This window comes from Dendrobates tinctorius, unplaced genomic scaffold (genome assembly GCF_039654945.1).
Source record: "Dendrobates tinctorius isolate UK_male_01 unplaced genomic scaffold, ASM3965494v1 ptg000176l, whole genome shotgun sequence".
Taxonomy (NCBI): domain Eukaryota; kingdom Metazoa; phylum Chordata; class Amphibia; order Anura; family Dendrobatidae; genus Dendrobates; species Dendrobates tinctorius.
Window position 1 is genome coordinate 551,682 of NW_027361843.1, and position 119,737 is coordinate 671,418.

At 43.7% G+C, this 119,737-nt stretch overlaps 1 protein-coding gene across 1 annotated transcript; it reads left to right on the forward strand.

Annotated features, from left to right (window-relative positions):
• The first annotated feature begins 47,320 nt into the window (after positions 1-47,320).
• On the forward strand, positions 47,321-85,320 carry LOC141054178 (uncharacterized). Its single transcript, XM_073551401.1, has 5 exons — positions 47,321-47,540; positions 47,705-47,864; positions 47,970-49,089; positions 59,951-60,019; positions 85,171-85,320. The coding sequence occupies exons 1-5, from the start codon at positions 47,495-47,497 to the stop codon at positions 85,318-85,320; spliced, it is 1,545 nt and encodes a 514-aa protein (XP_073407502.1). The 5' UTR covers positions 47,321-47,494.
• The last annotated feature ends 34,417 nt before the right edge of the window (positions 85,321-119,737 follow it).

The window sequence follows — 119,737 nt, forward strand, 5'->3', positions numbered from 1 at the left end:
TACCTAAATATGACATGGACATTAAAGGGATTATCCAACGTGTCAAGGAAAATAAAATGGTCGGAATGTTAAAAAAACCCACAAGACTGGAAAGAGCATGGAGTGCCTTAGGCTGGTTTCACATTTGCGTTTTTTTGCGCTGGAAAAAAACGCATACGTGCGCATGCGTTTTTTCCCCTATATTTAACATGGGTGCGCATACCTACGCGCTGGCAAGCGCACGTATGCGATTTTCATGCGCTGCGTTTTTTTGGGGTGTGCGTTTGTATTTTACAGACGCAGCATGTTGCATTTTTTGGCCCTGCAAAAAAGCGCATGCGCACGTATGCGCACGTTTTGCGCTAAAAATGGCCATTATAGCCTATGGATGCGCATACGTGCGCACTGGCATGCTCATGTATGCGTTTTTTTAGCGCTGCGTTTTTTTGGTAGTGTCCACTTGTTGTACTAGTTATAATCTTCTAAAGTCAAAAAAAAAAAGTCTATATAAAGGAGGTGCCTGCCAAAACTCTGCCACTACTACACTGACAGATTGGAGAGCAGACAGTCAACAAGGAAACCATCTTCTATCAGCGAAGAATGTGAGTATATTACATTATATGCCTGTCCTTTTAAATTATGTATGTACTAATGATTTTTATTATTTTTACATGCAGTATGTCTTCAGAATCCGAGTATTCCCCATCGAGGCAGGAATTGGCGCAAGCAGACCGTGAGGTGATTATTTTCGTGCATCTGGTAAGTATATCTGCTGCTTCTCCAAATCTCTTACTTTTTTTCAACTTTTTTAAGACATCGTCATCATCATCTTCTTCTGCGGACGGGACTAGTGAGGGCGAAGAGCAGGAGCAGCGAAGCCAAGTCCCGGTGGTGATACGGAATGTATGTATCAAATGATTTGTAATGTTCTTTATTTTTTATCTTCTATTTTTACTCTTTTTTATGTTTCTTTTTTTGTAACTTTTTATTCAATTTAAATTTGATTATTCTAATGAATGTGTTTTGTCTAGGTTCCACAACGGGATGAAGACGTCTACCTGGATAATGAGCAGCTCATCAGCCTGGTCCAGGAGCGTTCGCCGTTGTGGGACAGCCGTGACCGGCTGCACAAGGACATTGTGGTGACCCGGCGGCTATGGAATGAGGTGGCCGCAGCGTTGATGGATGGCTGGGACAGCGCCACAGCATCCTCCAAAAAGGCGTTTAGTGAGTATTTCCCTGCTCTGTATTGTGCCGCAGTGACTGTTGTCCTTGACGGCACTGTTGGGTTTCGTGCTAGGCATATTCTAGCAGGAAACCCAACAGTGTCATCGGGGTCTACAGTGACTGCTTTGAGTATTGTATTGCTACATTGTGCCGCAGTGACTGTTGTCCTTGACGGCACTGTTGGGTTTCGTGCTAGGTGTATTCTAGCAGGAAACCCAACAGTGTCATCGGGGTCTACAGTGACTGCTTTGAGTATTGTATTGCTACATTGTGCCGCAGTGACTGTTGTCCTTGACGGCACTGTTGGGTTTCGTGCTAGGTGTATTCTAGCAGGAAACCCAACAGTGTCATCGGGGTCTACAGTGACTGCTTTGAGTATTGTATTGCTACATTGTGCCGCAGTGACTGTTGTCCTTGATGGCACTGTTGGGTTTCGTGCTAGGTGTATTCTAGCAGGAAACCAAACAGTGTCATCGGGGTCTACAGTGACTGCTTTGAGTATTGTATTGCTACATTGTGCCGCAGTGACTGTTGTCCTTGACGGCACTGTTGGGTTTCGTGCTAGGTGTATTCTAGCAGGAAACCCAACAGTGTCATCGGGGTCTACAGTGACTGCTTTGAGTATTGTATTGCTACATTGTGCCGCAGTGACTTTTGTCCTTGACGGCACTGTTGGGTTTCGTGCTAGGTGTATTCTAGCAGGAAACCCAACAGTGTCATCGGGGTCTACAGTGACTGCTTTGAGTATTGTATTGCTATATTGTGCCGCAGTGACTGTTGTCCTTGACGGCACTGTTTTTTTTTTAACAACAGTGGACAAAGTCCGAACACGTTGGCGTTCGATCAAGGACCACTTCAACAGTGATGTTCGTGCTGAGGGCCAGGTTCACAGTGGATCTGCGTCAAGGACCAGAACTCGATACCGTCACTATCACGCGTTGCAGTTCCTAAGACCGGTCCTTGCCACGAGATCGTAAGTATTTTAAATTTTGGGTTTTTATTTTTATTAATCTGTGTTTTTTTAATCCACAGCTGATGCTTCTTGTAAAGGCATGGTAGTAATGATTTTCCTTTCTTCCACAGCACCTGGAGCAGCACCCTGCAACCTGGCCCTGGAGCGGTCCTTCCTCGGACGTCCTCTGACCCGTCCCAGCCATCCAACAGCCAGGAAGCACCTTGCAGGTCAACCACACACACAGCTGGTGACCAGGAAGCTGGGCCATCAGGTGTTCCCCTGTCCCAGGTCTCTGCCACTGGTTATGCGGGCACTACCCGCCAGCGGCAGAGGGCCTTGGACAGGAATGTCTTGCCCGAGTTTATGCATTTGAGCGAGGCCTTTAATTCCAGCCTCAAGTCACTGTCCGACAGAGTTGAAAGCGGTTTTGCACTCATGGAACGTGGTTTTAACCACTTTGAACACCGCTTCAATTCTGTAGAACAGCGCCTTGACCTTCTGGAGGCCGACCTCAACAGACCAGCACACCATTTTTTTAGTAAGATTGAAAAGGGCATGGCGGAACACCTTAGTCCTGAGCAACAGCTGAATGTGCTGCAGGCCTGCAACAATGCTTTCTTGCAGGCTATGCAGCATAATCGGTACGGTCAGCAGTCAGTGGTGTCATTTCCACCTGTGCCACCATTGACTCGCTTCACCTCACTACCGACTTGTGCTGCATACCACTGCACGGACACCTCTATTCAAAGCCAGGACACCCACCGTTACACCACCACAAGTCAGAGTGCAGCTGGTCACTTCACCGACACCACCATGGCAAGCGCTGCTCCTGTCTGGAGCACCACCGCCACTCCCATGCATGCGTGGAGCTCAGCCACCACTAGGCAAACATGGAACAGCCCTGCCGCTACAACAACATGTAGTAGCCCTGCCACCACCACTCTGCAAACCTGGACCATCACTGCCGCCACCAGTCCTCCTGCAAGGACGAGCACTGCCAACGAAGAGCAGCAGCAGCAGCCACCTCAGCAGCAGCCACCTCAGCAGCAGCAGCCACCTCAGCAGCAGCAGCAGCCACCTCAGCAGCAGCCACCTCAGCAGCAGCAGCAGCCACCTCAGCAGCAGCCGCCACCTCAGCAGCAGCAGCAGCCACCTCAGCAGCAGCAGCAGCAGCCACACCAGCAGACGGGGGACCTACATTCAATATTTGCCCCTAGTTCAAGGCGAAATCTATCAAGGCGGGCATTGGGCCAAAGTCGGTCCAGGCACACAAGCCTACGGCGACATGCCATTACAACTAATGTACCTGAACAGATTTCCTCTCCTCCAAGTGTTCCTAGTTTAATTCCCTTAACTGGACTACCTTCCCCCACAAGTTTTGTTGCCCCTTCCCCTCAAACACCGTCTTCAACTGCAAGTGTTGCATATTCCCTGCACACCCCCAAATTGAAACCATCTGCCCCCAAACGCCGGAAAAAATAATTTTTGGGTTTATTTTTGTGATTAAAAATAAATTTACATTTGTGGTTCACCATTACAAAGTTTCATTAATGTTGTTTGCGCCGCTCACACACACTGATGGGTAAATACATGTTAAAAACCAACCCAAGGCCTAGTATAGTCATATGTGAAATAACACGGACTAGTATAGTCATACCAAGGCCTAGTGTAATAACTCGAGTTTTACCAACTTGGATCTGGTTTCATGAAAAACAAACTGTTGAAACTTGTCTTAAAAATAAGTTTCTTTTTAGTTTCACCAGTTTGTTTTTTGTGAAACAAGATGCTAGTTGTTAAAAATCGAGTTATTACAGTAGGCCTTGGTATGACTATACTAGGCCGTGGTATTTCACATATTACTATACTACTAGCCCCAAGGCCTACTATACTCATATTTGAAATACCACGGCCTAGTGTAGTCATTACAAGGCCTAGTGTAATAACTCTAGTTTTACCAACTAGAATCTGGTTTCATGAAAAACAAACTGTTGAAACTTGTCAAGTTTCACCAGTTTGTTTTTCGTGAAACAAGATCCTAGTTGGTAAAAATCGAGTAGGCCTTGGTATGACTATACTAGGCCGTGGTATTTCACATATGACTATACTAGTAGGCCCAAGGCCTACTATACTCATATTTGAAATACCACGGCCTAGTGTAGTCATTCCAAGGCCTAGTGTAATAACTCTAGTTTTACCAACTAGAATCTGGTTTCATGAAAAACAAACTGTTGAAACTTGTCAAGTTTCACCAGTTTGTTTTTCGTGAAACAAGATCCTAGTTGGTAAAAATCGAGTAGGCCTTGGTATGACTATACTAGGCCGTGGTATTTCACATATGACTATACTAGTAGGCCAAAGGCCTACTATACTCATATTTGAAATACCACGGCCTAGTATAGTCATTCCAAGGCCTAGTGTAATAACTTGTAAGTTGGAATGGAGCAGATTACATTCATCCACTCAATGCTGACTTGTATTCCCCATGGACTTTCATTGGGGTTGGGTTTTGAGGGTTGTGTTTTGAGAAAATCACATACTTTTTTTTCAACTAGTTGTACAATTTTCTCTTGAAAAAAATTGGTTTCCTGATTCATGGCCTGCAGCTTTGCTCGTTCCAATATATTTCACGCAGACTATCAATGCTGCATTTTAACTCATATGTGTATTTACCTGCCCAGGTGTGTGAACATCAAAAAATTCAGTTATACATGGGAAGTTTTTTATTTAATTGGAGTTTAAAAAATATAGTGCACTCAGTAATGGTATCAAATAAGGTTTTTTATTACCATAAACAAACAAAAACATTACACCATTTCATCTTGCCAGTGCACCCGTCCTACATCAGAAATAAAGTAGGCCGCAAATTGGTCCCTCATTTGGCCAACTTCAACGGATGACCTGAGAGTGTGCTGAGTGAATTCAGGCAATGGGTTAGGAGCATCATCGTCCAGTTCAAAGGTCGGGTGCTCTTTAGCCATCACAAAGTTATGTAGAACCACACAGGCCTTCACCACCTCATCGACTGTTTCAAGTTTAAGATTAATGGCCGTGCCAAGAATTTGCAATCTGGAGACAAGAATCCCAAAAGCACACTCGACAGTTCTTCTGGCCCTGGTCAGCCTGTAATTAAATATTTTTTTGGTGTGGTCCAAGTCCCGGCTGGAGTAGGGTTTCAGTAAGTTTCCGCACATTTGAAAAGCCTCATCGCCAACCATTACAAAGGGCAGTGGCGGAGCTTCGGTGTGAGGAAGAGGCCGTGGCATAGGGAAATTAAATTGGTTGCCATACAACCTCCGGCCCATGTCTGAGTTTTTAAAAGCCTGTGAGTCATTACCACGGCCAAATGCTCCAATGTCCACTGCTACAAACATACATCCGGCATCCGCAATCGCAATGAGTACTATTGAAAAGTACTTTTTGTAATTATAGTACTCAGATCCCGTTCTTTGGGGTTTGATGATCCATATGTGTTTACCATCAACAGCTCCCAAACAGTTGGGAAAATTGCATACTGTCCAGAATTTGTCAGCAATTTCCATCCACTTTTCAGCGGTGGGCAGGGGCATAAATTCTGGACAAAGAACATTCCAGAGAGCCCGGCAGGTGTCAGCAACAATTCCAGACAAGGTAGAGATTCCAATACGGTACTGGAAGTGTAGTGAAGATAGGGTTTCTCCAGTCGCCAGGAATCTGTGAACAGACAAAGAAGTAAAATTAATATTTATGTATATTATTTTAAAAAACTATAAAATAAAATATTAGTACATTCACGAAAACTAATTACCCAAGGTTTTGAATACTAAATTTAAAAAAAAAAACATCAGACCGCACCCCTTGGTTTTTAAAACATACCGTAATGTCACCAGTAGCCGTTCCTCAGGAGGAATCGCACGACGGAGCTGTGTGTCCTGTCTCCGGATGGATTGTTGGACACGAGCAAGCAAATCCATGAAACTTTCGTGGGACATCCGGATATAATCTGTAAATTTCTCCGGGTTTGACTGGAGCTCGCTGTAGAGGGTGTGGTATGCCCCACGGCTCTCCCGGAGTTCAACAATCGGATGTATCCACATACGCCGCCGTCTTCGCTGCCTCTCTCTCTTCCTTTGTTCATGGCAAGCAACTGCATACGCCTGAGCCATCGCGATGTCCAAATCCAAGTTGAAGTGAAAACTCTTCCAGCGCAGATCCATGGTCACGAGAAGAATCAAGCAAATGTGAAGAATACTGTAGACAGGGTCTATATATTAACATACCACACCCACAATGAAGTCCCATTGGTCTTGTGTGTTGTTGAATGGTTGTTTTTTCTTTTTTGTGGGGTTTTTCCAAAATCTGTAAAAAAACGCAAACGCACAAAAAACGCATACAAACGCGCAAAAACGCTGCGTTTTTTTCCTGCATGCGCATAAAAATGCTTGAAAAAAACGCAGCGTTTGTATGCATTTGTATGCGTTTTTTCAATGCGTTTTTTTGCGGGAAAAACGCGCTGCAAAAAAAAGCAAGTGTGAAACTAGCCTTAGTTAGGAGGAAATACTAAAATAAGCATTATTATTTTATTATTATTATAATAGCACCAGCCATATCATGGGGCTTTACATGTGAAAACAGATGTACATAGTAAAAGAACAAGTATAATAATCATGAACATTACAAGTCAACCGAGGTACAGGAGGAGAGAGGACCCTGCCCGTGAGGGCTCACATTCTACAAGGGATGGGTGAGGATACAGTAGGTGAGGGCAGAGCTGGTTGTACAGTGGAGTTTAAAGTGTTACTGCAGGATGTAGGCTTGTCAGAAGAGATATGTCTTCAGGTTCCTTTTGAAGGTTACCATGGTATGTGATAGTCTGATATGTTGTGGTAGAGCGTTTCAGAATAGGGATGATGCACAAGAGAAATTTTGCAATTGTGGGAAGAGGAAATGAGGGTACTAGAGAAGAAGATCTTGTGAGGATCGAAAGTTGCATGCAAGTAAGCACGAGGAGACTAGGTCACAGATGTATGGAGGAAACCGGTTGTGGATGGCTTTGTATGTCAAGGTTAGGATTTTGAACTGAAGTCTCTGGGTAATGGGGAGCCAGTGAAGGGATTGGCAGAGAGGAGAGGCCAGGGAATAGTGGTGGGAGCAGGTGGATTAGTCATGCAGCAGAGTTCAGGATAGATTGGAGGGTTGCGAGTGTTAGAAGGGAGGCTACAGAGCTCGAGGTTGCCATAGTCAAGACAGCAGATGATAACATGCACTAGTGTTTTTGCAGATTCTTGGTGTCACGGAGTGACTCAATCCAACGGATGGTCGGTCAGCTAACGGCATAACACACATACAACGAGGATGGGATAGGTGAGAGGAAGGCCCTGCCAATAGGGAATGAGGGATGATCACCACCTGAGCTTCAACCTGAGCCTGTCCCTGCACTCACCTTGTGCCCTATGCGGGTCCTTTCCCCCACCGCCGTCAGGATACCTCGTCCCTCACTGTCACCTAAACTGCCCTGGCTAGTGCACTGACTGACGTAGGGCGCTATCCTAGCCACTACAAATAATAACACACAGGGGATAGTGACAAACAAGGGACAGGGAAAAACAACTAGGCTTATGTACTCCGCTGCTAAGCTCCTCACCACAAATAACAGCAACTGTACTCCCAACACCAGACGTGGCTGACACCAGAGTTGCTCCTGCTAGGCTGGTCTCCAGAAAGGAACTGTATCCCCAACAGTCAACTGACGCATCAGGTGACCTTTTAAATGATGGTGGGAGTGATCACCACCTGTATCAGCTGACCCAGCAGCACTGCAGTAACACCAGATTGCCAGTGGGGGAAAAACTGACATTAACCCCGATGGTTCGAAAGAGAAAAAGTTTTAAACTGAGAGGAACCAGAGCTGCCACAAATCCAAACATGGATCATGACACTTGGTTAAAGAATGTATGGATCTGGGAAATTTTTGAGTTTGAATCGGTAGAAGATGGAAAGGGCTTGGATATGTGGTTTGAAGGTGAGAACAGAGTTAAAGGTTACCCCGAGGCAGCGAGGTTGTGGGACTGGGGAGAGTGAGCAGCCATTGACTTTGATGGATAGGTCTGTTGAGTAAGATGAGAGAAAGATTATTTATTCGGTTCTATCCATGTTAAGTTTTAGAAATTGAGCAGAGAAGAAGGATGATATAGAGAACAGTTATTGTGGGATTCTGGTTAGTAAGGAAGTGATATCGGGTCCAGAGAGGTAGATCCATGTGTCATCAGCATAGAAATGATACTGGAAGCCATGGGAGTCTATGAGCTGTCCCAGTTCAAAAGTGTAGATGAAGAAAAGCCGGGGTCCTAGAACTGAAATTTGAGGGACACCGACATATGGGGGCAAGATGAAGAGGTGGTGTGTGAGTGGGAGATGCTGAATGTCTTTTCTGTTAGAAAAGAAGAGATCCAAGATGGGTTTTTTTGAGGATGAGTGTGATCGACACATTTTTAAAGCATGAGGTGAAGACATCAGTTGTTAGTGATTGGATGAAGACATGGGTTAGGGTTAGGATGAAGATTATGGTGAGGTTTGGCATGAGATGGGATGGGATCAGGTTAAGTGCGCTGGTGGCGAGATATGAATTGGAGAATAGAGCGGAAATTAAATTTATTTTTGAGTAGCGACATCTAAGGAGGGGCATGAATAACATAAATGGTAGTCAATGAAAAAAGATATGATCAAAAACGATTTTATATAAAACTCTCAAAATACATGGTGGCGCTAGCACTTGAAAGAAAGAGTCATTGTCTAGAGTAGGCTATTTTTCTGTACCTGAGCTAGTAATTGGTAAAAAATAGCCTAAATAAGTACTTATGAAAATGTGTCAACTGTCAAACTCTTTGTTTGGAATATTGATCCAGTCGATCAGAACTCAGGATCAGCAAGAAAAAATGTGCTCTTTTAGTTTGATTGGCTCATGCAACAAAAAAATAAAATAAATAGAATAATAAATACACATATATATATTATAAAATCCTTTCCTTTACCCCCTATCATCCCCAGGTTCAACTTGACAAAGACATATGTTCATCACCTGTACTTGCTATGTATCTTTGTCTATTCCATCTATCTATCTATCTATCTATCTATCTATCTATCTATCTATCTATCTATCTATCTATCTATGTATTTTATTTTATGTCTATGCTATTCACCTTTTTTTTTTTAGCCAGCATGTCAATCAGCGCTCGTGTGTCATGCTTTACTGACATCATTGCTCAGCCAGGAGTATAGTATGTGAATTGTAATCCAGGCGGGAAGGACATTTCTAGATCGGCATGAGAAGTGAAAGGTGAATATAATATTACTTCTTTTTTGTGTTAAGATATATTTACTGCTGTTTACACAATTTATGAATTGCTTGCATTTCATGAGATTACATGTCTAAACTTTTTTTTTTTTTAATCAGGTTTTCTCTTAGTTTTCCAATTTAGTTCCATAGCTATGTACATCAGTATAGTGAATATTTTGAAGCCTTTAGTAGCGGAGCAGTGTTACTCCATTTTCAGCAGATGTCAGAACAGCACAGGGGAAGATTAGACACTTATAAATTTGGTCCATGCTCTGCTTAGTATACGATCTAGTAATTTATACATTACCTGCAGCTCGTGGTAATACTAGATTTCGGAGTTCATGCTGAGTGTGTACTAGTCAGGCCTTCAGGCGGTTGATGTCCTGGAGTTTGTTCAGTATAAACATTGCACTATGCTGCAAACACCGTCGGGTCCTCTCTAGACACTTATGAGTTAAAAAAAATCTTTTAATTAAAAGTTCTATCAGACGGTAACTATTTGCAAAGACTGAAAATCTTCAGATCTCCAACATTGCCAATACTTCTTGTGTATTGTGCTAATGCAATAGTTCTACTGATTAACTCATTAATCCCATTGAATGTCTAAGGCCTCTTTCACACTTCAGTTTTTTACAATCAGTCACAATCCGCCAGATTTTGAAAAAAACGGATCCGCAATTTTTTTTTGAGGATCCGTTTTTTTCCCCATTGACTTGCATTATGGGCGGATTGTGACGGATTGGCGTCCGTTGCATCCGTTTTTTTTGCGGATCTGCCAAAAGTTGCTGTCCGTTGTCTATCTCTCTCTCTCTCTCTCTTTTTCCAGGCCGCAATTCCTTTAAAATTCTTCATTTGTCGGATCCGTCAAAAAAACGGACGGGTGGCATCCGTTGTCATCAGTACTACAACGGATCCGCCATCCGTCCTTTTGGTGGATTATGACTGATGCAAAAAACTGAAGTGTGAAAGAGGCCTAAGGCTTCTTGATGTAATGCAATCTAATCAAATAGTACATTCAGTAAAACTCAGATAAAGAGCAAAGAACGGACAAAGTCTTTAATTAGTATTGATGTGTCCTATAGCAACCTGATAACCAGTTACCCTTTATGCCAGGGTCACCCACAAGTCCTTCATAATCAATTAATTTGCTTGAAAATGCCACACAATCATGCTGATATGTCAGATTATCAACCATTGTATCATAGAGGAGAAAAATAAAATCTGGAGGATATTTGAGGTCAACATTATTTGCATTATTCAAGTGTGTACACTACATACATGTTTATATCTCAATCTATTTTGGCTACTAATACTGCATCTCCCTCCCATTAAAGGGAACCTGTCATGTGATTCATGCTGCTATAATTACAGGGAACATGAATCAGATCCTGTGTGCATAATTGCAGCCAGGTGTCTTTTTTTTCTGAAAAACTTTGGCTTTTTACAGTAGGAGTCAATATACTTTAAAGATCCAACTGGAGACCATAACTGGAGACTGAAAAAGTCCAGCTCCACTCCCAGCCAACTTCTTCCAGTGCTACACACACGAGGGAGACACCTGTCAAACACCTACAATGGAGCTGGGAAAATATTTCTTTGCTATGTGAATTAAATTCTTAATATTCAATTGACATGATGTCAAGCTGTAGATGCATATAGTGGCTTGCAAAAGAATTCACACACTTGGCATTTTTCATGTTTTGCTACATCACAAACTGGAATTTCACAGTTTCTTTTAAAGGGTTTGCTTCAGTTCATGTAAAGAACATTCGTACAACTGAGAACATTTGTTTTTTTCTTTTTATTGTGAAGCAAACAACAAATAGGACCAAATAACTGAAAACTTCAGTGTGAATAATTATTCACCCCCAGTGTCTCCAATCATGCCCCCAAGTCTTTCATTCTGCCCCCTGTGTCTCCAATCATGCCCCCTGTGTCTCCAATCAAGCCCCTGTGTCTCCAATCATGCCCCCTGTGTCTCCAATCATGCCCCCATGTCTTTCATTCTGCCCCAGTGTCTCCAATCCTGACACCCGTGTCTCCAATCCTGCCCCCCGTGTCTCCAATCCTGCCCCCCGTGTCTCCAATCCTGCCCCCGTGTCTCCAATCCTGCCCCATCTCTATCCTGCCCCCAGTGTCTCCAATCCTGCCCATCTCCATCCTGCCCCATCGCCATCCTGTCCCACCAAAACTGCACTATGAATTCCTGGGCATACCGCCAACCAAACAAATTGACTGAATTTACTTTGGACCCTCATATACAAAATTTCTAGGCAATAAAATCATTTTGAGGATGTTAACCCGGCCAAACCAGGGGAACTCTCCACGGTTCCAGGAATTAAGATCCCCTTCCAATCTGGACAAAAACCGACCAAAGTTCAAGTCAAACAATTCTGATAAATCTGCCGAAACAATGGTGCCCAAGTAGTTAATATGATTATTTGAGGGCCATTTAAATGGAAGATTAGATTTCAGGACATTCACCATTTGCAAGGTTAGGAAAATATTCATGGCTTCAGATTTTTCAAGATTGACCTTAAAATTGGACCAACTACTAAAACGTGCCAGCTCAGACATCAGGAAAGGAAACGAAGTATGTGGGTCAGTTAAATAAACTAGCAATTCATCAGCAGAACACTCAGACTCTGAACCCGCTATTTTGATTCCCTGTATTTCAGGATTAGCATGTATGGCCTCCATAAGATGCTCCATGATTAGGATATACAACATTGGGGAAAGGGGGAAACCTTGTCGAGTACCATTCTTTATAGTAAAGGGGGCCAAAACGGAGCTGTTAATTTTTAGCTGGGCTGAGAGGTAAATACAGGACCCAAACCAATGTGGCTCAGAGTTTGAGAGAGAGAAGACCATGAGATCCTATCAAAAGCCTTTTCAGCATCAAGTGATAGGATTATTAAAGGTTTTTTTTTTGAGTGTGTGCATGATTAATAATATCTATTGTTTTCAAAGTGTTATCTTGTGCCTCTCTTCCCAGAACAAAACCCACCTGGTCTGGGTGTATTAAATGAGGGAGGTGGGATTTAAGTCTATTGGCCAAAAGCCTGGCATATAATTTTAAATCTATATTTAATAAAGATATAGGCCTGTATCTACTACCTGAGTTGGGGTCTTTCCATGGTTTGGGAATGACTGCAACATGTGTCATTGTGGAATGGGGAGGAAAGAAAGTAGACTCTGATATGGAATTAAATTATTGTAATATTAATGGAGACAATTGTTCAAAAAATACTTTATAGAATTCTGCTGTGAAACCATCAGGCCCTGGATTTTTATTGCTAGGGAGATCTTGGACAGAGGCTTCTAGTTCTTGATGCAAAAAAGGATTTTCCAGGAATTTTACTGTTTCATTCTCCAATTTATTGGAGAGGGTTGATGTATTAATATAATTTCCTGTGTGTAGGGCAGATTTAGGCAAGTTATATAGCTTTGAATAATATGAATGGAAGACGGCTACAATTTCAGGTGTGAACCAATTTATATTTGCATTTTTTTTTTGTTTTTTTTTTTAGCATTAAGGGTTTTAACTAACATTCTTCCCGGTTTGTTACCAAACTCGTAGAACCTACTCTGATCTAACTGAAATAAACATTTACATGAAGAATCAAGTAATTTTTTTAGCTTCTAATCTTGCTTTGAGAAGATCTGAGGGTTGCAGTGGAGAGTGCCTTTTTATAAATAAACTCCAGATTAGTGACTCTCTGTAAAGCTAGTTTGATTGCATGACCTCTGTCTTTTTTGATTCGAGACCCATGTTTGATAAATACCCCTCTAAGTACACACTTGAGGGCTTCCCATTTAATTGTGGGGGCTGTATAATCATTCCTGTGATCAGCAATAAAGTTAGATATGGAGGCTCGTATATCCGAGGCACATAATGTATCTAATAATGACTCATTGAGACACCAAGACTCTGATGTTTTGGTAAGGGATGGTACTTTTAGTGAGCAATATACAGGGGCATGATCTGACCAAAGCATGTTACCAATACTAGATTCTAAAAGCCAAGGTAAGGCATTTTGTTGGAGGAGGATATAGTCTAACTTACTATAAGAATCACGCGGATGGGAGTAAAAACTGTAATCCCTATCTGATGGGTGCTGGAGCCTCCAGATGTCATAAAGCTGCATTCGCAAAAAGGCTCTCATGATACGCTTGATAACCGCATAAGAGAGATGCGATCTACTTTTAGAATTATCTAACTCCAGGTCAAGAGTAACATTTAGATCCCCACAAGATATTACGGCACCCTGGATTAAGGGAAGGGCATTGTCTACTATCTTATCAATGAAATTGGCTTGATCCTGATTAGGGGTATATACATTTATGATTGTAAATAACTGGCCGCTGATAAATAACACAAAAATAATATACCTTGCTTCCTTATCCACTGCATAGTTGATGACCTGATGCGTTAACGATTTGTGAATAGTGAATCGCTATAGCAACTCCTTTTAAGCGAGCTTCAGGGTTATGAGCAAAATGTGTAATATTTGCGTCTAATTGTAGGGGCATGGTTTGTCTTAAAATGGGTCTCCTGGACACATACAATATGTACCTTTTTCTTGTGAAAATGGTGAAGGATTTGCGCATGTTCTTCGGGAGTGTTAAATCCTTTCACATTCATAGAAGCAATATTGAAGTCCACCATTCATAACCAATATGAAATTATTTGTCTGTAGATATCGTTTAAGCTGGCCGAGCTTCCTGATCCTCATGGTCAAAGAGATAAAGTGCGGGAAAGGTTAGGGAAGAAAAAAATCTTAACCAAGGAAATAAACATGAGCAAAGGAAAACCCTCTGCAAACAAGACAATATAGGAAACAGTCCAAATTGGGAGTGTGTGAGCCCTCATTGGGCACCTCAGAGGCTACCACCCTATGAGGGTTACAGAAGCTAAACAGCATATATAGCATATGACTCCTTAAGTCAGTTGCTACAAGAAAGTGATAATAATAGCAATCGGCGATTTAAACCTAACGGTTATTTTACCGTGGCCGACTCAAAGTCAAGTAACGTTTCTTGAATCCTGATACCCGCAGGGATGACGGCCACTAGCTCCCCGGCGCCCCGTTCCAGGAGGTAGGTCTGGCGAAATGAAGAATTGGATGAATGTGTAGAAAGACCACTAGGTGTTCATTGCCTCCAGGGCCAGCTGAGTTAAATCCTAAAGTAGGCCAGTGGGGTATTACAACGTTAGGCAAATCCAAGCTGGATAGAAATGTCGGTAGATCTTCAGGTGACGCAAAAAAAATTACTTTAACCCTCTTTGGAGGGTTAGACAGACAGAGAGAGGGAAAAACCCCATCAAAAGAGAATGTACTTTTTCCACAGGACATCCATCAAGGGTTTAAGTGCTGAGCATTGTGCCGAGTATGGCATAAGAGATCAGGCATAATTCTTTGTTTTGTATGTAAAATTGGCCTTCCTCCTTGCAGCTTGAGAAATGGATTCTTTAATGGCACAGAAGTGAACACAATAAATTATGTCCGTGGGGCGAGATTCATCCGGGCTTGGGGGAAGCAGGGCTCTGTGTGCTCTATCAATTTCTATTGGGGTCCCTGGGGGACGTCTGAGGAGGTTGTTGAAAATAGATAAAAGTACAAATTGGATATCTTTTGTACTGGTTGACTCTGGTAATCCTCTGATGTGGAGATTATTTCTCCTGTTTCTGCTTTCTAAATCATCGAGGTTTGTTGAAGCGAGTATATTTGCAGGGACTGCTTGTGCACAGTGTCCTGTAAGACCTGTATAGCTGACATATTGTTCTCCTGAGTTTGGGTTATTACATCAACTCTAGAATTAAGAGATGAGAGGTCTGACCTGAATTGTGCAAACTGCTGTTTACACTCTGCCACCACTTGAGAAGTCAGGGCTGCAGTATCACTTTTAGTTGGGATTGTCTGGAGAAGAGCCCGAAGATCTGCTAAGGACCCAGGTCTGTCATCTTCCCCATAGGTGTATTTGAGGGGTAGTGGACTTTCTGTACGAGATTCAAAATTGTAAGGAAAATAAGGCTAGTTTCACATTAGCGTTTTTTTGCGCAGCGTATCGGGCGCATAAAAAACGCAAAGAAAAACGCAAAACAAACGCGCGTTTTTTTAACGTCATGCGCATGCTGATGCGTCAAAAAAACGCAGCGTTGCTTGCGTTTTACATGCGTTTTTGCATGCGTTTGCGTTTTTTATGCACATGCGTTTTTAGGTGTGTCATTTTTTCCATTGTCTAGAGAACATTCTAGACTTGTTTAACTCAAAAACGCATGCGCAAAAAAACGCAACCGTGCGCAAGACCATGCGCACGCATGCGTTCCCATAGACTTCAATGTGTTGTTTTTGCGCATTCCGTGCGCAAGCGTGCGCATGCGTTTTTTTGCCGAGACAGGGCGCACCAAAAAATGCAACATGTTGCGTCTGGCGCGCACGAAAACGCAAGTGTGCGCAAGACCATGCTCACGTCATGTTAAACATAGGTGCGCAGTGCGCATGCGCACGGGTGCGCACGATGCACTGCGCACAAAAGCGCAAATGTGAAACCAGCCTAATATAGACCCAATTAATAATGCTTCCAATACATATACCTCATCTCAGCAGTAAAAAGTGAAAAGAGACTAAAAATGAGTGTAAAACAATAACTAACCAAAAAGTGTGTGTGCTATAAAATAAAATCCCAATATAGTGTCTCAATTATTAAACATCAAATGGATACACTGCAGTAAAAAGTGCATAGTGCATGTGCAAAAAGCAGCATTAGGAATAGTGCCACAAATAGTGAAACCAAATTAGGCTATATATATATAAAGGTACTGCTATCTATAGTGCAAATATGACATATACGAGGAATATACCTTTAAATATCGCATCCCTTTAACGCGCTCCCCGATGCGCGTTTCGGAGCACTCCCTTCATCAGGGGGTGGCTACATAGAAATCCTAAGGTGTTTTTATATCCTGGAGTAGAGTTGAGCGAAACGGGTCGAAAAAATTCAAAAGTCGCCGACTTTCGCCAAAGTCGGGTTTCATGAAACAAAACCCGACCTTAGCGTGAGGTCGGCCATGAGGTCGGCGACTTTAGCGCCAAAGTCGCGTTTCAAAAGATGCTTTAGCACTCTTTTTCAGCCAATCCGAAAGAACGGACACTGTGGGCAACGTGATGACATGGGCAGCGGTCACCACCATCTTGGAGAAGGTCATGCAAGTGATTGGCTTGCTTTGTGTGGCGTCACAGGGGGTATAAAAGGGCGGGGACGCCGACCGCCATGTTACTCATGCTGATCTCAGAATAGGGAGAGCTGCTGCAGCTGCTGATTCAGTAGGGAGAGCGTTAGGAAGGCAAAAAGAAGAAAAAAAAACTGCTTCTGCTGCTAGCGCTTTTCACTGTAGTTACTGTGCAGTGAAAGGTGAAGATTTTTGCTTTTGTGCAGCAGCGCTGGTGGTGATTAGCCTGCCTTTTAAGGCTAGCTGCATTGCTGTGTGCACACTGGTGTTCAAACTGCTTTTTTAAAAGCAATCCAAATTGTATTGTTTTGTCCTGGTGAGGTAGTGAGCGTTCATTTTTTTCACACACCGTACAGCGGTGTACGCTCCTCACACAGTACCGTGTAACGGCTGTTATCACGGCCAAATTGAAGCTATCTACGTGTGTGACTCTGTAAGGAAAAGTCGAGGAGTTTGTCCGTTCTTACAGACCTACACCTTATAGTTTTGTCTGTTTTTCAAACAGTTTAGTATATTTGCTGTTTGATTGCATTCAAAACTAGAGAGAGACAGCGTGTGTCAGTCCGTATACAAAAACACGGATCTTGACAATTTTACACACACCGTACAGCGGTGTGCGAGCACGCTCCTCTCTCAGTACCGTGTAATGGCTGTTATCACGGCCAAATTGAAGCTATCTACGTGTGTGACTCTGTAAGGAAAAGTCGAGGAGTTTGTCCGTTCTTACTGACCTACACCTTATAGTTTTGTCCGTTTTTCAAATAGTTTAGTATATTTGCTGTTTGATTGCATTCAAAACTAGAGAGAGACAGCGTGTGTCAGTCCGTATGCAAAAACACGGAGCTTGACAATTTTACATACACCGTACAGCGGTGTACGTGCATGCTCCTCCCTCAGTACCGTGTAACGGCTGTTATCACGGCCAAATTGAAGCTATCTACGTGTGTGACCCTGTAAGGAAAAGTCGAGGAATTTGTCCGTTCTTACAGACCTACACCTTATAGTTTTGTCCGTTTTTCAAACAGTTTAGGATATTTGCTGTTTGATTACATTCAAAACTAGAGAGAGACAGCGTGTGTCAGTCCGTATACAAAAACACGGAGCTTGACAATTTTACATACACCGTACAGCGGTGTACGTGCACGTTCCTCTCTCAGTACTATGTAACGGCTGTTATCACGGCCAAATTGAAGCTATCTAAGTGTGTGACTCTGTAATGAAAAGCTGAGGAGTTTGTCCGTTCTTACAGACCTACACTCTAGGGAGATTCCAATTCTGCCCAATTCTATATACACCTTGTAGTTTGTCATACACTAGGCAATTTCTGCCGGTCACATTGCGGTGTTATAGATACAAGGCCTGACAGAATCCAACTGTGTCCTGAAGTGTAGAGAGATTCCAATTCTCCACAGTCCTCTATCCACCTTTCTTACAACATCCAGAAATCTGCCTGTCACATTGCGGTGTAAAATAAACAGGGCCTGACAGAATCCAACTGTGTCCTGAAGTCTACAGAGATTCCAATTCTCCACAGTCCTCTATCCACATTTATTACACCATCCAGAATCTGCCTGTCACATTGTGGTGTAAAATAAACAGGGCCTGACAGAATCCAACTGTGTCCTGAAGTGTAGAGAGATTCCAATTCTCCACAGTCCTCTATCCACCTTTCTTACACCATCCAGAATCTGCCTGTCACATTGCGGTGTAAAATAAACAGGGCCTTACAGAATCCAACTGTGTCCTGAAGTCTAGAGAGATTCCAATTCTCCACAGTCCTCTATCCACCTTTATTACACCAACCATATTCTGCCTATCACATTGTGGTGTAAAATAAACGGGGCCTGACAGAATCCAACTGTGTCCTGAAGTCTAGAGAGATTCAAATTCTCCCCAATACTATATACACCTTGTACCTTGTTTTACAGTACCATATAGTTGGTGTTTTTTTGGGTACATTTTCCCCAAAAATGAGGAAGTGTGGTGGAAGAGTCCGTGGAAGTGGGCAGGGGTTGGCAGCTGGTAATGATGGTGTTGGTGGTGGTTCTGCTGGTAGTGGCAAAAGCAATATAGCACCTAATGCAGGAGGTGTTGAGCCTGCATCATCGTCTAGCTCCACAAGGCCTCGAAGGCTCCCTTTTCTGGGAGTAGGTAAGCCGGAGCTTCAAGAACAAGTTTTGGCTTACATTGCTGACTCAGCCTCCAGCTCTATCGCCTCCTCTTCGGAAGTTTTAAAAAATAAAAGCACTGAGTCATCATTGGAGGCTCATGTTCATGAACCACACCTTTCCTCGTGTCCTTCACCCCAACCAAAATTGAAGGATGCGGCAGGCCACACTACAGATTACTCTATGGAGCTGTTTTCACATACCATGCCTGGGTTATCAAGTCAAATCGTGAATTACCCAGGCAAAGATGAATCTGACATGGAGTGCACTGATGCATAGCCACTGATAGATGATTCTGCTGGTACATTCACTCAGAGCACGACATTGTCCTCGCAGTGTACTGAGCCAGAATCTGACCCAGATGAAACTCAGGTGCCCCTTCCCGCATACTATACCATCATACACGGTGACACAGAGGAAGGTGCACATGACATTGAAGAGGAGATGATGGATGACCCAGTTGTTGACCCAGATTGGCATCCATTGGGGGTAGAGGGTGCCGCTGCCAATAGCTCAGAAGAGGAGGAGGAGCATCCGCAGCGGGCATCGACATCGCAACAGCTGTTATCTGGCAGGCCCGGAGTAGTCCAAAAACGGGTTACAAAACCAAAAGAATTCCAGGACAGCTTGGCCAGACGGTCAAAATAGCACAGCGTGCAAGGCCTCAAAATGTCTTCCATAGTAGGAAGAGTGCAGTGTGGCACTTTTTTAAACAAAATCCTAATGATCAGGCAAAGGTTATCTGTAAGAACTGCGCAAAGACCTTTAGCTGAGGAAAAATCTGAGAAATTTGAATACCAGTTGCATGCTAAGACATTTAACCACCATGCACTTGCAAGCGTGGACGGACTACCAAAACTCAAGTACCACATGTGCTACTGCTCCCAAAGAAGGTATTCAGCAAAGCTACATTGTTTCCCCCACTGTAAGTCCACCGGTTAGCACACCACCAGCAGCAAATGTTGAGTTGTCGTCGCAAGGACAAATCAGTCAGGGAATCACACTGTTATTGCAACGAAAGACTGAATCTAGGCCATCAGAAAGAACACCAACTCCATCACCATCATCAACCCTCTCTCAGTCCGCCATGTCCACCGCTAGTTCCACCATATGCAGCTCTCAAGTCCAGCTCACCCTACCAGAGACTATGAGTAGGACAAGAAAGTACTCACCCTCTCATCCATGTACACTGGGTTTGAACGCCCACATTGCCAAACTAATCTCCCCAAACTATCGGTTGGTTGAAAGCGCAGCTTTCCGCGAACTCATGGCCTACGCAGTACCACGCTATGACCTACCCAGTCGCCACTTCTTTTCTCGCAAAGCCATCCCAGCCCTCCACCTTCATGTGAAAGACAGCATTGTCCATGCACTCAAGCAATCAGTGAGTGGAAAGATGCACCTCACAACTGATGCATGGTCCAGTAAGCATGGTCAGGGCCGTTACGTGTCCATCACTGCGCACTGGGTTAATGTGGTGGATGCAGGGTCCACAGGGGACAGCTGTGATGGCACAGTGCTGCCTAGCCCACGGTATAGGAAACAGTTGGCTGTAGGCGTTCGACCCTCATCCTCCTCCTCCAGAAGCGAAAGCTCATCCACAGAGCGCAGTCGCACGAGCACTGCATCCGCTGCTGACAGTGGTGCACACGATGTGTCCCACTATCGATCAGCTAGTGGAAAGCGTCAGCAGGCTGTGTTGCAGATGATGTGTTTGGGCGACAGACACACGGCGGAGGTACTGGGCGACTACTTTCAGCGACAAACTGAGTCATGGCTGGTCAGTCTACATCTTGAGGCAGGCAAGGTAGTTAGTGATAACGGCCGGAATTTTGTGGCAGCCATAGCCCTTTCAAAACTCAGCCACATACCTTGCTTGGCTCACACCTTGAACCTGGTGGTGCAGTGCTTCCTCACTAATTATTCGGAGTTAACAGGCCTGCTCCATAAGGTTCGAAGACTGTGCTCGCACATCCGCCGGTCGCCGGTACACTCCAGTCGTATGCAGAAGCTGCAGCGATTGCTCCACCTTCCCAAGCACCGCCTAATTATCGACGTTGCAACAAGTTGGAACTCCACCCTGCACATGGTTGAGCGGCTGTGTGAACAGAGGCAGGCCGTAATGCATTTGTGGGAGGATACACGGGCAGGCACTTTGAGGGCAGTCATGGAGTTGACAAGTGTGCAGTGGTCGAAGCTGAAAGACCTCTGTAAAGTCCTTCAATGTTTTGAGGAATGCACACGGCTGGTAAGCGCAGACGATGCCATCATAAGCATCCCACTTATGCATCTGCTCATGCAAACTTTGACGCACATCAAGGAGCAGGCGTCTGCAGCCGAGGATGATGAGGAAGAGGAGGAGGGAAGCCTTGATGACAGTCAGCCATTGTCTGCTCAGGGAACTCTCCTGGACGAGGTGGAGGAAGAAGAGGAGGAGGATGATGATGGGGATGATTATTTAGGGGAGGAGGATGCTTCTCGTGGGGCAAGAGAAAATGTTGGCGTGGCAAGGTCTGGTACTGGGTTTGTGCGTGACTGGAGGGATGTGGATTTGCATGAAAGTGCTCCTCCACCCAGCACTCGCAGTGCATCATTGACACCGGGAACATTGGCCCACATGTCAGATTATGCCTTGCAGATCCTAAAAAGGGACCCCCGCATTGCCAAAATGATGAACGATGATGACTACTGGTTGGCCAGCATCCTGGATCCATGCTATAAAGGCAAATTCCAAAACATCATGCCACAGGAGAACCTTGACCTAATATTGGCTAACAAACAAGCAACTCTGGTAAACCGGTTGGTTGAGGCATTCCCAGCACACAGCAGCGGTGATGGTTGTCACACGAGCCGTAGGGGCCGGGGGCAACTTGGAAGAGGTGTTGGTGGTGCACACATCAGAAGTGGCATTGGAGACAGGGGTTTCATGACCATGTTGTGGACTGATTTTTCAAGTCCCGCTCACACGACTGGTAATACTGCATCAATTGAAAGTGACAGGAGACAGCACTTGTCAACTATGGTTACAAACTACTTTTCCTCCCATATCGATGTTCTCCCTCACAGGTCATTCCCATTTGACTATTGGGCAGCTAAACTGGACACCTCGCCTGAACTGGCACAATATGCCTTACAGGAGCTCGCTTGCTCAGCTGCAAGAGTGCTATCGGAAAGAGTCTTCAGTGCTGCTGGATCAATCCTGACAGAAAAAAGGACCCGTCTGTTGACCCAAAATGTGGATGATCTAACCTTCATTAAAATGAACCATGCATGGGTTTCCAAGGATTTTTGTCACACCTTACCCTGATGACACATAGGTTGACAGAAAAATGGCTTTCTTTGGCCCGCCTCTTCCTGGGACTTGACCAATTTCGCCTTTAGCAGCAGGTGAATGTCCCACATCAACATATGCCATTTTGTAAACCTCCCTAACTGGGCTGCCTCCTCCCCCCATGGCCGGGGTCACCACCTAGCGCACGCAACCGTGCGAGTGCCATTGCCCTGGACAGGTGGGTGGGCCGACTCTTGCTCGCGTGCACTGGCACAGGGTCCCTCATAGTGCAATCAAGAGTGTCTGACGGTGGGGGTGCACACCCGCCGTCAGACACACCGCCGTACTATGAGGGGCCCAGTGCCAGTACCGACGCCAACGAGTGGGCCCCCCTTGCTTGGGCAGGGCCCCAGCATTTGCAATGTTTACCTCTCCCTGCTCCTCTGCTGTGTAGTCTGGGCTGTCAAATCCTTCACTGGGACTGCCACTACAAATTTGGTGAACTGATAGAAGATGATGGTTATGACTTAGCTATGCCCTGTCCCGCTGGCCGGGATCTAGCTTCAGATGATCAATGGCTTCCATTTCTTATGGACGTCGACTCACAATGAGATGCAGTGATGGTTTCTCATCAGCTTTCACAGTTTTCCTACCCACAGATGTGTGACATTCCAGCGCACATTTTTAAATGTGCCCTCTCATGCCAATCCAAATGAATCGCCTACGGCCTGTGGCTTCTGTCTTTTGCACTCCAAAGTTACGTGACAGAGCATGATAGGCAGTGAGCACCATGTTTACATCTCTCCCTGTGATCAACATTATATGGATATGAGTAATGGCGATGGGATCAACGGTACTGCGATACAGCAACACTTTCTTCACAAAGAAAGGTTTTCGCTGTCTCCACACACTAATTAATTGAGGGTCTGCATCGCCTCTGAGAATTGTGATGGAAGTTTATCCCGTGAATAGGAATTCCTAGATTTCTGCAATTACTAGAATTTATGTCAGTAATTGTATGCATCTCATTTCCTATTGCGGAGAGTCTGGACTGTCTTACTGAGACAGAAATATATATGAAGATTTAAAAATACCACCAAAAGTGTATACTGGTGTACACGTCAAATACATTTCCTTTTTTCTACTTTTTAGATTGTTGTCTAATCCATACTGAGAACATGGAGATTTTAAATATTTAATCTATGCTATATATACCTGCTATCCAGTGATAATGTACCCCTTCTCAACTTTGTACAAGCTGGTCAAATCCATACTGGGCCTGAGACCATCTGAGCCTGCCTCCTGATCTATAGACATAGGTTTTTAATGTGTAAACTATGCTATACATACCTGTAATCCGGTGATACGTTACCCTTTCTCACCTTTGTCCAATCACGTCTAATCCATACTGGGCCTGAGACCGTCTGAGCCTGTCTCCTGATATATAGACCTACGTTTTTAATGTGTAAGCTATGCTATACATACCTGTTATCCTGTGATACGGTACCCTTTCTCACCTTTGTCCAATCATGTCTAATCCATACTGGGTCTGAGACCGTCTGAGCCTGCCTCCTGATGTATATATAAAAGAAACAAAACAGAGCGCATCCACTGTGTGAAACTTTTAAAACACAATTGTAATTGTGAGGCAAGGAGAGACTCACCTGATAGGGTTGTGAAACTTCGGTCACAACACCTACAAACGCATGAAACAGCTGCTGCAGTCTGCACAGGGTCCAAGGACTTGTAAGTGAAGATGGCTTTAAGGTGCAATGATACACTGCGCTGCTGTAGGTATAATTCAAGGAAATTTATTGGTGCCTACGCGTTTCCTGAGCTGTCCCAGCTCACTTCATCAGGGCATGATACAAGCATGCAATGCAGGAGTTTATATACAATCCAAAGTGTAAAAAAAAAAAAAAAAAAAAAGGGGGCAGGACAAGTAACTGCCACATCAGCAAGGCAATGGTATAAAACACATTAAAATAATTGTATTTTAATAGAATATATTAAAACAGCATATAATAAAAATACATACTCAAGAACGATAAAAAAGAAAATGTATATATTTCTTTTGAAATAGACACGGGGGATCACGGGGTCCAATAAAAAAGTAGTTAAAACCATCCTCAAGGAGTCTAGAACCCAGTTCCAAAGTTGAGAGTGTATGGTGTTTTAATCCACATGACCATGGTGACTAGTGAGGATTGGGGTATGATTTTTCAGATCAATGTTAGGATCAATCTATTCACTTCCAGAATAAAGAGTAAATCCAAAGAGATGTACCTTGAACAATGGATTTAAAAAAAAAATTTAAAAAAATAAAAAAAATAAATGAATACCGATAGTAAAAAAGAAAAAAAAAAACAAAAAAAAAAACATTTTGAAATAAAGTGCAGTAGTGTTATAATATTAAATATATTAAATCATAAAAACATGGTAACAATGTAAAAAAAGGGGGGTTGTAGTATTATAAAGAGACACTAGATGGCGCTAACACGAGCTTCAAGGAAGTGTCAGACGCTTGAAGAGAATACCACAGTTAAAAGAGACCACTTTCTGTGTGAAACAAATGTGTGGAATGGAAGGATAAAACAAGATGGTCAGGCTAAGCATCTCAATGGAGGGTTCAGTATGCATGGGAGGCAGAGACAAAATCTCCCAAAAAAAAAAATGGACTATTAATAAAAGACATCAGAAACAATATTTAGTCCAAAGGGTTCCAGAGATTTTAATTTGGAAATCCAGTACACCTCTTTCCTATTAAGTGTCTGGATTCGGTTTGGTGTATTGTCTGGTATCTGTTCAATGGGGTAAATAGTCAGTTTCTTGATGTCACGACCATGTATGAGGTCAAAGTGACGTGACAGACCATGCTTCTGAAAGCCAATTTTAATATTATGTCGGTGGGAATTTAACCAACAATGAAGTGCCTGGGTGGTACGTCCAACATAGATTTTGGGACAAGTGCATGTAATGATATAGATGACATGTGAGGACAGACAAGTGAGGTGGTATTTGATGGGGAATTTTTCTTGAGTGATGGGATGTGAGAAAGTGATAGTCTGATGTACAATGCTGTGACAGCAACTACATTTAGAGTGATGACATTTATAGATGCCAGGGGATAAGGAATTGTTCTGCTTGTGAGATGGAATAGTGAGCCTGCTGGGTGCCAATGTGTTTTTTAAGGATTTAGCCTTCCTGAAGGTTATAGCAGGTTTCTCAGGCATGATTTTGTTTAAAATGGGGTCTCTTTTGACAATATGCCACAGACCCTCCATGATGTTCCTGATAGATTTGTGTTGTGAACTGTAGGTGGTGATAAAGTTGGTACAGAATTTATCACCTGAGGGTTTGGGAGTGGGCTTTCTGGACAGTAAAAGATCTTGATTAGAATTTTTAAAAACATTCTCACATGTGGAAGAAACTAATTTTCTAGGATATTTCTGACTTAAAAACCTCTCCTTTAAAATGTTAGCCTGGCTTGTAAAATCATCATCACTAGTACAGTTCTTGCGGATTCTTTGGAACTGGTTGTCAGGGATATTAAAAAGCCATTTCTGGTAGTGGCTACTACTAAAATGGACATAGCTATTTGTATCTACATGTTTAAAATAAGTCTTGGTGCAAATCTTACTATTCTTGACATAAAAAGTAATGTCTAGAAAGTTCATGGCTTGGTTACTGATGTGAGGGGTGAATTCCAGTCCCCAGTTATTATTCTGTATGGTGGAAATGAACTGATCAGCATTTATAAAACGTGTGTCCCATATTAAAAAGAAGTCATCTATATATCTTTTATAAAGGATTATGCTTTTTGCAAATTCAACTGTAGTACTAAAAGCCTCCTCAAACACACCCATAAAAAGATTTGCATAAGTAGGTGCGACCCGTGATCCCATGGCTGTCCCACGTGTCTGATGATAAAAAACCCCTAAAAAAGTAAAAAAATTGTTATGTAAGATAAAATCCATACCTCTCAGTAAAAACATTTTTTGAGTATCAGACAGTCTAGCATCGGAATTAACAAATTTCTCAAAACACTTTAATCCTAATTGGTGATCTATATTTGTGTACAGGGCAGATACATCAAAGGAGATAAAACAGTAATTGTCATACCACTTAATGCTCTTTGTAAGGTTAATAACTGAAGCCTTCTCTAACAATGCCATAAATGAACAAGAAAAGAAGTTTCTTACCATAAAAAACCCCTCCACACCCTTTCTCTATCACCTTCCAAAAATACACAAAAATACTACTAGCCCACCAGGGCAACCTATTATTTCTGAAATAGGGTCACTCACTAGCAGTCTAGCTTTCTATATTGACAGGATTATGCAGCACCATGTTATGAGTCTAAATAGTCATCTAAAAGATTCCACTCAATTGATTAACCTTACAAAGAGCATTAAGTGGGATGACAATTACTGTTTTATCTCCTTTGATGTATCTGCCCTGTACACAAATATAGATCACCAATTAGGATTAAAGTGTTTTGAGAAATTTGTTAATTCCGATGCTAGACTGTCTGATGCTCAAAAAATGTTTTTACTGAGAGGTATGGATTTTATCTTTTTTAGGGGTTTTTTATCATCAGACACGTGGGACAGCCATGGGATCACGGGTCGCACCTACTTATGCAAATCTTTTTATGGGTGTGTTTGAGGAGGCTTTTATTACTACAGTTGAATTTGCAAAAAGCATAATCCTTTATAAAAGATATATAGATGACCTCTTTTTAATATGGGACACACGTTTTATAAATGCTGATCAGTTCATTTCCACCATACAGAATAATAACTGGGGACTGGAATTCACCCCTCACATCAGTAACCAAGCCATGAACTTTCTAGACATTACTTTTTATGTCAAGAATAGTAAGATTTGCACCAAGACTTATTTTAAACATGTAGATACAAATAGCTATGTCCATTTTAGTAGTAGCCACTACCAGAAATGGCTTTTTAATATCCCTCACAACCAGTTCCAAAGGATCCGCAAGAACTGTACTAGTGATGATGATTTTACAAGCCAGGCTAACATTTTAAAGGAGAGGTTTTTAAGTCAGAAATATCCTAGAAAATTAGTTTCTTCCACATGTGAGAATGTTTTTAAAAATTCTAATCAAGATCTTTTACTGTCCAGAAAGCCCACTCCCAAACCCTCAGGTGATAAATTCTGTACCAACTTTATCACCACCTACAGTTCACAACACAAATCTATCAGGAACATTATGGAGGGTCTGTGGCATATTGTCAAAAGAGACCCCATTTTAAACAAAATCATGCCTGAGAAACCTGCTATAACCTTCAGGAAGGCTAAATCCTTAAAAAACACATTGGCACCCAGCAGGCTCACCATTCCATCTCACAAGCAGAACAATTTCTTATCTCCTGGCATCTATAAATGTCATCACTCTAAATGTAGTTGCTGTCACAACATTGCACATCAGACTATCACTTTCTCACATCCCATCACTCAAGAAAAATTCCCCATCAAATACCACCTCACACGTCATCTATATCATTACATGTACTTGTCCCAAAATCTATGTTGGACGTACCACCCAGGCACTTCATTGTCGGTTAAATTCCCACCGACATAATATTAAAATTGGCTTTCAGAAGCATGGTCTGTCACGTCACTTTGACCTCATACATGGTCGTGACATCAAGAAACTAACTATTTACCCCATTGAACAGATACCAGACAATACACCAAACCGAATCCAGACACTTAATAGGAAAGAGGTGTACTGGATTTACAAATTAAAATCTCTGGAACCCTTTGGACTAAATATTGTTTCTGATGTCTTTTATTAATAGTCCATTTTTTTTTTTTTGGGAGATTTTGTCTCTGCCTCCCATGCATACTGAACCCTCCATTGGGATGTTTAGCCTGACCATCTTGTTTTATCCTTCCATTCCACACATTGGTTTCACACAGAAAGTGGTCTCTTTTAACTGTGGTATTCTCTTCAAGCGTCTGACACTTCCTTGAAGCTCGTGTTAGCGCCATCTAGTGTCTCTTTATAATACTACAACCCCCCTTTTATTACATTGTTACCATGTTTTTATGATTTAATATATTTAATATTATAACACTACTGCACTTTATTTCAAAATGTTTTTTTTTTCTTTTTTACTATCGGTATTTATTTATTTTTTATTTATTTATTTTTTTTTTATTTATTTATTTTTTTTTAAAATCCATTGTTCAAGGTACATCTCTTTGGATTTACTCTTTATTCTGGAAGTGAATAGATTGATCCTAACATTGATCTGAAAAATCATACCCCATTCCTCACTAGTCACCATGGTCATGTGGATTAAAACACCATGCACTCTCAACTTTGGAACTGGGTTCTAGACTCCTTGAGGATGGTTTTAACTACTTTTTTATTGGACCCCGTGATCCCCCGTGTCTATTTCACAAGAAACATATACATTTTCTTTTTTATCGTTCTTGAGTATGTATTTTTATTATATGCTGTTTTAATATATTCTATTAAAATACAATTATTTTAATGTGTTTTATACCATTGCCTTGCTGATGTGGCAGTTACTTGTCCTGCCCCCTTTTTTTTTTTTTACACTTTGGATTGTATATAAACTCCTGCATTGCATGCTTGTATCATGCCCTGATGAAGTGAGCTGGGACAGCTCAGGAAACGCGTAGGCACCAATAAATTTCCTTGAATTATACCTACAGCAGCGCAGTGTATTATTGCACCTTAAAGCCATCTTCCTGATGTATATAGACATAGATTTTTAATGTGTAAGCTATGCTACATATATGCGTGTTACCCGATGAAACTGTACCCTTTATCAACTTTCTAGAATCTTGTCTAATCCATACTGAGAACATGGAGATTTTAAATATTTAAACTATGCTATATATACCTGCTATCCAGTGATAATGTACCCTTTCTCAACTTTGTACAAGCTGGTCAAATCCATACAGGGCCTGAGACCGTTTGAACCTGCCTCCTGTTATATGGACATAGGTTTTTAATGTGTAAACTATACTATACATACCTGTTATCGAGTGATACGGTACCCTTTCTCACCTTTGTCCAATCACGTCTAATCCATACTGGGTCTGAGACCGTCTGAGCCTGCCTCCTGATATATATAGACATAGATTTTTAATGTGTAAGCTATGCTACATATATACGTGTTACCCGATGAAACTGTACCCTTTATCAACTTTCTAGAATCTTGTCGAATCCATACTGGGCCTGAGAACGGCTGCCGAGCTGTTAAGCAAGCTACAGCAACTGTGGTTTGGACACGTAATTTTTTGCATTTTTTCAGGAATGCCGGTTAGGCCTAATTCAGGAATTGTGGTTGACCTGCACTTACTGGGAAATCATCGTTCGTGAGGAATAATGTAATCACAGATCCCCATCACTAACGGTGTTCTGCTGGTTATCTGCACCTGTAAGCGACAAAAGCAGGTCCTTTCAGTGTAGTGCGCATGCAGCCCCGGACATGTAATGCCATGATAGACCATGATAGTGCCAGAACCTCGCGTATCCCTCTAGTAAGCGTGACGCGTACCGCGGGGGCATGCCGGAGTCTCGTTCGTTAACGGAATAAAGCTGACAAATTGCTAGCACAACTTTAAGGTTCAGCTTTGCAATCATACTGCCCCCGGAAAGCAAACACTTTGCCTTCATGGACGCTGTTTGGAGGTTCGTGGGAATAACGCCGCCCGATCGCCAGTTGGCATAATTTATTGGTGGGAAGTCCGACGGTATGTGATCATGTTCGATCTCAGAATTTTTTTTTTTTGGTTTGTATTTTACATTTTTATTCCAGTCTTTCTTGACTTCATAAGGGAATGACAAGCCTATATCTGTGTCTCCTCCACCTCCTCCTTTTACTCCTCCACCTTTTTTATAAATGTAGTTGCCCTTTTCCATATGTAATTTTTGTCTTCTGAGCTTTTTCTCTGCTTTGGGACACCTTTTAAGGTGTTTTGTAATTGTTTTCTATGTGCTTGTATGTGTTTGTGTTTGCCTGCCATTGTTTTCAATGGGGTTCGACGAACATTCGACAAACTTGCCTCCTGTGTGACGAACCAAAACACTAGCGTGGTGGCTCAACACTACTCCTGATATATAGACGTACATTGTTAATGTTTAAACTATGCTATATATACCTGCTATCTGATGATACTGTACACTTTGTCCACTTTTTATATTCTTGTCTAATCCATACTGAGCCTGTGAGCGTCTCTGTGTGACTGATGGAATATATATGGAGATTGACAATTATCCTTTGACTGAATAGAGCTGTACATTTCTGATACAGTGCCATATATCTGATGTTATTTTGTGTCTATTTTGTGCAAAATTTTGAAGTTTGGTGGAAGAGGCCGCGGACGTGGGTGCGGGGGGGCCAGCTGGTGATGATGGTGGTGGTGCATCTGTTGGTAGTGGCAAAAGCACAATAGCAGCTAAGGCAGGAGGTGTTGAGCCTGCGTCATGGTCTGGCTCCGGAACGCCCAGAAGGCTACCTTTTCTGGGAGTAGGTTAACCGCTTTTAAAGGCGGAGAATGAGGAACTGGTTTTGGCTTACGTTGCTGAAACAGACTCCATCAAATAAGCCCGCCTCTTCTGAAGTTTCAAAAAATGCAAGCACTGAGTGGTCAAGTGCTGGCTCCTGGTCAGGAAGAACCCCTTTCCTTGTGTCCTGCACCCCCACCCAAACTGAATGAGGCAGCAGGCCACACTTCACATTAGTCCATGTAGCTCTTTCTATCATACCATGCCTGGGTTATCAAGTCAAATCGTGAATTCCCCAGTCCAAAATGAATCTGACATGGAGCGTGGGTGGCCAGCCAGGGCAGTGGGGTTAATCGGTACCGGGCCGGTGTCTCACAGGGATGTGTCACGGTGGTGGTGACCCGTTCCGTGGCCCTGGGCGTCCATGTAAAGGGGTGAATTACGTTTATAGGTGAATGATACATGACGCCACCTCAGGTTTCTGATTAGTTTGACCAGCGCTGCAGTGTCGCTTCTGTGGGACAGATGTTGTGGTGCAGCTAAGATGTAGAAGACCTGCACAGGTAGGGCCGTAGTTGCAGGGCAGATGAAAGAGTTGAGAGATGGTGTGCAGTGCAGGATGTAGCTGAGCCGTGTGCCAGGAGAAAGATGACAGACACAGTCATGCAGTTCCGTTACCTGTACTTGGTAGGTGCTGTCCAGGACTCAGAGCACTGATGGAAAAGGGGTTGGTCAGCCTGGAAGCCAATTTGGATTTCTCTCTCTGCAAATAGATAGTGTGGTCTCCGTTCTAGCGCTTATCTGAGGTACTCGCAGTGCTGAGTTCAATGAAGTTCTCCCTGTTGACTCTCTTTTGGAACTTTCTCGTATGGCTGGCAACCGTAGTCTTTTCCTTCTGGCTCACACGTGTCGATGCTGGGGCCTCCGACCCTTAGTTGGGTACAGAGCATTTACAGCTGCTACTTCCTCCGGATTCTGCTGCAGAAACGTCAGTGTCCCTACAAACTCGGAGACCGGAATCTGGACCATGCCCTCCAGCTAGGAGAGAGCCTTAACTCTGCTCATCCTCCAGCTCCCCTTCTCACGTTCACACACTTCCCCTTCCCTGCACAGAATGGCCTAACTTACCTCCTCCCAACCACAGAGAGCAGCTCCTCAGCAGTCATGTTCAGAGGTCTCCCTGCTGGCGTGGAGTGGGAAATGTGTTGTGTGTTGGTTTAACTGCTAGAGAGATCCTTCATTGCTCCCAAACATGACATCACACTCCCTAGGAGGAAGGTAATGCCACTGTGGCGACCGTACTCCTGGGGACGCCACAAGTGCACTGATGCCCAGCCACTGCTAGATGATTCTGCTGGTACATTGACCCAGACCACTACATTCCCCTCACACTCTACACAGCCAGAATCTGACCCAGAGGAAACTCAGGTTCCCCTTCCCGCATACTATACCACCTTACACGGTGACAAAGAGGAAGGTGCAGATGAAAGTGCAGGTTCCTTGAGCTGGTGGGGGGGCATACTCATGGACAATGGCACTGGCACAGGGCCCCTCATAGTACGCAAAAGTGTCTCTGCCAGTCGGGGCCCACCCGCCGTCAGACACACCGCCACACACCGCCGTACTATTAGAGTGGCCCTGTGCCACTGCCGTCGCCAACGAGTGGGCCCCCCCTGCTTGCTCAGGATCACAGCACTTGCAAAGTTGAAATACTTACCTCTCCCTGCTCCACCGCCATGACGTCTTCCGCGTTAACTGACAGTGATAGTCTGATCAGAGAGCGCAATGACATCACGTCTGTACGCCCTCTGCCTAAACAGCCAAGTGCAGTGAGATGGACGATGGGGACGACGAGGAGTCCAGACTAGTACAGGGATTTCATAGCGAGGAGACTTATTTAATTGTTTTCAATGTTGGGACAGCAATTTTTGGGGAGCACTATACTCTGGAGAATAATATATGGGGCCCACCATATACTGGAGCATTCCAAAGGTGGACATCAGACACTGGAGCAGCATTTACAGGGCACATTATACACTAGAGCATTATAAATGGGGCCCATTATGTATGGAGCATTATTTAGGCCCATAAAACAGTGGAGCTTCATCCATGGGGACCAACATATACTGTAGCATTATGTGGAGCTCATCATATGCTGTTTCAAACATTATATGGGACCAATGATTCTGTATGGAGAAATATATGGGCCTCATTACTCTGTATAGCGCACTATGCGGTGGCCATAATACTGTATGGAGTAATATACTGTCCGTTTTTGGAGTTATTAAAAATGGATATCAGTCATGAAATGTAAAAAGTGAAGTATTTTTCATTGTACTATGCCGCTATTTCTCTGCGGTATCGGAGCATCATGAGTTGTGGTATGTGTTAAAGGGGCGCTCTTTGGCCCAGGGCACATGAAAACCTGGAGCCAGCCCTACCCCCCCACAAATTTAGCCAAATAACCCCCATTTTTCAGTGCGTAACTAGTATTATGAAGTAAATTAAGGTTGCAAAGCTTCAGTAATCAGAATTGATGTTTTTGGCATTCAAAAGGGCACTGTAGGTGTGTTTCCTGTCCTCCACTCACTGCCGACTTTGCTTCCCCATTGACTTGCATTGGGTTTCGTGTTTCAGTCGGCCTTCGACTTTTCACGATAATCGGCCGATTTCGTTCCACCCGACTTTTGCGAAAGTCGGGTTTCATGAAACCCAACTCGACCAGAAAAAAGGCAAAGTCGCTCATCTATATCCTGGAGATAATGATGGCGCTGATAATGATGACCCGGGTGTGTGGCGGTCCGTGCACGGTCAGGAGGACCCAGAAGTCCTAGCACCGGACCAGAACGCACGGTAACTAAGCCCGGCGTTGCCAAGGTCACGGGGACACAGCAAACCAGGATGCCGGGACACAGAGCGCACATGTGCACCACCCGAGACACATTATATAGGGGGAATAAAGTGGCCATTACCTAGTATGTACATCTGATCAAATTTAAATAATTTTAAAAGAAAGGGGCAATGGAGAAATGAAATATTACAGAGGGAAGAGAATACATGAATTATATATAGAGGGGATAAAGAAAATTGTGTGTGATTGAATAACTAAATGATGTATAGAATATAATAGTGATTAAATAATAATTAAATAATAAATATTAATAATATAAGAATAATGAAAAATAATAAATTATAAAAATAAGTAAAAAATAATAGTAAATGTATAAAAATAAATATAATAATAATCAAAAAAATTATAAAATAATAAATAAAAAAAAATAATATAATATAGTGAAGAACAATATACCCAAACAATATTTCAATATACTGTTATATATAATGAAGATCACACAGTATATTTACACACAAAAAGTAAAAAAGATTATTATAATTACCTACATACAGTGCTGTGCAAATGAATTGGGACAGCGCATTTTTTAAGTAAAATCGTAAGTTGGTTATCAGTCAGTGATTCAAACCAGTTTTAGCTGCTTTGAACAGGTGTGCGTGCCTGTTCAAAGCAGTTAAAACTGGTTTGAATCACTGAGTGGTAACCAACTTACTGTATATATATATATTTCTATTTCATATTGTTCTACATAGCAGAATAGCCGCTGAAACATTTGCCGGCTTCATTAAAATCATTCCAAAACCCAACATGAAATGACACATGGTTTACATACAGTAAATGTCTTTCACTAGTAACTAGATGAGGGTTTGTGTGTAAAATTTGGGAGGTGTAGGTGTTAATTTAAGGGGTTAAATCGTTGTAAAAAAATTGCGTGGGCTCCCGCGGTAATTTGTCAACCAGAAAGGTAAAGTAGGTGAGTGAGGGAAGATTTTAATAGCCTTGAGAGGGACCATTGTTTTTGCCCCCCCAGGCTACAAAAATCTGCCTCCAGACCCCCCAGAAAAGGCGCATCTATAAGATTCCCATTGCCCTGTAGCGGTGGCGAATGGGTTAATAACAAAGGGTTAATGTCACCTTGTGATTGGAAGGTGACATTAAGCCGATTAATAATGGAGAGGTGTCAATAAGACACCTATCCATTATTAATCCTAGACTATGAAAGGGTTAAAAAACACACAGATATTAATTAAAAAGTCTTTTCATGAAATAAAGACACCAAGTTTTTGACCAATTTATTACTCTGCTATTCAAAAAATTAAACCATGATCTGCAAAAAAAGCCATTAAAAAGCTACAATATCCTTACATCTCCGCCGATCAGTCATGTCCCACGCTGTAACCCTTCAGAAGGGGTTAAATAGTTTACAATGAGGACCGGTGCTAATGCGACCAGCCCCACTGTAAACTACTGCTGAATTACTTAGTTCAGGTCTGCGCAGCCTCACTGGCTGCCCAAAGATGAACTAATAAGCGTGGGAAAGTTTCTGACTTTTTTCCCACGCTCATCAGTTCACCTCAGGTCAGCCAGGGGACTCCCCGCAGCCTCAGTGACATCAGCGGGAGTCCCCGGCTGACCTGAGATGAACTGATGAGCGTGGGAAAAAAGTCAGAAACTTTCCCACGCTTATTACAGTACTATCGTATCTTCCATATATAATGAAGTATATATACATTATAAAATAAAGAAGTATATATATAGATATATATAATCACATATCCGTGGGTATAAAAAATAATAAATAGAAAAAAATGTGATACTGATCCTTTCTTGAAAAGTTTTTTTTTTTTTTTAAAAACCTCAATATATTATTTTGTGGAAAAAACAAGAGTCCATCGTATAAGATCTCTGTTAATGACTTCTACCTTCATAATTCTCCAGAGGTTCACAAACATATTATCCGGAGATCACAGTATAAAGGATGTATAGCCGCATTAAAGAATCTCTATATATAAAAGTGTATGTATGTATGTGTGTATGTATCACCAACCAATCACGAAGCATCTTTCATTTCACCAGAGCTGTTCAAAAGAAGCTGAGCTGTGATTGGTTGCTATGACCAACAGTTTTTCTTGCAACCAATCACTAAGCATCTCTCATTTCACCAGAGCTGGTTAAAAGAAGCTGAGCTGTGATTGGTTGCTAAGAGCAAGTTTTCCCACTTGACAACACCTCAGCAGATATTGACATCGTGGGAGAAATCTAGCATCCCTGGGAACATAAGCTCCCAGCCATTGTCTGCCCCCCAGAAAGGAGCAGAGAGAACATGACAGAAATGAACCCCCCCTCCCGTGCCCAAATACACATCACACATCCTCCATACCATTGGCACATCTACCCTCTTAAAGGGATCTCCGGTATGGAAGTCAGGGCAAATCCATCCAGCGCTTTGGTTTTGACCCCAGTCCTCTCTTAAAGGGATCCCCGGTATGGAAGTTAGGACCGTTCCACTCAGCTCTGTGGTTCTGACCCCAGGGTCTCTTAAAGGGATCATTGGTATGCAAGATAGGGCAAATCCACAGCATTTTGGTACTGACCCCAGGCCTTTCTTAAAGGGATCTCCGGTATGGAAGGCAGGGCAAATCCATCCAGTGCTTTGGTTCTGACCCCATGCCTCTCTCAAAGGGATCCCCGGTATGGAAGTCAGGGCAATTGCCTTCAAATGCTCTGGTACTGACCCTATGCTCTCTCAAAGGCATCTCCTTATGGAAGTTAGGGCAAATCCCTCAGCGCTCTAATTCTGACCACAGGGTTCTATTAAAGGGATCATTGGTATGCAAGTCAGGGCAAATCCATCCAGTGCTCTGGTTCTGATCCCAGGCTTTCTTAAAGGGATCCCCGGTATGGAAGTGAGGGCAAATCCACTCTGCACTTTCACACTGACCCCATGCCTCTCCTAAAGGGATCCCCGGTATGGAAGTCAAGGCAATTGCCTTCAAATGCCCTTGTACTGACCCTAGGCTCTCTTAAAGGGATCTCCTGTACGGAAGTTAGGGCAAATCCCTCAGTGCTCTGATTCTGACCCCAGGGTTCTATTAAAGGGATCATTGGTATGCAAGTCAGGGCAAATCCACTCATTGCTCTGGTTCTGATCCCAGGCTTTCTTAAAGGGATCTCTGGTATGGAAGTTAGGGTAAATCCCTCCGCGCTCTGATTCTCACCCCAGACTTCTATACAATGGATCATTAGTATGGAAGTCAGGGCAAATCCACTCAGCGCTCTGGTTCTGATGCCAGGCCTCTCTTAAAGGGATCCCTGGTATGGAGTTAGGACCGTTCCACTCAGCGCTCTGGTTCTAACCCCAGGCTAACGGGATGATGTGGGATATTAGGGGTAGTAGTCCGGTGGCTCTGGCTGACGGGATGATGGGGATATTAGGGGTAGTAGTCCGGTGGCTCAGGCTGATGGGATGATGTGGGATATTAGGGGTAGTAGTCCGGTGGCTCTGATGGGATGATGTGGGATATTAGGGGTAGTAGTCCGGCGGCTGTGATGGGATGATGTGGGATATTAGTGGTAGTTGTCCGGTGGCTCTGGCTGACGGGATGATGTGGGATATTAGGGGTAGTAGTCCGGCAGCTTTGCCGAGATGAGGTGGGATATTAGGGGTAGTAGTCCGGTGGCTCTGGGTGACGGGACGATGTGAGATATTAGGGGTAGTAGTCCAGTAGCTCTGGCTGACGGGATGATGTGGGATATTATAGTGAATGTGGCTATGCGGAGTGGGTGGGGCTCTACACTCAGCTTTATATATATATATAGATATAATCATTATAATTTGTTATAACTAACCGTAGTTAGTTACTATGCCCAGGCAGTGCCTGGGTCTTCAGCTAGTATAATCTAAAAATAAAAAAATGATGTGTTAAAAACCAACAAAAAAGTGACTAAACGAAGCGACTAAAATTTGGTTAAAGTAATTTAAAAAGCAAAGTGGTTTATAAAAATGGAGTAAAACTCAAATTCTGATTTAAACCATTCGGGGATACAGTATCCAGCATCCAAATCCATTTTGTCTCCTTTTTTGCCAATAGACTACCTATTTTGCCTCCCCTTTCATTTGGTACAACCATATCTATACCTATCACTTTCAATAATGAAGCATCACAATTATGGTGGATCTTGACGTGTTTTGGGATAGTTTTCAATTATAAGATGTCATCAGTTTCTTTTGCCGCTAATATCCCCAGCACGTGTTCATGAACATGACATTAAATTGTCGAGTAGTCATTCCAGCGTAAATCAAGGAGCATGGGCATATTGCATAATAAATAACCGCTTTAGATGTACAAGTTATTGAATGGTTTATCCTATAGGTAGCTGTATTTTTTGCATTGGAAAAGCTTTGTGCTTTGTGAATGTTTGGGCAAGCTACGCATTTCCCACATGGTTTAGAACCCAATGATATTTTTGCACTTGACAAGAAGGTAGTAAAGGACGGATTGGATACATAATGGCTATTTACAAGATAATATTTTAAATTTTTTGATCTTCTATATGTAATGCTAGGTGCATCCCCTACATATTTGGATAAGATCGGATTGGTTTTAAGAATTCCCCATGATTTAGTTAGGTAAAAAAACCACATTAGTTCCGTTTGGCCGTGATTCTGTGTGATATATCTGACTAACTGATTTGTTTTGGATGATTTAGTGCCATAGAGCGCTTGATGCCGAGTGGTATTCCTTGCCTGATTGTAAGCCCTTTTAATGGACCGATGGCTGTATCCACATCCACAGAACCTTCATTTCAAATCTGAAGCTTGTTTTTCAAATTCCTCTTCACTTGAGCAAATTCTTCTTAGTCTTAAGAATTGCCCGACCGGAATAGCCCAGATCATAGCTGGAGGATGTGATGAACTTGCATGGAGGAATTAATTGACTGATGTTGATTTACTAAAGATGTCTGTATATAAACAATCATCTTTTCCTCTCTGAATCATCACATCTAAAAATTCCATCTTATCTTGGTCAAATTGATATGTCAAATGTATATTGCGGGAATTACAATTTAAATGTGACATAAAATCATGTAGAGATTCCACCGATCCATCCCATAACGAAAAAATGTAATCGATGAAGTGCACCAATAAGAGGATGTGCTCCTTCGATGGCAACAATTCAGAAAGAGAGGTCCCTCTCCCACAGCCCGAGGAATAAATTAGCGTAAGCTGGAGCAAAAGAAGTGCCCATTGCTGTACCCTGAAGCTGCAGGTAGAAGGACCCCTTAAATAAGAAAAAATTATGTGAAAGAGCAAACTCTAAAAGTCCCACTATAAGTTCACGCATTGAGGGAGGTACATTTGAGGAGTGTAAGAAATATTCTGTAGCTTGAGTGCTGTCCGTGTGGCGTATATTTGTATAAAGGGACTCCACATCACATGACACCAAAAGGGTATATGTATGAAGTATATGTATTGGAAACATTATTAATAGAGTCTATATTATTTTTGTAAGTTGTCCTATTACATGCACATTGTTTTAAATTGGTTTTAATTAATATTGCCACCTGATTAAACAAAGGTAATTTATTAAGTATATCCTGCTTTGTTTTTTCTGGTCATTTGGATCCTTTGGTTGTTGGTTTTTGTTCTATTTTTAGTGGTTTCACAATTTTCACGAGACACTGGTGGTCGTATATATGATCGTTATTCAAAATTTTCTATGGTCAATTTTTTTATGTAACTATTTAGTATATATTTATACAAGTATATATTTATTATACTACGTCTGGTGTCAGTATTTTTATATGTTCACCAAACACCTTATCCCTGATGCCCATGTCTCCTGCAACAAAAATAAAATATTAAATCACCATATACTCTGTCTGCTGTAGTCCAGGTAATCCAGATTGTCTCACGATGATTTCACGGCCTCCGGTGATACAATGACAGGAGATGATCCCTCCCATGGTGTATCACTACACTCCCATGAGATTTCACCGGAGTACATCAGTTGATCAGCTCCGGTTCTCACTTGCGGCACTGCTGCATGAGAACATGAACTTCGGTGAACTCTCAGTGATACACTGCAGGAGCGATTATCTCCTGTCAGTGTATCACCTGAGGCCGGGTAGAACAGTCACATCTCTCAATGTGACTGTTCTACATGTGAGATTGTCAAGGGACACCCGGTAAATGGACTACGTCAGACAGGCAGTATTTATGTTGTTTTAATATTTTTATTGCATGTCGAGGGATTCGGGGATTAGGCGATGCAGTAAGTATGGTAAATTAAGATTCAATAAAGGAGTCAGCCGGAAAAAGCCAAAGACTGCCAAGTGACTAATGAGCGGAAGCAGATGCGGTTGGGAGGCAGCGGGACGGGAGGACGCATCACTGGACAGGTAAGTATAATTAGAATGGCCCATATCTGTAAAGTTCAAGTTCTGGGTTCTGACTTGAACTTTACAAAAAACTCGGACGAACCCGCCAATCTCGAACATCGGGTGGTTCGCCCATCACTACTCTCCAGATCATTGGGACTGTAATTACATATATTGCCTCTTCCTATGCAACCACTGGGTAAGATGTGATGCACATCTATTGCAGAATAAGTTTGAAGCCCAACTCTTGTCTTGATCTACTATTCTGCAGCCAAAACACAGGTTGTAGGTTTTCCTCATCTCGGTAGTCATGTTTCGTCTTTGTGACGCAAAAGTGACTTCTCCGAAATATGTAGCAAAGTCTTTTCACTTTGTTAATGCAAGAGCAAGGCATATATGAAAAAAAACGTATAGAAACATCTTAATTTGCTAATACATCCTAAAACTGTATACCTTACACAGAGAATTTCTAAAAGTATGTGATGCAATTTTATTTAAGACTAGCTGAAGAGCCCGGCACTGCCCGGGCATAGTAACTAACTACGGTTAGTTATAACAAATTATAATGATTATATCTTTATATATATATAAAGCTGAGTGTAGAGCCCCGCCCATTCTGCATAGCCACATTCACTATAATATCCCACATCATCCCATCAGCCAGAGCTACCAGACTACTACCCATAATATCCCACATTGTCCCATCAGCCAGAGCCACCGGACTACTACCCATAATATCCCACATCATCCCATCAGCCAGAGCTACTGGACTACTACCCATAATATCCCACATCATCCCATCAGCCAGAGCTACTGGACTACTACCACTAATATCCCATATCATCCCGTCAGCCAGAGCTACCGAACTACTACCCATAATATCCCACATCATCCTGTCATCCAGAGCCACTGGACTACTACTCCTAATATCCCACTTCATCCCATCAGCCAGAGCCACCGGAAAACTATCACTAATATCCCACACATCCCGTCAGCCTGGAGTCAGAACCAGAGCGCTGAGTGAAACGGTCCTAACTTCCATACCGTGGATCCCTTTAAGAGAGGCCTGGCGTCAGAACCAGAGCGCTAAGTGAATTTGCCCTGACTTCCATACCAATGTTCCCTTTAATAGAAGCCAGAGGTAAGAATCAGAGCGCTGAGGGATTTACCCTAACTTCCATACCAGAGAACCCTTTAAGAGAGGCCTGGGGTCAGTACCAAAGCGCAGAGTGGATTTTCCCTCACTTCCGTACTGAGGATCCCTTTAAGAGGGGACTTGGGTCAGAACCAGAGCGCTGAGTGGATTTGCCCTAACTTCCATACCGGGGATCCCTTTAAGAGAGCCTGGGGTCAGTATCAGAGCATTTGAAGGCAATTGCCCTGACTTCCATACTGGAGATCCCTTTAAGAAAGGCCTGGGGTCAGTACCAAAGCGCAGAGTGGATTTGCCCTAAATTCCATACCAATGATCCCTTTAAGAGACCCTGGGGTCAGTACCCCAGTACTGGATGGATTTGCTTTGACTTCCATACCAATGATCCCTTTAAGAGGAAGATGTGCCTACAGGATGGAGGATGTGTGATGGGGATATAGGCATGGGAAGGGGGATTCATTTCTGTCATGTGCTCTCTGCTCCTTTCAGGGGGGCAGACAGTGGCTGGGAGCTTATGTTCCCAGGGATGCTATATTTCTCCCACCATGTCAGTGTCTGCTGATGCGTTGTCAAGTGGGAAAACTGTTGGTCATAGCAACCAATCATAGGTCAGCTACTTTTAACCAGTTCTGGTGAAATGAGAGATGCTTAGTGATTGTTTGCAAGGAAAACTGTTGGTCATAGCAACCAATCACAGCTCAGCTTCTTTTGAACAGCTCTGGTGAAATGAAAGATGCTTCGTGATTGGTTGGTGATACATACATACACACACACACATTCATTTTTATATATAGAGATTACATCATTGGAGCTAAGTTGACGTTTTTTGATTGGTCACCCTAAGATGAAAGAATACTGAAGGCTCAATAGACTAAATAGATGATGTAATAGACTAGATACTTCAGTCCATCATTTGCAGACTCAATCAAGAAGATGGAGAAATAAAGTTCTTTATCTTCTCCTCATCTGTGATATGATTCTGTCATGCGAGAGAATCGATTACACTCAGCTGACACTCGGCTCAAACTCGGATAAGGCTAAGTGCACACGTACCGGAACTCTCGCGGAAATTACTGCGAGAATTCCGGAATTCCAGTCCGCGGGAAAATCGCATTTTAAATTCCCGCGATTTTCCCGCGGAAAAACTAGCATTTTGCAAGCGTATTTAGCTTGCAGAATGCTAGCGTTTTCCAAGCGATCTGGAGCATCGCTTGGAGAACTGATTGACAGGTTGGTCACACTCGTCAAACATAGCGTTTGACGAGTGTGACCAACTTTTTACTACTGAGGCCGCCTATGCAGCATCAGTAGTAAAAGATAGAATGTAAAAAAAAATAAAAAATATTGTTATTCTCACCCTCCGACGTCCTGCGCATCCGTTCCCAGTAATCCTTTGCGAAAATGCCCGCGATGACGTCAGTTCTCGCGGGATCGCGACGTCTCGCGGTTATTCGCGATGACGTCGCGCGAATGACCGCGAGACTTCGCGATCCCGCGAGAAGGGACGTCATCGCGAGCATTTTCGCAAAGGACTACTGGGAACGAGAGCGTGAAGAGAAGCGGGAAGGCTGCGCGGGACGTCGGAGGGTGAGAATAACAATATTTTTTATTTTTAAATTCTATTTTTTACAGGGATATGGTACCCAAAGCCCGGAGGACAGTCTCCTCTCCTCCGGACCGTGGGTACCATCCGCAATTGTTCTGCTTACTTTCCGCATGGTGTGCACAGCCACATGCGGGAAATAAGCGGAACAATGCATTCCTATGGGTGCGGGATCGCCGCGATTCCGCAAATTAATGAGCATGCTGCGGTTTTTACCGCGAAGCGATTCCGCCACGGTAATAACCGCAGCATTAGCACAGCATTGCGGAATCCCATAGGAATGCATGGGATGCTTATTTTTCGCGTTTTCGCGGCAAAATCGCGCGGTTAAAACCGCTGCGGAAACGCGAAAAAAACGCCACGTGTGAACTCAGCCTAAGAGTTTGAGCCTAGTGGCATTAGCATAATCGGCCGGATTCTCTTGCATGCTGTCTGGCCACATAACACGCATGGGGGCTGTTAAGGCACTCATACACAGACACAGACTAAAGTTAGCTGAACCTGCCAAAATAAAAAATATGTATGGTAATATATATGGGGCACTGGCTGAATGATCATCCAGAGAAATGTTGATCATGCATGTCTGAGCTCTAATATGTGGGAGAGTCAGCTGAATTATCGGCAGACATTGGCCTAACACCATTGAATGTGTGTGGCAAGCAATAAAAACAGTAGACTGCTGCATTCTGTCATGCTCGCCATGTCTCTCATGTCCTCCATGTCTGTTTTGCCTCATGACCCCTGGAGCGGTGTGCACGCACATCTCATGTCTGCTATCCTGCATGTTCCCTTGAGCAGTGTGCACACTCACCTAATGACTGTTGGGCTGCAAGATGCCTGCATTTCTGCTCTGCCTTCTGTGATCATCTCTGTGCTCCAAGAACCCCTGATCATGTGACCTTTTTCTAGGTTCCAGCACTGTCTGGTTCTGCAATCATCTCTGCATGTCTGGAATGCCTGATCATGTGACTGCTCTCTGTGATCCTGGATGATCTGAACTGGAAGTTCTCCCCTGGTCCTGGAGTGGAGGTGCTAATGGCCTATATCAGACTGCCTCTCCCTATGGTCAGGGCGTGAGTATTGTGTTACTTCCCTGCATGGCTGCTTGGTCTGCTGGGTTGCTCCCTCTATTCTGTGCCCTTGCACTCTGCCCTGTCGTGCGTCTCTGCACAAGCTCCGTGCTCGTACTCTGTCTCTTGTCCCGTCCCATGTCTTGTGTTTGTCCATCGTGCCATGTTTGTCCTTGCCTTGCTTTGCCTTGTAGTACTTCCATTGTTCTCTGCCTTGCCTGTTTCTGCCATGTCTTGCCTTTGCTATGCTCTGCCTTATGTTCCTTCCTATGTTCTCGGTCTTTGCTTGTTCTGCCTCGCTCTCTTCCTATGGTGCTCTGTAGTGCCTCCTGGCACACGCACCATTCCTCGTCTCTTACCTTTTGTGCTCTCTTGCACATTTCTATGTCTAGTCTCAAGGCTCTGCCTTGGCCCGGCTCTGGGCTTCGGCCTACACTCCGCTGCTAGCTCTGTTCTCGCTCTGATCTGACTCTGTGTTTCTGCCTAAGTTTCCTCTCCGTGTTCCGTACCTGCCTAGCTCTGCCTTGTTTCTTGTCTTGCTTTGCTTTGTTGCTTCGTGTGCCCTTTGCATGCGCCTGGCCTTCCTAGCCTCCTGTTTGTGCCTCAGCCGTGCCCGCCCTAGCCGTGCCCACCTGCTTGTGCCTCAGCCGTACTCGTCGGTCAGTGACTGCTGTGTCACCTGCTATGCCTCAGCCGGGTTCGCTGGAGTCTTGCCCGCCTGTCAGTGCTGCAGACCGATCAGCTAGCCAGTGCCCCAGCTGTGCTCTCTGTGCTTCCTTGCACTTCACGATGTTTCTGCACTGTACTCTACGTGCTCTCTATAGCACGCACAGGTCCTCGCCTGCCCCTTGACATACCTCCCTGTGCTTCTGTAAAGTACACGCAGGCCTTGCCATGTACCCTGTCGTGCCCTCTTGCATGTACAGGTCTTAACCCTGTTCTCGAGCCCTGTCCCTGGCGTGTCTCTCTACACACGCAGGCCTCCGTCCTTGTATCTCTCCCTGGCGTGTCCCTCTACACGTACAGGCCTCCGTCCTTGTACCTGTCCCTGGCGTGCCCCTCTACACGTGCAGGCTTCCGTCCTTGTACCTAACCCTGGCGTGGCTCCTAGCACGCACCCTGCCTCGAACCCTGGCGTGGCTCCTAGTACGCACCCTGCCTCGAACCCTGGCGTGGCTCCTAGCATGCACCCTGCCTTGAACCTTGGCTTGCCTGCCGGATTCCCGAAACCTGCCGACCGCTGCCAGAGGTCTGGAACCAGATGACTGCGGCCTGATGTCCGGAGCTGATTTCCGCAGCCTGATGTCTGGATCCTGTCGGTCATTGCCAGAAGTCCGGAGTCCGATGCCATCACACCCTGCCTTGGACCCTGGCGTGTATTCTTGCACGCACTCTGCCTTGGACTCTGGCGTGTCTCCGAGCATGCACCTTGTCTTGAACTCTAGCGTGTCCTAGCACGCATCCCTCCTAGGAACTCTGGTGTGACCCCTAACACGTACCCTGCCCTGGTCTCCGGTATGTTTTCTGCACGTGTTATGTCTGGAACATTTGGCGTGCCCTTGCACGCACCTTGCTGTGTTTCACCGTTTGTGCTCTGCATCTGATGCTCTGCTTTTGCCTCACCATTTGTGCCCTGAATCTGATTCTCTGTTTTGCCTTGTATCTGATTAAAGTGTGTAACCACGTTTGCTGAAGAGACTCTGTGACCTCGCTTATGTTTCATATCCTGTTCGTCCTGTTGCCAGACACTCAAGCCGGCCATCTGGTCCAGCTGCCGTGGTGGCTCACCCCCTTGGTCTTGCCCCTGACACTCCCTGTACAGGGGGTGGGTTCTCACTAGGTCAGCTCACCCTAGGTGGGTGGGTGCCACGGCCCAGAGGGTCCACTCTCTAAAGAAAAACGTCTTAGCGTAAGCTGACGCTCGTCACACATTCGTCAAGGAGGGCTACAGTAAAATACAGCTAAGGCTGGTTTCACATTTGCGCTTTTGTGCGCAGCGCATCGTGCGCACCAGTGCGCATGCGCACTGCGCACCTATATTTAACATGACGTGCGCATGGTCTTGCGCATACTTGTGCTTTCGTGCGCATGCGTTTTTTGTCTTTCGCGCCAGGCGCGTCAGACGCAACATGTTGCATTTTTGGTTCCGCCCTGTCTCGTCAAAAAAACGCATGCGCACGCTTGCGCATGGAATGCGCAAAAACACCACATCGGAGCCTATGGGAGCGCATACGTGCGCATGGTCTTGCGCACGCTTGCGTTTTTATGCGCATGCGTTTTTAAGATAAACACGACTGAAATGTGGTCTAGACAGTAAAAAAAAAAATTAAACCAAGGTGATAAAATGGTGTGGGCACTGGGATTCCACAATACTTTAAGGATTGCTCACGAGTGGACACACAGCACAAGCTGCACCAATGTAAGTATGAAAAACCTAATGTCTGGCTGAAATTTCAATACATTTCTATGTACTTATGTCTCTTTTTTTTTATTGCAGCATGTCTTCATCTGGTGAGGAATATGTCCCCGGGACAGGGCAAGAGGCAGAAGAAGTGAGTACCATGCTTCCGTATGGATTGGAAAAAATAAACACATGTGGTTAATTTTTTTTGTTTAATTTTCAGACCTCATCCTCCATCACGCCACCACCACCGGAGGAACGGCAGGAGCAGCAAGGCCAAGTGCGGGCGGGAAGACGTGATGCAAGTACAGGCGGACAGTTTTTTTTTTTTACTTAATTTCTATGCTGGTTTATTTTCTTTTTTTTTTGAACTGCATTGAAAATTCTTTCAGGTGTTTATTTTTTTTATGTTTTTGGTAAGTTTTTATTAGTATTTTTTGGTAATTTTCCTTGTTTTTTTTGCTGCTTTTTTGGTTACAGATTTATTTTTAAACTTAATTTCTAGGCTGGTTTATTTTCTTTTTTTTTTTTGGTATTTTTTAAAGTATTTTTTTAAAATTTTCATGGTTGTTTTTTTCGACGTTTGTTGCTTTTTTGCATTTATTTTCATTTAAAACAAAAATTTTTTTCATGGCTTGTGTATCAATATCTAAAGCTCAAAGTGTGTATGTGTGTATGTATGTGTGTGTGTGTGTGTGTGTGTGTGTATGTTTGTTTGTTTGGGTATATGGGCACGGGACTATGGGATGGCGGATATGTATGATGGTATATGGGCACGGGACTATGGGATGGAGGATATGTATGACGGGTATATGGGCACAGGACTATGGGATGGCGAATATGTATGATGGGTATATGGGCACAGGACTATGGGATGGAGGATATATATGATGGGTATATGGGCACGGGACTATGGGATGGAGGATATGTATGACGGGTATATGGGCACAGGACTACGGGATGGCGAATATGTATGATGGGTATATGGGCACAGGACTATGGGATGGAGGATATATATGATGGGTATATGGGCATGGGACTATGGGATGGAGGATATGTATGATGGTATATGGGCACGGGACTATGGGATGGAGGATAATTATAATTTTCTATAACTAACCACAGTTAGTTACTATGCCCGGGCAGCGCCGGGCTCTTTAGCTAGTTTTTGAGATTTTTTATTTTAAAATCTTTCAAAGATTAATGTTTGTCTTTCTTTTCTAGGCTCCACAGCGGGAGGAGGACCTCGCCCTGGACAACGACGAGCTCATCCGTCTAGTCCAGGAGTGAGTCCCGTTGTGGGACACCCGTCACCAACTGCACTCGGACAACGTGGTGATCCGGCGGCTCTGGAACGAGGTGGCCGCATCGCTGATGGATGGCTGGGACAACGCCTCTCCCCGGGTCCGCAAGGATTTTCGTAAGTATTTAAATGCAGTGTGATGCAGCAGTGATCTTGGCCGGGATCACCCAACTGTGTGTGATGCTATTAACTCCATGGAGTTTCTATCATCACACACAGTTGGATGATCACAGCCTCCAGTGCATAGTCTTACTTTTTTTCTTTTTTTTTTTCCACCACAGTGAACAAAGTCAGAACCCGTTGGCGCTCGATGAAGGACCGCTTCAACAGGGATATCCGTCAGGAGAATCAGGTTCGCAGTGGTGCTGCGGCAAGGACCGGCATGAAGTACAGATACCATCGTGCCTTGGCATTTTTAAGACCGGTCCTTGCCTCCCGAACGTAAGTATTTTCTAGTTGTATTGTGTTTTATTCTGTGCTTTTCTATTCCACAGGAGTTGGCGATTGTTAATTTATGGTTGTAATTTCTTTCTTTTCTTTTCACAGCACCTGGAGCAGCACCCTGCAACCTGGGCCCGAAGCGGTCCTTCATCAAGCTGCCCCGGACCCCTCCCAGCCATCCATCAGCGAGGAAGCACCTTGCAGGTCTGCACCACAGTCATCTGGAGACCAGGAAGCTGGTCGCTCAGGTGTTCCCCTGTCCCAGGTCTCTGCCACTGGTTTTGCGGGCACTTCCCGCCAGCAGCGGCAGAGGACCTCGGACAGGCCTCTCATGCCCGAGTTCGTTGAATTGAGCTCGGTCTTTCAGAGTAGCCTCAAGGCACTCTCCGATAGACTTGAGAGTGGTTTCCTCCTTTTGGACCAACGCTACAAGTCTATCGAGGGTCGCCTTGAGCGCCTGGAAGTCGACCTCGCCAGACCAGCGCATCATTTTTATACCCAAATAGCTCGGGACACGGCGGAACACCTTACCCCTGACCTCCAGTTGACTGTCATGCAGGCCTGCAACAATGCTTTTATGCAGGCTATGCAGCAGAGTAGGATTATGCAGCAGTCAGCGGTGGCATTTCCACCGGTGCCACCCCTGACTCGTTTTACAGCATTACCTACTTCTGCTGCATATCACTGCACAGCCACCACACTTCCAAGCCTCGCCGGACACCAATATACCGCCCCAAGTCCGAGTGCAGCTGGACACTTACCCGCCAACACCATGCCAAGCGCTGCTCCTGCCTGGCCCACCACTGCTGCCGCCACCACCACTGGATGGCCCGTCGTCACCACCCCTGCCTGTAGCGCCGCCACCACCACCACCAGCGGGAGGACCACCCCGGTATGGACCGCCACAGCCACCACGCCTGCATGGACCGCCACCACCACCAGCACCACCACCTCGGAGCAGCATCAGCTGGGGGACCCGCATTCAATATTTACGGCCCCTGCCAGGACATCCACCACCACCAGCATGCCACAGCAGGTACAAGATCCTGGCAGGCGGTCCACAAGCGCCAGGCGGTCCCCCAGCTCCAGCCAGTCCACAGCCTCCAGGCGTTCCAGAGGCTCAAGGCGGTCCAGAGGCTCAAGGCGGTCCAGAGGCTCAGGCGGTCCCCGGGGTCTAGCCAGTCCTCAGGCTCTAGCGAGGACAGCAGCAAGACGACGGGCCACTGTCATAAAAAAACAAAGAGGAGGACTCTGACCCTCCCTCCTTCCTCACCTCCCACTTCACAACTTTCCTTGCCTCGGCTCCCTTCCCCCACTTCTTTGGTTCCTCCTTCCCCTAGAACCCCTTACTCCACCCAAAGCCGTTCCTCATCCCTCCACACCCCCCAGTTTCCACCAACTAAAAAATAAGTAAAATAAATGTTATATTTTTATTTCAAAATAATGTTTGGTTATTGTGTCTTTCGCCGCCTGCACACACTGCGCCGTACACTATGGTTTGTTTTTCTTTAGTTTATACCGGATGGTCAGCCATCCAACTCTGAAAGGGATACTATATTTCATTTTTTTTTTTTTTATTTATATATATATATATATATATATATATATATATAAATATATGTATATATAAATAAAAAAAAAATGAAATATAGTATCCCTTTCAGAGTTGGATGGCTGACCATCCGGTATAAACTAAAGAAAGGGAAACCACCATAAAAAAAAATATATATATTTTTTTTTTTTATGGTGGTTTCCCTTTCTTTACTTTAACCTGGGCAGGTGAGTAGTGGAGTTTATTAAGACACAGTACACTGGGTACAGGTATAAAAAAACATGTATTTTATTTTTAACAAACAAAACTATTAAACCATTTGATCCTGCCATGCTACACGACCCACATCGGATAAAAAGAAGTCCGCAAATTGGTCCCTCATTTGGGCAACTTCGACTGAGGACCGAAGAGGGTGCTGAGTAAAATCTGGCAAAGGGTTGGCAGCAGGCTCATCCATGTCAAAGTTCGGTCGCTCCTTTGCCATAACAAAATTGTGCAGAACCACACATGCCTTCACCACCTCATCCACTGTTTCCATTTTGAGATTGATGGCGGTGCTGAGAATTCGCCATCTGGACACTAGAATGCCAAAGGCGCACTCTACAGTCCTGCGAGCCCTCGTAAGCCTGTAGTTGAAAATTTTCTTGGGGTGGTCCAAGTCACGGCTGGAGTACGGCTTCAGCAGGTTTGGGCACATCTGAAATGCCTCATCCCCAACCACTACAAATGGCAGTGGTGGAGTTTGGGTTTGGGGAAGAGGCCGTGCCAGTGGAAAATTGAAATGGTTGCCGTACAACCTCCAGCCCATATCAGAGTTCTTAAAATCGCTGCCCCGTCCGAATGCCCCTATGTCCACCGCCACAAACCGGCAGTCTGCATCCGCAATGGCCATTAGGACTGTGGAAAAGTACTTCTTGTAGTTGTAGTACTCAGAGCCACTTCTTGCAGGTTTTGTGATGCGGATGTGCTTCCCGTCCACCGCTCCTAGGCAGTTCGGGAAATTGCAGACTGCCCAGAATTTCTCCGATATTTGAAGCCACTTTTCAGCAGTGGGCAATGGCAGAAACTCCGGACACAGAACATCCCACAGAGCCCTGCAGTTGTCGGCAACAATCCCGGATAAAGTAGAGATTCCCAGCCGGTACTGGAAATGCAGGGATGAAAGACTCTCTCCAGTTGCCAGGAACCTGCCAAACATAAAAAGAAAAAATAATTATATTTCTGTCTTGGGTATTACTAAAAACACTGAAAATAAAAAAGTACATGGCCTAACTATTTTGCATGTTTTTTTAATACAACATAGCAAAAAAACATTTTATAAAGGCTTGGGATTAGTACATGCCAGAAGAAAAACCATTATGCAAAAAAGCAATTTCCCAAAAATAATGTTAAAATTCAATAGCCAAAAAAAAACCTAATTTTTTGGATCAAAAAAAAAAAATGGGATTAGTACATGACAGAAGAAAAACCATTATGCAAAAAAGCAATTTCCCAAAAATAATGTTAAAATTCAATAGCCAAATAAAAACCTAATTTTTTGGATCAAAAAAAAAAATGGGATTAGTACATGACAGAAGAAAAACCATTATGCAAAAAAGCAATTTCCCAAAAATAATGTTAAAATTCAATAGCCAAAAAAAAACCTAATTTTTTTGACCAAAAAAAAAAAAAAAAAAAATGGAAAAAGCCAAAAAAATTATGCAAACATAACAACATACATACCGTAAGGTGACAAGGAGCCTTTCTTCGGGAGGAATGGCACGCCGGAGCTGAGTGTCCCGTCTCCGGATGTTTCCTTCAACCATACCCAGCAAGTCAAGGAAGCTTTCCTGGGACATCCTTGTATAGTCAGCAAATTTCTCCGGGTTTTCCTGTAGCTCGCTGTACAGCGTGTGATATGCTCCACGGCTTGCCCGGAGTTCGATGATTGGATGCCTCCAAAACCGACACCGCTGCCGTCTCTGCTGTCTCTCCCTCTCCCTTTCTTGCTGGCAACAAAAGGCATATGCCTGAGACAGCGCGATGTCAAGATCCAGCTTGAAGCGGAAATTATCCAGACGCAGGTCCATCTTGACACCGGAAACAGCAGCAAAATCTGATGAATTCAGCAGTACAGGGTCTATAAAACATTCCAATGACACACGCCCACTGGTGACCCATTGGTGTTCAAGGATTTTTCTATTGTGAAATGTCACACCTAAAAACGCATGCGCATAAAAAACGCAACCGCATGCAAAAACGCATGTAAAACGCAAGTAACGCTGCGTTATTTTGACGCATCAGCGTGCGCATGACGAAAAAAAACGCGCGTTTGTTTTGCGTTTTTCTTTGCGTTTTTTATGCGCACGATGCTCTGCGCAAAAAACGCTAATGTGAAACTAGCCTAAGGGGCTCATTGAGATGTCAGTTTTTCTCGTATGAGTGCCATCTGCGATTTTCACGCATAGCACTCATACATATGATAGTCTGAGGTAGTTCATGTGTCTTTTTTTTTTTAACTAGACTTGTACGATATTGAACTTAGTCTTAATTCAAACTTGCCAATGCAAGTGTATGGGTTTGTGAAAAAAAAAATCAAACTGCACCCCAAAGCCATCTGCATGTTGTCTGTTTTTTATTGACTATTTGATAGTAGAAACATGAGAAACTTTCATGTTTTTCCTTTTTTTCCAAAGACATCACCATTGGGGACAGTGATGATAATGTGTGCAAACTGTAAAGCGCTGCAGAATATGTTAGCGCTATATAAAAATAAAGATTATTATTATTATTTTTACCTGAAGAAACCTTATGAAACTTTGACGGTAAAAAAATGACACTGGCAAAATTCTGATGACACTATGATCTAAAGACTGATGAAATTCAGACTGCTTTTTGCATATGAAAGAAATCACTGTTGAGCCCTAAGCAGGGGTGTACCAATCATGGTTGCATTCTTTACAACCATGCTCTTGTAGTCATGGGGCCCGCCAACGCAACACGATTCTCAGCGGTATGTGCATTCTCAGATGCATAATCAGCTTAAATCTATTGTGGCGCAGAGAGCCGCTTGCTCCCTGCACTGCAATTGCCATACATGCCACCGGCGAAGAAGAAGCAAGTAGCTAACATTACTGTGCGAGTTTCAAGATGTTACTGTAAGAGGGGGCCAGGACGGTAGTCGCAGCCGAGGACATCGGGGCCCTGGTGTCCTGACCTCCTCCCACAGAAATACCATCAGCAGCTACCAGTGTACCTGCTCTTGTTGCTGGTCCATGGTCAGGGATTCCAAAGAACCCAGCTCCTGCACACTTGATTCAAGTGCATGAAGATGAAATAACGGACACAGATACTGGTTCTGATGCAAAATTACCGCTTTTACTTTCTTATTCAATGGTCCCGAACACATTAGCTAAATCACAGTCCACACAGCATTCCTCCTGCTCTTTCCCTTTCTTACTTTCTTCGCCCTCATGTACATTATGGGGTAGTAGCTCCCCTGGCGATACCGCAGCTTCACTACTGTAGGACCTCAGTACATAGGGGATCCCGCTCATCTGTTTTGCTCCGGACTTGCCAGCTTCAGTCCTATTGAGGATCTGCCACATCATGAACATTCTGCGCCCTGCATGACTTTTGGACCACTGTTGTGAGTTCATTCTCACCAGTTGTGAGTTCCCCTTCTGGACTCCCTCTGGTGGTGACGGGAGGTGGTGCGGCTGGTTTGATCGGTGGAGATCTGCAACCTGAGAATGAAGATGACGATTGGATCTCAGGATTCTCAGATTGGATTTAAGACAGCCGACGCCCTATTCAGTTGCTGGTGATTCCTTCTGGCTTGTCAGCTCTTGGTTTTCAGCTCTGTTCCAGTCATCAAAAGCTAAGTTTTTCTGCTAATGTTCACACTTGATTTTGTTGGTCTATTCAGTTTTGTGTGGTCTGCCAGCCCCGGCTGGGGTCTGAGCTGAATTTCCACTCTTATTTATCAGTATTTTGCCAATTGGCTTTTTGTCCCTTACTAGTTCGGTCTCTTTTTGCTCTGTCTCAGAATATTTCAGAGTGCTGATATAGTGGGAGAAGTCTAGTGACTTCAGGGTTAATTTTGCTATCAGAAGTGTTGGACATTATTTTGTAGGGTTTTTTGCAGGTTGCAGATAGTGTCTTTCCTTTCCTTTCCTGTCTAGTTAGATTGGGCCCCATCGTTTGCTCAGCCTATTTTCCTGCCTGTGTTTGTGCCTTCATCTTGTTTCACCATCAATACATGTGTGGGGGCTATCTATTCCTTTGGGGTCTGCTCTGGGGCAGTTAGTTTTCCCTTTTCTTGCTTTACACTTACGTAGTCCTCCGGCCGTGACAAGGCGTCTAGGTTCATCGTAGGCACGCTCCACGGCTACTGCTAGTTGTGTGGTAAGATCAGGGATCTGCAATCTGCATAGTTACCAACCACTCTGTTTTCTGTGGCTTAGCTTGTTTGCTTTTTCTCCACGGTGACCCATTCATAACAGAATCACCAGCCATACCGCAGATTCTAGGGTACTCAAAAGCAGGAAAGAATTGTAAAAAAAAAAAAAAAAGTGTCAGAATTTTTTTTTTATGTATATTTTTTCCTCTTTATCACTGGGGCCGTAGGAGGATTGTTGTTTTTTCTTTTTAAATGGAGATTAAGCAATTGTCTGATCGTGTGAAGCAGCTCACTGCTGAAGTGCGGGGAATTTCTGCCTATCTCGCTCATTCACATGCTGCTGAAACAAGGATCCCTACTCCAGATGTGTTTTTTGTGATCGGTCTAAATTTTTGAATTTTAAGAATAATTGTAAATTATTTCTTGCTTTGAAGCCTAATTCATCGGGGAGCTCTGCGCAGCAGGTTAAAATTGTCATCTCTTTGCTGCGCGGCGATCCCCAGGATTGGGCGTTTTCTTTGATACCTGAAGATCCTATTCTGACTAATGTGAATGCATTTTTTCAAGCTTTGGGGTTGTTGTATGATGAGCCTAATGCTATTGATCAAGCTGAGAAAGCCCTATTAGCATTGAACCAGGGTCAGAATTCTGCAGAGTTATACTGTCAAAATTTCCGAAAGTGGGCGGTCCTTACTACCTGGAATGATGGTGCCTTGGCAGCTCTCTTTCGGAAGGGTTTGTCAGAAACCGTAAAAGATACTATGGTGGGATTTCCTGTTCCCTCTGGACTTGACGATTCTATGTCATTAGCCATTCAAATGGATCGGCGTTTACGTGAACGCAAAACTACACAAGAGGAGTTGCCACCTTTTGGACAAATGTCTGAACCTATGCAATGTGATATAGTTTTGTCTAGGGCGCAAAATTAGGAGTTTAGAAGGCGTAATAAGCTGTGTTTCTTCTGTGGAGACGTCTCTCATATTATTTCTGTCTGCCCAAAACGAGAGAAACGTTTTGCACACACATTTGCTGTGGGCAGTATACAACCTAAGTTTCTTTTGGCAATTACACTGATCTGCTCCTTATCCACATTTTCCACGAAGGCTTTTGTGGATTCAGGAGCAGCGTTGAATCTGATGGATTTTGACTTTGCTAAACGTTGTGGTTTTTCCATGACGCCTCTGCGGATGCCTATTCCTTTGAGGGGTATTGATGCTACTCCTTTGGCGGAGAATAAACCTCAGTTTTGGACCCAGGTGACGATATGGGTTGCCCCAGACCACCAAGAAATTGTAAATTTTTGGTGCTGCATAATTTGCATGATACTATTGTTCTGGCTTTTCCTTGGTTGCAAACTCATAATCCAGTTTTGGATTGGAAATCTGGGTCTGTGGTAAGTTGGGGTTGTCAGTGTGTTCTTAGGGACGCTCCTGTTTCCTTCACCTCTCCTCAGTCTCATGATATTCCTGATTATCTAGACCATTTTTCTGATGTATTTAGTGAGAGCAAGTCTGCGTCTTTGCCACCTCATAGGAGTTATGACTGTGCAATTGAGTTGATGCCTGGGTGTAAATTTCCCAAGGGTCGGCTTTTCAACTTATCAGTACCCGAACATGATGCTATGCGATCCTATATTAAGGAGTCATTGGAGAAGGGTCATATTAGACCATCTTCGTCCCCTTTAGGTGCTGGGTTTTTTTTGTGGCCAATAGAGATGGTTCATTAAGCCCGTTTATTGATTATCGTTCCCTTAACAAGATGACAGTTAAATATCAGTACCCGTTACCTCTGATGTCTGATTTATTCTCCAGAGTTAAGAGTGCCTGCTGGTTTACTAAGCTTGACCTCAGGGGGGCGTATAATCTTATTCGCATCAAGCACGGGGATGAATGGAAGACGGCGTTTAATACTCCGGAGGGACATTTTGAGTACCTGGTGATGCCTTTTGGGCTCACTAATGCCGCTTCTGTCTTCCAGTCCTTTATGAATTATATTTTCCGTGACTTTGTGGATAAGTTTTTGATCATCAATCTGGATGATATTTTGATCTTTTCTAGTGATTGGGATTCTCATGTGGAACACGTCCAGATTGTGTTCCGGATTTTGAGAGAGAATTCCCTGTTTGTTAAGGGATCGAAATGCCTCTTTGGTGTACAGAAGATTTCATTTTTGGGATTTATCTTGTCTCCATCGACTATTGAAATGGACCCGGCCAAGGTACAGGCCATTTATGATTGGGTTCAGCCTACTTCTTTGAAGGCCCTCCAGAAGTTTTTGGGTTTTGCTAATTTCTATCGGAAATTTATAGGTAATTTTTCTGGTATTGTCAAACCACTGACTGATCTGACCAAGAAGGGCGCTGATGTGCTGAATTGGTCTCCTGAGGCTATCTCAGCATCTCAGGAGCTTAAGCAGAGATTTACTTCAGCTCCAGTTTTACGGCAACCTGATGTCTCACTTCCATTTCAGGTGGAGGTAGATGCTTCTGAGATTGGTGCAGGAGCTGTTTTGTCCCAAAAAGACCCTGTGACTTCTAAAATGAATCCCTGTGCCTTCTTTTCTCGAAAGTTCTCCCCATCTGAACGCAATTATGACGTGGGGAATTGGGAGTTGTTGGCCATGAAGTGGGCATTTGAGGAGTGGAGACATTGGTTGGAGGGAGCTAGACATCAAGTTGTGGTCCTCACCGATCACAAGAATTTGATTTATCTGGAGTCGACCAAACGCTTGAATCCTAGACAGGCTAGATGGGCCTTGTTTTTCACGCGTTTTAATTTTGTGGTCTCTTTTCTTCCGGGCACTAAGAATGTTAAGGCAGATGCCCTTTCTAGGAGTTTCTTTGCCGATTCTCTTAGTGTGACCGAGCCTACTACCATCCTAGGTGAGGGGGTAGTTCTTTCTGCTATTTCGCCCTATTTGAGACGCACCCTGGAGGAATTTCAGGAGGATAAACCTGAGCATTACCCTATGGGAAAATTGAATGTTCCTGACCAGTGGAGAAAGAGAGTGATGTTTGAAATTCATTGCTCCGCATTGGCTGGTCATCCAGGTATTTTTGGTACCAGAGATTTGGTGAGTCGGTCCTTTTGGTGGCCTGCCTTATCTCGTGACGTCAGGAATTTTCTACAGTCCTGTGGGACTTGTTCTCGGTCTAAACCCTGTTCTCATTCTAGTGGGTTGCTGATGCCCTTGCCGGTGCCCAAGAGGCCATGGACCCATATCTCAATGGATTTTATTTCTGAACTTCCTGTCTCTCAGAGAATGACTGCTATCTGGGTGATTTGTGATAGATTTTCGAAGATGGTCCATCTTGTACCACTCCCAAAGTTGCCATCTTCTGCTGAGTTGGTGCCCTTGTTTTTACAACAGGTGGTTCGGTTACATGGGATTCCTGAGAACATTGTGTCCGACAGAGGAGTCCAGTTTGTTTCCAGAGTCTGGAAAGCCTTTTGTTCCAATCTGGGAATTCAGTTATCTTTCTCCTCCGCGTTTCATCCCCAGACCAATGGGCAGACTGAGAGAACAAACCAGACCTTGGAGTCTTATTTGAGATGTTTTGTATCTGCTGATCGGGATGATTGGGTCTCATTTTTGCCCTTGGCCGAATTCGCACTGAACAATATAGCTAGTTCTGCCACTTTGATGTCATCCTTTTTCTGTAATTTTGGGTTTCATCCTCGGTTCTCTTCAGGGGAAGTGGAATCTTCGTCCTGCCCAGATGTGGACACTGTGGTTAAGAGAATGCAGCAGATATGGGACCAAGTGGTGGATAAGTTGTCTCTTTCTCCGGAAGAGGCCCAGCGATTTTCTAACCGGCATAGGACCATTGGTCCCCGGTTTACAGTGGGTGATATGGTTTGGTTGTCGTCTAAGAATATTCCTATGAAGGTTGCATCTCCTAAATTTAAGCCAAGATTTATTGGTCCTTATAAGATTTTGGAAATTCTTAATCCTGTTTTGTTTCGATTGGCTCTTCCAGTTACGTTCAAGATCGATAACGTATTTCACAAATCTCTGTTGAAGAGGTTTGTAGAGCCAGTGGTTCCTATGGCAGCACCTCCTGACCCTGTGTTGGTTGAAGGCAATGTGGAATATGACGTAGAGAAAATATTGAATTCTCGTTTGGTTAGACGGAGACTCCAGTATTTGGACAAATGGAAGGGTTATGGTCAGGAGGATAATTCTTGGGTCTCTGCCTCTGATATTCATGCCAATAGATTGGTTCGTGCTTTTCACCGGGCCCATCCTGATCGGCCTGGTGGCATGGATGAGGGTTCGGTGACCCCTCCTCAAGGGGGGGTACTGTTGTGAGTTCATTCTCACCAGTTGGGAGTTCCCCTTCTGGACTCCCTCTGGGGTGATGGGAGGTGGTGCGGCTGGTTTGATCGGTGGAGATCTGCCACCCGAGAATGAAGATAACGATTGGATCTCAGGATTCTCAGATTGGATTTAAGACAGCCGACACCCTATTCAGTTGCTGGTGATTCCTTCTGGCTTGTCAGCTCTTGGTTTTCAGCTCTGTTCCAGTCATCAAAAGCTAAGTTTTTCTGCTAATGTTCACACTTGATTTTTTTGGTCTATTCAGTTTTTTGTGTGGTCTGCCAGTCCCGGCTGGGGTCTGAGCTGAATTTCCACTCTTATTTATCAGTATTTTGCCAATTGGCTTTTTGTCCCTTACTAGTTCGGTCTCTTTTTGCTCTGTCTCAGAATATTTCAGAGTGCTGATATAGTGGGAGAAGTCTAGTGACTTCAGGGTTAATTTTGCTATCAGAAGTGTTGGACATTATTTTGTAGGGTTTTTTGCAGGTTGCAGATAGTGTCTTTCCTTTCCTTTCCTGTCTAGTTAGATTGGGCCCCATCATTTGCTCATCCTATTTTCCTGCCTGTGTTTGTGCCTTCATCTTGTTTCACCGTCAATACATGTGTGGGGGCTATCTATTCTTTTGGGGTCTGCTCTGGGGCAGTTAGTTTTCCCTTTTCTTGCTTTACACTTACGTAGTCCTCCGGCCGTGACAAGGCGTCTAGGTTCATCGTAGGCACGCTTCACGGCTACTGCTAGTTGTGTGGTAAGATCAGGGATCTGCAATCTGCATAGTTACCAACCACTCTGTTTTCTGTGGCTTAGCTTGTTTGCTTTTTCTCCACGGCGACCCATTCATAACAGACCACATTTCCTTCTCCGTTCCTGCTGCTGCCTTGAACTGTAACTTCCCCGGGTGCTCCGGTCTTATTCAGCACCTGTCTGAATGTGCCCATGCTTCTTCACTTAAACAACGTTGCGTAGCTGCTATGTTGTCCTGGGCTTAGAGGCCTTGTCCCACAACCTACACTTGCTTAACCCATAGCAACTCCTCCTACAGTTAACCCCTATTGTGAACTTCCTAACGAGCTATACCTATCAAGGACCCACTAGTGGCCCGTACCAATATTACACTTACCCAAATCTGTGAACTCTATACTATAAGTGCCCTCCTCTAATGTTCCCAAAGGAAGCACTATCTTACCCTAATCTGTACAGAAATACAATACAAAAGACATAATAAAGCATAATATCTTACAGTATGGTAACACATCATGTAGCAATATCAATAAGACAGTCGGTAATACACAGCCGTGTAGCAGAGAAGCATAACAGTATATTTACATTTAAGCTCTTAAAGGGGTGGTGGCAATAAAGGGATATTCTATACCAATCCCCTACATTACTGCCATGCACCACTGCCCCCTGCACCAGCTATAGTGTTGGGAGAGGACACTGAGCAATGTTCGAGTTGGGAGAAGTGGGAGTAATTGATATGGGACATTATTATAGGAAGGGTCCAGGAAAGAGGACACTATTACAGGACAGGGGCTAGGATGTGAGACATTACTATAGAAAGAGGTCACGTTGGGGGCATTATTATCAGTTGAGGGTCATGACAGAGGGCATTATTACATCTGATCAACATGCTTGTGGTTCCAAATCTTGGATTCGGTCCCAAAGGACTGCTGTTCTACCTCTGTTCTTTAGTTTGATTTCTAATCATAAGTGCCTGCTAAGCCCTACAAATGAAGGTTTAGTGGGATGACTTCAGCATTTAAAGTAACAAAACATAGATAAGTATTGGCAATATAAACTTCCTGGTATTTTAGCACACTATTTGGTATTCCTAGGTACTCTCAGAGAGTGAGGGAGTTCGCTTGCTGATTGATTTCAATGTACATAGTAACATTGATAGTAAGGTTGGAAAACACAATACAATTTCAACCTCTAATTGTACAAGTTGTATTTAATTATAAGGTTTCAGCATTAAAATCAGCTTAAATCTTTATATGGGGAAAAAAAAACCCAATAAGTTGGTCTGCTATGATTGTATTTATTATGGTTTCATAGAGAAAAAAATGTACATGTAAAAAAACCTTAGTATTCAATGGTCCCACTTCCAGAATGTTCTCATCACTCGCAAAGTCTGTACTTATGGAGAATATTATCCGTAAATCAGCATTTTTAATACATTATTACAGTAATCATGATAACATACTCAAACTAAGTTGTGATAATTCCTTGCGGCTTCTCAATACCAAAAAATAAATCAAATATATAAAAACTAGACAGGTGTTTCCAGGATCAAACAGCAACCCAAGAATACACCACAGAGTTGATAATATAGATATTCTTGAAGAATGCAATAATTTGCTTATCTATAACATACCAGAATGCTATCATTTTACTGAGCAAAGGTTAAAAACAACGTATTAAAAATGTCTTTCAGCTATGTTTATGCTTTAGAAATTATAATTAGAAGTGAAAATGGGTGTCTACAGTTCCACAGTCAGATCCCTGTTTTTGGCCAGAACCAATCTAGGGATTCTAGGCCTCCTGCCAATGCATCCTGCTGCCAGCATAAAATATATATTCCTTTTCTCAGCGATGCAAGAGGACAGGGTGACCTGCGGCTGTATCTTGCACTTTCTCTGGAGTACTTTATTATTCACAATCACAACATGTTACATCAACTGCTTTCCAACACAAACCAAACTTCCCTCAATTATTACATTTATAACTTTAGTGAATAATATTTTATTTCCAAGCTGCTAATTGTGCTAAAAGAATATCAATCATCCTAATGAATTTCATATTAGACAACTGCAAACATCATGATTTCCTGATATAATGCGTTTATCCAAATATGTAAAATGAGTATCAGTACACTATATGATAAGTTAATCAATCTCTCCCTCCAATGGAACATGAGATACAGTGGGTATAGAAAGTATTCAGACCCCTTTAAATTTTTCACTCTTTGTTTCATTGCAGCCATTTGGTAAATACAAAAAAATTCATTTTTTTCTCATTAATGTAAACTCCGCAACTAGAGTCAAGAATGGTCACAAAGTTGTTCTGAAGCCATTCCTTTGTTATTTTAGGTGTGTGCTTAGGGTCACTGTCTTGTTGGAAGGTGAACCTTCAGCCAAGTCTGAGGTCCAGAGCACTCTGGAAGAGGTTTTCATCCAGGATATCTCTGTACTTGGCCACTTTCATGTTTCCTTCAATTGCAACCAGTCATCCTGTCCCTGCAGCTGGAAAACACCCCCATAGCATGATGCTGCCACCACCATGTTTCACAGTTGGGATTGTATTGGGCAGGTGATGAGCAATGCCTGGTTTTCTCCACATATACCGCTTAGAATTATCACCAAAAAGTTCTATCTTCGTCTCATCAAACCAGAGAATCTTATTTCTCATAGTCTGGGAGTCCTTCATATGTTTTCTAGCAAACTGTATGCAGGCTTTCATATGTCTTGCACTGAGGAGAGGCTTCCATTGGGCCGCTCTGCCATAAAGGCCCGACTGGTGGAGGGCTGCAGCAACAGTTAACTTTGTGGAACTTTCTCCCATGTCCCTAATGCATCTGTGGAGCTCAGCCACAGTGATCTTGGGGTTCTTCTTTACTTCTCTCACTAAGGCTCTTCTCCCACGATTTCTCGGTTTTGCTGGACGGCCAGATCTAGGAAGACTTCTGGGGGTCCCAACCTTCTTCCATTTAAGGATTTTGTTGGCCACTGTACTCTTAGGAGCCTTGAGTACTGCAGAAATAGTAACATAGTTATTAAGGTTGAAGGGAGACTTTAAGTCCATCTAGTTCAACCCATATCCTATCCTAACTTGCCCTAACATGTTGATCCAGAGGATTTTGTAACTTTGGCCAGATCTGTGCCTTGCCACAATTCTGTCTCTGAGCATCTTGGCCAGTTCCTTTGACCTCATGATTCTCATTTGGTCTGACATGCCTTTAAAAATCAAGTCCTATCAGTTTAATTAAACACAGCTGGACTCCAATGAAGGAGTAGAACCATCTCAAGGAGAATCACAAGGAAATGGACAGCATGTGACTTAAATATGAGTGTCTGAGCAAAGGGTCTGAATACTTATGACTATTTGAATTTACCAAATGGCTGTAATGAAACAGAGTGAAAAGTTTAAAGGGGTCTGAATACTTTCCGTACCCCCTGTAGATTTATCAACAGCCATAGATTTTATATATTTGTTTGGGTTGCGCTCAGATGTTGCAGTCACGGTCCTAGAAACTATCAGGCAGGTAGTTGCTACCTTACCTGCCTGTTTTGCCTGGCACCGATTGCTGCTGACATAGAGCAGTCACGGATAACTCGTGGCGGCGATTCAACGGCTTCTGCTGAAGTCACATAGACAGAGCAGTGGCTTCTCTTCCTCTCTATTCTGTGGACACAGGGATTTTGCAGACTTCATGCTGATTGACACCCTGCTCCCTGCTGTCTACCTGTAGGGAGCTGGCAGTAAATCAACATGTCAGCAGTCACACATCATCGACAGAGCATCCTGAAAGATGAAGACCTTGAGAAGATGAATTACCGACAAGAGTGATTAATGATTGTTCTATGCTGTTGCCGGGTAGAACAGACAGGTAATTAGCAACTCACTGTCCAGGTAATTTTAGGCCCATATCATAAAAAAAGTCAATAAACGAGACAGAACATTTTCTACATGGTCATTATTTAGAATAGCAAAGTACATATCATTATGTCTTGACTAGTGATGAGCGAGCATGCTCTCCACTACTCTGTGTTCGCCTGAGCATCTCATTGCTCGAGATGCTCGGAACTCGCCAAGTATTTCCGGGGTTGCTCTGCGAGAACTCAGGTCCCGTCCCCGTCCAGCATGTTTGCCGCTCTTTAGAGAGCCAATGAACATGCAGGGATTGTCTGCCCCACACTAATGCCGCAGACATGTTGGTTGTGGCATTACAGTGATTAGCTGGCCGGACAGCGTCATCAGATCTATATCAGACCTGGCGCCGCTGCTATATCAGACCTGGCTGGCCGGACAGCGTCATCAGGTCTATATCAGACCATGACGCCGTCACCCAAATCTGTCAGATTGTGAGGGCATCTCCTGGGTACAGTCCTCTTTAGGTCAACCCACAGATTTTCAATTGGACTCTTGATCTTGATCTTTGAAGAAGCCCATTCTTTTGTTATGTGGAGGTAGGCTTAGGGTCATTTCCATGCTAAAAGGTGAAATTTACCTTCAGCTTTTTAGCAGAGACCTGAAGGTTTTTATGCAAAATTGATTGGAATTTGTAACAGTTCATGATTTCTTCCACCTTGACTAAAGTTCCAGTTTCAGCTGCTGAAAAACAGCCTCAAAGAATAAAACTGCCTTCACCATGTTTCACTGTGATTATGCTGTTATTTTGGTGTTATACAGTGTTGGCTTTGCGCCAACCAAACTTTTTGAAATTATGGCCATAGAGTTCAATCTTGGTCTCATCAAACAATGCCACGCTTTTTACCACATGCTGTTGAAGATGATGTAGTTTTTGGCAAAACATAGCTTGGCTTGGATATTTTTCTTTGGCAAGTTGAGAGCCTTTTCTTACACCCTACATGCCAGACATATGTAGAATAAGGAAGATTGTTGTGTCATGAAGTATACAATTAGTATTAGTCACAAATTCCTGCAGTTCCTTCAACATTGCTACAGGCCTTTTGGAAGACTCTCGAACCACTTCTCTTGTACGCTTTCATCAGTTTTTGAAGGGACATTCCAGTCTAGGTATTGTCACTGTTGTGCCAAATTTAAGCCACCTTTTGATGATCACCTTCAGTGTTCCATGCTATATCTAATGCTTTGGAATTATTTTTGTACCCTTCTCACATTTAACTTTCAACAAAAAGATCCCGCTGTGATGTTGAAATCTGTTTATGGACCATGTCTTTTGCTGTAAAATGCAGCCAAGAAAGTGTATATTAAAAAACTACTCGAATAGCAAAACTTTATATGGGGTTAATCAAAATCGCATTATTTGAGGACAGCTGTGTACTTACTGCTATTTAACATGAGTTTAAATGTGATTTACTAATTCTGAACACAATCACATCTCCAATTAAGAGGGTATTCACACTTATGCAACCACATTATTTTAGATGGGTAATTTTTATTTCTCCACTCAAAATAATTTCAGTTAGTTTCTCAATAGATTTTTTATAAAAACATGGCATTTTAGCAAGGGTGTGTAGACTTCTTATAATCACTGTAGGTCTTTCCAATCTGTAGCCCATCAGCACCTCCATGAAGCACCGGAGGAAAAAAAATTGAAGCTGCAAAATAAAAAATAGCTCCAATGAAAAGGGGTTAAAACTTCCAACTTTAATAGGCTTTGGAATTGGATGCCTCCAAAAATTCTTGGTATGATAGGGCAAAACCTGTGGAGAGCAGCAATTGTTCTTAGGACTTTTCAGGTATGTTTGGCAGTGAGTTATGTATCTGGGCGTGTGGCATGTGTTGGGTATAATGTCACGTCATATTGGGAAGGTGGGTCAACCATATTTACAGCTTCAAAGACATACTGATAAGACATGTAGCTTGTGAGCCCCAATGAGGACAGTGTTCATGATGTCTTTAAAGAGGTGTGGAAATATGATGGTGCTATAAAAGTGAGTACAATAAATAAAATAATGGCACCAAACACAAGGCTGGCCTGGCTACTATTAAAAATATATAAAATATAATATTAGTGACAATATGCACAACGTCATCCTGCACTTTGCGTGCCTAAGCACTACATAAATACTATGAACTGATGTTTAAAGGTGCTTCCCTTGAACAAAATTAATTTTAATCAACATTTAAAAAATAGATCTTTGAATAATAACTTCCACAGTTGGATGTGTTTAAAAAATGTTCGTGTGCTGAGATAATATTATAAATGTGCCCCTGCTGTGTACTGTAATGTCGGTTCATATTAGACACTGTTCACATGTTCAGGTTTTTAATACATTAGATAGGGACTGCTTCAATAGGGGTTACCTTGACGTGGTGGAGCAGCTTGGTGTACATTTTTTTGCGCAAAAAAACGTATCAACTAAATACCCTGTATTTGTTATCCAGCACTTGCTGATTACTGCCATTTTTTATTGCAGAGTATTTTTGCAAATCTGTCATTCTGTGTTTTCTTGTTGTATCTCAGTTAGTGGGTGGTGTGAGCATTGTCTGATCGACGTGTTCACATTTGTGCATGTCACGTGTGTTTTTAATCCGTTTTTTTCCCTTGCTTAGCATGGTTTGGGAGACCCACCCCTCTCTTGTGTGACGTGCACATAAGAGCTGTCTTAGACCACAAGCCCATACTAGGGAGCGGCCTGTCTGAATCCTGTTCATATTAGACACTGTTCACATGTTCACAAAAAAATGTATCAACTAAATACCCTGTATTTGTTATCCAGCACTTGCTGATTACTGCCATTTTTTATTGCAGAGCATTTTTGCAAATCTGTCATTCTGTGCTTTCTTGTGTACTGTAATGTCTGTGTATTACCGTGCAGGAACATGGTCTGATCATACCACAGCTCCTGGTATGGAAAAGACTATACTGATTTTACAGCACGGGATTGCAGATGATAATTCTTTGAGTTAAAAAATTGTTTAAAAACAGGCAATGAAATGTTTTACTTACATAAAGAATCAGCTGTGATTGATCACATACTGTAACGTCTGTATACTCTCTTGCTTCCTCCCCTGCCCGGGAGCTGTGGTCATCCCTGCACTGTCAGACACAGCCATTACACAGTACACAGCAGGTGCACATTTTAAAGATTATCTCAGCACAAGAATATTTAATTTAAATACATCCAATTGTGGAAGTTATTATTCCAAGATCTATGAATTAAAATGTAATTTGTGCCGAAAAAACTTTAAAATACTCTTAAAAATTATCGTCTGATTTAAAAAAGACTTGAACTAAAAGAAAAGATGAGAGGTTGGTAGCATCAAGTTCACATGGACTGTTTATTCACTTTACACATTTTGAAATAGATGGGAATAGAGTTGAGCTAAAAGATGTAATGGAGCCTGATCTAGCAGCCACTCTGTGGCAACTGGACCAGAACCGTGCAAACCTATTACCTGCAGCACCCACAATGCCTCATCATATGTCACATGGTGGTGGCAGCATCATGGTATGGGGGTTTTTTTCAGCTGCAGGGACAGGACGACTGGTTGCAATTGAAGGAAACATGAATGCGGCCAAGTACAGAGATATCCTCGATGAAAACCTCTTCCAGAGTGCTCTGGACCTCAGACTTGGCCGAAGGTTCACCTTCCAACAAGACAATGACACTAAGCACACAGCTAAAATAACAAAGGTGTGGCTTCAGAAAAACTCTGTGACTGTGACTCCTCACTATCCAACAACCCCAAGAAACTTTTTGATACCTTTCACTCATTCCTCAGGCTGAAAGCACAAGCCTCTATCACAGACATTTGTGCTGATGACCTGGCCTTCCACTTTAAAGAAAATAAATATCCGTCAGGAGATCCGCTCCCAGCCACCAAGTGCAATGACTCCCATCCCTCCCTGCATTTCCCCTAGCTCACTCTCCACATTTGATCCCATCACAGAAGTTTCCAGGCTCTTTTCTTCTCATCCATGCACTACTGACCCCATTCCCTCACATCTCCTCCAGTCTCTCTCTCTCCAGCCGTCACAACTCACCTAACTACAATCTTTAATCTCTCCCTCTCCTTGGGCATTTTCCCCTGCTCCGTCAAACACTCTATCATTACTCCATTATTAAAGAAACCCGCTCTCGACCCATCCTGCAAACAACTACAGACTAGTCTCCAATCTCCCCTTCATCTCTAAACTCTTGGAGTGACTGGTTTACTCCCGCCTTACCTGTTACCTCTCCACTCACTCCCTCCTAGACCCATCACAATCTGGTTTCCGCCCCTAAATTCAACAGAAACTGCACTCCTCAAAGTGACCAATGACCTTCTGACAGCAAAATGTAACGGTGCTCATTCTTCTCGACCTTTCTGCAGATTTCGACACTGTTGACAACCATCTTCTACTCTCTAAGCTCCAGTCACTAGGCATTAAGGACACTGCTCCCTCCTGGTTTTCTTCCTATCTTTCGGACCGCTCCTTCAGTGTTTTGTTTGCTGGCTCCACTTCATCTCCTCTTCCTCTCACTGTTGGGGTACCTCAGTGCTCAGTCCTTGGCCCCCTTCTCTTCTCTCTCTACACGGCCCCAATTGGACAGACCATCAGCAGATTTGGCTTTCAGTACCATCTTTATGCTGATGACACACAACTATTGTTAGGGACGGCGGAACGCACTAATAAATAAATAATAAATGCATTCGCCGCCCGGGGTCCACCGTGCAGTAGGTGTTACAACGCTGCTAGATAATGGCAGACGCACAATATGGTGGTATATCGCACACGGGTTGAACGCCACCCGGTGTGTGCACAGAGCGTACTCTGTTATCTCCACAGAGATGCTTGGAACATAAACGTAAGTACTGAGCCTGTTGAACTCACAGGTCTCAGAGAACTGCACGCACGGTATATGGTCACAGGAGCTGAACCCAAAGCAGAGGGTCAGGGTCCGTCTAGACTTACTGTGTGTGCGGCGTCGCTACCGCGGATGCCAACAGATGCTGCTGATTGCAGCGCGGCGACTGACTCAGCCGCTATACGACAGTGCCCAGAGGAGGTGCACTGTCGGACGCTAGTTAGGTGAAGATATGCACTGTGGCCTGTATCATACCACTGACAGGCGCTGACTCTAATACTAAGTCCCTATCCACACATGTAATATCAGAGGGAGGGGGAGTCTTAATGAGTCATTCGCAGGCACATGCATCCGTCATCATTCACACAGGTAGCAAGCAGAGCCTATACTAGCGCATGGCCGAGAGGCCATGCGGACCTTTTATAGCTGTGCGCTTCCGGGACCTTCCAGATCTTTGATATGGACCAATCAGATCAGGAGAAGGACCTGAGCACGTGACTCCCGGTCTCCAATGGGAGATCGTCTCGTGAGCATGCCCAGTAGCGCGACGAGAGGACTTAGCCACTGGGGTGGTTTGCTGCAGGACAGCTTGCGCTGCTATTGCTGACCCAGAGGTGGCAGCAACAACCAGTCCTACAGAGCTGGTCTGAGCAGAGCGTCTGGGACACCTACATTGCTGTGCAGGCTCCTGAGCGGTCGGTGGAGAATGGGACACCGCTGGATGCAAGGCTCTGGATTTCTGCTGTGCAGCTGCAGGAACCCGACGCCTAACAACTATACATGTCATCCCCTGACCTTACCCCCGCTGTACTACAGAACGCCAGTGACTGTCTGTCCGCAGTCTCCAACATCATGTCCGCTCTCTATCTAAACTCAACCTTTCCAAAACTGAACTTCTTCTACTCCTGATATCTACCTCCCTAAATCTGACATTTCCCTCTCCGTGGGTGGCACCATAATAAAACCCAGGCAGCGGTCCCGCTCTCTGGGTGTTATGTTTGGCAACTATCTCTCCTTCACCTCCCATATACAAGCTCTTGCCGCTTACACCTAAAGAACATCTCTAGAATCCGCCCTTTTCTCACTGTGGAAACAGCAAAAACCCTCACTGTCGCCTTGATCCACTCCCGCCTGGACTACTGTAATGCTCTTTTAATTGGCCTCCCCATCACTCGACTTTCCCATCTCCAGTCTATCCTTAATGTTGCAGCCAGGGTCATCCATCTGGCTAATCAGTCCACTCTTTGCCAGTCATTACACTGGCTGCCCATTCATTATACGATCCAATTCAAAGTACTTGTTCTCACCCACTAAGCTCTACACAGTGCAGCACCCCATTACATCTCCTCCCTCATTTCTGTCTATCAGCCTAACTGACCATTGCGCTCTGCAAACGACTTTCGACTAACCTCTGCACTAATCCGTACCTCCCGCTCCCGACTCCAAGACTTCTCCCGCGCTGCGCCAATCCTCTGGAATGCTCTACCCCAAGAAAATAGAACCAGTCACAACTTGCACAGCTTTAGGCACTTTTTTGAAACACATTTGTTCAGAGCAGCCTATCACGTTCCCAAATCAGTCATTTTATGTGTAAAGGGCCTCTTAAACATAGCGATATCGCTAAAGTGTCACTGATTTTGTGACGCAACAGCGATATCGCTACATGTGACACTTACCTCCGACCACCCCCCCACTGGATATCGCTGATCGCGCGAGATCGTCCTGGTCCATTTCTCATTGTCGGCTTCCTGCTGGCACCGACGAGCAATGCATGGACGCGGGCGGAAGTTGTCATCATCGCTGCGTGTGACAGGAAAGTGAAGACCGCCGATCGCTGCTGCATTGATGGTGAGATCTGCCTGTTTGGCAGCTCACTAGTGACCATTTAGCGATGCACCAGCGATCCTGACCGGGTCGTATTGTTGTCGGGATTGTTGGTGCATCGCTAAATGTAACGGGACCCTAAGTGTGCGTGTGTAGCCCATTCACTATCCCCATCTATCCCCCACTCCCTCAAGATGGCTAGATCATCATTTTAAATACATCATTGTAAATACACACCTGTACTTTGTATCTCCCCCACCTCATTGTAGATTGTAAGCTCTCACAAGCAGGGCTGTCTTACTTTGCTTTAACCATTGTGTTATTGCTAAAGTTTTTACTTTTGACTGTTGTGTTTGAAACTGTTAAATTGTAAAGAACTGCAGAATATGTTTGTGCTATATAAATAAAGATTATTATTATTATTATTATTTTTATCTTGACTGGCCCAGCCAGAGCCCTGACATAAACCCAACTGAGCATCTCTGGAGAGACCTGAAAATGGCTGTCCACCAATGTTCACCATCGAACCTGACGGAACTGGAGAGGATCTGCAAGGAAGAATGGCAGAGGATCCTCAAGTCCAGGTGTGAAAAACTTGTTGCGTCATTCCCAAGAAGATTCATGGCTGTACTACCTCAAAAGTATGCTTCTGCTAAATACTGAGCAAAGGGTCTGAATGCTTATGACCATGTGATATTTCAGTTTTTCTTTTTTAATAAATTTACAAAAATTTCTACATTTCTGTTTTTTTCAGTCAAGATTGTACATTAATGAGAAAAAATGAACTTTTTTGAATTTATCAAATGGCTGCAATGAAACAAAGAGTGAAAAATTTAAAGGGGTCTGAATACTTTCCGTACCCACTGTAGATATAATTACTTTGTAATATTGAAATGAGAAAGAAATCACAACTTCTGGATTAGCCAGTTGTCTTTTCTGGTCCATACGTTGCATGTTGTGCTTAAAGGGAAGGTGCCATGTTTTATTATAATTTAATGTAAAAAAGAAAATAGTATAAAAAGATATTGTCCCCTAAGCTTGACTCAGTGGTGTGTATGGATTTTTTTTTTCTGTAGTAATGCAGCCACTGGGGGCTGCTATCTTACCTCTCTGGCTGCTGAACGACACTTTCCATGCTCATTTACGGCAGTCCCTGGGCATAAGAGACAATAGTCAGCTGCCGACCCTATCTCTTTCATTGCAGCTGCATCAGGAGTGAACTGGGCACGCCTCTGAGGGCAGCTCAATTCACAGCTGTAGGTGTGGCCAGGCGTCATCTTATTAGAGCCCAGTGCTTTTCTTTTAGCTTCATTTACACTCCATTGCAAGCCCTGGATGCTGTACTGTTCCAGCATAACGGCTTGGATGTTCACTCTGCACATACCAGCTGCAGGAGAGGAACCAGGACGAGCTCCTGGACACCAAGCTGCTCTTTCCAAAACACACAGCCAGCTGCTGCCCCTGCACTTGCAAAACATAGGAGGAGCTGCTCCCTGCTGTTTCAAAACACTTGGCAATCTGCTGGACATCTAATCCTCTCCTGTGTGATACTGACTGCTGAGCCCTGTATCTAATCCTCTCCTGTGTGATACTGTCTGCTGAGCCGTGTATCTAATCCTCTCCTGTGTGGTACTGTGTGCTGAGCCGTGTATCTAATCCTATCCTCTGTGATACTGTCTACTGAGCCGTGTATCTAATCCTCTCTTGTGTGATACTGTCTGCTGAGCCGTGTATCTAATCCTCTCCTGTGTGATACTGACTGCTGAGCCGTGTATCTAATCCTATCCTGTGCGATACTGTCTGCTGAGCCGTGTATCTAATCCTCTCCTGTGTGATACTGTCTGCTGAGCCGTGTATCTAATCCTCTCCTGTGTGATACTGTCTGCTGAGCCGTGTATCTAATCCTCTCCTGTGTGATACTGACTGCTGAGCTATGTATCTAATCCAATCCTGTGTGATACTGTCTGCTGAGCCGTGTATCTAATCCTCTCCTGTGTGATACTGTCTGCTGAGCCGTGTATCTAATCCTCTCCTGTGTGATACTGTCTGCTGAGCCGTGTATCTAATCCTCTCCTGTGTGATACTGACTGCTGAGCTATGTATCTAATCCAATCCTGTGTGATACTGTCTGCTGAGCCGTGTATCTAATCCTCTCCTGTGTGATACTGACTGCTGAGCCATGTGTCTAATCTTCTGTGTTCTACTGACTGCTGAGCCATGTATCTAATCCTATCCTGTGTGATACTGACTGCTGAGCCGTGTATCTAATCCTATCCCGTGTGATAATGTCTGCTGAGCTATGTAACTAATCCTATCCTGTGTGATGCTGCCTGTTGAGCCATGTATCTAATCCTATCCTGTGTGATAATGTCTGCTGACCAATGTATCTAATCCTATCCCGTGTGATACTGCTCTCCTGAAATACTCTGTGCTGCTGTCACCCTGCTCCCAGAATCCTTGCTGCCTGCCATCCTCGGTGACCGAAGACCCCATTCCTCTCCTCAGATCCTGTCCTGGCGATGTGTGAAAGCGAGGCGACAGGGGCCTGATATATGGTGGAAGGAGCAGGGTGACAGCAGCACAGAGTATTTCAGGAGAGCAGTGTGCTGGTCTATGGGGGGCACCCTGTTCGGTGCCAGGGATTGTACATAGAGTGCTGTGTTTTATACACATGGATGGACCGTCTGCTTGTCTGCTCCACAGAAATCCAGGAAACATTTCTGCTGATTGATGGCCTGTTCTGATCCAGACTTTACATGCAAAGACAGTCAGTAACTTTGCAGGCCCCATCAAAATGGCTGCTCACTGTGTTCCTAAATGTCATCCTCTTTTCCCTTAGCAAACACCCAGAAGGGGAGGAGAGGAGTGACATCACACCTATGTCAGCAGACTCCACCCATATTTACTCCAGTGCAGTAATGTGAGCTAGTTGCACTAGGTTTTTGTGCCAAACTTCAGTAGCTGCTCCCCCTAGTGTTAACAAGTAGAATTGCCAAACTTTTTAAAACTGTTTTTCATATTTTACAAAATTAAAAACAAATGATAATATTTTTTAAGAAAATGTAAACATTAATTCTTTACATTTTTTCAATTGCTGAAAAATTTTTCTTTGGATGTCACCTTCCCTTTAAGGTCTAACATTGTGCACTATTCTGACACATATCTTCTATATTTTTCTCTCTCAACATCTTATCTCACTGCCTTACCCAAGTAATTGAAGAATGGCTCAGGTTACCAGCTGCCCTTGAGAAATGTAGGCTTTTGTATAGAGGCACCACTGGGAGAAATCAAACAGAACAAATAAGACAAAACTGGAAAGACAATTGTTAGTGAAGCCCATAATGTCATTTATCTAAGCAGCGATAGAAGCCATCTGTAGAGAACACAATCCAATGCATTTCTGGTCACCAGGTTTTTATTAGTACTCATCAGAATGAAGTAGAATGTGACACATGTGAAAGGTAACTTCAGCTCAGGCTCTGTGGAAAACGGATTCCTAATTACACGAAAATATGCATTAGACATAAGGCTTGGCATAAAGATAATTCAGGGGTAAGTAACCGCTAATGGAATATTACTGTCAGCAAATACTGGGAGTAAAGGAATCTGTTGTATTAAGGTTCAGCTCAATAGACAAAAGTACTGAGCAGAATAATTCCCCTGCAGTAATTTCATGTCATGGATCATTTTGTTTTCCACTAGATTAGCAATAGATGCAGAAACATTTCTATTTCCCTTTACATTTTTCTGTCTAGGCTTTGTCTTTTTCAAAGACTGCAATCTCATTTATTCCAGTTTGTGAGATTTAATGCTGTGCAAACATGATGTATGAAGGTCATTCTGTGAGGCTATTACGTACATACAGGGTCTGAGCATCTCATGAGGAGGGGAGAATGATGACACATGCACAAGCGGAGTTGCAGACCTTAAAAATGAATGTGTACTGTAGAATGAGAAGCAATCTAGACACTAAGATATTGATTTGGGTTACCCATTAGACAGTTACTTAAGAACAAGTACCTTACAGACAATGTCATTTGCCAGATACTAATTCAGAGGAGTAAAAATAATTTAGTTTTTTTTTGTTTGCTTACTGTATGCAGTTAATAGAGATTACATGTACACTTAAAAGTGATATCCAAGATTATTGGGGTCTTTTCCTCTGGGCTTAGAGAGGACATCTTAGGGTCTGCTATGTGGCTGAAGTGTCTCTGCCAACATTGTGTTGATTGACAGCCAGCTCCCTGCAATTAGGCAGCAGGTAGGTTGCTGCCAATCATCATTACATTGGCAGCAATTCCCCATGAACAGAGCAGAGCAGAAAAGAAGGTGCTGTTCTGCGGATGTAACATTACAAGAAGCAGTAGAATCGCCTGCAGGCACAGTCAATGACTGCTCTGAGACAGAAGAGATTGTCACAGGGTTGGACAAACCGGTAGTTAGCAACGACATGCTAAAAAAGAAATCCCACAAAGGTCCCAGGTAACCCCTTTAAGAATGGGAAGCCCCTGTTAAAGATAAGATTAACAATGGAGTCCAGTTGTCTGTAAATTATTTCTCATATAACGTAACATGATCATTCAGCAGATATACAGCGGATGAAATAAGTATTGAACACTTCTCCAATTTTCTAAGTAAAAATATTTCTAAAGGGGCTATGCACAAGAAATTCTCACAAGATGTTGATAGCAACCCACATAGGTAAAGAAATCAAACCATAGAGGTTCATAAATTAAGTTATGCGTAATATTGAGAAATTCTGCAGGAAAAAAGTATTGCAAACGCTTACTGAAATGTATTCAATCCTTCATACATAAGCCTTTGACTATGATGACGGCTTCAAGATGCCTCCTGTATGGAGAAACTAGTGAATACATTATGCAGGTGTGATTTTTGCCCATTCTTCCTCACAAACCGCTTTAGTTCCTTCCATAGATTTTCTATGGGATTGAGGTCATTCTAACAGCTTTATTTTCTTTCTGTGAAACCAATTAAGAGTTTCCTTGGCTGTGTGTTTGGGATCATTGTCTTGCTGAAACGTTCACCCTCATTTCTCATCTTTCTCATCTTCATCATACTGGTAGATAGCAGCAGATTTTTTTCAAGAATGTCTTGGTACATTTGTCCAGTAACTCTTCCTTCGGTTATATGAAAGTTGCCAATGTTCTATACTGAAAAAACAGCCCCACTCCATGATGTTCCCACCGCCAAACTGTGCTTCCACTCTTTTGACTGCTCCTTGGTCTCAGGGTCATACAAATAAATCCAGGTATCGTCCATAGTGACCAGTTGATCCAGGAAGTTCTTATCAGTCTGCAAATGCTGACAAATGGACCGAAAAGTTTTCACTTGCATGTGGAGCACCCCACAGGGCCTTAGGTTACTCGTACCGAGCCGGTCAGGTTCTTTAAAGGGGATGTCACGGTGGCAGTGACCCGGTCCGTGGCCCTGGGCGTCCAGTAAGAAATAGAGGAAAGTTATGTGGTGTTTAATCGTAACGCCACCCGTGGTGTTCGGCAATGGGTGGCCGACGCTGCGGTTTTGGTCCACTGGGGCTGATGGTAACGCAGCAAAGATGGTTCACCTCCCCACAGGTAGAGCGGGTCCCCAGGGAAAATATATTTGATTGTTCAAATGGTGGTGAACGTTGGGATGCAGAGGAAAAGTGAAGGACGCAGAGAAGTGCATTTTTCTTTACCTTTTACTTGAACGTAAATGCAATCTGGGGTACCACATACAGATGATGGATTGAGTCCGGCTCGCCTGGAGGCATTCAGGGGATCCACCCTGCCAGGTGGGTTTGGGGACCTTCCTTCTGCACTCTCTTTTTGGGTCCCTGCTGTTTGTAGCTAAGCTGCGGCCCTCTCCTGTGTGATGATTGCTAACCTGTATGACTGACAGTGTGAGCCTATATCATGGGCACTGTCCTATTCACTATCAGCCCCGGGCTCTTGGACTACTGCCGTGCCTTCAGGTGTTCAGTGTGGCCAAAGAACTTGCAGGCCCCTGCACTCCAGATTTGGCTGTCAGGGCATACAACTCCTACCCAGCCAAGGACTCTGGCATCCTTTTTTTTATCAGTGCTTCGCTCTGGGGTCAACTATATGCAATTTTAGTTCCCCAGAGCCCCTTGTCTCTGCTCCTGTCCCTTCCCTCTCCACAGACCAACTCCAACTGTCTTGTCATGAGCTCCAACTGCTCCCGTTTCCATGACAACTCTCTTGTTTACTCTCTCAGCTGTCTTCTTACTGACTCACTAACCCCTCCTGCTGGCCAGAATTTATAAGGAAGCTCCCCTTTCTGGCCTGAAGCAGGAATTGTCATATACCTGGCATGGGGACCCCCTCCTGCCTCCAGGCATGACATCACCCCTTAGAGGGAGGCAATGTCACTATGGCAACCGGACTCTGGGGTGCCACACATGCTTTTTTGATTTGTTGTCAAACATTTGGGGACTCACTTTGCAGATAGATTCTTCATGTCCAAATGTTCATGGATAATTGCACGTTCACGGGAAATCCCCATGATGTCTGCTATTGCTTTAGCTGAAATTTGCAGATTCTTCAGTATGAGGTTGTGCACAGCATCGACGATCTCTGGAACAATAATCACTCTCGGTCATCCAGGACGTTCCTCATTATTGGTGCTGAAGTGGCCCGTTTTAAATTTGGAAACCCAGTTCTTAATTGTAGTATTGATTCCCCAATGTCTGCGACATATCACCATGAATATCCTCTGTGGACTTTCCTTGCAGAAACAAGAATTTTATCACTCCTCTGGTCTCATTTGCTGTGAATATCGCGTTAGACTCCGCCATTTTGTTTTCTCACGTGCGTAGAACGCTGTTGCCATAAGCTAAAAACACAAAATTTTGAAAAAATATATTAGGCCTCTTTCACACTTCCGTTTTTTACAATCAGTCACAATCCGCCAGGTTTTGAAAAAAACGGATCCTCAAATTTTTTCCCCATTGACTTGCATTAATGGCGGATTGTGACGGATTGCTGTCCGTTGCATCCATTTTTTTTGAGGATCCGCCAAAAATTGCTGTCCGTCACCATCCTCAAAGATTTCAAAACGGAGCTTGTAACGTTTTTTTCTGTGGCGGGTCCTCCAGACACTCATTTAACCCGAAATTCTTTCTGGGTGCCGGACAAAAAAAAAAATTCTCTCTCTCTCTCTCTCTCTCTCTCATTTCCTTTATATTTCCGCATTTTCAGGATCCGTCTAAAAACGGATCCTGTGCCATCCGTTCACATCACTTAACAACGGATCCGCTTCAATGACTTTTTGGCGGATTTCAACTGATGCAAAAAAACTGAAGTGTGAAAGAGGCCTAAGACACATAAGGCTTTCATGTGATGTAACATTTGTTACCATAGAAACAAAAAAAGATCACAAAGCCAAAAATTTAGCAGCAGCCCCTTGTATTCTCCCAGTATTTCACAGGCTTGTCTAAATATTGTTGAGCAAATATTAAATGCTTTTTGTTCAGCTATGGAATCTTACTTGAGCATGCATACAGGCCATGGAGGTTGAGTGCATTACTTATTGTTTTCTTTAAAACAATTGTACCTGTTAATTCCAGGTCTTTGAGGACAGACAGATGGCCATAATTATCGTGCAAGGATCGCATCACAATCCTCTGATTGGTCCGGCACCTCTCCTGATCTGAGCCTGACTGCTGCATAGAAATACATTAATCTGTCAAGGTCAAGTCAGGAGAGGTTCTGGGCCAGTCCATGCAGTTTAATGCGGTCTTCACACAAGAAATACAGCCATCTGTCTGCACCCTTCTTGTAGCTCTCCAAACGGTGGTCTTGGCTCATGGAAAACTCTTCTGGTAAATCTTTTCACTCCTCTGTCTGAAATCTTGTGGAGATTGCCTGATGTTATATCCACTTCCAGATTATGGCCCCAACAGTGCTCACTGGAACCTTAAGTAGTGTATAAATTCTTCTGTAACAAATGCTATCAGTATGCCCTGCAAATGCCATCAGTATGTTTTGCAACAATAAGGTTACAAAGGTCTTGAGACTGCTGACTGGTTTTACCAATCATGAGTTGCTTCTTGTGTGGCACCTTGGTAATCAGGCAAATCTTTATAGGCCATCAGCTAGACCATCAGTTGAACTGGCTGATATTATTTTTCACTAAGTGGATGGATTGCCTTCTAATCTATATATATAAAAACAAGTGTATGTGTGTGTGTATCGACAATGATGTCATAATGGTTGCCATGGCGACGATGATGTCATAATGGTTGCCATGGCAAAGATGGTGTCATAATGGTTGCCATGGTGACAATGATGTCATAATAGGTTGCCATGGCGAAGATGATGTTATAATGTTGCCATGGTGACAATGATGTCATAACAGTTGCCATGGCGAAGATGATGTCATAATAGTTTGCCATGGCAAAGATGATGTCATAATGGTTGCCATGGTGACAATGATGTCATAAAGGTTGCCATGGCGAAGATGATGTTATAATGGTTGCCATGGCGTCGATGATGTCATAAAGGTTGCCATGGCAAAGATGATGTCATAATGGTTGCCATGGTGACAATGATGTCATAATAGGTTGCCATGGCGACAATGATGTCAGAATGGTTGCCATGGCGAAGATGATGTCATAATGGGTATATGGGCATGGAACTATGGGATGGAGGCTGTTTGATGGGTATATGGGCACGGGACTATAGGATGGAAGATATGTATGATGGCTATATGGGCACAGAACTATGGGATGGTGGATATATATGATGGGTATGTAAGGAGGAGTACCTTTTACACGCCGGTTCTGGAACTGCACACACCGCAGAGTGAGAGCTCATTCCGGCGGTACCTCACGTTGGACTCAGTACCGTGCCAGACACCGTTGGGTAGGGAAATCTACCCACTTCTCAGAGCCTGCATCGAGACGTCAAGTGCCACTGTTGTCGGTGTCACCGTTGGATCCCCGCCTGTCGCACAACACACTGAGACAACACATGCCGCTGCTGTCGGTACCACCGTTGGAACCCTAAAACTATGTATACCAGAAGACCTCATTCTGATAAGTGTCACCTCTTTTCATATTGAACTATCGTTCGCCCCTACCCATCCTTCCTCTTGCCCAGTTCTGCCCGATTCCTACTATCCCTTTGCCATTCCTCACTCCCTGCGTGGAGTGCATTTATTGTTTAATAAAAAACCTTAATTCTTGATCTGCCTTCTGTCCGTGGCGGCATCCCGCGTTACTGCAATTTTTATACTTGGCACAGTCGGCAGGATGTCGCACAATGGTGTGGAGGCGGCAGATCAAGCAGTTGGAGGAGGCCCCAAGCCAAGCGTCTCCCTTGGGACCATGTTAAACAACCTCCCTAAATTCACCGGGAGTAATACCATGCTCTGGAGTTGGACTGAGCGTATAAGGGGGATGATGACGATGCATCCCATGACTCCGGCCCTGGAAGCAGGGGTGGCTATAATAGCTTTAGATGGGGAGGCCAGGGACTCTGTCATGCTCCGACCCCCCCAGACGAGAGACACCCTGGATAAGGTTTTACTGATACTGGAGGAGACGCATGAGGACCCCACCGACGTAGGAGAGTTGTGCATGTGTCTGTTTCGCTGGGTTCAAAGAGAGGGGGAGACGGTAACCAAATTTATGAATACGCTGCAGTAGCTTCATACTGCCATTGCTTGCAAGGACGGAGTAGGTGTAGGCTCCGTAGACATAGTATTGGGGGAACAGTTGGTGACTGGTCTGCGTGATGTGATGCTGAAACAGGCATGAGGGTGCCTGATGGTCAAACTCAGTATGAAATTCTCTGAAATAGGTAGTGAGGTGCGAGCATGAGCAAGGGGTGACAGTTTCGGTGGGGAAGGTCGCGAGTGGGGAGGTGTCCGCCACCGCAGTTACTGTGCCTCAATGAGCGGAAGACTTGCGCAAAAAGATGCAGCAGATACGCGAGGAACTGACTGAAACAAAAAACCCCAGCTGTAGCTGTCAGACTGCCTGAAACCTGACCAGGTCCTGCACCCAGCCGAGAGATGAGAATTGGTCGCAGAGAAGTGTGTTTTAACGTTGGAGAATTAGGACATGTGTCCCAGGGGTGTACGCGAAAGGGAAGACCCCTACAACGCAGACCGTTAAACTAAGCCTAGGGGACGCGGCCCGGAGCCTGTTTGTCAAAAAGGAGTACTAGAAGTCCCACCAACGTGGTGTCCGCGTGCCCCCTAGTCTGGGCAGAAATGAACGGACGAGCTGTACGTTGTTTAGTCGATACGGGCTCTCAGGTGACCACGATGCCCGAAGTATACTTTCGCCATCACTTTACTACTGAGGCCATGAGGCCTGAATGGGGACCAGAAATTAAGCTCATGGCGGCCATCCAGTTGCCTATCCCGGTCACAGGGGTTGTCTGGATGAATATTTTGGTCTGCGGTAAAGAATTGGGACGCAAAGGGGTGGTGCTGACAGCTGGATAAGTACATAAGGAGACTAAGGTCACGTTGGGCATGAATGTGCTGAAGGAGTTCAGAAGCTTTCTTAATGATGAGTCCCCATAAGGATTCCTAAGACAATGGAGTACCCGTACTCCTCAAAGGAGGATCTTTCAGCAGCTGATTAGAGCGGTACAAGCTCAGGAGACTTCCAGCGGTGGAAAGGCATTGGGAAAAATAATTGCCCCTCCTACATTCAATAGAGTTCTACCGTCAGGCAGGCCAAACAGGGCTTACGCTCCCTGTTCGTGCCTGTATTCCTTTGGAAGGAGTGGAAGTTTGGTTCGAGCTGGGCAATCCTGACCAGCTGCCGTCAGGAATTCTTGTAGCACGCACATTGGCTACAGTGAGAGATGGGTCAGTGCTTGCGCTTCATAAATTTAGAAGAGAAGGATGTCACTTTACCTCCCAGGAGTGAGGTGGCTCAAGTCATGTGCATGCCTGAGGAATTAGTATCGCCCCAGGCCGTACAGCTTACCGTCAATCAAGGGGATCCTGTTATGAGTAGCGGAAGATACCAAATAAGAAATAAAGTGCCTTCGCCACTCGGGGTCCACCGTGCGGTGGATGGAATAACCGCTGCTAAAAGAGGCAGAGCACTAAGGCGGTAATGTGCACAGGGTTTTAGCTGCACCCAGTGCATTAAAGCAGACTCTGCTATATGCACAGAGCTGCAAACAAAAGCATAAATAACGCTGAGTCTGTACAGGGTCACAGACTTCCAGCGATGCAAATACGGTATTAAAGGTCACAGAAGTAGCCTTAAACACCAGGACTACTCCTTCTAGACCTACCGTAAAAATAGGATGCGGAATGTCGCAACTGCGAACGCCCGACAGGCTGCAACCGCAGCGCGGCGTGAACTGAGCCGCAGAGAAAGCACCGCTATGCTGCAAGCGCGATGCAGAACGCTAACTGCTAGCAAAGATGAAGCTTGAGCACGCTGGTGCTAATACTGGCTGATGCCCAAACACTCACACAGACGTATTATCAGAGGGAAGAAGTTCTTAATAAGTCAGTCACCAGTTCAAGCATCCATCACCATACATACAGCAGCCGTATGAAAATACTAGCGCATGGCGGAACGGCCATGCGCACTATTTATAGCGTACGGGACCTGCCAGAAATCTCCAGGTCTCCAAAAGGAGCCAATAGGATCCGGAGCAGGACCTGAGCACCTGACTCCTGAACTCCAATGGGAGCTCGTCCCGTGAGCATGCTCAGAAGATGGCACAAAGGACTTAGCTTCTGGAGATAAATGTGAGAATCTGGATTCCTGCATAGGCATGGTAGAAACCAGATTCCTAACAGATCTTTGGATGGTTACCGTGTATACAACACTATCACCTGACCCGTGACATTTGCTAGAGGGTTGCCGGATTTTAGAACAAATGAGAGCCGAGCTGACCGACCTTGTGCCTCAGCAAATACAGCAGGTGGAGGCCCTGTTAGGGAAATATCATGATGTGTTTGCAAAACACGAAGATGATTTTGGATGCACCTCAGTGATCACTCATGATATACACCCACTGGAAACGCTGCGCTTATCAGAGAACGTTACTGCCAGAATCCCCCTCAAATATACAATTAGGTGAAGGGAATGCTGTCCCAGATGCTTCAGAAACACAGTAATCTCCAGTGATCACAGGCAGGAAGGTAGTTATAAAAAATATTCCTATGTTTCTTTTCGTTAAAAGAACATGTTACAGGTAGTTGATACCCCAGAGGATGGTAAAAAATCCAACGCGTTTCAACTCAAAAGAATCTTAATCATGGATTACAAATTCTGACAAAATGTGACATTTTAAAAGTCTCCAGACAGGAGTGAGGAGGTGGTAGGCAATGCCCTCATTAGCATGTTTAATTGAGGTACCTAATTATTCACACCCAACCTCCTGGTTGAAGACAAGTTAAAAAGAGAGAGAAAGAGGAAAAAAAAAAAAACCCGCTCAAAATTATTTACTTTACATGCAATACCACAAAAGAAAAAAAAAAATGGAATACATTAAAAGAATATATATAAGAGGACTATACACACCTATTTCTAAACAGTCAAATACATGCTTGACACAGCAAAAACAATTATTTTGGCAGTATTATTTTACTTGTACTCCACGATCAAATCTTGTTTGGTGTTCAGACCTGTTGGGACTCTTGTACATAATTTAAATATCCAGTAAGATTCCCGATTGAAGGTTTTTCTCTGAAAATTTCCACCTCTTACTGATTTTTTAAAATTTTTTCTATGCCTATAAATCTGAAATGGGTGAGGTCTCAGTTATGGCAATTAATGAAATGCTTGGACACCACAGAGACATTCAATGCATCAGGATTAGTAGTGTCAGATAGATGTCTTCTAATGTGTGTCTTTAAGGGAGTAATAGTGCAACCTACATACTGCACCTCACATTCCATGCACTGAATTAAATATATGACACCGGGAGTATTACAGTTTATAAAACTATGAATGGGATAAGAATTTCCAGTTTGTACCGATGTGAAAGACTTACTTTTAAGTGCATAAGAACAAGAGATGCAGCAACTGTGGCCGCATTTAAAAAATCCCCTATATGAGAGCCATGTAGAATTTTGTGAGAAAGTATTACTGGTTACCATACTAGGGGATAATTTATCCGCCAAAGTAGGAGCCTGCTTGGCTATATATTGAACTCTGTTATTCTGTAGGACATTGCAGAGTTTTTTATCCTTGTGTAATAGTGGCACATATTTCTTAATAATATTTGTGATGGTGTGATACTGTGGAGAGAATTCTGTGGAGAAAGCTATATTACCACATTGTCTTCCTGAAAATTGTGCACCTTTATTTTTGTTAGATTCTAAAAGTACTTTCCTGTCCATTTTTTCAACAATTTTTTTTTGCCCTTTGTAAGCTCCAATTGGGATATCCCCTGGATTGCAACCTAGAGTTTTTTTCGCTTCTGCTTCAAACGATTCAGGTCTAGAACAATTTCTCTTAACCCTAATCAGTTCTCCTACGGGTATATTCTTAGTTACATGTACTGGGTGACATGATGAGGCCTCAGGAACTATAGCCAATGAACTTGAGATGCCAGGGCATATTCACTATTAAGCCTGAGAGAGGAGATCTGCAATTAATCATGTGGAGACACCGGAGTGTGCACAGAAGGGACTGCCCATGGATTGGTGTTTGCAGAGGTTGGGCGGATAAGATTGCTGAGGAGAACTGAGCCTTTCTATGACAACGAGAATGCTTTGCTATGATTGGTTAATGCTTTGTTTTGGTCTTCATATGCCGTGACTTACTTTGATTTCCCTGTACGAGACATGATAAGACCGATCAGAGGTGACGTTTAGAATGTTATTAAAGTACACTCTCAATTGATGATCAGATGGGGTGTTTTAAATATGTTCTTTGTGATTTATTTACACGATTATTTTTGCATGTTATTGATTGGTGTATAGTGAATGAAAGGGTGGTGCATATACTATTTAAATGGGGTTAATGTGTGTTGTATTGTGCTTGATAAAGATCTGTATAGATCGAAATGTCGCAACAGATGGCAGAATAAAGTGATTGAATCATTCTTCTTTTCATATTGAACTGTCGGTCACCCCTACCCTTCCTTCCTCTTTCCCAGTTCTGCCCCATTCCTACTATCCCTCTGCAATCCCTCACTCCCTGCACGAAGTGAATTTATTGTTTAATAAAAAACCTTAACTCTTGATCTGCCTTCTGTGAGTGGCGGCATCCGGCGTTGTTGCAATTTCTACAGTTATATGGGCTCGGGACTATGGGATGGAGGATATGTATGATGTGTATATGGGCACTGGACTATGGGATGGAGGATAATCATTATAATTTGTTATAACTACCCACAGTTAGTTGCTATGCCCGGGCAATGCCGGGCTCTTCAGCTAGTTACTAATAGATTTCAGCTGTTTTCATGACTTTCCATGGCTTTTTGCACCTCTCTTTCTTCATGTGTTCAATACTTTTGCCCATTTAAGTTTGGACATGTGTAGTGCACATTGACTCTGTTGATGCTTTGGAGAGCTGGCCCTTCAGCTGACAACAGCTATGCTTTCTAATGACGAGCAGCACATTGTAGTGCTATTCAGCTTTAGGGCCAGCACTCCAAAACATCGGTAAAGTCAGATTAGGCTTCACTCCCTTCACCTGCTTGGATCTTTCTGATGCTTTAAAGTGCTGATCCCTTCAGCTGAAAAGCATTCCAAAGCATCGGCAGGATCCAAGCATGGGAGGAGAGTGAAGTTTTTGGTCTGAGCAAGCGTAGAAAATGGATTGTTAAGAATAGATAAGACATATGAAAGGGGGTCAAATAGTAGTAGAAAACACCTTTAATAGGTGATTATTAAGTCAATTTCCCCTGTGTTGATGATGGATGGGAATCATGCTACCAGGTTCTTCTCAGATTAGTAGATTAGTGCATAGCACTTCAGGCCAACTCATGATGAACTTCTTTGGTGGGATCATTCTAGCACAGGGTATTGCAAATGGTGGAAAATCCATGACACTACTGGAGATTGATGCGGGTGGTGAACCATGGAGCTTAGTATTGAACAATTAATTTTTACTGGAGAAAGTTATAATAAATGGGTTACAATGGTATACTGCTAGAAGTAACGAATGGAAGCGGAGGCACAGATGTTGACGTGTACCTTCATTTATTGCTATTTTTGGGGAACCATGGACCGGGGGGCTCCGAAGGGGTCGTGACTATGCGATCCCCAGACACCCATAGTAAGACCCCTCAACCAGGATCAGATTGGGGTATCCAGGGGACGCAGGTGCTACCTCCAGTTAGACATCGGACATGTGGAAGCTAGCCCAGCGGACAGGTGAACAGGCAGGGATAACAGGCAGCGTTGTACTTGAGAGGCGGGAAGCGGCTGCACAGGACGGAGCTGGCACAGGCAGTACTGACATCGTCCTGTGTAACGAAGTGGCGGATGGCTGAGCAGGATGGCACTTGCGCAGGCAGCACTGGTATCATCCCGGGTATGGAGTAGAAAGCTGCAGGTAGTCTGAGAAGACAAACGGTATTAGCTGGGTACATGGCAGGACACTTGCGGAGCACAGTAGAACACTGACACAACAGAACACTTGAACCAGAAACTAGCAACAGGAAACACTTGTTGCTCCGGCGCCTCCTCTATGGCAGAGGGGTCAAAAATAGTGCTCACTACAACACCATTGGTCTGGAGCATATTTGAAAAATGCACTCTTTCTCTTTAAGAGACCAGGAGTGCCCGCGCGACCTCAGCGAGAAGATGGCAGTGGCAGTGCAGGACTGGCCCACTCCGAAGACAGTGAAGGATGTGCAGGCTTTTCTGGAGCTTATGGGGTACTATCGACGGTTCGTGAAAGACTTCACTCGTATTGTTAATCCACTGCTGGAGTTTTGAAAGGAGTGCCGTCTGGTGCGAAGAATCAAGCCATCCAGGAAGAAGCCTTTCGAGCCCTGAAAATGGCCCTGACTGAAGCACCCATACTGACCTATGCAGACTTCTCTCAAACCTTCATCCTTCACACCAATGGAAGTCTCCAGGGATTAGAGGCTGTATTGTCACAGATACAGGATGGAAAGGAACAAGTGATTGCCTACATGAGCTCATCTCTCCATGACTCTGAACTAAACCCAGACAACTATAGCTCTTTCAAGTTGGAATTAATGGCATTAGTGTGGGCGATAACCAAAAAGTTTGTCGAGTACCTGTCAGGATCCGAAGTCTTGGTGCGCACTGACAAAAATCCCCTAGCCCACCTAGAAAATGCAAAACTGAGGGCCTTGGAGCAAAGATGGGTGATCCGTATGGCAAAATATCAATACAAGAATGCATATTGAAAAGGAGCTGAGAATACACATGCTGATGACCTGTCCAGGGTGACCCACGAGCAACCTGGTCGTGACTGAGACAAAGAGTTGAAGGCAGAAGAGATCCAAGGATGCCAAAACCTCACCAGGACGCTGACAACGACGCGGGAACAGCTAGAAGAGGCTTCAGGAAAACACCTGTTTGGACGACCTTGAGATGACTGGGTGCGACTTCAGCAGGAAGACAGAGAACTCGCTCATTTGAGACAATGGGTGCCCCTAAAGCAACTTTTCAGCCAGAGTGAGTGAGATGCCTTGTCCTCGGGAATGCTGCAGATTCTCCGACAGTGGGAAAGGCTTCACCTGGAAGACTGTTTGCTGTATCAGAAGGTACAGTTGGTACGGGAATTGGGAGTCACCTGGCAAGTGGAACTCCCTCAAAAAAGGTGATCAGTGAGGTGGCCACGGAAGCTCATGTAAGAGGAGCGCACTTTGGTCCGGAGAAGACGTTCCAGTGGTTGCAGAAGCTGTTTTATCATCCCCGATTGAAGACTACAGCAGTGGAAGAAACCTGTCGGCAATGTGGAAGTTGTGAATTGGCTAAACCTCCAGAACAGAGAGCTCCTACGCAGACCATTGTGAACTCTGCTCCCCTGGAACTGCTAATGATCGACTAATTGACCGTGGGTCCCACTCATCTTGGATACAACATACGAACATTGTCTTGTGGTGACCAATCATTTCACTAAGTTTGCTGTGGTGACTCCAACTCGGGATCAGACGGCCAAGTCAGCTGCGCAGGCCATCTGCTGAGATTTCATCCGGGTGTATGGGTGGCTGAAAAGGATCCATTCTGACCAAGGCACTTGCTTTCAAGATCGAGTGATGGAGGAGCTCCACCATCTGTATCAGATTGAAAAGTCCAGGACGACAGCTTATCATCCACAGGGGAATGGAGCCTGCGAGCATTTCAACTGGATGCTCATTCAGATATTAAGAACATTGGAGGAAAACAGGAAAGCCCATTGGCCTCAGTATGTAGTTGAACTGGTCTGGGTGTACAACAACCGAGTGCACAGTACAACCGAATACACGCCGTACACCCTACTGTTCGGCCGAAAAGGACGAGAGCTCACCGAGCTGGAGTTGGACCCAGAGGAGGACTACCCACAGATGGGGTTGTCCACCTGGGACAGAGAACATCGACATCGCTTGCAGACTCTACATCACTTGGTACAGACCAAGTTTCGGGAACTTCAGCACCGTGAGACAACTGCAAGGGACAGCTCTCAAGACTGGAGACCTAGTATTGGTCCAAGATAAACAACCTCGAGGCAAGTTACAGCTTTGATGGGATAAAACTCCGTAGCATGGTAACATAGTTAGCAAGGCCGAAAAGACATTTGTCCATCCAGTTCAGCCTATATTCCGTCAGAATAAATCCCCAGATCTATGTCCTTCTAAAGAACCTAATAACTGTAAGATACAATATTGTTCTGCTCCAGGAAGACATCCAGGCCTCTCTTGAACCCCTTGACGAAGTTCGCCATCACCACCTCCTCAGGCAAGTAATTCCAGATTCTCACTGCCGTAACAGTAAAGAATCCTCTTCTATGTTGGTGGAAAAACCTTCTCTCCTCCAGATGCAGAGAATAAACAGATTCTCGGAGAGATATTTGTACTGTCCCCTTATATACTTAAACATGGTTATTAGATCGCCCCTCAGTCGTCTAAATAATCCTAATTTTGCTAATCTCTCTGGGTATTGTAGTTCCCCCATCCCCTTTATTAATTTTGTTGCCCTCCTTTGAACTCACTCTAGTTCCATTATATCCTTCCTGAGCACCGGTGCCCAAAACTGTACCTCTGTACCAGGGATTTGTACAGAGGCAGTATAATACTCTCATCATGTGTATCCAGACCTCTTTTAATGCACCCCATGATCCTGTCTGCCTTGGCAGCCGATGCCTGCCACTGGCTGCTCCAGGTAAGTTTATCATTAACTAGGATCTCCATGTCAGATTTACCCAGTGGTTTCCCGTTCAGTGTATAATGGTGATATTGATTCCTTCTTCCCATGTATATAACCTTGGATTTATCATTGTTAAACCGCATCTGCCACCTTTCGGCCCAGGTTTCCAACCTATCTAGATCCATCTGTAGCAAAATACTATCATCTCTTGTATTGACTGCTTTACATAGTTTTGTATCATCTGCAAATATCGATATTTTACTGTGTAAACCTTCTACCAGATCATTAATAGATATGTAGCAGAGATTAGGTCCCAACACCAACCCCTGAGGTGCAAGATTGGTCACAGCGGCCCAGTTAGAGAATATACCATTTATAACCACCTCTGCTTTCTATCACTAAGCCAGGTACTTACCCATTTACACACATTTTCCCCAAAACCCAGCATTCTCATTTTGTGCACCAACCTCTTGTGTGGCACGGTATCAAACACTTTGGAAAAATCAAGATATACCACATCCAATGACTCACCTTGGTCCAGTCTGTAGCTAACCTCTTCATAAAAACTGATTAGATTGGTTTGACTGGAGCGATTCCTCATAAACCCATGCTGATATCTAGTTAAACAGTTATTCTCATTGATGAAATCCAGAATAACATCCCTCAGAAACCATTCAAATATTTTGCCAACAATAGAGGTTAGACTTACTGGCCTATAATTTCCAGGTTCACTTTAAAGCCCTTTTTGAATATCGGTACCACATTTGCTATGCGCCAGTCGTGTGGAATAGACCCCGTCTCTATAGAGTCCCTAAATATAAGAAATAATTGTTTGTCTATTACATTACTTAGTTCTCTTAGTACTCGTGGGTGTATGCCATCTGGACCCAGAGATTTATCTATTTTAATCTTATTTAGCCTGTTTTGCACCTTTTCTTGGGTTAGATTCGTGACCCTTAATATAGGGTTTTCTTTGTCTCTCAGCATTTCACCTAGCATTTCATTTTCCACCATGAATACCGTGGAGAAGAAGGTGTTTAATATATTAGCTTTTTCCTCATCATCTACAAACATTCTTTCCTCACAATTTTTTAAGGGGCCTACATTTTCACTACTGATTCTTTTACTATTGATATAGTTGAAGAACAGTTTGGGATTAGATTTACTCTCCTTAGCAATGTGCTTCTCTGTTTCCTTTTTGGCAGCTTTAATTAGTTTTTTTTTATAAATTATTTTTCTCCCTGTAGATTTTCAGAGCTTCAACTGTGCCATCCTGCTTTAGTAGTTTAAATGCTTTCTTTTTACTGTTAATTGCCCCTCTTACTTCTTTGTTTAGCCACATTGGGTTTTTCCTATTTCTTATACTTTTATTCCCACAAGGTATAAACCGCTAAGTTTATAGTCTACAGTGCCTATTTAGGATGTTCTTAAACATTTCCCATTTATTACCTGTATTCTTTTTCTGAGGACTTTGTCCCAGTCAACCAGATTAAGGGCATCTCTAAGCTGGTCAAACTTTGCCTTTGTAAAGTTCAGTGTTTTTATGGCTCCCTGACAAGTTCCTCTAGCGAAAGACAAGTGAAACTGTACAATATTGTGGTTGCTATTTCCTAGATGCCCGACGACCTGCAGATTTGTTATTCTGTCAGGTCTATTAAATAGTATTAGGTCTAAAAGTGCTGCTCCTCTGGTTGGATTCTGCACCAATTGTGAAAGATTATTTTTTTTGGTTATTAGCAAAAACCTGTTGCCTTTATGGGTTTCACAGGTCTCTGTTTCCCAGTTAATATCTGGGTAGTTAAAGTAGCCCCATAACAAAGACCTCATTTATGGGTTGCAGCTTCATCTATATGCCTTACAAGTAGATTTTCCATGATTTCTGTTTTATTTGGGGGTTTGTAACAGACTCCAATGAGAATTTTGTTACTATTTTTCCCTCAATGTATTTCAACCCATATGGCCTCGACATCCTCATCCCCTTTGCTAATGTCCTCCCTTAAAGTGGACTTTAGACAAGACTTTACATAAAGACAAACCCCTCCTCATCTCCAATATTTATGATTCTTTCTAAACAGACTGTAGCCCTGTATGTTAACTGCCCAGTCATAGCTTTCATCTAACAAAGTCTCAGTTATTCCCACTATGTCATATTTACCTGTAGATATTTCTGCTTCTAGATCTTCCATCTTGTTTTTCAGGTTTCTGGAGTTTGCGAGCATGCAGGTTAGAGGACTTTGTTTTGTTCTAATCTCCTCCCTGTAGATTGTTTTAGAAATTTTCTTACCTCCCTTCCGAGTATGTTGTCTTGGGTCTTCTTTGCCACACCTCATATCCTTCATCAGTATAGTTTCTGGCTTCATGTTCGAGTCTAATGTTTTTCTTCCCGTCCACTCTTCTTCTAGCTTAACGCCCTCCTGATGAGTGTAGCGAGTCTCCTGGCAAATGTGTGTTTCTCAAGTTTGTTGAGGTGTAGTCCATCTCTCAGTGGAACGAATTAAAATAAATATACGGGGTGGAGATACAGAGAAATTTTTACGGAATTAAGAAGCATATTGGATTTATGTACTTGATACACGTGTACCTTTTTGCTTGAACTTGAGAAAAGAATTTATGCTGCACTTTTAAATTTTTTGTTTTTTGTTCTTATATTTCTTTATATATATATTTTTTCTGTATATATTTTTCTTTTTTGTTTTTCACATTTGTGGTGTATAATTTGCATTCTTGATTAATTAATTTTGATCACTTGTGTACTGATTTTATATATTGTTCAGCTGAGATTCTGAGGTTACTCTGAGTCTAAGGGCCCCGTCACACTAAACGATGTCCCAGCGATCCCACCAACGATCCAACATGATGGGATCGCTGGGACATCGTTAGGCTGATCGCTGGTGAGCTGTCACAGACAGCCCCAGTGATCAGGACCAGTGACGCTGGATGCTGGTTTCTAATGTAAACGTCGGGTATCCAGGAGCCGGTCGCTGATCCCCGTCACACACAGCGAGATCGGAGCAGACCATGCTGAAACACGTACAGAACCTCTCTGAATTATCCCCATGCGGTAATCCCTTTGGGTTTACCGATTTTTTGATCACTAGCAGCCATGTATTTAACTTTTAATGATGCTAATTAAATTCTTCGAATTTTACCTCTTGGATCTGGACTTCTTCTTTTTTTGGATTAGTACAAAGACGTTTTGGCAGAGACGTGTCCGTGCACAGAGTCATTTAAAGTTCACAATGAACAAACAAAAGGTGAGCTGAATACCTCTTTTTTTTTTTTTTCTCTTGGTAATCCATCTCTGGCGAGGTGTCTGTCGTACAGGTAATTCACACCGTGGTCCAGGAATCCAAATCCTTGTTGTCTGCATCATCGTCTTAGCCAATTGTTTGCATCAAGGATCCTGTTCCATCTCTTGGTGCCATGCCCGTCTACTGGAAGGATAGAAGAAAAAACTACCTGTGCATCCAGTTCCTTTACGTTCTTCCCCAACTCTTCAAAGTCCTTGCAGATTGTCGGTAGGTCCTTCCTTGCCGTGTCATTGGTGCCAACATGTATCAGAAGAAATGGGTGGACATCCTTGGAACTGATGGGTGAAACGCCGAATTGGATCTAATGGTCCCATCTATGAAGTTCAGCTTGAGAGGGAAGAAGGGGCCCCTACCTGAGTAGTCCACCGAAGCATGCTACGTCCCGAGATCCCGAAAAAGAAGAGAGCGCTGAGTGTTCCTGAAATGTCCACTCTTGCGATCTTCGATTACGATGAAGAAGAACCATCTGCCTCACCCCATGACTTGGACGGTCTGCTACCCACCAGCCCAAGGGAAGTACGAGGACCTAAAACTCCCGAGATGGCTACTCCATTGAACCCGGATGTGTCCCCATCCTCAACTGCTCAACCCGACTTGACCACTCAACCTTACATCACACAGAATACCCCTCCAATCATTATGAACAGGACCAATTTATTTGACAGCGGATCATTCAAGAGATGGAGGAGTGTCAACGTCTACTGCAAGAACTCTCGCCGTGGAATGGCGAGCTAAAGGAGAGGGGCAGTGAAAGGCGGAAGACGAGGCTGAGGGTACCTGTACCGAGCCAGGTCGGGAACTGTTGAGGCTGCCTCCCATGTTGCCTTGGGGAAGAGATGAGGGACCGGAACAAGGGGGTGATACAAAACGTACGTTGGCTCAAAGAGAATGCCCATGGATTGCAGTACTTAATACCGTAGCCCTGGCAGGACTCAATGAGCAGTTGAGCTTTAATTCATTTTTATGATAATCTCCGCACTTAATCTTCTAAATTGAGTATTTTTGTGTTTGTCTTTGTCTTGAGACTGGTTTTATTAATCATTTTATATTCATTATCTTTTTTTTCTATCTGTGATCATGTATTATTTGACCATCCTGATGTGGTAGTTGACAAAGATCTATTGGGCCAAGCCTCTGTGCGAGAATTGTCCTCCGTTTCTATCCCTTGGAATAAGGAATTATGATGTTTAAATTGAACAATGAAATTTTTTTTTCCTTAATTTTTGTCTTTAAATTTTTTTTTCTAATTTTTCTTCCCTTCTTTTTCTTTTACACTGTCATTTATTGATTTATGTGTTGTCTTGTTGTTATATTATTATTATTTTTGTCCTATTAAGCACATTTCACTGTTAATGACTCCTGCTTTATTTAATGTAGTGTTTAGACATGGATGTTAAATTTATTATTTTGCACAGCATTAATTTGTCAACATATATATCGTACAATGGTTGTGAATCACTATTTTATCATCTACTATTGCACTGAATAATGTATGTTTCTATAAGGGAATGAGTCATCTTGCATACAGGTTCCTAGTGCGCATGCCTCCTGTCTGCCGAGGTCCGGAACATTGCTGATGGTGCTATGTGATGACGCGTGCGGGCCATTGACGTCACAGCAACAGTCGTGACCCACAGCGCCATCTTGCCGGCAGCAATGTAACATCCGGCTGGTGTTACCGGACATATGCGCCGATATGAGGGACACGTGGATTGCAGTGACGATGGGGATTCATAAGGTACTTCCCAATACACATTACATCACCGCACCTTGAGAAAGCTAACACGAAACGCGTGTCGGTGGCGGCGTGGCATGTGGGTCTCCCTGCGCGGACGATGGGTAAGCACTATGGGGATAGGGAATACATGGCTTCTATGATTTATGCGCACTAATATGAAGCTTTTTGTTAAGCACTAGTTCTATCCCATTCATTGCCCGTTCATGGGGGAACATTGTTAGCCACTACTTACCTGATCCAGCTGCTTTAAGGGTTTTGCACACCTCTATTTTTACTTGCCTTTGTACTATTAGTGTATTTGATACATATGCATTTAATAAACATACCTTTTATGAACTTTTTTTGGACTTTGTACTCCAATTTCTCCTTGTTTCATATGTGCATTTAGGAGTGTCCAATCTTTATGCCCAAGTCACATGTCTGTGTTTTTTTTGGCAGCTTGTTATTTAAGGTTTCCTATATGGTTTCTTTTTCTCTGACTCCTGAGGAATCAGCTGTGGAGGATCATAAACAACATGATAAGTTTTGACAATTGGACTGCGGCTATTCTGCATCTTTTGCCTTCTATTTTGTTTCTTGTTTCTTGCATAAACTCTTTAAACATTAATCTCCCTGCAAGGAGCTTATACTCTGTTAAATTAAATTGTTAAACTTGTTAACCCTTGCTCTGTCTCCTGTCCGTCACTGCATCTCGCAGCTTGCTTACAGTTACAGCCGCTGCTCACTATGTACTGAGCCGATTGTCAGTCAGTGATCGTGCACGTTTACAACCGCTGCTCACTATGTACTGACCTGTAACTTTAGGCACGCCTCTATAAATGAAAATGGGAGAAATAAAGTTAATTTCCTCCAAGCAGCAGGATACCTTTACAATGCTATTAACCTGTAGATTACACCCATATCTGCAGGTTAATAGCATTTTTGACATGACAAATTCCCTTTACAGGTGTAACCACCTATAGTTAACTCCAATGCTGCGCCATTCCAACTGTGTTGGCACTGGATCTCCCCTGTATCACGTGATATTGTTACGTAATCCCTGCAGACAATCAGCACTGGCTGTGCTCTCCTCTCCAGCAGACCAATCAGACATATAGAGGAAGCGAGAGCTGTAGCTGCCCTTTCATTTCCTCCATATGTCAATTATGTCCATAGGAGAGGAGAGGACAGACAGCGCTGATTGTCTGCAGGAATCACATATACCCGGGAGATCCAGGGCCGTCACTGATGGAACTGCACAGCATTGGAGGTGACTATAGATGATATTATTGTACTGTGAGAAACATAGGAATTCAGAAGGGGTTGTCTGAATAGTGAAAAACCCCTTTAAGGCCCTTTAAGGCCAGACAGCAGCTACTATGGCCCTGATTCATCAAGACCAAATACTGGTGCTGTTCATTCAGGGCTTGATGTGGAGATGTGCCAGAGGGAGAGGCGTTGGATTCATTATGCCTCTAATTGAATCCTGCCGCACAAACATATATCACACACAGCTCACACACATGTATCACACACACACACAGCTCACACTCACACACAGCTCACAAACAGCTCACACAAAAGTATCATACAAAGCTCACACACATGTATCACACACAGCTCACACACACACAGCTCACACATGTATCACACACACACAGCTCACACACATGTATCACACACACAGCTCACACACATGTATCACACACACATAGAGCTCACACACATGTATCACCCACACATACAGCTCATACACAAGCATTACACACACACAGCTCACACACGTATCACACACAGCTCACACACATGTATCACATACACATGTATCACACACACAGCTCATACACAAGTATTACACACAGCTCACACACTCTCCTCTGTAGTGCAGGGGAAGCTGATATCCATGTGCAGTTCTTCAGCTTCTCCTGCTGGTAGTAACACTGTCCTGGCACATCCCACAGTCTTTCCTTCTCTGCCAGGATAGCAGATAAGAGCAGGAGAAGTGGTCACTGTGATGACAGGAGCTTATCTCTCCCTGTGAGCATGTACACACAGGCAGGTATGCTGACCTTTCATCTTAATTGCTTCTGGCTCTCTCCCTCAGAGTTGCGCCGCACAGGAGGACAGGAGCACTGGCCAATCAGCAACATCCGGCCAGTCAGCGACATTCGGGGCTCTGGGCAAAATGTTCAGGGGAAGAGCCCCGAGCTTTCATGCTATTGCCACGTGCCGCAGCGGCCTTTTCAAATTTCTGACTAGGCTCTGTGTGCGAGCACTCTCCTGCTTGCCCGCACTGACGAGGGCCGAGGCTACGCTCACACACTGACGAAGGCCGCTGTGGCCCTTGTCAGCGTGTACACCAACAGAGCACGCGCGCACTCACAGGGCTTAGTGAGAGAAGTTTTAAAGGGCCGGCGGCCCATTTTGTAGTTCAGAGCCGCCGGCCCACCGGGCATCTGCCCACTTTAGCAGATTGCCAATCTGGGCCTGTCCATATCTCACCGACTAATGATTCGAACGTGAGACTACCATCATTTTATAGATAAACATCTGGGTTATATCATACATAAATTTGACTTGCAACTATTTTGCATATGATTAATTATGTAGATTCTTGTCATGTCACTGCATTGTTATCATTTTGCTCCTGGTGGTAGAAAAATAGTTTTCTTCCTGTATACTACAAATTATAACCTGTTTTCACATTTCATAATAGCTCATTATTAAGTTGATTCCCAAACAAAAGGTCAATGGCTCGAATCGAGGAGCAGTCATGAAGATTTCCCAAGTAAAGACAAACAGCATCCATCTCATCGATGGCATTCTCTCAGCCAAGAAAATTGTCAAACTGGTTCATGTGAGTGCCATGATGTAGCAGAATGGAGGCAGGAATGGCCAGGAATGGTAGACTTGTCAAGCACAGGTGGACATGGCTGGATGACTAGCAGGCAGGCTGGCATTGCTGATAGGCACGCTGGCGGGTATGGCTATTAGACTGGAATACTAGCACTGGGACCTGAGAACTAAGAAGAGTGTTATGAACAAACTTACAAAGTTGCACAGGCACCTTCCGCCTGGTGGATGTGCCTTAAATAATAAGTGTTCCCCAGCAGTTGGCTGGGGACGCTTTAGGATGGCACGTGCTGTCTCTTTAAAATGCCGGGACCACTCTCTCATGCGCTTTAAGAACAGTGCCAGGAGATCTGCGAACCATGTGCGGACCCCAGGCAGCTCCAAGAGGATGAGGACGAGGCACGGAACCGCAGCAGTGAGTATGTCGACAACTCTGCTGAGGGAGGGAGGCAGGGTGCAGAGACACTGAAGCCATAGCAGGGATGGCAGGAGAAGTAGAGGGACGGGCATGGCCGTGATAGTGAAAATGTCGGCTTCTCTGCCAGGGACGGTGGTGCAAAGGTGTCGGCCGTTACACATGACAGTTGGAAGAATATGAAATGAAGTTTGTCCATCCATTCAAAAGCCAAGAGGTGGATGTCCAGACAAAATATCAGAGTCAAGTCTGTTCATCACAAGGCCTATCAGTTTTGGCTCCACAAACACAGCAGTGGAAGTGGCTTGTATGCTTCATAATAGTGAGTTCACAGATGTCCATACAGGCACCGTCCGACGCACGTTACACAAGTCACAAGTATGGAATTGTGGCTGGAAGAAAGATGAAGAAGCCTCGACTTCAATATCGTCATAAGAATCATCTGCTTGAGATTGCAAAGAAGAGCGAAAAGTGGACAGTAGAAGATTGGAAATGGGTGATTTCGAGCGATGAGATGACAGTCAATAGACTAGGCTCTTTTGGGTGCAAAACGATCTGAAAGAAAAGGGATAACTGATGGAGAAACTAAAGAAACTGTCAAGTTCAGTGAAGGAGGCCTGGGGTTGTTTCACAGCCTAAATCGTTTGATACTTGAACAGGAACATTGGTGGTCTCAATGCTGAGCTATATGTGTGCATCCTAAAAGATGAGTTACTTCATACACACAAGTACTATTTACCATCCCCCTTTGAGAAAGCCATCACGTGAAACGCACGTCAGGGGTCGTGGGTAGGCTACTTGTGAGTCCTGACTAATTTTGGTTAAGCAGGGGCTTTTTTACTATATTAGGTGTTAGGTTGACACTTAGGCATTGTATATAGGATTACACTGATGGGCATACTATGATTGTGTTAACCTGTCATACCTGGACTTGAGTCCTTATTTACTGTTTACTATTTTGTTGATTTCCCAAGTCATACTGTGGACTTGTGACCTTCCCTTTAAAGTACCTGTTGTGTCTCCTCTTCTATTGTTTCTATGGTGTACTTTATATTTTGTTCTGATATTATGCTTTATGAGACTTTGATTGTTTTTAGTATTTAATAAATGTACAAAAATCTTTGGGTGTTTTTAGTACTCCTTTTTGTTTATGTATATTGCTATTGTTGGAGTAATTCACCTTAAAATGATTTTATGAGATATTGGGAGAGTAGAGATAGATTATGCTCTCGGCCTTTGACATGAAAACGTGCTTTTTGATTATCATATGTTTATGCAAGTACTATGGGTAGGAAAAGGAAGCGTTGAAGAAAAAGCTGTATATATACCCAAGTGAGTTCAGCAATACGCACCAACTTTGGGAACGTGTAGAAGAGATCTGGGATCAGATTTTGATCAAGACAGGCTTGAATCTGATTAAGAGCATGCCCAGAAGGATTCAGGCAATGTTGAAAGCCGAAAGTGGATTTACAAATTACTAACTAAATGATGAAAATTAAAATTTACATTGTTAGTAGCAAAGCAGTAACCATGCAGTGCAGTGGCCAAGATGGTAGTCTGTAAAATTATGGTAGTCTCGCATTTGAAGCAGTAGTAGATGGAGAGATAGGGAGCCTGAAAGTCAAACTATCAAAACATTGTTACCCTTTTGCTCATCAGTATAAATCATATGCTCACTGGGAGTTCCCCAAAAACAGGCATAGTAGTGGAAGCAGCCGTGACCTCTTCCATCACTCATCAATCAATTGCATAATTGTCCTGACGATTGAAGGCAGCGGAGTTGCGTTCCCCAGACAGACTGGTGACAAAAGTGGGATCTGTGTGATTTGCCCTACTGTTATCCTTGACAATTGGTGGCAGTGGTGAGATCTGTGCGAACTCCCCCAGCTGTTATCATTGAAACAAACTGTGGACAAAAGTGATGTTTCCTTAAAAAAAGAAATCAGACCCTGTATGTGTGACCTGCTTCAATAGCGACAACAGTTCATTGGTCTATGGTGAATATGTCATTGCTACGTTGTCAGATTTTCTCCATTGTATTGACAGTACATTTTGATTCAAAACAGCAGCAGAAGCCTGTAAAGAGGGACAATATAACAAAAGATTGTTATACATTGTTATACACAGGGCCGCCATCAGGCATATTACTGCCTTTACCGCTGTATTCCGCCCAACGAGCAGCGGCACACAGGGGGGCCCACATGGCCCCACCCCTTGTGAGTCTGCTCATTGGGCCCCATCATGCACTAATGTGCTGTGCGCTGCGGACCTGCGGTGCACACATTGGTGCCGAGACCCGGAAGCTTTCTTGGAGCTGTGCATGTCTGTCTTGCCTTGACAGCTGCGCAGCTCTGACTTCTTTCGCCCTTCCTGGACTTCTGGTATGATATATTGAGTGTGGGGGGAGAGCAGTTGATAATGAATACAGGGTGGGGTGAGAGAGAGAAAAGACATGACAATGAATTGGGGAGGAAGGGGCATGTAAATATAATGAATCGGTGGAGCGGGAGGGACATAGTGGGGGGCGTTTAGGATGCTGTCACTGGTAATGTATTCTGGGAAATAGTAAAGGGGCTAGATAATGTATATATTAGGTGAGGAAAAGAGCTATTTATAGTTGGTGGGGGCGCAGTAGTGGATTATAATTTATATTTGGAATGGTGGATTGCATAATAACCAGTTATACATTAATGGTGGGTGCACGTCTGTATTAAGCTGTGTAGTGTAGAATTAAGGGAAAAAGTGGGGAATGTGCTCTGGAAGCAGTGTTCTAGGTAACTATGTGTTTTCTTAAAACCTTGTTTTATTGAATACAAAGATTTTTTCTTTCCATACATACATCGATGAAAGCATTATCTGAGGCATATACATCAAAACATCTATTCCAGAAATTGCATTGGTTTACAGGAGAACAAGCAAAGACAAAAAGCGAGAAAACGGGAGGTGAAAGATGTATGTCAGAAGTAGGTACATTTTTTACCTATCAAACACCCAGCATGAGTGCTTAACTTTAACCTCAGGACCCAATGACACCAAAATAGACCCCCAACACCCAGAGGTGCCCCTTTTGCAGCAGTTTTCCCAAAGGTATCACTATATAGTTGTCTCCTATGTGTTATTTTATGCAGAGATGAGTCCTAACTGGAAGAAATGATGGCGGTCTGTGCTGCATGAAAAAGAAGAGCAAGAGACGTCACTGGTGAGTCAGTGTCACCTGTACACTGACACTATACACTGTACACTATATACACAGCTCCTGTGTATAATGTCACTGGTGATCACTGTATTACCTGTACACTGACACTAAACTACTGTTAAAAAGTTTAGGGTCACTTAGAAATTTCCTTATTTTTGAAAGAAAAGCACAGTTTTTTTTCCAATGAAGCTAACATTAAATGATTCAGAAATACACTCTATATATTGTTATTGTGGTAAATGACTAATCTAGCTGCAAACGTCTGGTTTGTAATGCAATATCTTCATAGGTGTATAGAGGCCCATTTTATAACAACCATCACTACAATGTTCTTATGGTACTTTGTGTTTGCTAACTGTGTAAGAAGGCTAATGGATGGTTAGAATACCCTTGAAAACCCTTGTGCAAGTATGTTAGCACAGCTGAAAACAGTTTGGCTGATTAGAAAAGCTATAAACCTGACCTTCCTTTGAGTTAGCTGAGAAACTGGAGCATTATATTTGTTGGTTCAATTAAACTCTCAAAATGGCCAGAAAAAAAGAACTTTCATGTGAAACTCGACAGTCTATTCTTGTTCTTATAAATGAAGGCTATTCCATGTGATACATTGCCAAGAAACTGAAGATTTCCTACAACGATGTGTACAACTCCCTTCAGAGGAGAGCACAAACAGGCTCTATCCAGAGTAGAAAAAGAAGTGGGAGGCCCCGCTGCACAACTGAGCAACAAGACGAGTACATTATAGTCTTCAGTTTTAGAAATCGATGCCTCACAGGTCCTCAACAGGCAGCTTCATTAAATAGTACACACAAAATGCCAGTGTCATCTTCTACAGTGAGAAGGTGACTCCGGGATGCTGGCCTTCAGGGCAGAGTGGCAAAGAAAAAGCCATATCTGACACTGGCTAATAAAAGGAAAAGATTAATATGGGAAAAAGAACACAGACATTGGACAGAGGAAGATTGGAAAAAAGTGTTGTGTACACACGAATCCAAGTTTGAGGTGTTTGGATCACACAGAAGAACATTTGTGAGACGCAGAACAACTGAAAAGATGCTGGAAGAGTGCCTGACATAGTGCATAGTGGAGGTAATGTGATGGTCTGGGGTTGCTTTGGTGCTGGTAAAGTGGGAGATTTGTACAAGGTAAAAGGGATTTTGAATAAGGAAGGCTATCACTCCATTTTGCAATGCCATGCCATACCCTGTGGACAGCGCTTGATTGAAGCCAATTTCATCCAACAACAGGACAATGACCAAAATTACACCTCCAAATTATGCAAGAACTATTTAGGGAAGAAGCAGGCAGCTGGTATTCTATCTGTAATAGAGTGGCCAGCGCAGTCAAAAGATCTCAACCCCATTGAGCTGTTGTGGGAGCATCTTGACTCTATGGTACGCAAAAAGTGCCCATCAAGCTAAACCATCATGTGGGAGGGTTTTCTGGACCCATGAGGTGAAAATTCTCCAGATTAACTCCGCAAATAAACTGCTAGAATGCCAAAGGCCTGCAATGCTGTAATTGCTGCAAAGGGAGCATTCTTTGATTAAATTAAAAGTTTGAAGGAGAAAATTATTATTTCAAATAAAAATCTTTTTTTCGAACCTTGTCAATGTCTGGACTACATTTTAAAGTCATTTGGCAACTCATTTGATTAATAAAAGTATGAGTTTTCATGGAAAACACAAAATTGTCTGGGTGACCCCAAACTTTTGAACGGTAATGTATATACAGAGCTCCTGTATATAATGTCACCGTTGATCATTGTATTTCCTGTACTCTGGCATTATATACAGAGCTCCTGTGTATAATGTCAATAGTGATCACTGTATTACCTGTACACTGAGACTATATACAGAGGTCCTGTGTTTAATGGCATTAGTAGTGTATTTTTTTTACTAATGATCAGTATTGTAGTATTCGGTCACTATGTGGTGGTAATATATGGTCTGGTTATGGTGTGGTGGTATTTGTTCCCTGTATGTGGTATTATCTGGTCACTATGTGGTGGTAAGAAGTGGTCTGGTCATGGTGTGACGGTATCTGACCCTTGCATGTGGTATTAATGGTCATTCTGAAAAATATATGTGAATCATTCCCTTAAAGAAAAATAAAAATATACCTAAAAAGAGTATTGGATATTTTAACCCCTTTCTGTCATGTGACGTACTATCCCGTCCATGTGCCCTGGGACTTAATTCCCAGGGACGGGATAGTACATCACAGCGATCAGTGGCGCCCACGTGGTGAGCGCCGCTGATCGCGGCTGGGTGTCAGCTGATTATCACAGCTGACACCCGGCACAATGTGTCAGGGGCGGTCACGGACTGCCCCCGACATGTTAACCCCTTGCACATCGCGATCAAACACGATCGTGGTGTACCAGGGGTTAAAGGGAAGCATCGTCAGGGAGGGGGCTCCCTACGTGCTTCCCTGAGCCCCCCACAGCAGTGGGGTTCTTTCCCTGCAGGTCCCCGGATCCAAGATGGTGACGGGGACCTTCGGGGGCCTGCAGGGAGCTAGCTTCCTCAGTGCCTGCAAAGCGCAGGCAAGGAGGAAACCTGCACACTGCCTGTGACAGATTGCTGATCTGTCACAGTGATCTGTGATGTGACAGATCAGCGACCTGTCACAGGACAGTGATGTCCCACCTGGGACAATGTAATAAAGTTAAAAAAAAAAAAAAAAGTGTAAAAATATTTTTTTAAAAATCACTAAATAAATTAAAAAAAAAAAAAAAATTCCCTAATAAATTCATTTTTTGGAAATAATAAAAAAAAACAATAAAAGTACACATATTTGGTATCGCCGCGTCCGTAACGACCCGCCCTATAAAACTTTCCCATTAGTTAACCCCTTTAGCGAACCCCTTAAAAAATAAAAATAAAAACCGAAGCAAAAAATAATAATGATTTATCATACCGCCGAACAAAAAGTGCAATAACGCGCGATCAAAAAGATGCATATAAATATGCATGGTACCGCTGAAAACGTCATCTTGTCCTGCAAAAAACAAGTTGCCATACAGCATCATCAGTAAAAAAATAAAAAAGTTACAGCACGCAGAATAAAGCGATGAAAAAATAATAATTTTTTATATAAAATTGTTTACAGTGCATAAAAAAACGACTTAAATGAGGTATCGCTGTAACTGTACTGACCCGAAGCATAAAACTGCTCTATCAATTTTTACCGCAGGCGGAACGGTGTAAACGCACCCCCCAAAAGAAATTCATGAAATGCTGGTTTTTGTTCATTCTGCGTCCCAAAAATCGGAATTATAAGCGATCAAAAGATGTCACGTGCCTGAACATGATACCAATAAAAGTGTCAACTCGTCCCGCAAAAAATAAGACCTCACATGACTCAGTGGGTCAAAATATGGAAAAATTATAGCTTTCAATATGTGGTGATGCAAAAACTATTTTTATAATAAAAAGCGTCTTTTAGCGTGCGACAGCTGCCAAACATAAAAACCGCCATAAATAGTAAATCAAACCCCCCGTTATCACCCCCTTAGTTAGGGAAAAATAATAAAATAAAAAAAAATGTATTTATTTCCATTTTCCCATTAGGGTTAGGGTTAGGGCTAGGGTTAGAGTTAGGGCTGATATTAGGGTTAGGGGTGTGCTGGGGTTAGGGTTGGAGTTAGAATTGGGGGTTTCCACTGTTTGGGCACATCAGGTGCTCTCCAAATGCAACATGGCGTCTGATCTCAATTCCAGCCAATTCTGCGTTGAAAAAGTCAAATGGTGCTCCTTCCCTTCCAAGCTCTGCCATGTGCCCAAACAGTGTTATATCCCCACATATAGGGTATCAGCGTACTCAGGACAAATTGCAAAACAACTTTTGGGGTCCAATTTCTCCTGTTACCCTTTGGAAAATAAAAAAATTGGGGACTAAATGATCATGTTTGTGGAAAAAATACGATTTTTTTATTTTCATGACCGGGCATTATAAACTTCTGTGACGCCCTTGGGGGTTCAAAGTGCTCACCACACATCTAGATCTTAGGGGGTCTAGTTTCCAAAATGGTGTCACTTATGGGGGGTTTCCACTGTTTAAGTACATTCGGGGCTCTCCAAAGGCAACATGACACCCGCAGAGCATTCCATCAAAGTCTGCATTCGAAAACGTCACTACTTCCCTTCCGAGCCCCGACGTGTGCCCATACAGTAGTTTTCTCCCACATTTGGGGTATTAGCGTACTCATGGACAACAACTTTTGGGGTCCAATTTCTCCTGGTACCCTTGGGAAAAAAATGGGGACTAAAAGATCATGTTTGTTGAAAAAATACGATTTTTTTATTTTCACGCCCGGTTGTTATAAACTTCTGTGAAGCACTGGGGGGTTCAAAGTGCTCATCACACATCTAGATAAGTTCCTTAGGGGGTCTAGTTTCCAAAATGGGGCCACTTGTGGGGGGTTTCCACTGTTTAGGTACATCAGGGGCTCTCCAAAAGCAACATGAAACCCGCAGACCATTCCATCAAAGTCTGCATTTCAAAACGTCACTACTTCCCTTCCGAGCCCCGACGTGTGCCCATACAGTAGTTTTCTCCCACATATGGGGTATCAGCGTACTCAGGACAAATTGGACAACAACTTTTGGGGTCCAATTTCTCCTGGTACAGTTGGGAGAATAAAAAAATTGGTAACTAAAAGATCATGTTTGTGGAAAAAATACGATTTTTTTATTTTCACGCCCGGGCGTTATAAACTTCTGTGAAGCACTGGGGGGTTCAAAGTGCTCACCACTAGAGTTGAGCGATACCATCCGATACTTCAAAGTATCGGATCGGAATGGATCGGCCGATCTTCAAAAAAAGTATCGGTATCGCCGATTCCGATACCGGAAGTCCCATTCAAGTCTATGGGACTTCCAGTATCGGAATAAGAAAAACCCTGTTTTTGCCTTGTACAGCCTCTCTGGGGTCTGTACGGGCCTTTCGGGGGGCTGTGCCGGCCTGCCAGGGGGTCTGTGCAGGCTCCGGTGGTCTGTGCCGGCCTGCCGGGGGGCTGTGCCGGCCTGCCGGTGGTCTGTGCAGGCTCCGGTGGGCTGTGCCGGCCTGCCGGGGGGCTGTGCCGGCCTGCCGGTGGTCTGTGCAGGCTCCGGGGGGCTGTGCCAGCCTGCCGGGGGGCTGTGCCGGCCTGCCGGTGGTCTGTGCAGGCTTCGGGGGTCTGTGCAGGCATCGTCCGATGGGACTACAAGTCCCATCGGGCGATGCCTGCTACCATGACAGTGATTGACACATTAGCCAATGATGGGACAGTAGTAGTCCCATCATCCGGCTAATGTGTTGAATGTAAAAAAAAAAAAAAAAATTACATGCTACATACATGCTACATACATACAACATGCATACTACATACATGCTACATTCATACTACATACTACATACATGCTATATTCATACTACATAAATACTACATGCAACATACATACTACATATATACTACATACATACTACATGCATGCTACATACATACCACATACATACTACATACATACTACATACATACTACATGCATGCTACATGCATGCTACATGCTACATACATAACACATATATACTACATGCATGCTACATACATACTACATGCTACATACATACCACATACATACTACATGCATGCTACATACATACTACATGCATGCTACATACATACTACATGCTACATACTACATATATACTACATGCACGCTACATACATACTACATACATACTACATGCTACATACATACCACATACATACTACATATATACTACATGCATGCTACATACATACTGCATGCTACATGCATGCTACATACATACTACATACATACTACATGCTACATACATACCACATATATACTACATACATACAATACATTCATACAATACATACATAGACATACAGTACATATAACATAGAGTAACATACTTACCAATACTTGTCACATTGTTCCCCGAAGCCATTGTCTTTTCCGGAATAAATATTAACATAACAAACCACAAAAATACTCACCCACGATCCGAAGCAGTCCACGAGTGTGTCCCACGACGATCTTGGGTAGAGAACTGCAGCATCAGCTGATGCTGCCGTTCTCTACGGGCTGTAGGAATCCAATGACGGAAGGTAGGTATCCTTCCGCACTGTATTCCTCCGCCACTTAAAAAAAAAAAAAAGTCCCTAGTCTCACTTTATGCCATTGCTGTGTGGGAATTTCCCACGCAGCAATGGCATAAAGTGAGACTAGGGACTTTTTTTTTTAAGTGGCGGAGGAATATTGTGCGGAAGGATACCTACCTTCCGTCATTGGATTCCTGCAGCCCGTAGAGAACGGCAGCATCATCTGATGCTGCAGTTCTCTACCCAAGATCGTCGTGGGACACACTCGTGGACTGCTTCGGATCGTGGGTGAGTATTTTTGTGGTTTGTTATGTTAATATTTATTCCGGAAAAGACAATGGCTTCGGGGAACAATGTGACAAGTATTGGTAAGTATGTTACTCTATGTTATATGTACTGTATGTCTATGTATGTATTGTATGAATGTATTGTATGTATGTAGTATATATGTGGTATGTATGTAGCATGTAGTATGTATGTAGTATGTATGTAGCATGCATGTAGCATGCAGTATGTATGTAGCATGCATGTAGTATATATGTAGTATGTATGTAGCATGCATGTAGTATATATGTAGTATGTATGTAGCATGTAGCATGTATGTAGTATGTATGTAGTATGTATGTAGCATGTAGCATGTATGTAGTATATATGTGGTATGTATGTAGCATGTAGTATGTATGTAGTATGTATGTAGTATGCATGTAGCATGCAGTATGTATGTAGCATGCATGTAGTATATATGTAGCATGCATGTAGTATATATGTAGTATGTATGTAGCATGTAGCATGTATGTAGTATATATGTAGTATGTATGTAGCATGTATGTAGTATGTATGTAGTATGTATGTAGCATGCATGTAGTATGTATGTAGTATGTATGTAGTATGTATGTAGCATGTATGTAGCATGTATGTAGTATGTATGTAGTATATATGTAGTATGTATGTAGCATGTAGTATGTATGTAGCATGTAGTATGTATGTAGCATGCATGTAGTATATATGTAGTATGTATGTAGCATGTAGTATGTATGTAGCATGCATGTAGTATATATGTAGTATGTATGTAGCATGTAGTATGTATGTAGCATGTAGTATGTATGTAGCATGCATGTAGTATGTATGTAGTATGTATGTAGTATTTTTTTTTTAACATTTAACACATTAGCTGGATGATGGGACTACTACTGTCCCATCATTGGCTAATGTGTCAATCACTGTCATGGTAGCAGGCATCGCCAGATGGGACTTGTAGTCCCATCGGACGATGCTTGCACAGACCCCCGGACATCAGCACAGCCCCCCGGCAGGCCGGCACAGCCCCCCGGCAGGCCGGTACAGACCCCCACAGGGTGCACAGCCCCCCGGCAGGCCGGCACAGCCCCCCGGCAGGCCGGTACAGACCCCCACAGGGTGCACAGACCACCGGCAGGCCGGCACAGCCCCCCCGGAAGGCCGGTACAGACCCCCACAGGGTGCACAGACCACCGGCAGGCCAGCACAGCCCCCCGGCAGGCCGGTACAGACCCCGGGCAGTCCACACAGCCCCCCGGCAGGCCGGCAGAGACCCCCGGAAGGCCCGAAATGACGGCGCATCATGATGTGCACACACCGCGCATCATGATGACGTCAGGCTGTCAATCAACTTTGAACTTCCGATTCCGATGCCGAATTCCGATATTGAAAAAATATCGGAAGTCGGTATCGGAATTCCGATACAGCAAGTATCGGCCGATACCCGATACTTGCGGTATCGGAATGCTCAACACTACTCACCACACATCTAGATAAGTTCCTTGGGGGGGTCTAGTTTCCAAAATAGTGTAACTTGTGGGGGGTTTTCACTGTTTTGGTACATCACGGGCTTTCCAAACACAACATGGTGTCCGATCTCAATTCCAGCCAAAAACGTAAAATGGCACTGCGTCCCTTCCGAGCTCTGCCATGCTCCATTGGAAAAATAAGAATTGAGGGTGAAAAGATCATTTTTGTGGAAAAAATATGATTTTTTAATTGTACGGCTGTACGTTATAAACTTCTGTGAAGCCCTTGGGGCTTCAAAGTTCTCACCACACACCTAGATAAGTTCCTTGGGGGGTCTAGTTTCCAAAATGGTGTTATTTGTGGGGGGTTTCCACTGTTTTGGTACATCAGGGGTTTTCCAATCGCGACATGGTGTCCGATGTTATGATTGAGTCACCGTAGGAGGCAAAAATAGAATTGCTAGCTAAGTCCAGAAAACCAGAGAAGTTGGCAGCTATCGGATTGCAGACCCCTGAACCTATCAACACAACTAGCAGTAGCCGTGGGGGGCTCCTACGATGCCATAGGCCCCTCGATCACAGCCGGAGGACTACATAGCCTAAAGACAGAAAGGGAAATCTAAACTGCCCCAGAGCAGACCCCAAAGCAAAAGGCAGCCCCCCACATATAATGACGGTGAAGCAAGAAAAAAGAACAAAACATAGACAGAAAGATAGACTGAGCAAAGATGGGGCCCAAGCTAGCTTAGATAGGAAAGGACAGGAAGGCTGCTGTCTGCAATCCGTGAAAAAACCCTATGAAAATAAGAGCCAACAAACTGACAGTAAAAAAGGCCCTGAAGACGATAGGCTTCAAAAAAGGCTATGTCAGTACTCAGGAATATTCTGAAGACAGAGCAAAAGGCAAGATCATTTTTGTGGAAAAAATATGATTTTTTAATTGTACGGCTGTACGTTACAAACTTCTGTGAAGCCCTTGGGGCTTCAAAGTTCTCACCACACATCTAGATAAGTTCTTGGGGGGTCTAGTTTCCAAAATGGTGTTATTTGTGGGGGGTTTCCACTGTTTTGGTACATCAGGGGTTTTCCAATCGCGACATGGTGTCCGATGTTATGATTGAGTCACTGTAGGAGGCAAAAATAGAATTGCTAGCTAAGTCCAGAAAACCAGAGAAGTTGGCAGCTATCGGATTGCAGACCCCTGAACCTATCAACACAACTAGCAGTAGCCGTGGGGGGCTCCTACGATGCCCTAGGCCCCTCGATCACAGCCGGAGGACTACATAGCCTAAAGACAGAAAGGGAAATCTAAACTGCCCCAGAGAAGACCCCAAAGCAAAAGGCAGCCCCCACATATAATGACGGTGAAGCAAGAAGAAAGAACAAAACATAGACAGAAAGATAGACTGAGCAAAGATGGGGCCCAAGCTAGCTTAGATAGGAAAGGACAGGAAGGCTGCTGTATGCAATCCGTGAAAAAACCCTATGAAAATAAGAGCCAACAAACTGACAGTAAAAAAGGCCTTGAAGACGCTAGGCTTCAAAAAAGGCTATGTCAGTACTCAGGAATATTCTGAAGACAGAGCAAAAGGCAAAAGGAGATTCAGCTCACCCCAGCAGGGAATGGCAGAATCCAGAAAAGCAAGGAAAACAAAACACAATGCAAAAAGGCAAGCAGAAATCTTAGCTTTAGATGAGCAGGAATCAGACTGGTTTCCTAGAAGTCCACAGAGAAATCACCCGCAGGCCAGAAGGGCGTCGGCAGCCTTATATCCAGTCACTAACTCCACTCAGCCAGTCATCATCATCAGCCCCAGGTGTTTGACAATCAGGCTCACTACCTTTCTTCACCAGAAGAGGGAGTTCCTCGGGCCTCAGTAGTGAAGGGAAAAATGAACTCACAACAGTACCTCCCCCTTGAGGAGGGGTCACCGAACCCTCAACCACGCCACCAGGGCGATCAGGGTGAGCCCGATGAAAGGCACGCACCAATCTTTTGGCATGAATATCAGAGGCAGAGACCCAGGAATTATCCTCCTGACCATAACCCTTCCACTTAACCAAATACTGGAGTCTCCGTCTAGCCAGACGGGAATCCAGTACTTTCTCTACCTCATAGTCCATGTTACCTTCAACCAATACAGGGTCTGGAGGTGCAACCCCCGGAACAACAGGTTCAACAAACCTCTTCAACAAAGATTTATGGAACACATTATGGATTTTAAATGTGACAGGAAGAGCCAAACGAAAAGAGACCGGATTAATAATCTCCAAAATCTTGTAAGGTCCAATAAATCTAGGCTTAAACTTAGGAGAAGCCACCTTCATAGCAATATTTTTTGATGATAACCACACCATATCACCAACCTTAAACTGGGGACCAATGGTCCTATGTCAGTTGGAAAACCGCTGGGCCTTTTCCTGGGAGAGAGATAACTTATCCACCACTTGGTCCCAGATCTGGTGCATTCTCTCCACCACAGTGTCAACACCTGGGCAGGCAGAGGGCTCCACCTGCACTGAAGAAAATCGAGGATGAAACCCAAAGTTACAAAAAAAAGGTGACATCAAAGTGGCAGAACTAGCTCTATTATATAAAGCAAATTCGGCCAAGGGTAAAAATGAAACCCAATCATCCTGATCAGCAGAAATAAAACATCTCAAATATGACTCCAAGGTCTGGTTTGTTCTCTCTGTCTGCCCATTGGTCTGAGGGTGAAAAGCAGAGGAGAAGGACAACTGAATTCCCAGCTTGGAACAGAAAGTTCTCCAAAATCTAGACACAAACTGGACTCCTCTGTCAGATACAATGTTCTCAGGAATCCCGTGCAAGCGAACCACCTGTTGTAAAAACAGGGGCACCAATTCAGAGGAAGACGGCAACTTAGGGAGTGGTACAAGATGAACCATCTTAGAGAACCTATCACAAATCACCCAAATAACAGTCATCCTTTGAGAGACAGGCATATCAGAGATGAAATCCATTGAAATATGGGTCCATGGCCTCTTGGGGACAGGCAAAGGCATCAACAACCCACTAGAGCGAGAACACGATTTAGACCGGGAGCACGTCCCACAGGACTGCACAAAATTCCTGACATCACGAGACAAGGAGGGCCAACAAAAAGACCGACTCACCAGATCTCTAGTACCAATAATACCTGGATGACCAGCCAAAGCAGAGCAATGAACTTCAGACATCACTCTCTTCTTCCACTGGTCAGGAACATACAACTTTCCACTGGGACAACGCTCAGGTTTGTCCTCCTGGAACTCCTCCAGAGCACGTCTCAAATCGGGCGAGATGGCTGAAAGAACTACCCCTTCGCCTAAGATGGTAGCAGGCTTGGTCACCACAGGAGAATCAGCAAAGAAGCTCCTAGAGAGGGCGTCAGCCTTGACATTCTTAGTTCCAGGAAGAAAAGAAACCACAAAATCAAAACGTGTAAAAAACAAGGCCCACCTAGCCTGTCTAGGGTTCAAGCGCTTAGCCGACTCTAGGTAAATCAAATTCTTGTGGGAAGTGAGGACCACGACTTGATGCTTAGCTCCCTCCAACCAATGTCTCCACTCCTCAAATGCCCATTTCATGGCTAACAGTTCCCGATTCCCCACATCATAGTTACGTTCAGATGGAGAGAACTTTCGGGAAAAGAAAGCACAGGGATTCATTTTAGATGTTACAGGATCCTTTTGGGACAAAACAGCTCCTGCACCAATCTCAGAAGCATCCACCTCTACCTGGAACGGAAGTGAGACATCAGGTTGCCGCAAAACCGGGGCGGAGGTGAATCTTCGCTTCAGCTCCTGAAAGGAAGAAACAGCCTCCGGAGACCAATTTAACACATCAGCACCCTTCTTAGTCAAATCAGTCAATGGCTTGGCAATACTAGAAAATTTTGCTATAAATTTCCGATAAAAATTAGCAAAACCCCAAAACTTCTGGAGGGCCTTCAAAGAAATGGGCTGAACCCAATCGTAAATGGCCTGTACCTTGGCCGGGTCCATTTCAATAGTTGACGGGGACAAAATAAATCCCAAAAAAGAAATCCTCTGTACTCCAAAAAGGCATTTAGATCCTTTGACATACAGGGAATTCTCCCTCGAGATCCGGAACACAGTCCGAATATGTTCCACATGAGAATCCCAATCCTTGGAGAAGATCAAAATATCATCCAGATAGATAATCAAAAATTTATCGACAAAATCTCGGAAAATATCGTTCATGAAGCACTGGAAGACAGAAGGGGCATTAGTGAGCCCAAAAGGCATCACCAGGTACTCAAAATGTCCCTCCGGAGTATTAAACGCCGTCTTCCATTCATCCCCATGCTTAATGCGAATAAGATTATACGCCCCCCTGAGGTCAAGCTTGGTAAACCAGCAAGCACCTTTAACTCTGGAGAATAGATCAGAAATCAGGAGTAACGGATACTGATATTTAACAGTAATTTTGTTGAGAGCACGATAATCAATACAAGGTCTTAATGATCCATCCTTTTTGGCTACAAAAAAAACCCGGCACCTAAGGGTGACGAGGATGGTCTAATATGACCCTTCTCCAACGCCTCCTTAATATAGGATCGCATAGCCTCGTGCTCGGGTACAGATAAATTGAAGAGCCGACCCTTGGGAAATTTACACCCCTGGCTCAGTTCAATTGCACAGTCATAACTCCTATGAGGAGGCAGAGACGCTGACTCATTCTCACTAAATACATCATAAAAGTCCGCCAAATAATCAGGAACCTCAAGCGACTGAGGAGAGGTGGAAAACACCGGAGCCTCACTAAAGGCACACCGACAACCCCAACTCACCACAGACACAGATTTCCAATCCAAAACTGGATTATGAATTTGTAACCAGGGAAACCCCAGAAAAATAGTATCATGCAGGTTATGTAACACCAAAAACCTGCAATTTTCTTGATGGTCTGGGGCGACCCGCATTACCACCTGGGTCCAAAACTGAGGTTTATTTTTAGCCAAAGGAGTAGCATCAATCCCCCTCAAAGGGATAGGCGTCTGCAGAGGTGTCATTGGAAATCCACAACGTTTAGCAAAATCCAAGTCCATTAGGTGTAGAGCTGCTCCCGAATCCACAAAAGCCTTGGCGGAAAATGTGGACAGGGAGCAGATCAGAGTAATAGCCAGAAGAAACTTAGGTTGAACACCACCAACAGAAAACGTGTGTGCAAAGCGTTTCTCGCGTCTAGGACAGACAGAAATAATATGCGAGGCATCTCCACAGAAAAAACACAACTTATTACGCCTTCTGAACTCCTGACGCTGCTCTCTGGAAAAAACTCTATCACATTGCTTAGGTTCAGACATCTGTTCCACAGGTGGCAACACCTCTCGTGCAGCTCTGCGTTCGCGCAAACGCCGATCAACCTGAATGGCTAAAGACATAGAATCGTCAAGACCAGAGGGAACAGGAAATCCCACCACAGTATCTTTTACGGCTTCTGACAACCCCTTCCGAAAGAGAGCAGCCAAGGCATTATCATTCCAGGTAGTAAGTACTGCCCACTTTCGGAATTTTTGACAGTACAATTCTGCAGAATCACGACCCTGGTTCAATGCCAGCAGGGTCTTTTCAGCCTGATCAATGGCATTAGGTTCATCATACAACAACCCCAAGGCCTGAAAAAATGCGTTCACATTAGTCAGAATAGGATCATCTGGTTTCAAAGAAAACGCCCAATCCTGGGGATCGCCACGCAGCAAGGAGATGACAATTTTAACCTGCTGCGCAGAGCTCCCTGACGAGTTAGGCTTCAAGGCAAAAAATAATTTACAATTATTTTTGAAATTCAAAAATTTAGACCGATCCCCAAAAAATACATCAGGTGTAGGAATCTTTGGTTCAGCAGCATGTGAATGAGCAAGGTAGGCGGAAATTCCCCGCACTTCCGCATGATCAGACAATTGCTTTATCTCCATTGAGAGAAAAAAAAATTCCCACTACGGCCTCAGAGATATAGAGGAAAAAATATACACACTTTTTTTTTTTTTTTATACAATTCTTTCCTGCAATTGAGTACCCTAGGATCTGCGGTATGGCGGGTGATTCTGTTATGATTGAGTCACCGTAGGAGGCAAAAATAGAAATGCTAGCTAAGTCCAGAAAACCAGAGAAGTTGGCAGCTATCGGATTGCAGACCCCTGAACCTATCAACACAACTAGCAGTAGCCGTGGGGGGCTCCCACGATGCCCTAGGCCCCTCGATCACAGCCGGAGGACTACATAGCCTAAAGACAGAAAGGGAAATCTAAACTGCCCCAGAGCAGACCCCAAAGCAAAAGGCAGCCCCCCACATATAATGACGGTGAAGCAAGAAGAAAGAACAAAACACAGACAGAAAGATAGACTGAGCAAAGATGGGGCCCAAGCTAGCTTAGATAGGAAAGGACAGGAAGGCTGCTGTCTGCAATCCGTGAAAAAACCCTATGAAAATAAGAGCCAACAAACTGACAGTTAAAAAGGCCCTGAAGACGCTAGGCTTCAAAAAAGGCTATGTCAGTACTCAGGAATATTCTGAAGACAGAGCAAAAGGCAAAAGGAGATTCAGCTCACCCCAGCAGGGAATGGCAGAATCCAGAAAAGCAAGGAAAACAAAACACAATGCAAAAAGGCAAAGCAGAAATCTTAGCTTTAGATGAGCAGGAATCAGACTGGTTTCCTAGAAGTCCACAGAGAAATCACCCACAGGCCAGAAGGGCGTCGGCAGCCTTATATCCAGTCACTAACTCCACTCAGCCAGTCATCATCATCAGCCCCAGGTGTTTGACAATCAGGCTCACTACCTTTCTTCACCAGAAGAGGGAGTTCCTCGGGCCTCAGTAGTGAAGGGAAAAATGAACTCACAACAGTCCGATCTCAATTCCAGCCAAAAAAGTCAAATGGCACTGCTTCTCTTCTGAGCTCTGGGATATCAGAGTACTCAGGACAAATTGCACAGTAACTTTTAGGGTCCTGTTACCCTTGGGAAAATTAAAATTGGGGGTGAAAAGATCACTTTTGTGGAAAAAATATGATTTTTTTAATTGTACCGCTGTACATTATAAACTTCTGTGAAGCCCTTGTTGGTTCAAAGTTCTCAGCACATAACTAGATAAGTTCCTTGGGGGGTCTAGTTTCCAAAATGGGGTCACTTGTGGGGGGTTTCCACTGTTTAGGTACATCAGGGGCTCTCTAAACGTGACATGGCGTCCGATCTGAATTCTAGCCAATTTTGCATTGAAAAAGTCAAACGGCGCTCCTTCCCTTCTGAGCTCTGCCATGCGCCGAAACAGTGGTTCCCCCCCACATATCAGGTATCAGCGTACTCAGGACAAACTGCACAATAACTTTTGCCATCCAACTTCTCCTGTTACCCTTGGTAAAATAAAAAAAATTGAACCTGAATTATTTTTTTTGTGAAAAAAGTTAAATGTTCATTTTTTTTTAAATATTCAAAAAATTCCTATGAAGCACCTGAAGGGTTAATAAACTTCTTGAATGTGGTTTTGAGCACCTTAAGGGGTGCAGTTTTTAGAATGGTGTCACTTTTGGGTATTTTCTATCATATAGACCCCTCAAAGTGGCTTCAAATGTGATGTGGTCCATAAAAATAAAATGGTGTTGCAAAAATGAGAAATTGCTGGTCAACTTTTAACCCTTATAACTTCCTAAGAAAAAAAAAATTTGGGTTCCAAAATTGTGCTGATGTAAAGTAAACATGTGGGAAATGTTACTTATTAAGTTTTTTGTGTGCCATATCTCTGTGATTTAAGGGCATAAAAATTTAATGTTGGAAAATTGCAAAATTTTCAAAATGTTCACCAAATTTCCTTTTTTTCACAAATAAACGCAAGTTATATGAATGAAATTTTACCACTAGCATGAAGTACAATATGTCACAAGAAAACAGTGTCAGAATCACCAGGATCCATGGAAGCGTTCCAGAGTTATTACCTCATAAAGGGACAGTGGTCAGATTTGTAAAAATTGGCCCGGTCATGAACGTGCAAACCACCCTTGGGGGTTAAGGGGTTAAGAAATGTTTAATAGATTAGAGTAGAGTCTACCTTGTCGTGTTGGCAGCTTAAAAATTTTTTTGGCCATACAAAAACTGCTGGCTATGTATATGATCTGGTATTTGATGGGAGGTTTGAGTTGTGGAGGCGGAGCTGGGGTGGAGCCTAGGCGGAGTCTCAAGGGGGCCCAAAAAGTTTGCCAGTATGGGTCCCTGAAATTCCTAGTGGCAGCCCTGGTTATACATAAAGTACTACAGCAGAGTACAATGCCTTAGTATGAAAATATTATTTGGTTTACTGTATCCAGAGTTCTGCTCTTGCAAAAGTTAAATTATATGTTTAACAGTGTCTTACCAAAATCTCAAGATCCAGCATTGTACATGAACAGCCTAAAGGTTCATTCCTTTTGTGACATAATTAATGGATTAAATTTAGGGCATATGTTGAAGACCTTGACTGAATTCCATCTTTAATACCAGAAAAAATTGCAACTGGCTAATTAACTACATCATTAAAAAAATAATATTTCCACCCTAATTAGATCTTGAGGCGTTTACCTACTTAGAGGAAATTTAACAATATAGGAATATCTCTTTTGAAATTTTAACCACTGAACACTGTACACACTGCTAATCAATTATTAAATTATGTGATTAAATCTATAAAGCAATTGTTATCACAAATCTACAGAAATGCCCAAAGAGAACACTACACTGTTGTATTGGCTGAGTTTTTGACCATATGGCTTCTTTTACACTTGCCGTGTTTTTTGCGGGAAGTTTTTGTGGGCCGTATTGCCATAATTTTCATGGTCTTCCGCAAAAACGGGCCGCAAAAATCTTCTTGGATTTTTTTTGGTTTGGAATAGGTTTTGAAAAGTAGGGAGAAAAAAAACGGAAATTGTAAATAAAATTGAAAAAAGAGCCAAAAAACAGGAAATTGTCAAGGAGCAATAAAAAACACCTCAAAGAAAGGATCCGCTCTTTCTCCAGTGTCATTTTCTTTTGGTCTTCACAGTGTGCAGACCTCTGTGTCCTTTGTTTGTCGCAAACTTTGGATTTCAGTTTTCTGAACATGTCGGTGTTTTGAAGATGATGTGATTCTGTGTTGGTTGCTTAACCAGCATTTAGAGCATGAGCAGAGAACAGCAGCAGCTGCTGCACTTGCACCAAAGAGGCTGTGGGGGCACCAATTCTGTTGCAGCGCTCGTGGAAGGGTCATTTCCATTCCCTGTACAGTGACCTGCGTCAGCACCCAGAGAAATTCTTTCCATACTGCCGTATGTCCGTGGCAACTTTTGATTTGCTGTTGTCAGAGGTGCGGCCCTGAATAACATTCAAGGATTCCAGAATGCGTTGCTGCATATCTCCGGAACAGCGGCTTATTGTGACATTGAGGTAATGACTCCCTTTTTTTAAATAGCTCATTTTGGCTTTTAATGTTTCATAATAGATTACTAATGTCTACCTCCCGCTTTTTTTTGAATTACAGATTCCTTGCAACAGGCAATGGTTTTTCGGCATTTCATTTTGAGTTCCTGTTAGGGATCACTACAGTGTCCAAGATAGTTGCACATACAGTGGGGAAATAAGTGATAGGAGTCAGGTTCCTGTGTTTGCTCTGCAGGAATCCAGACCCTTATATTCTGCGGTCTCTTGCTCTTTATCTACCGCAGAGGAGATTGCCTTGCAGCAAATCTCTCCAGGGGCTAAGTCCCTCTGTCCTCCTACTGAGCATGCTCAGGAGATGGTTTCCCTTTGGAGATTGGGAGTCATGTGCTCAGGTCCTGCTCCAGATCTCATTGGTCCATCTCGGAGATCTGGAAGCTTCCGGAAGGTCCCGGTTGCTATAAAAAGCGCGCATGGCTGTTCTGCCATGCGCTAGTATAGACTATACTGCTATGTGTGAATGGTGACAGATGTATGATTCTGGTGACTGACTTATTATGAAACCCCTTCCCTCTGATATTGCGCATGTGGTTAGGGAATTAGTTCAGTAGTCTGCGCCAGTCTGTGGCAAGCCTTAGGCCGCTGTGCACACCGCACCTCTGCGCTAGCGTCTGACATAGCGCCTGCTTTGTAGCTGTGCCGTCCAGCGGCAGTGTCCTGCGCCGCGCTGCAGTTGCAGCCCTTCTTGGTGTTCGCAGTAGCGATGCCGCACACACGGTAGGTCTAGACGGACGCAGCCCCTCTGTCTTTAGTTCCTGCTCCTGTGACCTTATACCGTGTGTGCATTTACCTGAGGCCTGTGACTCTGACAGGCTCAGCCTTTTGTATGTTTTTGTTGCAGCGCCTCTGTGTGTGAAGAGAGCCCGCTCTGCGCACTTCGGGTGAAGTTGAACCCGTGCGCATTATATCACCACATTGCTCGTCTGCCATTACTTAGCAGCGGTTGTAACACCTATTGCACGGTGGACCCCGAGCGGCGAACGCACTTTATTATTATTTTTATTTAGTGCGTTCCGCCGTCCCTAACAATAAGTAATTGATACAATGCAGAGTTTGGCAAGTTTTCCCATCTACAAAGAATGGAGAAGTCTGTCACTTTTATCATAGGTACACCAACTGCCAGAGAGAGAATCTAAAAATAAAAAAACAGAAAATCACATTGTATGATTTTTAAATAATTCAATTGTATTCTATTGCATGAAATAAGTAATTGATCACCTACCAACCAGCAAGAATTATGGCTCACACAGAACATACATGTTAGGTTTTCTTTAAAAAGCCCTCCTACTCTGCACTCACTACCTGTATTAACTGATGAGAAGGCAACAACTGTTGGCACGATTATTATAAAATGGAAGAAACACAAGATGACTGTCAATCTTTCATGGTCTGGGGCTCCATGCAAGTTCTCACCTCATGGGGTAAGGAGGATTCTGAGAAAGGTGAGGAATCAGCCCAGCACTACATGGAATGACCTGGTCTATGACGTTTGAGAGCTGGGACCACAGTCTTAAACATTACAGTTAGTAACACAATACGCAGCCATGGATTAAAATCCTGCAGGGCATATAAAGTCCCCCTGCTCACTCCAACACATGTCCAGGCCAATTTGAAGTTCGCCAATGACCATCTGGATGATCCAGATGCGGCAGGGAAGGTCATATGGTCAGATGAGAACAAAATAGAAGTTTATGGCATCAACCCCACTTGCAGTGTTTGGAGGAAGAAGGAGGAGTACAACCCCAAGAACAGCATCCCAACCGTGAGGCACGGTGGGGGAAACATCATACATTGGGGTTGCTTTTCTGTAAAGGTGACAGGATGACTGCACTGTATTGAAGGGAGGATGGATGGGGTAATGTATTGCAAGATTTTGGCCAACAACCTCCTCTCAGTAAGAGCATTGAAGATGGGTCGTGGCTGGGTCTCATGACAATGACCTGAAACTTACATCCAGGACAACTAAGGAGTGGCTCCGTAAACAGCATTTCAAAGTCCTAGAGAGGCCTAACCAGTCTCCAGACCTGAACCCAACAGAAAATTTTTGGAGGGAGGGAGCTGAAATTCATTGTTGCCCAGCAATAACCCCCAAACCTGAAAGATCTGTAGTACCCTGATACAGTGTGTGCAAACGTTCAAGAACTACAGGAAATGTCTGACCTCTGTATTGCAATGGTTTCTGTGCCAAATATTACATTTTTTTCTATTGTATTAAATAATTCATGCAATAAAATGCAAATTAATTCTGTAAAAATCATTCAATGTGATTTTCTGTTTTGTTTTTTTCGACTCTGTCTCTCACAGTAGAAGTGTACCTATGATATTACAGACCTCTCCATTCTTTGTAGGTGGGAAAATTTGCAAAATTGGCAGTGAATCAAATATTTTCCCCACTGTACTTGTTTCCTTAACAATCATAGTGGCATAGTAGGAGTATGACAAGTAAGAGTCTTGGATGATAATGATGATCATGATGACACTGACCAGGTAGTACGACGGTGCAGCAGTTTTGCTGACAGAAAGAAGAGGGTAGCAAGAAGGGGTAGGAAACCAACTTGACCTTTGCTCTGATTGCTGGCTGCCAGGATTTGATAAATGAGCAGGTGATGTCACTTCATATGCTGATAGAGAGCCAAATTATCTTGTCGATATGAGCCGGGATTCCCATCGAGCACATCTGGGACAGCATTAGTCAGCATCAGTCAAGAGAGCTGCCAGCAGCAGAACTTGATGGTTTGGTGTCAAAATGCATTCAGTATGGTGGAACATTCCTTAGACAACCATTAACCCCTTCATGACATATGATGTAAACTTACATCATATACCATGTGTCTGCCTGTGATGCGGTCTCACGCTGTGGGTGGAGCTCTGCACAAGGCAATTAACCTTTTAAATCCAGCTGTCAATCTCCAACATGATTATGGGGCGCCAATGGGTTGTCATGACAGCAGAGAGTCTGCTGAAAACCCACGTCCCTGATATTATGACCCTCCTGTGAACACCAGCACGTGGCCGGCATTCATAAAGGATTGTGATTTTTGTAATACATCATTGCATATCATTGCAATATATCGTGTCTACCCCAAAAGGATATCAGTAAAAATGTCAACGCAGGGTGTGAAAAATAAAATAAGTCTTCACACTGCCCACCTATCTGGAAAAATAAAAATGT

Coding starts and splice junctions, on each gene's coding strand:
- LOC141054178 (XM_073551401.1), top strand. CDS start 47,495: ATGGATGGCTGGGACAACGCCTCTCCCCGGGTCCGCAAGGATTTTC. Junction 47,541..47,704: donor CCGGGTCCGCAAGGATTTTC/GTAAGTATTTAA, acceptor TTTCCACCACAG/TGAACAAAGTCAGAACCCGT. Junction 60,020..85,170: donor ATAGTAACATTGATAGTAAG/GTTGGAAAACAC, acceptor TTTCTCTTTAAG/AGACCAGGAGTGCCCGCGCG.